Below are 144179 nucleotides of genomic sequence, written 5' to 3' on the forward strand. Positions count from 1 at the left end.
TCGAACCTGGGTCGGCCGTGTGCAAGGTAAACGTCCTACCCGTTGTGCTATCGCTCCAGTCATATAAAGCAATATAGTTAAGAAAAAAAGGTTTGTATGAACATACCTCTCTGATCCTACTTACACAGATGATTTTAAAAAAAATATATGAGGTTGCTTACAAACACCAAAAAATTATTTTGGAATCAACAACTTGGCTTTGGCTCTGGAAAATTAATATGAAAAACATAAAAATGTAATTGCTAAGCAACCTGTGCATTAAACATTATTTTCAATTACTTTTAGCTAAGAGTTAGACTATTAATTTTAATATTTTATAATCACATTTATAATTAAATTTAATTGTTTTAAAACCCACTTTCGAGGCTCTGCAAACCATAGCATCTTTTTATTTTTTTTCAAGGAATTTCCTCTTTAAAATATTAAAAACACCGTATCGCTCTAAATTTGTATAGTACTTGAATTGTACATTTTATTTTATTCAATGCAATTTAAAAAAGTGAGACACTATTGTCAAAAGAAACAACAAAAAAAGATTAAACTTAGTAGTTGAATAATAGGTTTCATATGTAGCCCAGTATTTTCATTAATTTTCACTGTTCTTGACCAAAAATAGCAATTAAATTATTCTTTTGAAAAGTAGCAGTAACAAATTTTATTAAAATTTTATAAAACCATCCAAGACCTTATAGATAGTGTGTAAAAGATAAGAAAATCTTGACTATGATTTGATAAACATCTATGCTTTGTTGGCAAATCTAGAAAATTCTGATTATGCTGGGGATGCGATTCAAAACTATGAGTAATAATTTTAAGGTGGTTCACCTGAAAACTGTATAATCTTAAAAGCAAATGTTATTTCAATAGAAATAATAATAGGAATAAGATTGGACTTTTCTAGAATGATATTAAGCAAGTCATTTTATATCTTTAAAGTTCAGACTCTCTCACTGAATCTATTAGTCTGAAATCTCAATGTAAGATCTTAAATGAAGCACCAATAAAATAAGTGACGAAAAAGAGAATGAAAAGTATTTTTCTTTTAACACAGAAATTTGTTGGAAATTTCTAGCCAGCACAAAAATAATATGCCAATGTTTGGGTGAAGAAGCAATCATGCAATAAAAGGGGTGTCTGCCCTATGGTGGCAAAGCTAAATGTAACCTTTGGTCTCAATCATCTGCCACTGCTCTTACTCAAACATATCCGTATGGGGCCAGAGGGTGAGGGTTGACTCCAAGTGAGGATCACACCATCTCAAAGGCAAAGGACAAGCACCACAATAAGAATTGTATGAGAGAGACAGAGAGTATTGTGAAGTGGCTCTGAAGTGAAGGAAATGACCTATGCAAGAAGAAATCACTGGCAATGAGAAATAATAAGTGACTTTTACCTGAATAGGTCCCCTAAGAGAGGGGCCAGCTGGATGTCCCAAGAATGCAGTTGATTCACAGGAGGAAGATATTTTAATTTTCATCTCCTTGTTCTATTAACAAAGTATTTTCCTTAATAAAGGATAACAAATTTTCATTGCAGAAACTTCAGTAATACATAAAAGGAAAGAAAAAAGTGATCCCTGAGTCCCCTTCAGCTAGTAAGGAAGGCTACTGACATTTTATATTTCTTTCCAAGTTTTAGCCTACATATGTATCTCTATTTCCCTAGAACTAGAGCTCTAACTATATCTAGTCATGGATTTTCAGATTGGCAAGATCTTGGAATCAAATGAGTAGAACAGTTTTATCACTTAGTATATTATGTTTAAACAGTTCCCCAGAGATATTGACTTATGACTTAATCAAGCTCTGACAGACATTGTTCCCTGCTGATATCAAACTATCCACATATATATATATGCATATGTAGAATGTAAAGGATGCAGGGAGAGACGGGAGAGAGGGGGAAGAAAAGGAAGGAAGGAAAGAAAGAAAGAAAGAAAGAAAGAAAGAAAGAAAGAAAGAAAGAAAGAAAGAAAGAAAGAAAGAAAGAAAGAAAGAAAGAAAGAAAGAAAGAAAGAAAGAAAGAAAGAAAGAAAGAAAGAAAGAAGTGAGTGAGGGAGGGAGGGAAGGAGGAAAGAAGGGAGGGAGGAAAGGAGGAAGGAAGAAAGTAAGGAAGGAAGAAGGAAAGGAAGGAAGGAAGGAGGGAAGGAAGAAGGAAAGGAAGGAAGGAAGGAAGGAAGGAAGGAAGGAAGGAAGGAAGGAAGGAAGGAAGGAAGGAAGGAAGGAAGGAAGGAAGGAAAAAAGAAATAAAGGTAAAAGAAAGAAAGAATGGGGGGAGAAAGGAGAGAGACGTGATTTGTTTTATTTTTGTCTACAAACTTTTTCTTTTTCTCTTTCAGGACACCAAATTCATTGCATTTTCTCTATCAAATTCATAAATAACTTGTTCATAGATAGAACAGGATAGTACACAAGAGGAGGAAATTGGGATTCTTCTCTGAGTTGTTGCATTCTTTTTTTTTTGTCAAATTTTCTAAGCCTCTTTAAGTGAGGCAATGCTTATTTTGGTCAAGAGTTAACAATAATTTAATAAATAAATGCTGAGTTAAGTTGAAATTTATGTTGGGGAAAGAGTGAGTGAATCTAAAATAGAACAAAAAGACACTAGACACTTCCATGGAGGAGGCTCAGGTGGGCCAAGTATTCTATACAAAGCAGATACTTTTTTTTTTAAAGGAGTCAAAGAAAAAAAAAGACAAATTTCTAAAACTTACAATGTGTTTTCTTCAGTCAAGCAGAAATGAGCAGTAACACTATTCACTGAGGTAATCCTGTCAGACAGCTGTGGAAACAACTCTTTAGCTTTTCCTGTCTGGGAGGGTGTTTCTCATTCAAAAAGGAGAGCTTTGAACCAAACAGGAAGAGCTGTGTTAGTCTACATAGGACTGTGTTTGTGTTGGTGAATGAGAATTTCCTATGCTGAAGCAAGCTTTAGGCGAAGTTATGAACAAGGTTTGGAGGCGGTGGGGACAGGGAGAGCATCCAAATCTCTAGAATCCCCTCAGAGACTGGCATTTGGAATGCTTTTGGATGCTTCACATGGCAAACTTTTGGCACATATTTTTTCAATGAGTAAACAGAAACAGTTTCTAAGTCCCTCTGTACTGCAGGGAGATGAAGATTACAAATCTATCCCCAAGTGCTGCAAAAGAAGTTACTGACTTTACTTATAAGCAAGGGATCCAGAAGAAAATGACTAAGAATTGATCCTTCCTCAGAAGCAAAATTAGAAATTTCCTAGTATTTTTCATGTGGCTGTGCCCACTTCTTAGTTCATTATAAGGATATTCAGGCAAGGAAGTTCTATTAGTGCCCCAAGAGGAATTATAGATGAATCTACAAAGCCAAGAGGAGCACAATAGGTTGCAAAATGAGTTGAATATCCCGAGCTTAAGCTTGTTATGATAAACTACCCTAAGTCTTATGCAAGAAAATTACTTCATTATTATGGGTCGTTATTTAAAAATATTTTTAATTGAATCACAGTGAGACACACAATTACAAAGTTGTTCATTATTGGGTTTCAGCCATGTAGTGTTCCAATACCTGTCTCTTCACCAGTGGACATATCTCACCACCAATGTCATCAGTTTCCCTCCCTTTCCTCCCCCGCCTCTGTGGCTGTGGCTGGTACTTTTCTCTCTCTCTCTCTCTCTCTCTCTCTCTCTCTCTCTCTATATATATATATATATATATATATATATATATCTGTTTCTCTTTTTCTCTGTCTCTGCCTGTCTATCTGTCTGTCTCTGTCTCTGTCTCTGTCTCTCTTTCCTTTTGGGCCTTATGATTTGCAATACAGATACTGAAAGTTTATCAGGTATATCCCTTTATCTACTTTCAACACTTAGCTCCTGTCCAAAATGATTATTTCCAGCTATAATTGTCATACTGTTACCTTCTCTGTTCTATTATGGTCTTTTTTTTATGAAAAAAGATGCATCAACTATAGTCAAGAATCTATATTAATAAATATATTAAGGTATTGTATTGAGTTAAAAACCCATTAAAATGAATTCAGCAGATTGTTAATATTATTTTTTCTTATTTTTTGAGCCTCAACTAACAGTGCTCAGGGATCACTCCTGGTGGGCTCAGGGAAGCATGTGGAATGCTGGGAATATGGGGTTGGATGCATGTGAGGCAAGTGCCTTACCAGCTGTACTATTAGTCTGCTTTTGCTATCATATTTTAAAATCCAAGTGTGACTCATTATTTAAGGAGTTTGAATAGAATCTGCTTCACTCTATAACTCTTTTCTTTCTAAAAATAAGATTCATACATCTACCTTGGTAACCAGTAAGTCATATATCATATTATTACAATTAAAAAGGTCCAAATTCCCACAACATCATTAGCTCCGTGTTAATGCAAAGTCAAGGATGAATCATCTAAGTATTGAAATATTGGACCAGGGTGAGCAAGTATTGCTGAGAGTGACCCTTGAGCCCATGACCACTACTTGGAAGGTCACCTGAGCAAAAAAAAAACTACTTTCCCAGATATCTATAGTTTAAATATTTTGACTTTATAACTAGCCAGTTTCTGCGCTAGAGGCTGTTTCCACTTGGGGCGCCCCCAAGGGGTGAGAGCCCTCCCCACCCCCAGGGACCCAGCCCAGCAACTGACCTCCACTACCCAATGCCTCTTGGAGAGCCCTGCAAGCTACCAAGAGTATCCCGTCGGCACTGCAGAGCCTGGCAAGCTCCCCATGGCATACTCGATATGGCAAAAACAGTAACAGGCCTCATTCCCCTCATCCTGAAAGAGCCTCCAAAAGTTGGGAAAGATGAGTAAGGACAGGCTGCTAAAATCTCAGGGCTGGGACGAATGGAGACTTACTGGCGCCCGTTCGAGTAAATCAGAGAACAACGGAATGACATTGTTACAGTGACAGTGATGCAGTGAACTAGTCAGTTAGATGTAGACTTCCCAGATGAACTATACTTGAGAAAATTTTACATATCATTTGTCACTGCCCCTATTGTTGGGAGCAACAGGGACATTCGAATCCAGTCTGAGATTGATATTTCATAGACACAAATGTAGATTATTGATAAGATTTCAGTCATTGATGGGTGATCAACTGATAAGTTTATTCAGAGCTAACAATGACTACATAGAGGCAAAATCAGACAAGGGGCAAGGGTGCTGGGGTGGTGGTCAAATGGGATGATCAATGCATGGCAACAGACAGTACCAGAGGGGCACAGACTGAAGTTTCCAAGCTCTCTAAACAGAGACAAAGCTTACGCTCCTTAAGGTTTCCAAAGGCGCCATGAAGATTTCAAAGGCAACACACATGCCCAAACTCATTAAAGATGAATTATTAATCTATACTATTCTCTGGGAACATTCGCTTTTCTGGCATCTTTTGCCATTGTGTGGACTCATTGTCTATGGGAACCCTGGAATGATCTCACAGGTGGCTCAGAAGTTGCTCCAGTAGGAATTCAAACATCATCACTTCTACAGGATAGGCATGTGATCACGGTATACACACCTCATCTTGGTGAGAACTGTTTCTTATCTTGAATGATGTTACTGACTCTTCCTTAACTCAGTTCTTGTTTACTCAGTAACTGTGAAAAGTTATAACCCCTTACCCAGCAGGGAAGATATAGCTTCTTCAACCAATCTCAGTCCTTTGATGCTTGTTACTATTAATGAATTTCTTTTCAAACTCACCAGACAGGGTGACTGTGCTTCTGTGGGGCAAGTAGTCCAAGGGGAACACATCCTTACATGGGAATATGATATAGCGTATATGGAGGAAAGGATTGTTATACGCCATGGGGATCAGAAGTTTAGGGGTCATGAGTAGCCCATGAGCATCGCGAAGTATGGTCCCAAACCAACACCCAAACCCAAGAAGCTCAATGGGTAGCAGTAATGGGTAGCAGTAGAAATTCTATAATGAGTTGCAGATCATCAGCCTAGTGGCTATTAGAAAAACGTTTCCTATAGGTGTGGGGCAGCGTGAAATTATGAATTGTTATAGAACCCATCACCGAACAGCCTGGCAAGCTCCCCGTGGCATGTTCTATATGCTAAATACAGTAACAATAACAGGTCTCATTCCCCTGACCCTGAAAAGAGCTTCCAATCATTGGGTAAAACGAGTAAGGAGAGGCTGCTAAAATCTCAGGGTTGGGACAAATGGAGACATTACTGGTGCCTGCTAGAGTATATCAATGAAATGAAATATCATCCTGCTGGGGATGACAGTGATGACAGTGACAGTGATAGAACCCATAAGAAATTTATGCCAATTAAAGTTTTGCAGTGACTTCAAGTGCAGTCTCTTCTATTCTCTGCATTTTTAATTACTCTCAGCTCAGTCTTCCAATAATTGCAAGTCCTTCTGTTTGTTCTATTCATATATTACTCAAACATAAGTCCCTAGAAAGGAATTTCCAACTATATTCCCATCCACCAACCACCAATGAAGAATCACCCTCTAGCAATTTTAGGCTTCATTTTCTTTATAGTACATATTACTTTCTAACTTTATATTTTATATGAAATGATTTTCTGTCCCTCTGGCATGCAAGTCATTAAGGATGGAGATGGTTGGTCCAAAACTGATCCTGGCACAAAGAAATAACAATGTATGAATGATGTGTTAAATAAGAACAAACAGAAAAAAAGAACAAACAGTTATTATCTCTACTTTATAGTTTTTAACCTATAGATTTAACTTTATATATTTAACTGCTTTATAGTTTCTTACATAGATTTAACCATTGCCCAAAGAGCCTTCTTGGCTTCCCTTTTTTCACCATAACTTTAGAATTCAACAAAATGTGCCTGTTCTTGCCTTTCACCTGGTCTGGATCTAATAGAGGCCTTTTATTTCTGAAGAAGGGGTTCTTGCATATTGAAATTATAAGAAAGAAATAAAAGGATAATCATACACTGTTAATTCACATACAAAATTAATTCACATTTAACATCCTCAAACCTAAACAACTTATTTTAGTATTGCTCAGTTCCAATTTTTGCAAATGACTCACAAATACTTTTATCAAAATAAATCACTTGCTGAATAAAGTAGACTCTTATATTTATGTCTACTATTTCCATTAGATGGAAAAGCAGAAGTTCTTTGATATATTGTGTTTTGTCTTAAAATATGCACGTGATTTTAAAGTCATCTTTTCATTTTATTAAAATAAAATCTTAAGAAACCCTCACTGTTGGTGAGAATGTCATCTCTTTCAGTCTCTATGGAAAACAATATGAGACTTAAACAATTGAATATAGAACTCTCATATGACTCAGAAAATCTACTAGTTAGTATCTATATCTAGAAGACAAAAGCATTGATGAAAATATTTGCATATAACTGTGTTCCTTGCAGTGATTTTTTAACAATCAAGATATGGAAACAACATAAGTGTCTGATAACATGACTGATTAATGAAGCTGTGGCATATATGAATATAGCACTGTGTAGGATGACATTGCTGTGTCCTTTCCCCCTTGCCACAAGGAGCTTAGGTTTATCACCGACACATCCATCAAGGTGCTCCTGAGTCACTCCGATTCCTTTGTCTATCTGTAACCACTTCTCTATGCTCTCTTCCCCAAACAGTTAATCAGTTTTTCCCCCTACTCAGACTCTGTTAATTTGTAAGGTCAGATCTTTCTAGGACACTAGTTTGAGGGGGATGGCCCACGGGCACTGTAGCACTGTCGTTCCATTGTTCATCGATTTGATCGAGTGGGCCAGTAATGTCTCCATTGTGAGACTTGTTGTTACTGTTTTGGGCATATCAATTATGCCAGGCTCTGCCATTCGGGATATGAATATATAGATATGAATATATAGATACATATATACAATAAATATTATGACCTTGAGAGAAGATAAAATCTTGATATCTTATGTGCAGGTCATCTTGAAGCTGTCATGCTAAAAAAAACATCTTAGCTGTCATGCTAAGCCAGAACAAGAGACAAATACTAAATGCTTTCAGTCATATGTGGTATATAAAGAATCATCATCATCATCATCATCATCAGCAGCAGCAGCAGCAGCAGCCCATTGATCGTTGAATTTCTCGAGCGGTCTCAGTAACGTCTCCTTTCATCCTATCCTGAGATTTTAGAAGCCTCTTTCTACTCGACCTTTCCCAACGATGCTGCATTGGAGGTTCTTTCAGGATCACAGGAATGAGACCCAGCTTTGTTACTGGTTTTGGCATATGAATACACCATGGGGAGTTTGCAAGGCTCTCTCATGTGGTCAGGACACTCTCAGTAGCTTGCCAGTTTCTTCCAGAGGGAGAGGTTGGCTTTTAAGTCTCCGGGAGCTTGTTTTTAAATCTCTGGATTTTGGGTGTTGATGGCATTACACGGTGCCAGGGGCAGTCCCTGGGTGTGACCACCTAGCTACTGGAAAATGGGAAATCTGGGCGGAAGAGGCCCAGTCCCGACCTGAGCAGGCTTGGAGGTCTCAGCCCCAGGTCCCACACACCTGGGTTCCTCTGCCGATACCTTCATGTTGAGGCACATCCGAACATGTGGAGAGAGCCCTTGAGCATGGCTGTGGCTAGGCTCCAGAGGTCTTCGGCCACCGAGAGCTCTGCTTGGGGTGGGGAAGGAAGCTGGAGCCCATCCCCTCCGAGGGGCTCTGGGGAAGACAGACAGGTGTGCGGGCAAGAGACTCTCTGAAACAAAACAATGTAAGGAAACATAATATAATATAAAGAAATAAATATAAAGAATATTAATATGTTCTTTATAATATATATACAAACAATAATATATATACAAACAATATAAAGAAACAAAACAAGAAAAGGACAGTACACAGTGTCAACAAAGCCTTAGATTTGTATGTAGAACTGAGGCTATCAAGTGATGGAGGTAGTGGAAGAGGGAAGGAAGAGGCAGACTAGAAGCAACATAAGGAGAGCAATGGAAACTTTTTGGCACGTTGGTGGCAGGTGGTGGAGTTGCATAGAAGCATGAGCATTAGCACTATTGCAGTCATGTAACCTCAATTACAAATTACTAATAAAAAATTTCCTTGGATTATTTAACAAATTTGTCGATCCAGTAGGATGCCACAAAGTGATCTCTTAATATGCAATAACCTGTTACTTATATTCTCAGTATAATTATTTTCCAGAAGATAATATTTTTGCATATAAAGGAACTGAAGAATAAAATAGAATACGAGTGTTACTGCTCTAGCATTAATATTGATTAGGCACCAGTTGTTGAAAATGTTATTCTTTGAGCTCCAATATTCCAATGTGAATGTTCTCTCTTAAGTTTAAAAATAGAAAGAGTAAATTCAAATCTCCTATTGCAAATTTCTCAGTCCATAAAAGAAAAACCTGCCAGCACTTGTGAAACAAAGTACAAAAGCTTTGATCATGAGTCTATTTGGATAAAATTTGTGAACGCTCAGTTCTCAAATTATTTATGTTGGCACATGTAAAAGTTTTGTTTAAGTGATTAATGAAAACTTTGACAAGAAGACAAAAGAGCTAATTTGATAGGCACTTGAGAATTGGGGTTTATATTATCAATAGGAAAAGAAATACTAATTAAGGACAAGACTAGTTAATAGGCTTAATTTCTCTAATGACAATAAGATATCACTGGTTTCTCAATATCATTTTTAGTTTACTAATGAGACACATACCATTGCAAAGTGTTACATTATCCCACAGGTGTAAAAGTGGAAGATTAATGTTCTGAGAGAAAAAAGGCCATCATTTATTATTTTCCCACATTTAAATTATTATTTTACACATCAAAATTAAAAATACAATTGAACTACAAACTGATTGCATTTGTCAGAACTATCTTTTAGACATAACGAAGTTCATTAAACTTTCAGTTCATGTAATTCACTTCGTAGTAGTAGTGGTAGTAGTAGTAGTAGTAGTAGTAGTAGTAGTAGTAGTAGTAGTAGTAGTAGTAGTAGTAGTAGTAGTAGTTTGGGAACCATACCTAGCTATGTTCAGGGTTTACTCCTGCTTCTGTGCTTAAGGATCACTTTTGGTGGCATGCAGGGGACGATATGCAGTGCAAGGGACTATAAACAATGTGAGAGATTGAGCCTAACCCACGGTACTATCTCTTCTACCCCTATACTACCTGTTTTATTTATATTTCATATCTATGTAATAAATCAAGCAGAGTACGGTTTTAAAAATTATTCTTTGGGTAGCTGAAGTAACAGTACAGTGAGAAGGGCACTTGCCTTACCTATTTTAGATGCCATTTCCATGCTGTACATCATATTTGGTCCCCCAAGTACTGCCAGGAATGATCCCTGAGTAGTCAGGAGGAAGTTCTGAACATAGCTATGGGGCTTCAAACAATTATACAATTAAAAGTATTTTTTAGCAGGTAGGGCATTTGCCTTGCATGCAGCTGACCCAGGTTTGATTCCTCCGTTCCTCTCGGAGAGCCTGGCAAGCTACTGAGAGAGTATCACATCTGCAAGGCAGAGCCTGGCAAGTTCCTCATGGCGTATTCGATATGCCCAAAACAGTAAGAACAAGTCTCATAATGGAGACGTTGCTGGTACCTGCTCAAGCAAATCGATGAACAACCAGATGACAGTGCTACAGACAGTGCTATGTCAGGAATAGAGAAAAAAATTGAAAATATAAAGTAACTTCTAAAATCTGTCATTTACTTTTAAGATCTGTCCTGTTGCTAGGTCCACAATTGATATAGGAAGCAAAGATTATAATGTTGCATTATTATTTTTAAAAACACTTTATAAAAAAATTGGGATATCTTCACTCATTTAATTTTGCCACTTTTGGTCTTTTTCACTGCATTAGTATGTATCCTATTATGTCTTATTTGGATAGCACACAAAGAGGTACACAAAAAAAACGAAGATGGGATCACTCAACCAGATGGTCTACAACTTCCTTTATCACCTAATGATGTCTTTCATATCTACCCATATTATTGGATATAGATCCTTTATTTATGGTATATGATACCCCACTATATGAACATATAATTTAACTAGTCTATTGAGGAGCAATTGGAAGATCTGGAGTGAACCGAAAGGCGTTCACAAGCTTTTGAGAACACAGAAGAGCTTCAGATTGTGGGATCTTAAATACAATTCCCAAGTTTGCTAACTTGTGCAAGTTAATCTTTCTAAATATGCTATTGTTACTTATGATCACTGGGTTTGAAGGTTACACTCAGCAGTGATCAGGAATGATCCCTGGGTGTTGCTCAGGGAACCATATATAGTGCTAGGGACTGAACCAGGGTTTGCATATGCAAGGTAATATCCTACACCCCTGGACTTTCTCTCTGCCCACACCCCCCTCAGTTGTGTTACTTTAGTTATAAATAGGAACAAATTAGCACTTACTCTAGAAGATTATTCTAAAAAGCTATAGGTGTAAACAACTCGGTTTCTCTCACAGTATTATATATCTTATTCCTATGAACAATTATCCATTACACACATGTTTGTATATTCATGTACAAATGTATGCGTATCAGAAATTAAGTCTTGACTGTATGAGTTGTTTTTGAGAATAGGGGAAAACAATCAGTAAACTCTTAGTATTCTTTCACTCTTAGAAAAAGCACAATGCACAGAAAAGGCAATACATTGCTCCATTTATTGAATATCTATCAGTCCTGAAAAGCGTAAGCAAAAATAATTACTTCTGAATTTTTGTGTTTTGGGGTAAAATAATTTTAAATGTGATTTTTGAAAAGTTTTAGTTTTTAATCTTTTTCTTAAATTGATTGAAATTCTGTGATTTACAATGGTTCCTCATGCACATAATTCTAACACCGCACCTCTCACTACTGAGGTCTTTCAAACTTTGCACGTAACAATTCTAGTTTTTTTCTAAGACCATCCTTTAAAAATTCAAAATAGTTCATATCATTGTCACTCCTCTGTTGAACTGATTTGAAAATATTGAATTGATTATACTTACTCTTTACTTGGGTATTATGTAAATGGGTCAGTGAGAAAAGCCACATTCATTTTGCCATCTACTTTCTGTATTCTGCTCATTGCCTATAATATAAACTCTGGCAATTATAGCAATCCCAGGTTTTCTGAAATAGCTTCAAACTCCAATGTCAAACCTCACCTAAATATTTTTTTCTTTAAAATGTATGGAAATTGCATCTAAAACACCTGTGATTAAGCAGTTGTTTATCTGTTCTCTTTTTTTTTTCTTTTTGGGTCACACCTGGCACAGGGGTTACTCCTGGCTCTGCACTCAGAAATTACTCCTGGCGGTGCTCAGGGGACCATATGGGATGCTGGGATTAGAACCCGGGTCGGCCGCGTGCAAGGCAAACGCCCTACCCGCTGTGCTATCGCTCCAGCCCCTCTGGTCTGTTTTATTTTTGTTTAGAGAAAAGTTCTAGCCTAGAGTAGCATTCCATATTCCATATTTTATAAAATGACACATACACGAACTACTCCCTTTTACTTTTTACTCTTTTCACTCCAGCATCTATGATTTCTCAATCCTCAATGAGTTTACAAATGGTGAGGCTACACCTTTGTGCTAATTCTCAATTGCTTAGTACAGCGGGTAAGGCGTTTGCTTTGTGTGAGGTTGACCTGGGTTCGATTCCCCCTTTCCCTTCGGAGAGCCCAGCAAGCTACCTAGAGTATCCTGCCCGCTGGGCAGAGCATGGCAAGCTCCCCGTGTTGAAGTCAATATGCCAAAAATAGTAACAACAAGTCTCACAATGGAGACATTACTGGTGCCCACTTGAGCAAATAGATGAACAACAGGACGACAGTGCTACAGTGCTACTTTTAGCTATGCTGAAAGTAGAAGATACAGATTTGCTTCCAAGAATTTGTGATGGAGGAGTCGTATACATAACAAATGAGCAGCATAACAACTTTATTCAGAAAAAACCACTCATGGAAAAAAAAAGTGAAGTGCTTGTTGCACATCATTTGGAGCTCTTGAAAGATTAGAAGTCAGTGTTGAATGAAAAAGAACCAAATTAAAATGAAGTGAACCTTAGGAATATTCAATCGACTATAAGTCTTGAACCAGTGTTTCTCAACTGGACCATAAAGTTCCTCTAGGTCTCCAGGATAATGTGAGGGGGCTACAGGTGAAAAATTACCTAAGTGGGATGCTACAGCATGAGACTAGGGTTTTAACGAGTGGGGCAAAGGGAACAACCAATAGGAAACAAGGTCAGAAGCGGGCTAGCATCAAAAACATGTTGAGGAATAGTTTTAAACTATCAGGATATTTTTAGGGTTAAAGATGAAGATGATCATTGTAAGTAACTACCCATCGAATGATATTAGAAGGTATATCATTATAAATTTGATTCCAATTATTTTATGTAGAAATACTGGATTTGGTTAGCGACAGAAGCGGAAAACCCCATTACCTTAAACTATATTCTTCAGCATCATTCCAAACTCTTTTCAATTAGTAGGTGCCAACTATTTCTCTCCCATTCATTATTATTTCCAATGTTCTAGCTCAGTTCATTATATTCTGTTACCTGAGCTATTACAAAAATTTAACATCTTCCCTGCCCAAATCTAAATTACTTGCCTGAAACTTCTAATCCTACAGGAAAAACTCTATTTATGTCAGTGCTTCTCTCATTTCCTCAGAGTAATCCTCCTTAATTTAATTTAGAAGGCAAATCCCTTTCTGATTTATCCCTGACTTAAAACTTCATTTTAAGATCTTTTTACTTACTAATTTCAGTCAAGTTAACTTTACCCTCACTCCTATGAATTCACCACAATATTTTCCTTCTAAAAATGACAAACAACTGTCTATTTAATTCTCTTTCTTCTTTGTCTTTTGAAAAGTTCTCATATTCTGATGACAAGATCTTGGAAATCCTTGTTTTTAAAATTACTTTTGAACTGTAAATTTCCAAAATATTTTGGGCAAGTTTTATATCAAAAAGTTATATGAAATTTTTTGTGTTTGTTTGTTTTTGTATTGAATTTTTTATTCAGTAATATAAGTTGTTTTAGCTCCTTTTTGGAAGTGATGCTAATCCACAGATATTAGAAAAATCAGGCAGCTTCCAATATTCATTTTAGCCAAACTTGCAGTTTCCATAGATTGTTTTCTTGCACATTCTAACATAGGCATGGAGAAAAGTGGTGGTGGATAGAACACGGGTATGATAAGGACCAGTGTAAGTTAATTTTATTCCATTACTGCCACTCAGGATTCTCATTTAGAATTGAGTTCCCATTGTCAAATCTTGTTTCCCCTGGAAATCAAGAATCATCATTTATTTAACAAAATTTAAATAGTCTAGATCTTTTTCTAAGTTTGTCTACATTTCAGTTATTGTCTCTTGTGCGGACTGGAAATAATGCAAATATGAGAAGGTGGTAAGAAATACATCTAAGTAATAGATGATAGGTAGACAAATTAATTGGTGCATGGTAGAGTTTTTTCATTGTTTGATGTGTTCCACGTAGAATACAACTTTAAAGTAACTTTGATATACTGGAATATGAATGAATAAAATCTAATCCTTACATCATTTCTGTGTGATCTTGCAGAATAGGAGGAAAAATGCCTATGCTAATTGCAGAGATGGTTAGGAGACTTCACATTATGTCACTATAACTGATTTCTTAAATAACTTTATCTTAAGTAATAATGGCTACTGTGATTTGATTTGATAGTATTAGAGATTGAGAGTAAAAGTATATATCAGATCATTTATATCAATAAATTAAATGACACAATAATTTATGCCGTACACTTAGGTTTTTCTTTTGATTTTTAGAGCACTCCCTATAGTGCTCAGGATGTACTCTTGGCTCTTGCTCAGGAATCACTTCTCGTGGGCTCTGGGGATCAAGTGTGGTGCTGAGAATCAAACCCATGATGACAGCATACAAAGCAAGAACCCTAATCACAGTACTATATCTCTGGCTCCTGCCTTATATTTCTCTTTTTATTATTCTTTAATTAGTGAGTCACCATGAGGGTACAGATATAGATTTACACATTTTCGAGCTTGTTTTTTCCCTCATACAATGTTTGAAAACACATCCCTCCAACAGTGCCCATTCTCCACCACCAATAAACCCAGTATCTCTCCCACCCCCCAACCCCATCTTCCCCCCACACCACCCTGCCTCTGTGGCAGGGTATTCCCGTTTGATATCTCTCTCCAATTGTGTGTTGTGCTTTGCAATAGGAGTATTGAGTGGCCATTGTGTTCAGTCTTGAGTCTACTTTCAGCACGAATCTCCCTTCCTGTGCGGAATCTCCAACCACATTTTACTTGGTGTTCCTTCTCTATCTGAGCTGCCTTTTTCCCCAGCATGTGAGACCAACTTTCAAGCCATGGAGCCAACCTCCTGGTACTTATTTATACTATTCTTGGATATTAGCCTCCTACTCTGTTATTTTATATTCCATAGATGAGTGCAATCTTTCTATGTCTGTCTCTCTCTTTCTGACTCATTTCACTTAGCATGATACTTTCCATGTAGATCCACTTATATGCAAAGTTCATGACTTCATTTTTTCTAACAGCTGCATAGTATTCCATTGTATAGATGTACCAGAGTTTCTTTAACCAGGCATCTGTTCTTGGGCATTCGGGTTTATTCCAGATTCTGGCTATTGTAAACAGTGCTGAGATGAACATATAAGTGCAGATGCCATTTTGACTATATTTTTTTGCTTCTCCGGGGTATATCCCCAGTAGTGGTATTGCTGAGTCAAATGGGAGCTCAATTTCTAATTTTTTGAGAAGCGTCCACATTGTTTTCCAAAAGGGCTGAACCAGTCGGCATTCCCACCAGCAGTGTAGAAGGGTCCCTTTCTCCCCACATCCTCTCCAACAGCGGTTGCTTTTGTTCTTTTGGATGTGTGCTATTCTCATTGGTGTGAGGTGGTATCTCATGGTTGTTTTGATCTGCATCTCCCTGATGATTAGTGATGTAGAGCACTTTTTCATGTGCCTTTTGGCCATTCATATCTCTTCCTTTGGAAATTTTCTGTTCATGGGGCTTGATGTTTCTTCTTGTAGAGTTCAACCAGTGCCTTATATACCCTTGTTATCAACCTCTTATCTGATGGGTATTGGGTGAATATCCTTTCCCATTCTGTAGATTGTCTTTGTATTTAGGTCACTGTATCTTTTGTGGTGCAGAAGCTTCTTAGTTTAATATAGTCCCATTTGTTAATCTCTGTTTCCTCTTGGTTGGTCAGTTGCGTGTCATCTTTGAAGAACATCTTTGAAGTTATATGAAGTTTTACCCTTCAATACCATAACTCATCTTTCCTGCCCAAATATAAGTTATATAATATTATAATTATATTTATATCAGGATTTTGTGCCCCATAAGAGCACTTTTCATATTTAAATAATATGCCATGAAAGTTCCCAACACACCAGATAACAATGGAAAAATGTTTACATTTATGTGGCCTTAACTGATTTAATGATAAAATATGGATTTTTATTACTTAATAAATGAATAATAAAAATTTTATCATAAGAGGATTTCTTTAGGTGTGGAGGGTTGGTAAGGCTGATGAAATGTATTTGTTTCCAGGGATATGCTTAAATATCTCAAATAGTCACTTGGGGACTTTGAAGCAGACTGATATGAGTCATACTTTAGGATAGTTAAATGAGCATTGAATGAGAAACAGTGAGACCGAGGTTTCAGTCTCTCTGATTATATGATCCTGACCACAGCTTTAACTTGTATTTAAGAGCATTTCTAAAGGAGAAAATGGAAAATAAGCATATTTAGTATGTATCAAATGTTATTTTTGCGCATAGAAAATTTAATGTAGTGCTTGAGAGAAATTTGACATGCTGAGGTTTATTATTCATTCATAGAAACAGGTATGTCTGGCTCAGTTGTGTCACAATGAGAAATTAATCCAAGTCAAAACATTGAAATGCTATTGTAAAGGAAAGATAACCAAGTTTGACATTTCTTTGAAAAAAAGTGGGTGTGTTAACATTTCCTCATGTTCCAAAATAAATATGTGGAAGGATCTTCCCAGGTCTTCTAAATAGAAAAAGTTAAATGGCATTTTATTTTACCAACATTCTAGCTTAATTAAGACCCATAGATAAGTATAAATGATTACTGTTTGCAACTACAAATTAAGTTCTATTTCTTTTATTTATTTATTTATTTATTTACTTATGTATTGGGTCACACCTAATGATGTACAGGGTTTACTCTTGGCTGGGCACTCAGGAATTACTCCTGGCAGTGCTCAGGGGACCATATGGAATGCTGTGAATCGAATCCAGGTCAGCCGCGTGCAACGCAAACACCCTATCCTCTGTGCTATTGCTCCAGCCCCTAAGATGTATTTCTGTATTTATTAAAATTTTATTGAATCACCATGTGGAGGGTTACATAGTTCTCAGGATTATGTCAGTTATACAATATTCAAACACCCTTCCCTTCACCAGTGCCCCTATTCCATCACCAACCACCCCAGTATACCTCCCGCCCCCTCCTGACCGCCCCCCCGTCCCTGCCCTTGTAAGTGATAAGTTTCACTTCGTTTACGCTTTATCTTGGTTACATTCTATGTTTTAACACATAACTCGCTATTGTTGCTGGGGTTTCCCCCTAAAAAGAAAAAGGCAGTCCTACTGTCAAGGAAGCATTTGATAGTTCTCCATTGCTGAGAATGTAGAGATATTAAGTCCCGCTGTTTGTTACATAACTTTTCTATTTTTTCCCCCCTCGTCCCGTGCCACCGAGTTCACGCCTGTTTAGGAGTCACCACGCTGCCTGACAAAGGGGAAAAAAAACGAAAAAGATGGTTATTTCCCGTCATCACCCGGCGTGGTGCTCTGGCTTAGTTGATGGTCTGGTAGAAAGTCTGCAAGCAGTTTCTGGAACCAAAAGTAGTGTGCTGGTATCGGCCCCTGCTCGAGATTCCACCAGCGTCCCGCTGTTCCATGTACGTAATATTTTATTCCCCTGTATCCCATTCCCATGCCACCAGGTCCATGTCAACTTAATGGACATCCTACTATGGTTAACGCCATGCCGCGTTTCTTCCCAAGACAGAAGGATATTTCTTCTCAGCCAGCGTGGGGATATGGCTTAGTTCAATCTAGAGAGATGGCTACCACTTTGATTGCCTTCAATATTTCAAAAAAAAACTTACTATTCTTGTTAGGGTTTCCCACCAAAGTCCGACCCATTGAAAATGAACCATTTCATATTGCTGATGATTAGATGATATTAGGTCGCGCGGCCACAGCAGCGGCCGCGTGGTTTTGGGTTTCTGTATAAAGTCCAGGGAAAATTCTGCCTGAAATTCTATCGCTACAATCTTTTACCCTTTTATGGTGCTCATAAGATGGGAAAACCTAGAGAAATACCGGGCCCCCGCAGGGGCAGCCTGGCGGAAACGCTCAGTTCACATACTGCAAGTTGTTCAGTGGGCTGCTGGTGTCCAAAGTAGCTCTTTTGGCCTCCTCGTTCATACTGGAGCGGCGGGTGCAACGAGTGGGATTTCTGTATTTTTTTGGTGGGAAAATTGAGCATTCAGATATCTATAAAGAATTTAGAGGCCCCAGTGCTAAGTCCTTTGGTAAAGATTTTATTTTCATTTATTCCTTATCAAAACTCTAGGTAGAACTGAAAGAAAATTTGGTGTTTTTAAAAGTTTTATCTTATTAATAATAATAAGTAATGTTATTTGCTAAAGTTTAATCAACAGAAATTATAGGTTAAGTTGTTTATAGTATGTTTTCACTTCCTTGTTAGAAGATGTTGCATTATCACAATGATTGAAAGCTTTTTTAATCTGCTCTATTGCAGGACAAGTACTTTAAAATGACATTCTCATATCATTAAATATTTAAAATAGCATTATGGAGATATTTTACAATTATTAACAGTTTTAAAATAACAAAAATAAATTTGAGACTAATTGCTCAAAGTTGATATTTTAACTGGATTTATTCAAAGTCTTTCATCTTTGAACAATACCACATTACCATTATCAAATAATATATAGTGAAAAGATAGTAACAAGGTTGTGCTTCCAGAGGAAAGTATGTGAAGAGTGATAGAAATAGTGTATTAGGAAGTCACAAGTCAATGAGAATTATGCTCTATATGAAACACTGTAGCACTCTCCTCCTGCTGTTCATCGATTGGCTCGAGCAGGCACCAGTAACATCTCCCTTGTGAGACTTATTATTACTGTTTATGGCATATCAAATACACCACGGGGAGCCTGCCAGGCCTGCCGTGCAGGCAAGATAATCTCAGTAGCTTGCTGTGCCCTCCAAGAGGGGCAGAGGAATCGAACCTGGGTTGGCCACGTGCAAGGCAAATGCCCTATCCGCTGTGCTATCGCTCCAGTCCTAAAAGTAAGTAATAACAATACAATAAAATAACAATACAATAATGAACACAATGCAGCAATATTAATAGAATAAATGTTTGCTAAATTATGAATGGACAGAATTATTCCATTATCAAAACAAATATATGAAGCACTTTTCAAATTTTAAAGAACATATAATTCACTTGAGGGTGTTATTAACTTTAGAGTCTATTTCAGTAGGTTTGGGATGGATCCGGAGATCCTAAGAGTCTCCTGATGATGCCTCTTACTGAAGTCAATATTGCAAGTTGTTCTCAGATCTACTTTGAGAAGTCAGGTGTTAATTCCCAGTGGCTAATTCAGTACCATGGACAGTGGAACAGGTGTGACACCATAACCAGTCTGTCATTTCAGTTCAATTTCAAATAGGATCTGTGGGAAGATTTTCATAACTCAGCATGCAGTCTATTTTTTAAAAAAAATACTTAAAGGATAAGAGAAAGGAAGAATGGATGGAAGAAATAAGGTTCTCTGTTAGCAAATATTTGATTATGAATTAGAGAAAGGATTTCCTCTTCATACTTTGCTTTCTTAGAAAATGGCTTTTTTTTTTTAAAGAAAATTCACACAGTTAAGAAGGACACAGCAAAATTATATGTGTTAAGCACAATGGAGTTTTATGGTGACAGGTCCCATCCATTACTTCTAAAGAGAATATGAAACCAAATTCAAAGTCATTAGTGCTGTGATATGTTCATAGGCTTTATTATTATTTTTTAAACAGATGCAAAGGAACTAGCCATTAGCAGAAATTATATAATTTACTTGAACTTGCTTTAGGCATTCAACACCAGGGAAAAATTTATAACAGTTTATTTGGGAATTTATTGCTCTACTATAACTTAACTCTAAGTATAGAACATTTTAGCTCTGTCTTCTCTCAGACTAATAGTAATTATCTTTAAAAGAAGTGTAAATGGTTGCAAATAATTCTCTTATAGTAGTATTACAGAAGTTAATTTCTCCCCTTTGTGGGTTTAATCACCAAAAATGTCAGTTCAGAAATAACAGGTTAGTGATATTTATCATCACAAGAATTTGGTTGGGTAAGAGTCTGGAATGATAGTACAGTGGGAAGGACTCTTGTCTTGCATTCAGCAGATCTTAGTTTAATCTTTGGAACTGCATGTGGTCCCTTAGTCCTGCCAGGAATAATCCCTGAGCACAAAGACAGGAGTAAGTCCTGAACACTGCCGAATATAGTCCCAAAGCAACAACAAAGAAGAATGTTTTTGTTCTTTCTTTTATGACCCTCCCCTCATCAAGCCTTCTTAGAGTAGGCACATTTGTTCAATACCTAAATTGTGAAGAAAACCATTTAACACATTTCACAATTTAGACAGGTTGCCAGGTGAGGGCTCCTTGTGGACATTGTGAGCACGTTACTCATTCCCCACGAAGCTAGAGACTGTAACCAGCAGAGATCACTCTCGGTGTGTCACAGAAAACTGTGGCTTCAGCATATTTACTTAGAAAATGCAGAGACTACAACTAAAGGTATGGCTCAGTGGCATCCTGCTCCTTTCTATGGGGAGTGCCTTAACAAATGTGTGAGAAAATCTAAGAGATTTGAGCAGGTGGCTGTGGGCTAAAAAGTATTAGATGCAGGTGGGGTAAAAATAAAACTACAGATGGCTTATAGAGGTGACTCATTTCTCCACCCCCTCTCCAATCATTTCGTTTTTTTCAAAGAAACTATTTTGATTGTGCAATATGTACTAAACGTGTCAAATCCTCAATTCTTCTAGTCAAAACTGGAAGATTGCCCCATCATAAAGTCATTGTCTAAAGTCTATTCTCATTGCCTTATCTGTTACCTGGATTTTTTTTAACCTGATAAATTTTGCGTGGACTTCTCTTTGCTTCCCTCTCTTTCTGTGGCAGGTTATTATTATGGTATTTATTTTAAAGGTGTCTGTGTGTGGGTTTGGGGTGGGGAACTCGCAGGAGTACCAGGATCGTTCACCTTGGTGTTCTGAGGATGACCATGTGATGCCAGAGATGGAAGTTGGGGAATTTGCACATGCTGAGTCTGTGTTCTACCCCTGGAGCCACATCCCTGGCCCAAACAAGAGACATATTTGAATAACCCCAGATACCACCTCTTCCTGAACGTGAGATCAACTGATAACACTAGAACACCTTACTTGCCATGTGTCCATCAGCTAGAACGTTTAGGAAACACCCAGGTACGTATCCCCTCCAGCGCTAGGGACTGAGGTGCTCTCCCCACGAAGGTGCCACGGCTGGGATGGCAAGCCCGAGATCGACCTACTTTATGTACTGAGTTGACCCGAGTAGATGAAAATATGAACAATCATCACTTAAGCCGGCCGAACCTTCCCATTGCTTTATTCCTGTCAGTGGTGTGAGGACAAAGGGGCAGTAACCTGTACCCCTCCTTGGCTGTGCTTGATCCTAAACCTCTCAGCGATGCTCTCGTGACCTCGCCCTCCGTCGACTCCGCGCTCTCTTCGGCGATCACGCACCCCCAAAGCCGCTTTCCAGGAGCCTCTTTGCAGAGCAGAGCAGCGGGGCTGCTAGGCGGGGCGTCCCGGGTCTGTGGACTCTCCTGGCGGAGCGCAGAGCCGGCGCAGCCCACCAGGGGGACCCCCACCCGCCCAGGAGGCGTCTGATAAGAAAGCGAGCGAGGGGCGTGGAGCCCGGGGTCCTTGCGGCGTCTGCTCCAATAGAACCTGGCAGGGGCCGGGGCTCCCCCGCACTGCTCGGGGCACAGGCGGCGCGCGGGCCGAGGGCTCCAGGACTCCGGGTTCGGCTGGCGGCGGGAGGCGGGCGTCGCGGGAGGGTGTGTCGTTTGCACCTTCTGGCCTTGCGGCCCCGAGAGGAGCTGCTGCCGGCCGCTCTTCTTCTTCTCGACGGTAGGTTTTGTCCGCGGGCGATCCGCCTCCAGAAAGTGTAACTTGGACCAGAAATCGGGGGATCTGGAGGAGAGGGGGTGTGATTTTGTGTGCACGCTCCAGGAGGAGGGCGGGCCTTGACCTGCTGGGGGTGGGGGTGGGGGGCGGCAGCAGTAGCAGCAGCAGCAGCAGCAGCTGGTTGGGGGAGTCCCCCACGGTGGTCGTAGACCGCGCGACGGGCGCGGAGTGGGGGCGACCCGGGACAGAGGGGCCCCGCACCCCACATCGGCGCGCCCCTTTGGCGCTCGGGCGGACGTTTGGGCTGGAACGAGCGTGGACCGAGCAGAAACTTTTCTTCCCCTGCCAACCCCGGGGCGCCCTTTTGTCTTTTCTCGGGGGCGGCGGCGGCGTCTGAGACGCGCGCGCCCCGGGACTTCGCAGGGCAGGAGCGCACCGTGCCCCGGTGGGTGCAGCCCGCCGCCCGCGACCCCCCGACCCATCCGGCTGCGGCGCCTCCTGCGCCCCCGGGACCGCGGTCAGTCCCCGCCCGCCTCCCCCCCCCCCCCCCCGGCCTGGCTCGGTTGTTCGCTGTGGCCGCGGGATGGGAAGGGGGACGGCGGCTTCCCGCTGACGACGCCCCCCGACCCCGGCGGCTCCGGGAGTCACCGCCCAGACAGGCGCCCGAGGCCCCGCGCCCAGGACAGGTAAGTGGGCGAAGGGGAGTCCAGCCCGAGGTGGGCAGGGGGGTGCCCAGCTGAACCGCGGCGCCTGTTCGCGCCTCCCCTCCCTGGAGTCAGCCTTCGGAGTTAGGGTAAACACTGGCTCCCCAAGTTTGGGAATTGCAAACCAAGTGCTCCCTCCATTCCCGACTCCCTCCGTCTCCCGAGCGCAAGAGAAATCCTGCGAAGTGTGGGAGCATGGAGAGCCTCGGAGCGCCCGGCTGCCTTTCTCCACGCTACACCCTCCTTTGTCTCAGTTCCAGGGAGTCAGCAGTCTCCGGAAAGATGTCCATGGCGTTCCTTTAATTGCATTCCTAGGCGGGAGCAAAGTATGGTCAGGGGTGCCTAAAGCAAGATGTGGATGTGGTGGGAGCTACACAAGCGAAAATGGAGAGGCGAAGGAATTATTTGCCAAATACAGCCCTATTCTTCATCCTTCTTCCCATGTATCCAGCTTGCCCTTAAGAAAAAGGGTCGAGCTTTTGCGAGATTGGTTCCATTAATCATTCTTGGGCTAAGATGAATTGTCTAGGCTAACATTTCTCACTGGGTATGTGCACGCTCTCTGTGTATTGGCAGGCTCTAATGTAGATTGAGAAGTGTGAGTGTGTGTGTGAGTGTGCGAGTGTGTGTGTGTGTAATAGAAACAGTTCATTGTTAAGCACCAGGCATTTGGTAACTTCATAAAATCAGATATTTCACTTGTGTGTATAAATATATAAAATTAACGAATTACAATTTTCCAAATACACTCAGTCTGGTGTATTTTAGAATTAAATAGAATGGACTAAAGTTCCTCCCCCACCCCCCAAGACCTTCAGAAGTACTTGTGGACAACTGCATTGGAAGATTCAATGAGTTTTCTTATATATCAGGAAGAATGTTGACCTCTTTTGGGATTTGAGTTAAACCCAAATTTTGAGATATGCTTTCTGTAGTTCTTTTTGCATATATTACCAGCTCCTATAAAAACTATTTAATGCTTTTCCATATCATGCATTATAGAAACACTTGCTAAAATGTGACCTTCAGTATATTTGGCTACTGATACTAGAATATATTACCATTTTGTGAAATGTAGGCTACAGTTTCAAACTAACAAGTCTTTTCTTTTCCTCCTCTCCTTACCCACACAGAGGCACCTGCTTGTAGTTTCATTCTTTACAAGCAGCTCCTCTAAACAGAAAACAGATTCCCTTAAGTGGAAGATATAAATGATTTAGCAATTTAATGTTGACAGAATATATTTTAATCTTAAAACTATACACTGGGGTGGTAAGGATGATTTTCTTGAATGAAGTTCTAATGGCTCCTAGTTACAAGATGATTTAGCAGTACTTTGTAACTGGGTTATACTGAGGTGTGTATCCTAAGTTGGGAAAACCATTCAGGAAAGAGTGTTGTTTGGGAAGTCTCTGAAAGCAATTTTTTTAATGCAGCTGGCACAGACAGACTTTACCTGTTGCTTCTGAGTTGGGTTCAGATAAATGTCTGTGATCTGAGAAGAGTTTCTTCAGGATTGATCTTGTAAAGAAGGATGACAGCGCTTGTTATTTTAGCATGAAGGAGATTTTAAATGATGCTTTTGGATGCTCCAAGGGTTAAATTGCTACAGTTTCACTTGAGTAGTTTCAGAATATGAATTACACCCCTGTGGGGCTGAAACAGACAAATATTGACAGGTAGGAGAAGTGACTCTATATTGATAGTTTAAATGATCTTATTCCCAAAGGGAAAGTGTGGGAATAAAGCATAAAGAAAAACTAAATTCCTAGTTTCTATTTTCTTAGTATAAAGACAACTGAATTCATATTTAGCTTTGAAAAAACATAAAGACAGATAAAAGCAGATGCCACTTTTTACATTCCATAGACAAAATTAGCAAAAGATAAAAATACGTCCCTATGGAAATGCATATTACTTACAAACAGAATTTGGAGTTTAAGATGAGGTGGTTTAAACATAAGTTCTGTTTATTGGTAATCTTCCTGAATAAGAGAATGAATGAGCAGTCTTCAGCAAGCAAGAAACATTTGGAAAAGAATTTGTGTAGAGACAGGAAAAAAGTCCTTGGCGAGAAAGATCATTCATTTTACTAAGGAATATGCGATTTGTAATTTTATCAGGTACATTTATTTGAGGACTTGAGTTTTGTCTGCAAAGATCTGTTGGTACTAAGCAGACAGAGAATAGAGGTGACCACAGATGTATCATGCTTGCGCACTGACGGCAGGGTATCCTGTCTCACCGTCTTTTGCAGGCCAGAGAAGAGGGAACAGGTTAATGCAACATGTAGATTGCTGAGCAATTGCAGTGGTCCTTGAACATTAATACTCCAGTGCACATGAGTGAGCATCGTGGTGGGTTGACAGAGACTCTAGATGGAGTGTTTAAAACCAGAGGTATCATCCTGATAGAAGCCACTGATTATATTCCTTGGTCTTTCTCAGCATCTATGCCCTATTCTTTTCATCTTTTTTGACAGTGGAGAAGGTGCTTGCCTTGTATTTGCTCCACCTGGGTTTGATCCCCAGAGTCCAGCAAAGAGTGATTCCTGAGTACAGTTGGGTGTACCTTCCCTCCCCCAAACCACAAATAAATAAGAAGCTGAGTTCTAGTGCATACGGAGAGAGAAAGAGACACGTAGACAAAGAGGCAAACAGACACCCAGGACATCTGACCAATCACTGGTAATCTCAATTTATAATATTTGACACAGTTATAAATACCAGATTTTACTACTCAATTATTTTTCTGCATTTTCACATATAATCTCAAGTTGTTTTATAACCATCCCAAAGAGGTAATTAGAACAGAAAGGTGATAAAACCAGGACTAATCATGCAAAGCACATTTGCACCATTATGCTCCACTGCATTTCTCATCCTCTGTAGAGAGAGAAGCTAGAACATGCTTAGGAAGCTATTTGCCTGGGACAGAGAAGGTTAGCCTTAGATTTTAATGGTGGTTCAAATTATTGATTGAAAATTCAGGTTACAATCTGGAATATGCACCTACAATTAGAAGTTTGAGATTTCCTAAAATATATTGAATTTTGTTGGTGGTGTTTATTCTTAATACTTTCATTGCCTGTTCTGTGCTTTACCTCCACCTCATCTTCCCCCTTTTACCCAGCAGGAATCCTGAGGATTTTACTGTTACAAAGTCATGGATAAGATTCTTCCAAAAGCTTTGAATGTTACTAAAAAATGGAAATACTCATATAGAGGTGGTGATCCATTGTACTACCAGTTAGTATGTTCCAGGAATTAGTTGTGCTTGAAAACTTTTTTATATGAGATGAAATTACACAGAAATGATGAGAATGTGAGTATTGTCTAAAGATGTAGATCAGTTCATTCCTTTTTGCAGCCAGGACCTATTATTCTTCCCTAAGCATCAGGGGACTCGAGAGTGAACAGACTGATCCCTTCCCACCCCATGACCCCACTCTCTGTTTCTGAGAAATGGAATTGTCCATGGTTCTTCAGATTGTGAGCGTGAAAAACGTTCATTCACCTACATTAATCTGAAAAAGACTGACTGGCTCATGAGCCTGGCAAGTATAATGAAGTAGACTTGATTCAGTGGTAGCTAGAACTCAGAATCTCAGAGGTCATTGTTGGGATTCTTTCTGTTGCTGATTTCCCATCTTCTCTTCTAAGTCAGCTTTATTCTGAGACTCTTTTCCATCTTCTGAGAAAAATAAGTGAGTAGATTCAAGTCTGCTTTCTTGGACTCTAAAACCATAGGAGAAGTCTTCTCTTTTCCAAATCTTAGAGAAATCTCCTAGAAATGCTTCTATTAGACCTCTGTCCATGATTCTTGACTCTGTCCGGCTTCTGTGGTACTCTTGATCCGGATAATGTCCCCAGTCTAGAGTGTAGATGTTGCTGATGCAGAGGCAAATTTGATAGACAGTTAAGTCAGTATCATACAGAAGTGTGTTTTTCTGGATGATAATTTCTAACATTTTTTATATTTTAGATAACATGATTATAATAGTGTTAAAGATGTATTGATGTACAAATGTAACGCATCCCACCAACACCAAAATACCCAAGACCCACCACCTTTATTCTGATCTTCAGTACCCTTAATATTTCCCCCACTTCTTGAGAATCGGTTTTGTCATCCAAGAGGGGTTGCCATTGTTCAATATTGCCTGTTCCCTTGTTTTGTCTCTCTTGCACAGATGTGTGAGATCCCCTAGTCATTATCCTTTTCCCTCTGTGATGAAATATCGCCCTCTGACTTATTTTCTCTAAACACAATGCCCTCAGGTTTCTTCTACACTGCAGTGACCTGCATTATTTCGTCTTTACTTACAGCTTCGTAGTATTTAATTGTGTATATATACCACAACGTTTTGTCATTCATCTGTCATTGGAGATTTGGGTTGTTTCCATATCCTGACTATGGTACTAAGCACTGTAATGAACATAGTTTACATGTATCTTTTCAAATTAGTGTTTTTGTATTTTGGAGAATAGGTGCTAGTGAGTGAAACTACTGGATCATATGGTAGTTCCACTCTTACTTTTTTGAAGGATCTTCATACTATGTTTTCAGAGGCTGAACCAAATAAGATTCCCAACAACAATATATGAGGGGGGGAGGAGTCCTTCTTTAATTACTTCCTGACCAAAACTTATGGATTCCAATCGTTTTGATATATGTCATTCTCACTGGTGTGAGATATATTGTTTTGATTTTCATTTTCCTTATATTGATTGATGATGAACAGATTTTCATTTGCCTACTGGCCATCTATGGGAAAGTCTGCTAACCTCCTCTTCCTAATTTTTGGTGGGTTATGAAGTCTCTTATTGTTGAACTTGTAAGTACTTTATAGATCTTGAACAGTAATCCTTTATCTTTTGTACTTGAGTGAAAATATTTTCTCTAATTCAGTAGGGTGTCTTTATTTTTGCCAAAATTTCTTTTGCCATGCAAAAAATTATTGAGGAAATTGCATCCTCCTCTTTCTTGTACAGTAACATGAAGTTTATACTCAGTGGCACTACCCATGCAAATTCAAAACTCCCAGTTAAGGCAAAGACCTTTGAGAAAATATTTTTATAACTGATACTGTTATGGTTCTTAGACTTCACTGAAGGAGAAACCTATCATTTATTTATCCATGTACTTTTGGAAAATATCCCTGTGTCTTATTTCTAGGCTAATGATTTCATTTACAGAGGTTTGTCTAGATATCATGAAATTAGATATCCCAATATTGAGTATTATTAATCCAGTGAAAATTTGCAAATGAAAGTGAAGTTATGAACACAGAACTGTTATTTATGCACATTCTTTGGACTCAAGGGAGTTAGGCAGAGAGAAGGCAGCAGGCGCTTTTTAGAGTTATCACCAAAGAGGCTTAAGCTTATATGTCTCAAATGAGAATATTAGTGGATATGAGTCACATTATCAAAGTCTCAGTGAGACTGTGTGTCACGATGGAGGAACATCTGTGCTAACAGAAGTATTTGTGGGATGAAATGAATTAGGAGGGACCAGATTAGGAAGATAGGTTGGGCAATCAGGTGAAGCAGTTGTATATTGTGTATGTCAATCAGACTGTATAAAAAGGAAGCCAGGGGGCTGGAGCAATAGTACAGTGGGTAGGGCATTTGCCTTCCATGCGGCCGACCTGAATTCGATTCCCAGCATCCCATATGGTCCCCTGAGCACTGCCAGGGGTGATTCCTGAGTGCAGATCCAGGAGTAATCCTGTGCATTGCCAGGTGTGACCCATAAAGCAAAAAATAAAATAAAATAAAATTAAAAGGAAGCCAGTTGACACAAGTCCTTAGGGGAGTTAAAAAAAAAACCTATATACGTGTAACTGACATTTATTGAATCCCCACATACTATATGCATTGGATTTATTATATCATTCTATATTATATTATTTAAATATCATAGAATAAGGTGAGAGAACTGGAAATAAAGGAGTTAATTTGTTTGAGACTGTGGCTAGAATTAGGATCCAAATCCTGGAAATTTGGCAAAGAACATACATGTGCTTTAGAAAACAGTGCAACAACTTTTAAGCCCAAAGTCAGAATTCGATACATCAGGTCAATCTGAAAGATGGTGCAAAGTGGGTTTTCCAACAAACAACCAGATTCCAAAAGTCCAAGCCATACAAAGTGTGTGAAATAGAGGTTATCAGAACAACTAGCAGAGCATCTATATCCTTGCACAGAAGCAAACCTGATGTGAATACCAGGACCAGGCTCTAACAGACATATTGTGTGCATAAATTCTTGTTTGGCGTCTGGGGTATAGCAAAGAAAGTGAGAGAGTGCAATATCAGGATGTTGAAGAGGTGTGCAGATCGATAGAGCCACCAGCACTTGATTGTTGATCTGAGAACAGAAATTTCACCATCTGCCCTGGCTTAAATATTTTTCCTGGTTTGAGTAAGGATATGAAATGGGAAGCTTCTGAGAGGGAGACAGGATTTTGTACGTTGTCAAGTAGTCCGGGTGGAGTAGAAGCTAACATTTGGAGAGCATTTCCCATGTGGCTTAGATACACAACCTCACCAAATCTTCATTACAGTCCCAGGAAAGTAAATATTTTATCTTTTTTTTAAGCCAGGAAATGGAGGCTTACAAAGATTAAATTATTTGCCCAAGCTCCTAGAGGGAAAATGAAAGAAGGAACTGTTATGGAAACCCAGATCTGTTTGAATCTAACCCTCATCCTGAATTTTCAGGGAGCATCCTGAAAATGCTCCCTGAAAAGGCAAGGTCAATTTGAGGTGTAGAGGACAAAAATGGAAAGTTAGAGGATACATCTCTGTGCACGGAGAGCAGGGTTAACTTCTGAACTTCTAAATGTGGCTGAAGATCCTGTCGTCTGGGGAGAGTTGTCCAGCAGGATTATATTCAGTTTTGGCAGAAAACTTCATAATCTCACAGGGTTTTTCCCCTTAGTGCAGGATCTCTATCATTATGCAGGATAGATACGTCAGCAGTCAGATGTCTGGAAGGCTTAATTTTAGTCACTGATTTCAGTTGAGAAGAAGGGACTTCTGCCAGTTGCCATGGCCTGAATTTACCTTTATTTATACAGGTAGTTTGCCGGAAATATGATAGAAATGGAAGGGGGAAAGGTAGGAGAGAGGACTAGAGAAAGGGAAAGACAGATGGAACAAGGCAGAGATGGGAAAGAGAGAACTGGCAACACTGAATGTGGAAGGCAGTTAAGAGAAACTTCAGCCTTAACGGTCTATACTTGGAGATGCTCTGAGTGAAGCTATTTGCTAATTGAATGTGAGTGACATCACATTACTTAACAAATGCAAAGCCAACTTTGCTTAGATGTTTTACCGGTCTTAAATTTAGCTATGTAAAGGTATCGGTATCTGTAAGAGTAAGATGAATGATGGATATACATGATAATGGATATTTAAAACATATGTGTAGAACTCATACAAAGTTGGAGCAGTAAAGCCAACATGCAAAAGACTTTTTTTGACACATCATTTTATTCAAATATCAGTCTGACCACACATGATCCAAGAACACTCCAGTGCACAAGCTGTTCATTGGTCTTTAGACATCATAGCCAATGAGGCCAAGCTTCCCAATGATTTCGCCAACGTAGAACCACATCCACACCTCTGTGGCCACCAAACCATTCAGCAAAGCTTCCTTCACTGTGAGATGCCTGAAGCTCCCTGTATTAGCACTGTTGATTATTTTCTTCAAGCTTTTAATAGCTGTTGGGATGTCAGCGAGGGTTGGAGGACTCAGCTCAACCTTGGAATACTGGAAAAATGTGGCAAATCAAGGCTTTGAGTAAATCACAGCAGCGCTGATGAGCGCCGGGGCCTTCTCCGTGAGGTTGTGCACAAAATGGGCCATGGTGCCAGCACGGAGCCTGCAAAAGACTGTTAAAGTGATAAAATAGAATGATAATGGTTTTAGAGATGGAATCAAGATCAGGGTGCATCAGTAGTATGACATGTAAATTTGATAATAATATCTGAACTTAAATTCGTAGAGACTAAAAGTAATAAAATAAACTGAAACCTAGAAAACTCATTAAGGAGAAGCTTTGAGAAGAAAGAGGTTTCTGAAGAATTTGTACAGCCTGAGTAAAGAGACATCCCAGGGTGGGCTAAGCATTTTTCAATGTCATATGGCTAACGACCACCAGGAAATTTCCTTTAATTGGACAGACTGAATTTGCTACTCAGTACAGATAGCGGGAATATATAACATAGGGAGATGTAAGACCTCTCAGTAAAAGGGTGTTAGAAATGAACAAGTTATAATTTTGATTGGTGTAAATTATTTGGGAGAAATGTTTAAAGTAGGGCTTTATCCTGCACTGAAGCAATAATAATTCATTCTATGCTTTTGTATTTTATCAAGAATGATGCTACTGTGCTTTATGTATCTGATCAAAAAGGAGGCAAGGTGGGATGGAGAAGTAGAATAGCAGGTAAGATTCTTGCTTTGCACATACCCAGCACAGGCTTCATCCTGGGAATCCTATATAGTTCTCCAAGCACTGCCAGGAGTAAGCCCTGAGCATAGCTGGCTATTGCCCCCAAATAAACAGGCAAAACCCAAAAACAGACACAAACAAACCAGAGGAAAACAAACAAAAAGCAAACACACATACCAAAAAAGAGGAGACAAAAATTCCACATGCTGGTTCTTTAATTGAAAAAGAGTAACAGCAATAGCCACTCATGAACTAGATTTTGAGATATTGATAATTCATGGGGTGTATACAGTGTTCATGCTATTGTTTGTGGGCAGATGGTATTACATAATGGACTTATTTCTGTCCTGACTTCACATTCTATGAATTTATTTACTTTTGACAAGTAGCACAAGGACCTAGCAATGAGCAGTGAGGGCCATATCAGCTCTCAGATGTCAGGAACTATTTTGCTCTTTCATAAATTGGAGACGATATTCCATATTGTATTTTATTCTATGCCCCAAGTAAGATTTTAGTTATGGAAAGTAATGTTTGTGATCTTTTTTGGGGGGAAGCTACTGAGCTTATTTTATTTTAGTATTTTATTTTACAACATTTGTTAAATTTCCATTGTTAACAGGTACTGTGTTAAGGGCTAGAGGTGTTAAGAAGATAAATATTTCAAGAATCTAATAATTTAAGTAAAAGTCATTAGAACTGAAGATTTTGTCTAAGGAAATGATGAGCTTACACGAGGGAGGGGAGTTTGTTTGGGCTTGGGTGGTGTCCTTGGGATGGAAGGACACCTAGTAGATGGAAGCAGACACTCTGGTTGTGGTTATGGTGTCAGAATGATGTCACTGTCACTGTCACTGTCATCGTTGCTCATCGATTTGTTCGAGTGGGCACCAGTAACGTCTCTCATTGAGAGACTTATTGTTACTGTTTTTGGCATATCCAATATGCACGGGTAGCTTGCCAGGCTCTGCCGCATGAGCTCGATACTCTCGGTAGCTTGCTGGGCTCTCTGAGAGGGGCGGAGGAACCAAACACAGGTCTGCCACGTGAAAGGCGAACGCCCTACCACTGTGCTATCGCTCCTTAACGGTATGGTAAATTCTGGTACTGCAGTGAAAATAGTTTTAAAAAGGAGAATAATTTCATCATATAATGGAATAGTCAGACATGAAGCAAAACCCTGAAATAACTTGGTGGTAGAGATATCTGAAAAAGCCAGGTATAGGTAACTGGGGAGCCGGAGCGATTGGCTTGCTTGGTCATAGCTGACCCAAGTTTGATTCTGGGCACTCCATAGGGTCACCTGAGCCAGCCAGAGGTGATCCCTAAGTGCAAGCCAAGAGTAAGCCCTGAGCATTACAGAGTGTGGCCCAGAAGCAAACAAACAAACAAACAAAAAGAATAGGAAAATAGATAATTAGCTTTCTGGGATAAAAAGTATTATTGAGAAAGAGTAGACTTTTGCAAGATGATAGTGAATCAGAGGTGCCTTTAGGTTGTAAGCTACAAAAGAATATATTTGTGCGTATGTATGTGTGTGTATGTGTGTAGAGAATGAGAGAGAAAGAGATGAAAGAAGAAAGGAGAGAGAATTAGCATCTAGAGGCTGACAGATAAATCTAAATTATCTCAATATTTTCTTTAAGTTGATTTTAACAAAGGAGAGGGACACATTGTGGCTCACTTGGAAAACCATATAAGATCAACTCCAAACCACATGTAACAGTAGCTCATGAACATACATGTGAACTGTAATATGGTTTACTTATATTTGTAAATAGGACTCCAGCTCTATTTGTAAATAGAGCTCCAGAATTTGTAAATAGGACTGGAGCAATAGTATAGCACTAGGCCGACCTAGGTTCGATTCTTCTCTCCCTCTCAGAGATACCGGCAAGCTACCAAGAGTATCCTGCCCACACGCCAGAGCCTGGCAAGCTACCTGTGGCGTATTTGATATGCCAAAACAGTAACAACAAGTCTTACAATGGAGACATTACTCGAGCCCGCTCAAGCAAATCGATGATCAATAGGATGACAGTGATACAGTGATACAGAATAAAATGAATATACATTTCTAGTGCAGTCTTTGGAAGCTTTAGTAAACAAAACAAACCAAAACAGCTAAAGAACAGGGACAAATTTTTCCTGTAACTAATATGACCCATAAGAACCTATAACATTTTGGCAGTATTTTCTTTCTTATTTTTAATAATTATGCCCCTGTAGTTACTAGCATATTGTAAATTATTTTGTTTGCCTAACCTTATATTCTAAGTATTTTGAAAATGTAAGATAAATTTTATCACGGTGTAACATTTTAATGTATAGATACACCATAATTTGTTAAATATTCCTGTAAAATTAAACCTTTAGGCTGTTTTCAACATTTAGGCAATTACAAGTAGTATTACACATGACATTTCGTACAATCTTTATCCAAACTTCAGATTATTTGAGAATGTTTTAAAACATTTGGTACTTAGTATAAACTGATCTTTAGACTAGAAGAACTCGTAATTGACAGTGTGTGAGCAATAACCCTTTATTATGCAGGCACTAATGTTTTGTCTTAGTTTTGAACAAGGAAAGCTACCTCTTAAAAATGAGTAACAGCTTATTCTGACTACTAATTTTGTTCCTTTGTTACCTAAAATTCTCTTTTATAATGTAGGTTGATAACATTTTGAGATGGATTACTCATTTAAAAATATTTTCCACGAGTTTCTATGTATCTCGGAGCCCATAACAAGAGACAAAATTAGCTTATTAATGCTCTTTTAAAAAATTTAATTGATTAAACATTGGGTTATATCATGATATGATTCATGTGCACATTATACTTTGTCATAATCTCATGCATACTACATTATGGTAATTCCCTCTCCACCATCCTTTTATCCTTTTCAGCACCCTAAACTCCCACCCCTTTTACTACTAATCTGTTCTCTCTCTCCAAGAGTTTAGTTTTATTTTGTTCATTCCTCTGCTTTTTTCAGTCCTCCACTTATGAAAGCAATCATAATGTTTTTCTCTCTCAGTCTTATTTTACTTAGTAGAATCCCCTCAAATTCCATCCATCTTGTAACCAATGGCAAGAGACAAGATGATTTTATTTTACTTTATGTACTGTTAAGAGCTCATTAGTATTCATGGGAGGGTAGCCTCAGACTTTCTTGCTGAAGCTTTCACCTGAAGGTGATGAACAAGAGGTCACTTTGTGGAGCAAATCCTCTCCCAACCCTGACTTTGCAAGTGAGGTGGTCAGGTTCTTCGAGTCCTTGAGCATGCTGGCAGTTGGGCCAGATGCCCACGTACTATAGGAAAGGGCCGCCTGCCAGGGGAGAACAGCTGGTTTCCGTCATGCTCATGGCTGTATTCTCAGCATTGACTCAAGACCAAGTGGTGAGGATAGGCAAAATCTGCGGAACTCTGAAGATTTGGCCCTTAGAGTGGGACTTTGCAATTTTTTCCACTCAGACTCTCTTTTTTTGCTTAAAAAAGTTTCACCCGACACCGGCTATATAAAATAGACATACAAATCAACCAGCTACTGATAATACAATGTAGATTTTTATTTATGTAGACTTATTTTAGAACACAAAATTCAAGACTTCCACATTGTTCCACCTTTAGTTTAAGATGCTGGGCAAGGCTAGAGAATCTCTACTCTATCAGTCACTGATCCAGCATTAACAAACCAACCAAAGATCGAAATTTTAAGCCATCTGCTTTTATATCTTCTTCCAAGAGGAGACAGTCTCAGCTGAGTATGTTAGTTTGCAGAGTGAGAACTTAAACTTGTTCCTGCAAGGCCCGGAGCTTGGATCTCACTTAAACTCCTATAGAAAATTTTTTAATTTAAAATCATTGCTTAAGGCCACAGGGGAACTGTTCAACTGTAGCAGTGAATTTGAGGTGGTTTTTAAGTGCCACTTTCAATTTTTCCACAACTTCTATTTTCTTACCAAAATTATTCATAACTGAAATGAGGATGATTTTGGTTTTCTTTTAAAAGTTGAAGGAAGAGTCTTTTATTATAAGTTATGATCTCATTTTTGGAGGGAATCTCAATCAATAATTCAGAACAAATTTGTTTACCTAATTATTATTTAGTCTGATTTGTCTGGTAATTGCTGTTAAATTATGCTTACAACTCATTCTATCTAATGTAAGTTGCATCTCACACAAGATATCAAAAGCCATGTGGAAAAGCATGACCTAGACTTTTTTTGTTTGCTTACTGATAACATGGAAGGTTGTCATACTGACATATAATAGTAAACTTTGTCACTCTAGGAAATTTATTAATGAATAATTGATATAACTCTAGTGGCTGCCAATTGGCGATAGGTAACAAGGATCAAGACAAAGGTGGCAAAAGAGTGAACATTCTGATTCGGAGACAGGTAAGGCAGTTTCAGATAGTTGAAAATGTGGGAGAAAGTTAAAGAATCTTATGCAACTGAGTGCCAGGGATTTTGTGAATCAGATGATTAAGGAGGGTGGTCTTTGAAGCTTTTGGACTGACAAATATCACCAAGTACATGCTACTGAAAGTGTGATTGGTAGGCTTGTTTATTTATTGAGAACCATCAGAAGGGCTTATTTTGGAAAATGGTATTTGAGGTCATTTATTAAAAAAAAATTGGGATGGAGGTTAAGGATGCAGGATATTATCTGTAATGAGCAGAAACAAACATGATATTAGAAACTCCTTTATCATTATCCTAAGCTAGTTCAAATATGAAATATGAAGACATTCCTTTTATAGTATATCTACTTTCAAACGGTTTTTTAATATAAATAAAAATATTGAATGCTCATTTAAATCTAGTTCCGTCATTGTTTTTCTCATTATATGCTGCTTATAATGCTTTGACTATGCCAGGCATAATCATCTGTATTTAATAATTGTTTGCTGGATTAGATATGATGTCAGAAAAAATAGTTCTAATATTTAAAACCTTAGATGCAATATAAACCCTACTATTGATATAATAATATTTCAAAATAGTATTTATTGTTAAAATTGAAGTGTTGGTAATAAAGACAAAATACACAACAATAATTATATTTCTTTATGTTTATTGATGCAAGGATAGGTAGAAATCTCTGGAAAGTGCACATGTTCTATAAAGATTTCAGTAGCATTTCATGAGTTTTATTACACTATTGAAATTCACATGTTGAAATTTATTACTTATTACCTAGGTTTTCCCTTATCTATTCTGACTATTCCGATTCTTATTCAAAAACCTCTCTGAGACCAAAACCTTCATGGTTTAAATAAGATGAAATTAGATATGTATGTTAGTGCACTTTTAGCTTAGTGTCTTCTGGGATTATTTAGTTCAAAACAACTTACTGGGCCAGATTTTTCAGGGTCTCCTAAGTGCCAGCCTCTGGTTAGTGCAGAGAGCATCATGGTCTCTCCTCCCAAGGAGCGCAGGGTGGAGAGAACAGTTAGATTCTTAGTAAGAAGGGAAAGAGTGAGGGTTTTAGAAGATGATGTATATGACTTTCTGCATGTAAGTCTGAGGAAGGGAGATAGTATTTAGTGAAAGCATGGATTTGTTCATAAAAACCTTCCACTTGGAATTTGGTTAAGTAGTTTTAAAAAAGAGTTGAAAGTAAAAGAATGATGAAAAAGACAGTACATGATATTCATCAGCCAGTAATAAGGCCACCTGAGTCCTGATCCTTATTTATACAGAGATTACCATGGGAATTCCTTCTGCCCCACCTGCCAGAGCCTGATTGCTATTTTGTCACGAGATTGCTGACTGGGAAGCCCCTGGGATTCAAGCCCACTCTTTGCTCCATGAGTCCAGCTCTCCCATTTATTGCCTCCTGTTGGATGGGGTGGAGAGAGGTGAAACTACCTGTTGAATCCTGCCTTGGGGGTCAGTAACCTGAACTCCCTTGCAAATATTCACCTGCCATAGTCCTCTTTCACCTACACATAGTCCTGCAGCTTTAGGTTGGCAGATTCTCAATTCTCCCTTTTTGGTTTCTGATAAAATTTTACTCATTCAATTCTTTCCAGTCATGCATTTCTTAATGATGGGGATACCTCAGATATATGCATCAGTAGGCAATTTTATCATTCTTTAAATATCACAGTATGTGTAAGACAACCTAGATGGTATACTACATCCCTCAGCCATGTGTGATGATTATCCTCATGTATGATGCAACTCATAACTTTATTTATTCAACTACTATTTTACTGGTACTTACCATGTACTGTTTTGGGCACTGGGTCTATGACACATTACCTTCATTATTATAAATTTTGAATATTTTTAAATTAGTAAAGTAAACAGAACAAAATGGGAAACAAAGTTATTCTCATAACACATAAGTGCTAGTTGAAGGCAATACAACAGATGTATAGTTTGTTTTGGCAAATATTCAAAGAAATTTAAAGCAAGGAGTGTTATGAAAGGTGATTGAGATATGGAATAGAGATATGTTGTCATGGGAAACCCTTGTGACCAGCTCTGATGTTGGAGCAAAGACCCAAATGAAGGAACAAGCAAAGTAATCATGAATGTCTAGGAGAAGAAAGTGACACCCAGAGTTTCTAGAAATGCAATGTCTTTAAATGGGGAAGTAAAGATTGTGAGTTGAGGGTTAGTTTGCAATGTTTGACTAGCAAAATGTGTGACTAAAATAAAACAGTGGTTTACAGAGGGCCTTGGAGTCACAAAGAATGTGACAAGCATGAGCCTAGGATCAGGACCGTAACCGACCGTGGGACCTTGCTGGGTCCATCTTCACAGCCATCACCACTCTGAGAAGGACATGCCAGTGAGTGGAAGCTCAGGCGTCTGTTTCTTCATGATGGGACCAAACCAATTCAGGATCTCAGAAATCAATGATCAAATGAAAGTGACATTGACAAAATCCTTTAAAACTGGAATCTCCATAGAACGCCAAAGCCAATGGATGTGGTTTGACTTAGTTGTGAACAAGGTTTTAACTTTTCTCTGTGTTGGAAATAGTGTGCTTTCCTCAGATTCAAAGTATGAAATCCATGAGAAGCCAAATGTATCAATGTTTTTATGTTTTTGAGGTACAGTGTTACCATGCCAGAAAATTGTTCTAAAGTAGTTGCATTGAATATATGGTACAAATACAAGATTTTGTTTTGTTTTCTTTTGAGGCCACACCTAATGATGCTCAGGGGTTACTCCTGGCTTTGTACTCAGGAATTACTCTTGATGGTAACTCTATGGGATGCTGAGGATTGAACCTAGGTCCGCCTACTCGCAAGGCAAACACGCTACCTGCTGTACTATTCTCCTGCCCCAAGATATGTGGTGCAGGTATAGGATTAATTTTTAATGGTCTTTTCTTCCTAATCTTGATCCTTGAGTGATATAGATGACACACGTGTTTAAGGAAAGAGTAAAGCTGTGACATTTGTGAAATAGCCATGTAATAAGGACAGTTACTTTCAGATTTAAAGATTGAAGCATGCCTAGAAAATTGAAAACATCCATAACAATCAGCATCCAGGGACGAGAGAGAGTATACAGGGCTAAGGTACTCATTTTATACGTGGCCAACACTGGTTCCACCGCCTTCATAAACACCCCTTCCCAACTCCTAGCACAGTCAGGAGTTATTCCTGGTACAGAGCTAGGAGTTAGCCCTGAGAACAACCTGGTGTTGCCTCATTCCCTCTACATCATTTTTTTTCATGTAATATTTACAGATTCTGAATTAGAATACATAAAAGTCATACTTCATAAAATAATGGTAGAATAACTTATCTCAGGTCAGTTTATCATGATACTGATTAATTTATTCCTACCATTAATTCGGCTGCTGTCTTCTAATTTGATATGTCTATGTCTCTATACTCTTTAAAGCACTTGTGTATACTTTCTAAAGCATTACCAGGTCATATGTTATCTCTATGATAGGTTTCTAAAACCGCAAATAGAAATTTAAGTTAGTCTAAGTAGAGTATTTATTTTCCAGAACATCGTAAGAAAAGTATATCATTTAAAAGAGATGTGCTTGAACAACATGTGAGCAGATGGCTCTGAGGATTACCCTGGCACTAATTACAAATGCATTTTAGCTCATTAAAATTGAAGAGAAAAGACACCTGTTATTGGAGGGTGCCTCTAGTTTCTCCATTTGGGAGACCAACTTAGCCTCTTCTGTATGTGATAGTAGATCCTGCGGGAACATCACAGCCTTGTTTTTATTTTCCTATAGGGGAATGTAATGGAGAATTTCTGGCAAGACATGAAAAGTAATGTGCAAATATAAAAAATTATTCTTATGTGAACATCATAAAATTAGAGGTTATTAACTATTTAATTCACATTTTCTCTAATTTTCCAATATATACTTTTCATTTAAAATATTTTTATTTCATAAAAAGCTTAGCACTGTAGCACTGTCATCCTGTTGTTCATTGATTTGCTTGAGCAGGCACCAGTAATGTCTCCATTGTGAGACTTGTTTCTGTCTTTGGCATATTGAATACACCACGGGTAGCTTGCCAGTCTCTGCTGTGTGGGCAGGATACTCTTGGTAGCTTGCCGGGCTCTCCGAGAGGGACAGAAGAATCGAACCTGGGTCGGCCGCATGCAAGGCAAACACCCTACCTGCTGTGCTATCACTCCAGTCCATTAAAATCTTAAGGTTTGGAAAAATTTATTAATAAAATGAAGTTATTGAAGCACTTTAATAGTGCTTATATTTGTGTACTTTCTTTTCTGGGGGAAGGAGTTTGGTCCACAGCAGGCTGTGGTCAGGGCTCATTAATGGAACTACTAAGGTATCACTCCTGGTCATGTTCAGGGAATCATATGTGCTGTTGGGGATCTAACTGGGTCACCCACATGCTAGGGAAATAACTTACCACTTCTCCTGTCTCTCTGGTTCCCCATGTACTTTCTTAAGTTATGATTAAAAAGTAGGAACTAAAACTGTCATGGACATTAACTCTTTGGGAGTTAGCACTGTGCTACTCCAGGTCTCCTGTGCCAAAAAGAGGCTTCCAGGAGCACCTTGGAGGACTTTTTCGATTTACCTGAATGCTTCAAAGGGCAATTTACCAGCAGTTTAATATGTCCTGACATAAGTGCTTATTAGTACAGAGGACCTTCACCAGCAATGTACCCTAAGAAACAGTGCTGGAGACTGCTTGTCATAGTCAATAATTTTTCTATTGTGTTTGCCCCTAAGCAAAAAAGAAAAACAAGATGAATTTTGTTTTTCATGGTGGGTCACTTCTTTGCCTTTGGATGCATTGTGTCTAAATATAACTCTCAAGAAAAGGCGCAGCTTTATTTTCTAGTTCAGGTCAGTTTATTGTAAGTATTGGTGGATATTGGCTTTCCTTTGTGTGGATGTCTAGTGGAGAAATTGCCCAAAGAAACTTCAAGCCCTGGATTCCTAAGCTGAGGGTTCCATCATTATCTCTTCAAGTGCTGTTCTGGCAGAAGGTCTGCTGTATTTCGGTGGCAAGTGCAGCATACTGAGTGATAGTCCCAAAGCTACCTTGTGCCAACAAACATGGTGTGGTGCTACTCTTGATAACAAACATAACCCCCTTTCCTCTATGGAGATACATATGTGCCAAGTAGTTTGTGGATGGAGCCACAGTATAGTTTTAAAATTCAATTTCATTTTGAGACTTTGCTTTTCTATAGTTCAGAGGATTGATGAATTGTTAACTGGATTATTAACCTTTGAAAACTGGTAAACGACACTTCCATTCTCTGAACAGAAGCCCCTGACTGTGCTTTCTCTTCAATTTGATCCAGATCCCTCTGCCAGCCGGCTCATAGCTGAAGTGGCTCTCCCTCAGAGATATTTTTCAAAATATGTGATCAACCTTGGAGTATCTTGGCTATTTATGTTCTAAATGTTTGGTTGGTGAAAAGACGTTCATGCTACAGATAAGACTATCACTTGGAGCTATGGTGATTTAAGCTTACTGAATCCCCTTAAGGTTGGAAATAATACAATTTATAAAATGAACTTATTAAAGCTCTTTAATAGTTCTTATATCTATGCACTTTCTTTTGGGGGATGAGAAGTTCCATCCATAACATCTTGCTCTTGGCAGTGCTAAGTATCATCTGAAGTGTGGGACTCCTTGGAGGGTTTAGGGGTTCTTAATGATAATATAAGTAAAAGATCTGGCATAAGGGGGGTCATGGAGTGGGCGCTGCCCTGTGTGATTATTTTCTACTACCTCCTCCTCACTTTTCACTCCCATCAGTGTGCCTTTCCTGTGCATATGTGAAACCACCTTGGGCTCTGCCTGGATGACAAATGCATGTTGGTGGGAAATGCTTTTCATTCTTCCAACTCTACCGCTAATGTACTTTTGAGATCTCTTCCCTGTCTCTACTGGGAGAGCTCCAGCACTTTCAAGGTGCTTTGCTCCTGCCAATCATTCAGCCTGATTACACTGAGAGCAAGTTGTTTGCCTTCCATCTCTAGCACATACACAGGGGTAGCTGTAATAAAGACTGACTCAGTATCTCCCCAGAACAGCATAATGCAAATGGTGAGTAGGCAGAAATTTGACTTTTTTCCCCTCTTTCTTTTTGTTTGTGGTGTTAACTCCAGAATCACTACAAAAAACAAACAAAAAAGCAAGTAAACAAACTAAAACCCCCAAACAGAGGGCATGCCAGCTCTGTTGATGCAGTTGAGTCTTTTTCAGGAGACCAGTTCATTGCTGTGGGGTGGTCAAAAAGATTGCAGCCCCACAAGAAATCCTCCCTTTATATCCTTGAGAAACTTCTTTCTTTGTGTTCTTAGAAAGGTTCAGATAACGACGCTAACCAGGAACAATTCCTTCAAGTTTGCTAAGTTCTGTTAATATTAATTCTCTTTCTATGAGTAACCCTAGCTGGGGCACCTACTGGTTCCACAGCAAAGCAAACCCTCTAACCAGAAGAATCTTGTTTGCTACTGAAGGCCGGGGGTGCGCTTGTGTTCATGACTCCACCTTGTGGTGGTTGAATTGTTGAATTTAACTGAGTCAGGAAGGCTTCATTCTAGAGTGTTGGGGTAGGATAGTGTTGCCTTGATTGAGGTCAGGTCTTGTTTTATTGAGGGCCTTGATTGAGAGTCCGGTCAAAATTATTAACATGTTCAGAGGAAGCACCAGCCTAGGTATGGAAATTTTCTTCTGGGATAGCATAGAATTCCCTGTGCCACTTATTCTGAAGAGAATGAAAAGACAGTATGAGACAGCAAGTGTGGGCATGCTGGCATTCCCACATATAGTTAGATGGGGAATATTATCATCGTCATCATCATCATCATCCCATTGATTGTCGATTTTCTCGAGTGGTCTCAGTAATGTCTCCATTCGTCCTAGCTGAGATTTTAGAAGCTTCTCTTTACTCGTCCTTCCCAAAGGCGCTGCACTGGAGGCTCTTTCAGGGTCAGGGGGATGAGACCCATCATTGTTACTAATTTTGGCATATAAATATGCCACGGGGAGCTTGACAGGCTCTCCCATGTGGGCAGGAAGCTCTGGGTAGCTTGCCAGGTTCTCAGAGACTGCTATAAGCTTCCGGGAGCTTGGTTTTATAGTCTCTGGATGTTGGCCGTGTATGGGATTACACGGCACAGGGGGTAGTTTGTGGGTGTCGCTGCCTAGCTACTGGAAAATGGGGTATCCAGGTGGAAGAGGCCCAGTCCCGATCTGAGCAGGCTTGGAGATCTTAACCCAGGTCCCACACACCTGGGTTCATCTGCCGGTTCCTTCATCCGTGAGGCTCGTCCGAACATGTGGAGAGGGGCCTTGAGCATGGCTGTGGCTGGGTTTCAGAGGTCTTTGGCTGCCAGGGCTCTGCTCGGGATGGAGAGGGAACTTTTCTTTTTTTATTTTTTTTGGCCTTTATTTTGTATTTTGAAGCATCCACGAAGCCATCCTCATTCAACTGAAAGTTGAACATGCCAATGTGTATAGTAGTGAGGAGTGCTCCACTTCCTACAGCCATCAAAACTCAGTATGTATCTAGACACTGCACTTTGGGTCTCTGAAAATACTAACCAATAAATTATCAGCTGTCATGCACAAAACCTGATAAGTGTTTTCCTTTAATTTTTAGTGCTTTAATAAATCACATTTAGAGGACATAGAGATAAAACTGAATAAAAAGAAGCATGGTCTTCATTGTGAGTGAAAAATGATTATTTTTATCTTTGGAAATTTTTTTGAATAATTTTGACAAATATTAAAACTTTGGAACCAAACATCAAGCCAAATCTATGAAAAGGTCATTATATTATTGCTTATAATTTATACTATTGCTTGAAATTTATAAATATAGTTTGCCTATCCATCGGATGCAAGTTGCATGGTTTTTGGTATGCCCATGTTATTAATGGTAAAACCCATATAAAGAATAAAGTAAATCTGAATGTTTTAACAAATAAAAAATATTTATGAGATTTATATACTAAATAGCATAAAAAAGAAAGGAATCATTTTGCTTATTCGTTTGTTTGCTTTTTTGTGGCCAAACCTGGTGGTGCTTAAGGCTTACTCCTAGCCCTGTGTTAAGGGAGTGCTCCTGGCAGGGTTCAGGGGACCACATAGGATGGCCTGGGACTAAAACATGGTTGGACACATGTAAGGCAAGTGGTCTGCCCATTATACTACCTCTCTGTCCAGAGAGAGAAAGAGAGAGATGAAAGGAGAGAGAAGAAGAAAGGCTCCTGCCATAGAGGCAGGCTGGGGGGTGGCTGGTGATGGGGTGATGGGAGGGAAACCAGGGATACTAGTGCTAGGAAATGTACACTGGTGGAAGGATGGGTGTTGGAACACTGTGTGACTGAAACCTAATCATGAACATCTTTGTAAGGGTCTATCTCACAGTGATTCAATAAAAAAAAGTTAAAAATTAATTTTTTTAAAAAAACCTTGTTTTCTAGATGTATTGCTGGATGTTTTGATAATTTCAAGTTTATAGTTGAATGATGAAGTCCCACTGAAGTTTACTTGTCAGTAAGCAAAAAGCTCAAGTTCTCCAAAATGAAAAAATGAATCTCTTTGGTTTCTTCTTTTTGAAAAGTTTTAGACCGCCAGACTGGGATTATTTTGCTTTTCTTGCAATAGTCCAAAAATTTAAATTTGAAATCTATTCATTACCATTTTTTGGGGGGAATGAATTGAGAATTGATCTCTATCATAGCCTTTCATCTAGCAATAAAAATAGAGGAATACCATATGGTCATTTACGATACAACCTTTTTGATATAAATATGGAAAGAAGTACCCAGAGGAAAAGCAGAATATATCTAGAAAGAACATTAAATTTGTTCTTTTTTTTCTTTTATTAATGAATCACCGTGGAAATACAGATACAGGTTTACATATTCACGTGCTTGTGTTTCAGTCATATACAGCTTGAGTATCTGTCCCTCCACCAGTGCCCATCCTCTGCTGATGACCCCATCATCCCTCCAACCCACTCTCACCCCATCCCCCTCTTTGGCAGGGCATTCCCCTCTGTTCCCTCTCTCCCTTTGGGCGGTGTGGTTACAATGGAGGTCTTGGGTGGCCAATGTAAGAACATTAACATTGTCAGTGCTATGCATAGCATTATGCTCCTAGCACTTGGAATATTACTAGTTCTGGATCTAATATTATAACATTTTAAATTTCTTTCAACATCAAGCCACTGCAAGGATGGAGGGGAGCAAAGCTCCCTGTTGGACCCTGTAACCTGTAAATAATAAGGAGAGCAAGTTATGACCTTATGACCTTGAGGGGATGATTGGCTTTTAAAAATAATTTTTACAATTTGTTTATTTTCCCAGAGGTCTAATAATTCATTTAAATTCCAAAAGTTTATCATTCTGAATTTGTTAGACCATTTCTTTTGTCCATTCTTTTTGTATAAAGCAGTTACTTTTTTTCTAAATCAGAGTTCCTCAATAAATACTTTTAGTGCACAATAAAGATAGGTCATAACCCCAGTAAAATGAACACTGTAAAAAAAATTTACAGATTATTTTTATAGAGGAGACTATTTAACAAGATTGTACTGAATTCCTCCTTATGTTGCATTGCCATTCAAATCTCTGAAAGAAAATGCTCTTAAATCAGTAATTCTTTGTCTAAAGAAAAAGAAATCACTTAAAACACTCCAACCATTAAAATCGATTAGGTCCTGCTTGGGAAAAATGAAATGGATTCCCCTTAGTCATAACCAGTGATCATTTTATAAACAAATTGTAAGAAAAAATTTTAGATAAGACTTGGGGGACTTTTAATCTCTTGCCCATGACTATGACTATAAAATGGTCAGTTGAGAAAATTGTTCTTCAGTTGAGAAAGAAAACCCCCTTTTCCTGAAATCATACAGGCATCCTCAAGGAAAATCGAGGGAAGAGCTCTTAAACTTGAAATATCTGGAGTTTCCCTTTAGTCTTTATATTACTAATGTGAAGGTACTTAGGTTTAGTCATTCATATACTGTTGTTGGGAGAAACGTGGAATATTCAAAGGGTTTTTTATTGCTATTAATCGAGGTGATCCCAGCCCCCACCCTGAAAGTAGGGCATAGCTAAGGAAGTGGAGGTGGTGGGGGAATGTGGATGTACAAGTTAGCATTATCAGAAAAACATATTTTTAAAAAAGAGACCAGATAGATAGTACAAGGTCAAGGCACTCCTTTTGCATTCAGGCCAACCTTGGTTTGATTCCTGGCACCAGTTGCCAGATTCTCTGAGCACCAGGAATGGTTGTCCCCTGAGCACAGTCAGGAGTGGCCCCTGAGCTACTGGGACCCAAATCTGTCCAACTTTTAAAAAAGAGGTATATTATCAGGAGAAGAGCAAACTCGAAAGGCTGGAATATGTACTTGGCATGAGGGGCATGGGAATTTGATCCCTGACACCACACAGCCCTGGGAATGGTTCTTTCCTTCCATCCCCACCACAGAGCAGAGAGGGGCCCTGCAGATGATTGGGTGGGCCTTCAAAATGAAAGGGCACATTACAAATAGAATGTGTTATATTATGGAAGTGTCCTATAAATGGAAAACCTATTCACTGAAGAAAGTTGATCACAAACAATATATAAGTTATCCAATACAAAAAAAATAACTGAAGGGGCCAGAGTGATAATACAGTTGGCAGGGTATTTACCTTACATGTGACTGACTAGGATTTTATCACCAGCACCCACAGGGTCTTCCAAGCACCGCCAGTAGTGATCCTGAGAACAGAGTCAGGAATACGACCTGAGCACTACCTAGTGTGACCCAAACACCAGAAAACAAAAACAAAAACAAAAATAAAATATATTCTCCACCATGAGTCATTTTTGTTGTAATTAAATGATAAGGTAATTTCTATTTTCTATTTTGGGTTTATTGGTTCTTAAACTTTGGTGTGATCAATTATTCAAAAATAAAACAAACCTAAGTACTCTAAGAAGAGAAAATCTCTGCCTAAAGGCATGAAGGTGAGGCTTGCTTGCGTGGAGATTCAGCCTGTCAGAGAAAGCTGTGATCGCTCTCACCTTTTACAGTCTACTTTTAGAGTTACTAAAGGAAACCACATTATTGTCAGCCATAAAGACTGCCGCATGGGAATCGATCATCTTTTCAGACCAATAGAGAGAATATGGGAAAGTGATTTTAGAGACGTCTTCTAAAGTCTTCATTTCAGATGTCAGTTCATTCACCTCCCATTGGCCAAAGCCTCCCATTTCCAGACATCAGGCTTCTTGTGCAGAAAGGAAAACATGTCATTAAAAGCTGCTCTAGGTGATAAGCACTGAGGTGTTTTTTTTTTAACCAAAGAAAAGAGGAAGAGAGGAATGGGGGAGGAGAAGGAGAAGGAGAAGGAAAAAAGAAACTAGTAGGCATATTATGACAGAATTAATGGTGTTGAACATTTTTTTCTGACAAAATTAGTTTATTGTGAATTATAACACTGCATTTTACATTAAAAATTTTACTGGCATGTTTTCTGATTGAAGTAACATTGAATGATCACTTTACATAAGTTTTGGGTGTTGATTATTACAAACAAACATCTACATATCCCACCTTAAACTCAGCAGTCTGTACTGTTATTGAAAAAGACAGCATTTGCTTTTTCTTTTTCTTTTTTTTCTTCAAATTTTATTGAATCACTGTGAGATAGTTACAAGCTTTCATGTTTGAGTTTCAATCACGCAATGATCAAATACCCATCCCTCCACCAGTGCACATTCCACACCACCAGTATCCCTGGTATACCCCCCTTTCCCACCCTCCGCCTGCTTCACATGGCAGACAATATTCCCCATACTCTCTCTCTACTTTTGGGCATTATGGCTTGCAATACAGACACTGAGATGTCATCATGTTTGGTCCATTATCTACTTTATCACGCATCTCCTATCCCAAATGATTCCTCCAGCCATCATTTTCTTAGTGATCCTTTCTCTATTCCATCTGCCTTCTCTCCTCCACTCATGAAGCAGTCTTCTAGCTATGGGGCAATCCTCCTGGCCCTTGTACATTTGCCTATAAATGGATAGACATGGAGAGTATCATGCTAAGTGAAATGAGTCAGAAAGAGAGGGACAGGCATAGAAAGACTGCACTCATTTGTGGCGTATAGAATAACATCACATGAGGCTGACACCCAAGTATTTGCTTTTCTTTGTTAGCACTTTAGCACTGTCGTCCTGTTGTTCATTGATTTGCTCTAGCAGGCACCAGGAACGTCTCCATTGTGAGCCTTGCTGTTACTGTTTTTGGAATATCAGATACACCACAAGTAGTTTGCCAAGCTCTGCCCTGCAGACTGGATATTCTTGGTAGCTTGCCAGGCTCTCCAATAGGGACAGAGGAATTGAACCTAGGTCGGCTGCATGCAAGGCAAACACCTTACCCACTGTACTATCGCTCTAGTCCTTCTTCTTAGCAACATTTGAAAACCAGGTCCTTTAAAAAAAAAGTGTGTGTGTGTGTGTGTGTGTGGTGTGTGTGTGTGTGTGTGTGTGTGTGTTGGGGAGTGGGTGGAGGGGGTGTGGTGACCACACCTAGCAGTGCTCATGGTTCACTCCTGACTCTGTGCTCAAGGATCACTCCTGGAGGGCTCAGGAGACTGTATGGGGTGTTGGGGATTGAACCTTGGTTGGTCACACTCAAGCAAGTGTCCTATCTCCAGTCCAGATTCTTTCATAATTCCTTGTGGTACTCATAGGCACTCCCTCTTTTAATGTTTTAAAGTGAGAGAGTAGAGGAGATCCCTTTAATTGTCAGTCTAAGAGGGCTCTAACCTTTGAGATGCTTTGTAGCACCATCAGTGTGTAATGGTGGAATAAGACGCCAGAAACAGGGGAAGAAAAAAAAACTAATGAGTAATTACCAACCTATGACTGTCATCCAGTTCTCTTGATTTCATACTAAAAATAGCATAACATTAAGTCCTTTGCAAATAACTCTCATGATTCCTTTAAAGCAGAGATTTTTTTTACATAATTATTTTCTTTTTCAAATGTTAGCAGTCTCGTATTTAAGGATGAGTGTGGTCAAGTAGACTTGACCTAAATTCTCCCATTGGTTTTACAGTTGGAGGAACAGTGGTGTTCCAGCAGATATGGATAATCTGTGAGATTAGCACACTGACCACCAGAGGTCTATTTTACAACTCTTTATTTAAAAGTTCAAGTTGGTTCAGGCAAGGCAGGCAGAAAGATAGGCAACAAGACCAGATGTGTGAGTTGGATGAGGGGGCAGCCAGCCTCGGTGGGCTTTACAGGAACCTGAGTTTATATCCATTACATATTCCCTCCCTTTTGTTGCTTCTGCCGATACTTTCTGCTATCAGGCCATCCAATCAGAGCAACCAATCTGGTTGTTTATGCAAATGAGTATATGTAGGGTGATTGTGGGAAGACAGTGTGATTACACATGCTCTGTGAGATTATGTGATCTGCCTTATGCAGGTAAAGTCTGGGGAATGACCAGTTGGATCACATCTGACCTAGAGTGTGCAATAATGATACCTCCGAGGTCTGGCTTCTCCCTCCTCTTTTTAATCTTCCTGCTCTCTTCCTCCTAACAGTGGAACTCAAGCCTCTAAATAGACCAAAATCATGGCTCCATTTCATACTCATAAATATGTTTTCCCTGAAAGTTATAAAATGAGACTTTTTAGCAATTGGAGTTAAGGATATTCAGGCTTAAATTTTTCTGAGTAGAGTGCTTTCGAGTCCTGGTCAGTTACTGGGAATTTTTCATTTTTAAAATATTTATTTTCTTTGTGGAAGATAGGAAAGAGTACAAAAATATTAAGTGGGTATTCTAGTGTCTTAGAGATTTGAAAATGTGCACTTTGTTCTGCTTCTCAAAAGTGCCTGCCCCCCACCTCACATATCAAGAGGGAAGTGAAGAAGTTGAGGTTTTAAGTGAGCTCAGGGTCAGAGAGATATCACTGGGGTTAAAGTGAATGGCCACTAGCTTTCCTGAGAATCACTGTAGGATAATTAATCCCTCTAAGCACAGTATCTGAGCAGCATGCAGCCTTAGGCCCTCACATGGACACTGTTGATTGAGAACTGATGCCTGAACGTTGTCGGCCACCTCCTGCGCACTGCTTGGGAGGCCCCCCAAATTAAAGCAAAATTAGGTGAGCAGTAAATTTATTAAGAAATTGGAAAAAATTGAAAAGGAACTAAACTTATTGTGGGAAACAGAGGGCCTCATATATATTCATAGTTCTCAGAGGTATGCATCAGTTGCAGTTGCCATTCCTTATTTGAAGAGGGTATGTTCCAAAAACACCAGGAGATGCTTGGAATAACAAATAGTAATAGACTTTATCTCTATATAATGGAGTTTATTTCAATACATAGATACATATAATTTTTAATAAAATTTAATCTTAGTGATAGGCAGTATAAGAGAACAACTATTAATAACAAAATAATTATAAGAATTACAACTGTGCTCTAATGAAGCAGTATAAATGTGACCTCTCTCACTATACTATACTGTATACAACATTTCCAGGCCTAAATTTTCTGAGTAACTAAATTAAAAAAATAGCAAAATAGTTGATATGTTTCTTATCTTCTGAGAACGAGTGTATCTTCCTTTTTTTTTCTTTTTGGGTCACACCCAGTGATGCTCACGGGTTACTCCTGGCTCTGTACTCAAGAATTACCCCTGGCAGTGCTTGGGGGACCATATGGGATACGGGGTCAGCCACATGTAAGGCAAATGCCCTAACCCGCTGTACTATCGAACCAGCCCCCAGTGTACTTTCTTTAGAGAAAAAAAGTCAAGTAAAAAGTACAATTACTTAAGTGACATTTGGGAACTAGCTTTACATGATGCACCCTAAGTTGATAAACCCCAGAATGTATTATAGAGTATGACATCTGTATTTAGAAATGGAAACAGTCCAGAGAGTGACAATTTATTACATGAACTCTGTTTCTATTGATATTATATTTGCATTCTCATGTTTGTGTGTTTTAATTTATGTATAATATTCATAATATGTATAATATTCATAAGTTTATATATTCTTATTTTGGACTGGAATATGGCACAGCGGGTAGGGCATTTACCTTGCATGTGGCCGACCCAGGTTCGATTCCTTCATCCCTCTCAGAGAGCCTGGCAAGCTACTGAGAATATCCTGCCCTAAGGGCAGAGACTGGCAAGCTACCGGTGTCATATTAGATATGCAAGAAGCAGTAACAACTAGTCTCACAATGGAGACCTTACTGCTGCCCGCTCGGGCAAATCAATGAAGAATGGAATGACAGTGCTACAGACAGTGATTCTGACATGGTGATGGATTTTTTTTGCCTGTGGTATAATTAAATAATCATACTTCTCAGTCTTGTCATGAAAACAAGGACTATTAATTTTATTTTCATAAGGATATATTTGTTTTTATAATATAATTCCAATGCTTAAAAAAGTACATGCATGAATCAATTGTAAACAGTGAAGTTACTAAGACTAAAAAAACAGCATTAGAAATGTTCTCCAAAAAGCATAATTATTGTATTTTACATAATGAATATATAATGAGCTGTATCAACCACTATAGGTTTCTGTGTTATAAATCCATTTAATACAGGGTATCTTGAAATAATTAACATGTTTAAAGAATTGTCAAAAAATTTATTTTTTAAATAACAGCTCACTCTTTTAGAAAATATATCCTTTTAAAGTATACTATAAACTACTACATAAAGTATTTTGATCCACTTTCTTTTATTAGATAAAGTAATACTACTTCAATTGTTTTATTATAATAAAGTGCAGGATACTGAATTGTATAATATATTGAAGCCTACAATATAAATTTTTGCACTTTTTATATATATATTTTTTGGAGTTACACTTGGTAGTGCTATAAGGGCCACATAAGGGGTAAGGGATAGAAACAAGGGTTCCTGGTTCAATCATGCTCTTCATCTCTTAGAGCCCTCTTCCTAGTTCCTTATATAATTTCAGATTATAACTCTGCATTGTTGGAATTGGAAAAAACAGAAGACTATTGTCCCAGATTTTACATACGAGGAAACACTGAGAATTAGGAATTGGGACCCACTTAAAGAGCATGAAGTTAGTGGCAGCAGAAACTAGTCCGTGGCGGAAGTAGTCTCTTGACTCTCAGCCTAGAGCAATTTCCTCTGTAGTTCACTGTCCAGAGTGCCGGTGGAGATTTTGAGAAAGGGACTGAAAGTTCATGCTGAGAATAACAATGAGTAGACCAGATATTTCAGTGTTTGTACTATTAGAAGAAAAAGAGTTAGGACCAGGAACTGCAGGTCACTGAGCTAGCTTCATATTATTTCTGTGAAAGGTGGCCTTTTCAAAGAGAGCAGCGAGGTAAATATTGCCTTAGAACGACTTCAGTTTTTCCTGGAAGAAAAGTGTCTACTAGTTTCTCATATGTCTTCTGTGTACTCAGGGTTTTCTTGCTGCCTTCTCAGTTGACTTTCACTCTGTCGTGTGAGGTGCAAGCCTTCACCTAAGAATATTCTTTAAACATGAAGAAACTTGCCATTAGTTGCTTAATCTGTCAGAAATATTTTTCTCTTTTAACAATATGCTGCCTTCATTAACCGACAGCTATTACATTACAAGAAAATAAACCTGGAAGGTAAAAAGTAATAACACTCTTGAAAATTATATATAATGAATCCCAGAGCTCTCCACTACATTTGCTTTCATATGACGGGAGGAAAACAATGATGCAGCTCTTGAAAGACTGTAGATACAGAAGAGAACAACCCAGATTTTATAAAAGTCCTCATTTGATCATGAAAGTTCATGAATTTTAGATTTTCTAAGAAATCAGAATTTTTCTGGAAAGAATTCAGATTTATCAATCCCATGTATTCCCCCCCATACACACACTTAATTGAATCACTGTGAGATACACAGTTACAAAGTTCTTGTGATTGGGTTTAATTTTTAAAAATTTTTTAATAGTTTATTTTTAATTAGTGAATCAACGTGAGTGTACAGTTACAGATCCATACATCTTTGTGCTCATGTTTCCCCCATACAAAGTTCGATAACCCATCCCTTCACCAGTGCCCATTCTCCACCACCAGTAAACCCAGGGTCCCTCCCACCCTCCCCAGTCCCGTCTCCCCCCACCCCCAACTGCCACTATGGCAGGGTATTCCCTTTTGTTCTATCTCTCTGATTAGGTGTTGTGGTTTGCAATAAAGGTGTTGAGTGGCCATTGTGTTCAGTCTCTAGTCTACATTCGGCACACGTCACTTCTCCCCTGCATGACTTCCGACCACATTTTACTTGGTGCTCCATTCTCTGAGTTGCCCAGAATGAGAGACCAGCCTCCAAGCCATGGAGTCAACCTCCTACTACTTATTTCTATTATTCTTGTGTATTAGACTCCTAGTCTATTATTCTATATTCCACAGATGAGTGCAATCTTTCTATGTCTGTCTCTCTCTTTCTGACTCATTTCACTTAGCATGATACTTTCCATGTTGATCCACTTATATGTAAACTTCATGACCTCATTTTTTCGAACAGCTGCATAGTATTCCATTGTATAGATGTACCAAAGTTTCTTCAACCAGTCATCTGTTCTAGGGCACTCGGGTTTTTTTCCAGATTCTGGCTATTGTAAACAGTGCTGCGATGAACATATAAGTGCAGATGTCAGTTCGACTATACTTTTTTGCTCCTCTGGGATATATTCCCAGCAGTGGTATTGCTGGGTCAAATGGGAGCTCAACCTCTAGTTTTTTGACAATCGTCCATATTGTTTTCCAAAAGGGCTGAACTAGTCGGCATTCCCACCAGCAGTGTAGAAGGGTCCCTTTCTCCCCACATTTTTTCCAACAGCGGTTGCTTTTGTTCTTTTGGATGTGTGCTAGTCTCTGTGGTGTGAGGTGGTATCTCATGGTCGTTTTGATCTGCATCTCTCTGATGATTAGTGATGCAAAGTACTTTTTCATGTGCCTTTTGGCCATTCGTATCTCTTCCTTGGAAAAGTTTCTGTTCATTTCTTGGCCCCATTTTTTGATGGGGTTGGATGTTTTCTTCTTGTAGAGTTCAACCAGTGCTTTATATATCATTGATATCATGATTGGGTTTCATTTTTACAGTGCTCCAACATCCAACTCTTCACCAGTGTATATTTTCCACCACCAGTGTTCTCAGTTTCTCTCCTACCACCCCAGTCTCCCTCTATGACAGACTCGGCAGACTCCTCTCTCATCTCTCTCTCTCTCTCTCTCTCTCTCTCTCTCTCTCTCTCTTTCTCTCCTCTCTCTATCTTCTCTCTCTCTTTTTTGTGGTTTACAATACAGGCACTGAAAGGTTATCATGCATATTAGTTTATCTCCCTTTGGTACTCTGTTCTTGTCCAGAGTGATCATTTCCAACTATTATTGCTATAGGGGTCCCTCCTCTGTCATAACTTCACCACCCCCCACTTGTGACCAGCTTCCAGCTGTGGACCAGTTCTTCTGGTTCTTGTTTCTATTGTGTTTGGGTATTAGTTTCATACTATTTTTTTTTATAATCTGCAAGTGTGTGTAATCATTCTATGTCCGTCCCTCTGACTCATTTCACTCAACATGATATTCTCCATGTCCATCCATTTGTAAGCAAACATCATGACTTCTTTTTTTCCCCAGCAGTTGCATAGTATTCTGTTGTGTAGATGTACCATAGGTTCTTTTTCCACTCATCCATTCTTGGGCACTTGGGTTATTTCCAGACTTGGGCTATTAAGAATGGTGCTGTGGTGAATATATAAGTGCAGATGGATTATCTGCGTTGTGTTTTAGGGCCCTAGGGCATATTCCCAGATTGATCAGTTGTGCTGTATTCAAGGGTCTATAGCCTCATCTTACTGTATCTTTTAGCTATAATAAATCTATGTATTTTTATCTAGTTCTTCAATATGCTGTCTTAAGACTCTTCAGCCATAAAATTACTTATTTTAAAGGGATGTAGAAATGCAGGGGTTAAGGTGGTTAGCTGTGATTTAAGCCTCGGCACCATGTTTTCCCCTGAGTACCATCAGGTGCAGTCCTGGAGGCCATCTGTTCTGGCATAGCTGGTATAATCCTCCAAACTGCAGGTCTAACAGAGTACTGGTCCCTCGAACGGAACTGCTGACTGGTTGGCCAAGAATTACTGGGAGGTATCTCCAGGCTTTTTAGAGATTTCTTGAGAGACTACACCAGGAAAAAAAAGAGCTACTAATTAAAGTTGTTCTGCATTCAGCACTTGTCAAGAATGGCCAGAAATTAATTTTTTTGGTTCCTAAGATGCTCCTGTTAACCTAGAATTACCCAAAAATATTTTATGATTTTTCAGTGACTATGAAACAGTAAAATGTACACAGTCCCCAAAGCATTTTTGAATTATAACTTAATCTACTTTTATCATAAAGTTTCAAAGCCAAATAGACAATTTTATTTCAAAATGTGATTTTGTTTATTTTTCTCAACTGTTTGGATCTTGGGTAAATGAGATTATTATACCTCTCCATCATCTAGTTTTATTCAAGAAAAGGTCTGAAGTTAACTGTCACTGCAAAGCAAACTTGAATGTCTCATTTTGTTAAAAGAATCGGTGTGGGGGTACCGGGGGACACTGGAGCAATGGTGAAGGGAAACGGGTGGCAGGAGTGGAGGGGGTGGCATTGGAATGTTTTATGCATAAACCCTGTCATTATCAATACTATAAATCATGACTACTGAAAAAATGCTCTTAAAGAAGGAAGTATGCAAAAAAGAAAAGGGCCCGGTGCTTTTTACCACATCCTGTGAATATGACATGCATTCTATGAGATGCCACTATGGAGAGGGCAGGAGGAACACAATGATTATTGCTAAGAGCACCTGGGGTCTAAAGAATCATTATTTCTCAATGAGATGGCTCTGGATTTCAGTGAGATTCCCAGTGAGGTTGTTCTGATGTGTAACTAAAATTAATACTTTAGAAGATTGTTCTAAGGTTTAAACAATTACGTCTGTGAAAATGTTTGATGAGAGTTAGCATATGTTTAAAGGTAAGAACATATGTTTTCTTTTTCTAACAAATATTTCTCTCCTATAGTAGAAAAGAAATGCATTGCACGTGATAGGTTCCTAATAATCCTGATAAAGGATTTTAACTGTGAGAATAATTATGCCAAGCAAGGAGCAGGTGCCCACTAATATAGTATTATCAGTTCATTGAAGCGAAAATTCTGCCATCCTGAAAGCAATATTTAATCATTTTTCATAGGGATGGGTAATGTGTCCATCTTCCCGTGCTAATACCCTGCATATCTATCTTCCAGAATTTATTATGCTTATGTATTTTGGTTATACTTCTCACTGAATTATACATTTTGATGCTTAATTCACTTTTATTTCAACAGTAAGTCATCTATTAGCTCATATTTTGTGTTGAATAAATAGTCATAACTCAATAAGCATTACAATTCCCTAAGATTGAGTCAAGAAGTATTAATTGACACAATCAGAGGAACAAAATTGAATCAAGATTCAATTTTTGATAATGTTGATAACATTAACCAGCAAGGTTAGAAGTGAAGAAATCATGCAGGTATCCTACTGACTCGAACCAGGAGATCAGTTGACACAGGTTCTGAAACAGACTCTGCAGCTGGGACCAAGTTGGAGATTGCAGCTAAGATGCTCTAGCGAGCAGAGGGAGGAATAGCAAAGGGTCTGGACATCTGGGCAGTTTTTTTTTTTTCTCTTATTGCTCTTGATTTGAAGGTATCCAGGGGAAAGAATTCCGGAAGAAAAAAAAATTAGTTATTACAACCAAGTTCCAGTTAACAAGTCATGTTCCTAGATTTGTATTAGTAGAGTGGAAATAATTTTTCAATAAATCATGCCACTTTATTGCCTGGGGGCCATATATGACCAAAGACCAACTCATTTGTCAGCAGAAGATGTGCAGTGTATGTGTGTGTGCAGATATTTGACCACCATTCATGGCAATCATTTTTTGATCTCCAGTGTTAGAAACAGTTTAAACCTTCTTTGTCAACAGCTTCACCTAAAGATCCTAATCGGGATGGAGAGATAGCACAGCGGGTAGGGCGTTTGCCTTACACATGGCCAACCCACGCTCGATTTCCAGCATTGCATATGGTCCCCCAAGCACCACCAGGAGTCATTCCTGAGTTCATGAGCAAGGAGTAATTCCTGTGCTTGCCAGGTGTGACTCCCCACCCCCCCAAAAAGAGAAAAAATCCTAATAAAATATCTTATTCAGTAGACTAGTGACCTTGAGATCAGCCCCAAAGAGGTGACTGGCCATTTTCTACCTAAGCACTTTTAGAGTAGTTTGCTACTCTTGAGATAATTTTTCAGAGAAATTATTTTGTTGTGTAAAGTAGGCAAACATGGTATATAATTTCTCTACACTAAGGAGATGACCAAACTGTTAAAAATCACCAACCATTTCAACCCATGACTTCTTACAGGCAATCTTACTGGTCTTATTGGTCCGAAGAATATGTTTCCACATGGAACTTGTAGGTTCTTTAAAAATATACACTAGAAAAAAATCTCAAACCATGTTTTATTTTTATGGAATTCTCATCTCACTTATTTGAAAGCGGAGACTTTCTGCCTTTCTTGATATTTTTGTTTTTTTTAGTTTCAGGGTCACATCTGGCCAGTGCTAGGGACGTACTCCTGAATCTGCATTCAGGGATCACTGCTCTTAGTGCTCAGGGAACCAGGTGGGGTATTGGGGATCAGACCAAATATCGAAATATGCAAAAAAAATGCCCTCACTGCTGTACTATCTTTCCGTCTCTCAACTTTTCTTGATATTAAAGGTTGAACATCACATAATGCTTTTTGATAGAAATAATGAATGATTTTCCTCTCTCATTTGTACACTGGTTTGTTGTTGGGGTTAAATAGCAATAGCAATGAATCATGTTCCTGGTTGAATTTAGTGACTCAATAAACTGTACTTGTAAGTCACTTGTTAGGGGTTGAAATCTATGTTTGTCCATTCTTTCAGTCCTCTCCCAGTTTGGGTTCTGACCACTCTATGTTGAAGGGTCAAAAATCATTCCCCTAAACTCAATCTACAGTCTGTAAGCTTTATCATCATCATCATCATCATCATCATCATCATCATCATCATCATCATCATCATTATCATCATCCTGTTGATTGTCAAATTTCTCGAGTGGTCTCAGTAACATCTCGATTCGTCCTAGCCCTGACATTTTAGAAGCCTCTCTCCACTCATCCTTTCCAACAATGCCACTTTGGAGGCTCTTTCAGGGTCAGAGGAATGAGAGCCAGCTTGTTACTGGTTTTGGCAATGTGAGTACACCATGGGGAGTTTGCAAGGCTCTCCCATGTGGACAGGAAACTCTCAGTAGCTTGCCATTTCTCCCAGAGGGAGATGTAGGCTATAAGCTTAAGAATATTAAAAAGAAATGCTGATTGGGTAGGCAAGGAAGCACCTTTATCAAGGCAAAATATGATTCTGCTATTTCACCACTGTCATATTGAAATTCTCTTCCGTCCTTATAAAGGGAGTACTTACTTCTGCCAGCAGGTTCCTGCCAGGAGCTGGAATGGATCTATGTAAATATGAAGAGGAGCATGGGTGGGAAAGCTTCTTCTCTCCCCACGCTGCTTCTGCTTCTGCTGGAGGCTTGGGTATTGGCAGGGGTGCCCGCCTCTGCACAGTCTGCTCCAGGAGGTGGGGGATTCCTCTTAATTCCAATTACCAATTTCTTTACATGTGGGAGGACAATTTTTGGCATGACTTGTCTTCTCCATGTCTGGCTGACAACATCGTTGTGAGTTTATTTATTTATTTTTGACATCCTTTAGGAATTAGTTAAGATATCAAAATGTTAGGTGTGAAGCATTAGAATGAGAGGGGAATTTCCATCATCCAGTTCCCACTAAGTCTGAGATGTTAGTTTTCTTTTTTGGAAGATACAGTAGAGGACAAGTAGAGGAGAGTGGGCAAGACTAACTTGCCTTCTTGCTAAAATCTGAAGACACTATCATGAACAGTGAATCACACAATCTTGAATTTGTAAGGGGGTCAGGATTTGAAGGTTTATATGATCTTTTGCTTTCATTTCTCAGCTGGGTAAATGAAGGCCTATAATTGTTGGAAAGTGCTCTAGGCTGAGAGTCAAGAGACTTGCCACCCTCATACAGCTGGCCAGAGCTACTAATATTCTAATATTCTCCTTTCACTGTATTATTTTCACTGTATCACAAGTTTTTGAAAGCATAGGTAGATCAAATATCTTCTTCAAAGTTTCTTTCTACAGGAAAATACTTCCTTGCCTTTTCCCCTCCAAAATGATCTTCGGGATGACCACTTAGTCACATTGGGTGAACTGCTTATAAATCTTTCTGCTAGATTGCCTGGAAAAGGGGTCACTTCAGTCGATTTCCCTTCTTTCAAGTGGTTGGAAACCTTTGTTGAAATGCCAGTCAGCTGAAACATGTCAGAATCAATCTGTAATTTTGGGGTTTGTGGAAAAGCAGTTCCAATAGCCTGCCCTGCACAGTCTGTTCTATTATACTATCTGAAATATGAAAAACAGATTTGCAAAGGCATATGCAGGAAGAACAGCTCTCACAAGTAGTTTCTTCTGATTAAAAGATGATATGAACAACCAATTTGTGTGAAAGTTGCTCTGAAGATGTATGCAAGTCTTCTGGAATTCTTTAAATATTTAATTAATTATTTTTTAAAAGTTTTTTTTTTTATCAGGCTTATACTTAGAAATGATCTTTTTAAGAATAAAAGATTAGGGGCCAGAAGGATAGTGTGAAGGTAAGGCACCTTACATGTTGCCACTTCCGTTCAATCCCCGGGACCTTTAACACAACAACCAGCTTTGGCTCACCACCCTGAAAAAATACATACACATACACACACACACACACACACACACACACACACACACACTTGCCGAACACATTTTCAGCTCCTAACAATTACTTTCAAGTCACTGGTAAACTGAAAAGGATTTGCAGATAATGATGATAAAACAGACACACTGCATGCTTCTTTGAGTTATACATTACAGTTCTTAGAGTTATACATTGCTTGCAGTTCAAGCAGGATCCAAATTCAAGTGAATTTGGCTGCACATAATGACCAGTTAATATACTGAGATAGTAGTAGAGTGATTATTTATGACAATTACCATTTTGCAATGACCGTCCTTAAAGGACAGAAATAGCAATTTTATGACTATGCTCTTAGTAGCCAGACATTAACACTTAATGTTTCCATCTTCCTCTTGAAACAAATATGAAAAGTGTAAGGAAGAACATTTGATATCAGAATTATTTTTGTATTTTTATTTTTTATTTCTCAAAGCTGTTAATGATTGGATTTCAGTCATACAGCATTCCAATACTTATCCCTCCACCAGTGTACATTTCCAACACCAGTGTCCCCAGGTTCCTTCCCATCACTCCCCACACCCTTCCCTCTCCCTACCTCTATGGCAAGCTCTTTTCTTCTCTCTCTCTCTCTCTCTCTCTCTCTCTCTCTCTCTCTCATTCTCTCTCCTTTCAGGCATTGTGGTTTGCAATATTGATACTGAAAGGTTATCAAGAATATCCCTTTGCCTACTTTTAACCCTCAGATCTTGTCCAGAGTGATCATTCCCAGATATTATTGTCATACTCGTCTCTTCTCTATCTTACCTACTCTCAGCCACCCATACAACTTGTGGGTAGTTCCAACCACTGACCCAGTCCTCCTAAGCCCTGTTTTCCCTAATAAAAGCATGTGGTGTGTCTGTTTTATCATCATGAATGTCAGTCTATCCGAATTATTTTTAAATGGAAGAGTCACACATACTTTAGTGTTTATGCACTTGTGTGCAAAATCAATACACTTTGGTGTTTGTGTATCTTAAAAAATCAATTGGAACTGCAAAAGTATTTTTCTGTTTTTAGACATTTCATTTATCGAATTAGTGTTTCTGTGCTTTGAATAAGAGGCCTGCAATATTTAAGTGAAATATTTTGCATATATTTCTTATTTATATGTTTTTGTAAGCTTATATTTTTATTGGATCTTTGAAAGAATTGTCAACTTATCTGATAACTATAAGTATTATTAACATTGAGCAGTTTTTGGTTTTATTTTTTGGTGTATTGCCACACTTGGCAGGACTTGGGACTTTCTCCTGGTTCTATATAGGTTCAGGGATCACACCTGCCAAGCTCAGGGGACTCCAGCACTCTGTCCCTCTCAGAGTGCTGAAGATCGAACCGTGGTTAGCCATGTGCAGGCAAGCTGCAGGCAAGCACCTTACCTACTGTTCTATCACAGCATCACCTACATATTGATTACAAACTGATGAGATAAGAGTTAGAAATAATTAGGTGTCTGAAGAGGAAATGAGGGCTTGGCTTTTGTAATTGTTTGTAATTTTGTGAAAATAATACAAAACATATCAAGGAATTTAGAAACTTATAAAGAATCACTGGAGCAATAGCACAGCGGGTAGGGTGTTTGCCTTGCATGCGGCTGATCTGGGTTCGATTCCTCTGTCCCTCTCGAGAGCCCGGCAAGCTACCGAGAGTATCCCGCCCGCGTGGCAGAGCATGGCAAGCTACCTGTGCCATATTCGATATGACAAAAACAGTAACAGCAAGTCTCAAAAAAGGAGATGTTACTGGTGCCCGCTCGAGCAAATCGATGAGCAACGGGATGACAGTGACAGTGACTACATTAGTGGTGCTCAGTGCTTCTTCCTGGTTCTGTGCTCAAAGATGACTCCTGGTGGTGCTCAAGGGCCCATATGTGGTTCTGAGCCCTGAACCCAAGTCAGCCATATGCAAGGCAGGCAACCTATATTTAGTCCCTCACCTTTTTGTTTTTAGAATTTTGATCTCATAACTTAGAGCATATATTTTTTAATGTCTATGAATATATTTCCTAATCTCATTTATATTTTGCACATTTTCACTAAATATTTCATTTTTTAACTTAATCAACTTGATTCCTAGTAGCTGTAGTTGATGATTTTAATTTCTGTAATATTAGATTGCATGATTATGCCATCCATTCCTTACTGACAGGCAATTTGTTTTCATTATTTCAATACATGAGACATTGTGATAGATTTTGTCATCTTGTAATATGTAGATAGCTACTATATTATACATGCAAATAAAATGGTATATTTAAATTCAAAATAATTGCAACATTGAAATTTAAACAGATTGTATTAGTATGGATCCTGAATAGAAGGGATAAAATACAAAATTATTTTGTAATTTAATTTACTTTTGTTTTTGTATTTTAAAACAGGTTGCTAAATACTACAGATTCAGGATTATTGTAGCAAACTGTTCTGTTATAGTTATGCAAAACGTATTTATTACCAATAATGACATTTTCTTTTGGAGTCTCTTTGTGTTGCATCAATGCCTCTACATTAGTTTTATATTCCTTAATATTTGTTCTTTTATTCTTTTGTTCATTTAATTTATATTTTAAAAATTAGATTAAAATTATATTAAAATTACAATTAAAAAATTTGGATGACTGGAGTGATAGCACAGCGGGTAGGGCGTTTGCCTTTCACACAACCGACCCAGGTTCAATTCCTCCATCCCTCTCGAAGAGCCTGGCAAGCTACTGAGAGTATCCTGCCTGTACGGCAGAGCCTGGCAAGCTCTCTTTTGCATATTTGATATACTAAAACCAGTAGCAAGTCTCACAATGGAGACATTACTGGTGCCTGCCTGAGCAAATCGATAAACAACAGGATGACAGTGACATGATAGTGCTACAGTTAAAAAAATGTATTTCCAACTTGTTTATAATGCAGTTGTTTCAGGCATAAAATGATCCAACACCAGGGCCTGGAGAGATAGTAGAGTGGGAAAGGAACTTGCTTTCCACGTCACTGACCTGGGTTTGATCCACAGCATCTTATAAGGTCCCCTGAAAACCCAGGAGTGAGTTCTGCGTGCAGAGCCAGGAATAACCTCAGTGTTGTTGGCTGTGGCCCCACCCAAACAAACAAACAAACAAATAAGTTCTAATACCAGTCCCACAATAAGCGTGCCCGTCCCTCTGCCAGTGTCATTGGTTTCCTACACATCACCCCAGCCTGCCCCCTTAGCAGGCACAAATGTACTTCATAATGTTTGTTACAACACAAAGGTAAATGGGATTATCAGAACATATTGATAAAAGTGATGATTGTTATATCTCAGAGTGGTGTATTTATTGGGCTGGTTGGTTCTAGTTGAGCCTTCTGTGTAATTTTTTTTTCTTTTGCTCCTTGAGATTGGTGGGCTTCTAGGCAACTTGCCTACCTTAATTTATATTTTAATTGATTGCCTTTCTAACATAACATATCTCATCTAAACATCTCTGACATTTAGCTGACAAATTTAATATTGATTTTGCTCTGATTACTAATATATGCATTTGTTTCCAGTATTCTATTTTGTGGTTTTTTTTTTACCTTTTTATTGGCTTGCGTATTTTATTGGGTGCTATTTCATTGTTTTTTTTCCATGTTTTCTTCTATTGCATTAGAAGCTCTACATTTTTTTTTACTCTCTAGTAATTTTTTTTTATAAATTTTATTGAATCACCATGTGGAGGGTTACATAGTTCTCTCAGGATTATGTCAGTTATACAATACTCAAACACCCTTCCCTTCACCAGTGCCCATATTCCATCACCAACCACCCCATTATACCTCCCGCCCCCTCCCGCCTCCCCAGTCCCCGCCCTTGAAAGTGATAAATTTCACTTCATTTATGCTTTATCTTGGTTACATTCCATGTTTCAACACATAACTCACTATTGTTGCTAGGGTTTCCCCCCAAAAAAGAAAAGACAGTCCTACTGTCAAGGAAGCATTTGATAGCTCTCCATTGCTGAGAATGTAGAGATATTAAGTCCCGCTGTTTGTTACATAACTTTTCTATTTCCCCCCCCCCCCGCTCGTCCCGCGCCACCGAGTTCACGCCTGTTTAGTAATCACCACGCTGTCTGACAAAGGGAAAAAAAAAAAACGAAAAAGATGGTTATTTCCCGTCATCAGCCGGCGTGGGGCTCTGGCTTAGTTGATAGTCTGGTAGAATGTTTGCCAGCAGTTTCTGGAACCAAAAGTAATACGCTGGTATCGGCCCCAGCTCGAGGTTCCACCAGCGTCCCGCTGTTCCAAGTACATAATAATTTATTCCCTTGTATCCCATTCCCATACGCCACCAGGTGTGTCAGCTTAATGGACATATGGTTAACGCCACGCCGCGTTTCTTCCCGAGAAAGAAGGATATTTCTTCTCAGCTGGCGTGGGGATATGGCTTAGTTCAGTCTATAGAGATGGCTACCATTTTGATTGCCTTCAATATTTCAGCAAAAGACTTACTATTCTTGTTAGGATTTCCCACCAAAGTCCAACCCGTTAAAAAGGAATCATTTCATATTGGTTATGATTAAATGACATTAGGTCGCGCAGCCATGGCAGCGGCCTCGCAGCTTTGAATTTCTGTATAAAGTCCAGGGAAAGTACAGCCAGAAATTACACGTCACTACAAACTTTAACCCTATTATGGTCCCCCCAAAGTCCAACCCGTTACAAAGGAACCATTTCATATTGCTGATGATTAGATGACATTAGGCTGCCGAGGCCGTGCGGTTTTGGGTTTCTATATAAAGTCCAGGGAAAATTCTGCCTAAAATTCTATCGCTACAATCCTTTACCCTTCAACTAAAAACTCAGTACTATTGTTTGGAGTTTCCCCCCACGGTAAGCCCTGCTAAAAAGGAACATTTACACGTTGCTGACAATCAAGAGATATTAGGTCGCGCGTTTGGATTTCTATATGAAGTCCAGGGAAAATTCTTTTGGTAATTGAATTACATTTTATTATCACCATCACTCGCTGGTGGCGCCTGGGCCAGTAGCTCCAAGCACACAGTTTGGAGGCATTTTGGGGGCACCGCTCGTGTCCAAAGTGGTTCAGTTGCCTCCAGGGTCGATCTCGCGTGGCGGCACAAAGGAGCGTCCCCACATGGCTCTGTGCTTAAATATCCTCGGCACAGGGCGGATCCGGAAGTCCCGCCCCATCGGCTTTCCCGGGCTTCCTGCATAGTCTAAAAACCGGCTGTTGCCTCGCTGCGTTCAAAAAGAAAGAGTTGAGAGAGAAAAGACCATACCCCGCTGGCAGCACCTGGGCCAGTAGCTCCGAGCACACAGTTTGGAGGCATTTTGGGGGCGCCGCTAGAGTCCAAAGTCTTTCAGTTGCCTCCGGGGTCGATCTCGCGTGGCGGTACAAAGGAGCGTCCCCACATGGCTCTCGGAAGCTCTACATTTTATTATCACAAAAATAAAAAGCTGGAGCTCGGGAGATATTAAGTTTGATAGACAGGTGCGATCTATTGGTGTGATCCTTGGCATTACATTTGGTTGCTTCAGCATCACCAAGAGTAATACTTGAGCTGGGAACCGGGAATAAGCCCTGTGCACCCCAAACTTCTCCCCAACCTCCAAAATAATTGTAATTATATTTTAAATGTGATTCACAAAAATTTTTAACGTGCATTCTTTAACTAGAAAGAATTAAAAATTAAAGTCACTTAATAGTACTATGACTATTCTAAATAATATAAGCATTTTATAGCACATTAATTCTGATAATTTCTTTCTTCCTCTTCCTTTCCTTTCTTCTATAATTGTTGCTCTTAGTATACTAACTCTACTTTTTAACTCCCTTAGGAAATGATCATCATTTTCCTATATTTTATACTCAGTGCTAATTGCTCTTTAATCATTGTTTTACTATTGCTTTGTTTCTCATCATTTCAGATTGTCTTTCATGTCTCAAGTTCCTTCAAACTGAAGTATATTCTTTCGTGGTTATTTCATTTAATATCCCTGAGTCCAGTGCATAAATTATAGGTTAGTGGAGTTTAGTAATACTTGTATATCATTATTGTTCCCCAGTACTTTGAAGTTATTCCTCCCTTTGCTGGCTTTATCATTTCTTTGTAAATTCCCATTTTTGTTGGTCTCCCCAGCAGTGCTCAGGGCTTCCTTTAGTCTCTGTGTTCAAGGATCATTCCTGTGGTACTTGGGGCACCATAAGTGATGCTACGGAGTCAAACTAGGATTAGCCACATGCAAGGAAAATGCTCTAGCCTTTATCTCTATCCAATGCAAGTTCTTTTATTTTTTATTCAATCACCGATCTCTGTTTCATGGTTGTTTCTTTGTGCTAACACTTTATTGTGTTTGTTTTTAAGATTTTGTTTTATGTTCTTATTAATGTGCTTTAACATTTTTTTCATACAAATCAATATTTTTAGTCATGTGTGTAAAGTGTTAGCCTTTCTTCCTCTTACCCACTCTTTCTACTGTTTCCTTCAAGAACTTTTACTAAACAAATTTGGACTTTTAACATCAGCTGCCCTTCTGTTCAACTCTTTATTCCCGCTTTTTTTTTTTTTTCTAACAAGTATCTTTCAGAGCACTGACAGTCTCTAGCTGGGACTAATTTGTTGCTTTGTCCAGTCTGTAGTATTTTTTAAATCCCTTTTCATTCGTCTTTCATCATAGACTTCTGTTTAAGTGCACCATTTATTTTCTCATAACATATGCTTTGTTCTTATGTTTTTTAGTTCTTATTTTATTTTTGTGTGAATTTTGCACTTTCATATCATTCCTTAATCTCTAGTTCTTAGGGTATTATCTTACTGTTTGGGGAATCTGACTCTTTACAATCTGACATCAGTGTCTAATTTTTTAAAAGTTGTAACCTGATCTGCAGTTACGATTATTTTCTTTTATAATCCCTGAGTTATAGGTGTTTCGGAAGACCTATTTTTCTATTTAAGTTTTCTGGATTTTAGGGGTTTCAGCAGTTCAGGATCAGTTTTCGCTATCACTTTGTGACAGGAATTTGGAGGTGGTACTCCTAGCAATGCTTAAGATGCCCTAGGCTCTACCAGGAATTCTGAGCAGCCTGGGCTGTGGATTCAGCACTAGTAGTGCTTAGGAACCTCCAGGGCTGCATTCTGCAATGCTCTGGGAAATGAAGGGAGACGATCTCTAACCTCTGCTATTTTCAGGTCCTACTTGAGTTTTTTGGGGGGATTCCAGTGCTAAACACTGATGCACAATGCTGGAAACAGAAGCTGAGTTGGGTGCATTCTAGGTATATCCCTGAACTATCTCCTAGTCTGATTTAAGATTTTTTTCTTTTTTTTTCTTTTTGGGTCACACCTGGCGATGCTTAGGGGTTACTCCTGGCTCTGTACTCAGGAATCACCCCTGGCAATGCTCAGGGGACCATATGGGATGCTGGGAATCAAACCCGGGTCGGCCGCGTGCAAGGCAAACGCCTTACCCACTGTGCTATTGCTCCAGCCCCTAAGATTTTTTTTTATATACCCATGCATGTTTAATTTGGATTGTACGTAGCCAGGGACAAGGATCCCAGTCGTGATCATCTTTCTTGTCATTACCCTGAACTAGTAACTGTAGTACTGTAGCACTGTTGTTCCGTTGTTCATCAATTTGCTCGAGTGGGCACCAGTAACATCTCCATTGTGAGACTTGTTGTTACTATTTTTGGCATATCCAGTATGCCATGGGTAGCTTGCCAGGCTCTGCTGTACAGGTGGGATACTCTTGGTAGCTTGCCGAGCTCTTCGAGAGGGACAGAGAATTTGAACCCGGGTCGGCCGCATGAACCAGTAACTAAAGTCATTCATTTTGTTGTTGTTGTTGCTTTTCAGTTTGCTCACCTTCCATGGCCCAGATTACATGCAGAGGTTTCAAGTCCTGTCCCTTAGCTAGTGTGTTCTTTCTTTTATATCTTCTGTCCTCACAGAGACTTGCAGAAGACCCAGCCAACCAAATAAACAGTTACCAATCATGTGTTGGGCTCTATATCCATGTGTAAAATTGCATGTGGATTCTTTGCCACCTGTTGAAGCTCTTCTGGGTGCAGTGGATGGAACATGCCTTTCACAAAACTACTGTGTTGAAATCTTAACCCCTGATGTGATAGTATTGGGAAGTTGGATCCTAGGGGTGTGAAATCATGAAGGTGGGAATCTCTTGAAGGACATTAATGCCCTTATAAAAAGGATCACAAGAGTTCTTGTATTCTCTGTCCTTCATGTGAGAATGCAATGAAACACTGGCCATCTGCAAACTGCTAGTGTCTTCTCCAGACACCTAATACCTGGGCTTTGATCCTGGCATCCCAGTCTCTAGAGCTGTAGGAAATAAATGATGAAGCCTGTGATGCTCTGTCATGGTGGCCTTAAGTACTAGAGCAGATTCTTTTTCACTTCTAGAAGTAAGCAGGGAGTAGATCATCCTTTTCTTTTTCAGAGCTTAGCTAAACTTTCCATTATAGCTATTCAGCACTTTTTAATTTTTATCTTTTGCTTTTTCTAGCAAATAGGTGATTTTAACTCAGAATGTCACTTTGATGTGTCCCAAAAGTGTCATGCTGTGAGTATCTTGCTCTTTTACTCACTATATCTGATGGACATAGTTTTATGTCAATTTATTATCGGTACTATTATTGCTTTCAAGTATTTCATTGTTCAGTTGAGTTGAATTGTTTGATCTATTCACTATTACAGACCAGTTAGGATGTTTCTGTTACTTTCCACTATCTTAAACAATATATGGAACACCTGAATATTTTTAGAATGAATACTTAGTAAAGGATTATTGGGACTGAGTGTTGATATTCTTAAGAATTGAATTACGAGTTGCAAGATTGTTCTGAAAAATTATACCAGTTATATGTTTTGCTTTACATGTATTCCTCCCTTTGGCATCACTATGCCCTTTCAGTTGTATTAACTGTGTATATGTACAAGAGGTATTAATTAACCTGACTTTCTCTTTTGCTACTAAGGTTGAAAATCTTTTATTACATGTTAATAAGCTTTTTATATTCTTTTTGGAAATGGCCTATGTTTGTCTTATTTTCCTATTGGGATGTACTTTTTAATTAAGAAATTTACTCCTGAGAGAAAGAGGGAGGAAGGGAGAGAAAGATAAAGAGAGAGAAGAGAGAGAGAAAAAAGAAAGAGAGAGAGAGAGAGAGAGAAGAAAAGTGCCTGCCATAGAGGCAGGCAAAGGGTAGAATGGGAGATGGGGAAAAGAACTGGCGATGGGAGATGTATGTTTGTGAAGGGATGAGTATTGGAACATTATATGACTGAAATCCAATCATGAACAATTTTGTAACTGTGTATCTCACTGTGATTAAATAAAGAAAAAAATTTAAAAATCAATTTATTTCTAAGAACTCCTTTTATAGACACAATATTCCTTGCTGCTGTATGTCACAACCTTCTCTGTTGACTAATTCTTTTCTTATTTGACTCTACTTCTTTTGCCGTACAAGATTCACTTAAAAATTAATGAATTTTCTGTTTTTATTTTCGCTAAAATTTAATAAAGGAATTGGTGAAGTATTTTTTATAAGGAAAAAGTCTATTTTTTATCAGAGTAGTTTATGTACTAAGCAAGGGTGAATGCTGTAAAAATAATATTCCCCTTGGGCAGGAGAGATAGTATAGAGGATTAGTTGCTTACTTTGCAAGCAGCTGACCTGAGTTTGATCCTTGCACTACATATGGTCCCCCTGGAACCTCCAGAAGTAACTCCTGACTGCAGAGTCAGAAGCAAGCCCTGAGCACAGTTCAGTGTGGCTCAAAGACAAACAAAAATAGTAGCCTCCAGAGTAAATATAGAAAACCTATATGTTTAAATTATTAAAATGATAAAATTTAAAGTGAATGCAACATTTTTCAAGGAATAAATATTGAAACTCTTAATCCAGTCAAAGGCTCCAGTTAGAAAAGAAGTATTAAATTGGTAGAAAATGAAAAAAAAGCTTTTTTTTAGCAAAAGAATTTTTTAATTAAAAAAAAATTAATGTTTTTAAAATAAGACTCAGTGAATGAAACTGGAAGAAGTATAAAAAACACAGTCAACTTACCTACTTACATATTTACACATTATTAGAGATTCATAAGCCAAATAGCATCTATGAATAGAGATTATATTATACTTATGGGAGTTAATTTGGGTATCTATTCAACTTTAAAGAAATTTGTGAGTCGCGCGCGCGCGCACGTGTGTGTGTGTGTGTGTGTATTGACCAGTAAAGATGAAGTGATCCTAAAATAATTTCAGGTAATAAATTTTTGCTCTTTAGACAGATTCTTATGAGTCTGTCCGTTTGATGCTTGATTTCCTCTAGCAACATTAGCACTTTTGTCTGGTTCAAATTCAGCTTCATCCTGCTATTTTCCTGTGTCCTTTCTGCTTCACACTCTGCTGATAGAAGGAGCCAAGATTCATTTATCCTCTTTATACTTCACTTTCTTTTCCAGAGCCTGATTTCATCAGTTATACCTGTCCTTTGTATCTATATCCTATTTGCTCTGTCCTTCAGCATAGAACATAGCCAAGACTGTGGAAAAGTATAATCATTTTTTTGTGAAATTTTTTTCTTGCTTTTTATCATTTTATCTTCCACAGATGTGAATTTAATGCTGTGATGATCATAGAATATAGTTTGGAGTTATTTCAGCAGTTTTGAATTTACTAGGTCTTAATTTTGTGGTATAATATATGATTTATCTTAGAAATATTCCAAGTGAACACAGGTTGCTTTTGTTCTTTTAGATGTGGGCCAGTCTCTGTGGTGTGAGATGATATCTCATTGTTGTTTTGATCTGCATCTCCCTGATGATTAGTGATGTAGAGCATTTCTTAATGTGCCTTTTAGCCACTCGGATTTTTTCTCTGAGAAAGTTTCTGTTCATTTCATCACCCCATATTGAATGGGGTTAGATGTTTTCTTCTTGTAGAGTTCAACCAGTGCCTTGTATATCCTTGATATCAACCCCTTACGTGATGGGTATTGGGTGACTATCCTTTCCCATTCTTGAAACTGTCTTTGTACTTTACTCCTTGTTTCTTTTGAGATGCAGAAACTTCTTAGTTTAAGATTGTCCCATTTGGAATATATCCCGGAGAGGCAAAAAGGTATAGTAGAGATGGCATCTGCATTCCTATGTTCATTGAAGCACTGTTTACAATAGCCAGGATCTGGAAAAAACCAGAGTGCCCCAAAACAGATGACTGGTTAAAGAAACTCTGCTACATATACACAATGGAATACTATGTAGCTGTCAGAAAACACGAAGTCATGAAATTTGCATATAAATGGATCAACATGGAAAGTATCATGTTGAGTGAAATGAGTCAGAAAGAAAGAGACAGACATAGAAAGATTGCACTCATATGTGGAATATAATATAATTGAGAAGTGCAAGTTTGCAGTGATGCAATTCCTGGCAGATATTTCTCTGAACTTAGTTACTAAAATACTAAAATACAGAAACCCAAAACCGTGAGGCCACTAGGTGCGGTCACTTGACCTCATACCTCTTCATTCTCAGCAATAGAAAACAAATTCTCAAATGCTTGCTTTTCAGCATGTCTGACTTTAGGGGGGAGACTCTCCAAACAATAATAGTGAGTTTTGTTGAAATATTGAATGCAATCAAAGTGAAAGTAAAGTGAAATTTATCAGTTACACAGGCAAGGGAGGGGCTAGGGGTGGTGGGGGGGCTAGGGGTGTAGGGGGGTTAGGGATGTGGGGGGACGGGGTGGAGCTATACTGTGATTCTTGGTGGTGGAATATGTGCACTGGTGAAGGGATGGGTGTTCGAGCATTGTATAACTGAGACTTAAACCTGAAAACTTTGTAACTTTCCACATGGTGACTCAATAAAAAAAAAATAAAAAAAAAAGATTGTCCCATTTGTTTATCTCTGTTTCCACTTGCTTGGTCAGTGGCATGTCATCTTTGAAGATACCTTTAGCTTCAATGTCATGGAGGGTTTTGCCAACATTGTCTTCAATGTACCTTATGGATTTTGGTCTGGTGTTGAGGTCTTGAATCCATTTTGATCTAACTTTTGTACATGGTGTTAGGTAGAGATCTGAGCCCATTTTTTTGCCTGTAGCTGTCCAGTTTTGGCAGCACCATTTGTCAAAGAGTCTTTCCTTGCTCCACTTTACATTTCTTGCTCACTCATTAAAGATTAGATGATCATATATTTGAGGGTTCTGTCAGGTTATTCAACACTGTTCCATTGGTCTGTGGCTTTGCCTTTGTTCCAGTATCATGCTATTTTAATTATTACTGCTTTGTAGTAGAGTTTGAGGTTGGGGAAGGTGATGCCTTCAATTTTCTTTTTCCCAAAAATTGTTTTAGCTACTTGTGGGGGCTTATTGTTCCATATGAATTTCAGAAGTGTTTGCTCCATTTCTTTGAATAATATCATGGGTATCCTTACAGCAAACACATTGAATCTATACAATGTTTTGGCTAGTATCTCCATTTTGACAATGTTAATTCTCTCAACCTATGAGCAGGGGATAACTTTGCATTCCCTCATGTCCTCTTTTATTTCTTGTAGTAGCATTTTGTAGTTTTCTTTGTACAGTTTCTTTACCTCCTTAGTTAAGCTGATTCTGAAGTACTTGATTTTCTGAAGCATGATTGTGAGTGGGATTGCTTTTTTCATGGCACTTTCTTCTCTCTCATTATTTGCATATAGGAAAGCCATGGACTTTTGGGTATTGGTTTTATAGCCTGCAACTTTACTATACAAGTCTATTGTTTCTAGGAGTTTCCTGGTAGAGATTTTAGGGTTCTTTAAATATAGTATCATATCATCTATGAATAGTGAGAGCTTGATTTGTTCTTTTCCAACCTGAATGCCATTAATATATTTTTTCTTGCCAACCACTATGCAAATACTTCCAGTACTATATTGAACAGAAGTGGTGAGTGTGTATCCTTCCTTGTCTCAACTTTGACCTTCAAGGGAAGGCTCTTAGTTTTTCCCCATTGAGGATGATGCTTGCCATATGCTTGTGGTAGATGGCTTTGACTATATTGAGGAAAGTTCCTTCTATACCCGTTTTAGCGAGAGTTTTCATGATAAACGGGTGCTGGATCTTGTCAAATGCTTTCTCTGCATCTATTGATATGGTCATATGGTTTTTATCTTTTCTTTTGTTGATATGATGGATTGTGTTGATTGATTTCTGAATGTTAAACCATCCTTGCATCCCTAGGATGAATCCTGCTTGGTCATGGTATATGATCTCTTTGATGAGTTGTTGAATTCTATTTGCTAATATTTTGTTGAGAATCTGCATCTGTGTTCATCAGGTATATTGGCCTGTAGTTTTCTTTTCTTGTGGTGTCTTTGTTTGCTCTTGGTATTAGGGAGATATGAGCCTCATAGAAACTGTTTGGGAGAGTTTCTATTTCTTCAGTGTCCTGGAAAAGCTTCAGAGGAACTGGCAATAGGTCCTCTTTAAATGTTTGGAAAAAATTCACCAGTGAATCCATCTGGACCTAGACTTTTGTTCTTGGGAAGACTTTTGATTACAGTTTCAATTTCCTGGATATTAATAAGACTATTCAGGTTTTCTAGATCTTCTGGGACTCTCCTTCGCTGCTGGTGGGAATGCCGACTGGTTCAGCCGTTTTGGAAAACAATATGGATGATTCTTAAAAATTAGAAATTGAGCTCCCATTTGACCCAGCAATACCACTCCTGGGAATATATCCCAGAGAGGCAAAAAGGTATAGTAGAAATGACATCTGCATTTGTATATTATTCATTGCAGCACTGTTTATAATAGCCAAAATCTGGAAAAAAACGGAATGCCCCAAAATAAATGACTGGTTAAAGAAACTTGGGTACATCTACAAATGGAATACTATGCAGTATATTAAAGTGTTATAAAAGATCAATTCATAAAATTTGCATGTAAGTGGATCAACATGGAAAGTATCATGTTAAGTGAAATGAGTCAGAAAGAGAGAGACAGACATAGAATGATCACATTTATCTGTGGAATATAAAGTAACAGAATGGGAGACTAACACCCAAGAGTAGTAGAGATAAGAACGAGGAGGTCTGCCCCACAGCTTGGAAACTGGCCTCATGCTGGGGGAAAAGGCAGCTGAGATAGAGAAAGGAACAGCAAGTAGAGGATGTTGGGAGGATCCACTCAAGTTGAAAGATGCTTGCCAAAAGTATACTAAAGACTGAACACGATGGCCACTCAATACCTCTATTGCAAACCTGAATGCCCAAAAGGAGAGAGAAGGAAAGGGAATGCCCTGCTGCAGAGGTGGGGTGGGATGTGGGGGGGTGGAGTAGGGTGGTGGAAGAGATACTGGGAACATTGGTGGAGGAGAATGGACACTGGTGGAGGGATGGGTAAACAATCACTGTATTACTGAAATGCAAACACGAAAGTTCATAAGTTTGTAACTGTACCTCATGGTGATTCACTAATAAAAAAGAAAAAAGAAAAATATTCCAAGTGAGTTTGTCAACATGTGAATTCTATTGTATAGTATGAATCTTGCCACATATTTTATCTTCATTTGGTTTACATTATTGTTCAAATTTGATGTTTTATTTACTGAATGATCTCATTATTGTTGAGGTAGGTTATTAAAACATTCAATTGTTAATTTATTGAGGTTATATTTCTACTTTAGCTTTGTTAGTATCTTGGAATAATCATCTTAATGGTGTTCTCTATTCAGAGAAGTATCAGATTTGGTCCTATATGTGTCCACTATGTACCAAAGTAAACTCTGTTTACAAATGTAATTGAACATTCACACTTTATAATTAATTTTTATTATAGATCACAGAACTCCTTTTCAATTGTTCACAGATACTGTATGACCAGACAAGATAGTTTTTATGCCAGATAACCTCTAAGTATTATAGTGATGACTTTGTTATCAGTCATCATATTAGTATTATCAGTATTAGCACTATTATTTCATTTTTTGAAAAATCTTATCAAAAATATTTCTTTATAACTGAGTAATATCTTCCTCCTAATTTGCTTTGGTACATATTGTACAAAACAAGTTATGGATATCGGGATAATTTTTGATACCTAGCATTTTTCAGTAGAAGTGTATAATAGTCTATTATTTTTGAGTGAATTAGTTTCAGAAACTTAACATTTTTTCTTATCAAGTCAGTTAACTGTTGCAGCAGTTTGTTCTTATTTATTATGGTTCATTTTCTATTAGTTGATTTCACATCATGGTAGGACAGTCATTCAAACTGAATGACAGAACCTTTATCTCTGTGAATATGTAAATTCTCAGTCTTTCCTTTGAGAGCTGTTACTACTCAGTGTTGCTGAAGAAAGTGAAGCAACTTTGTGAGTTGGTATCTTTTCTGAGTAGTTTCTTGCTTCATGCATTCTCTCAGCAGTGCTCATCAGGCCTGTTACATGCCCCTTGTTCTCCCCTTTAGCCAGTTTGTACTGCTTCCTCTCCCTGCGTACCCCACCCTCGGGTCACCCCCTGCTTTCTAGTTCAGATGTCACACCAAGGCAGGAAATACCTTTCTGGAGCTGGACGTTTGCCTCTCCACATACTGATGGACCTTTAAGGAGTTTTTAATGTTTATTGATTTTTCACTTACAAAATCAATGATTGTAGATATGCCAAGTGTGTTTATCTTCATACTTATTTCTTTGACTTTTAGAAATGAACGACCCACTTCTCCAAGGTTAATTCTTCTACCCCAGGAACCCATAAATCATTACTCTTTCAGAATCTGATTCCACCAGTTACTTATCTTGTCTTTTCATGTCTTCTTTTTTTCTAATGTTTTGCTTTTAATTCTTTGCATTAACATAAAACACAGTCAAGCATTTTTTATTTTTATATTTTATTTTTAGAACTATGTGAAACTTAACAACACATGCAAAGAGAAATATAAATGTATGTGTAGTGTAAAGTATGATAGTGTTAAAAATGCTACCCAATAAAACTAGATCCTTTCCAGTATATCTGAAGAAGCACTCATGTAATCTAATCCCTCTTCCCTTTCTCTCTTAAATAATACCCTGCATTTGTTACTATTGCTTCTTTGTTTTTGATCATTTAATCACATGTCTGTCTTTCTCAAGACACATTTTAGTACCATTTGCTTTTTATATAAATGGAATAATGATGTCGTCTTATGAAACCAGATTTTCCACTCGCTATTATGTTTTTGAGATTTATTTGCAATAACATGTGTTATAGTAGTTTCCTCTCATCTGGTTCCCATTTTCCTAGTTGGTGTTGCAGGGCCTATGCTTATGCATAATATCCTGAATTCCAAACAAAGTAACATCACTTCTCAGTTGCTATTTCCTGAAGATAACTTATTTTGTTTCACTTTTTCAGAACTTATGTAAGAAACAGAATTAGGTTGTCATAAACAATCTCCTCTTCTTAATTGTACAACCACTTCAATGAATGCTCTTCTTTTATCCTTTTAAAGAAGACTGGAGCTGGACTGTTGCCTCTCTACCTACTGATGGACCCATAGGAAGTTTTTAATGTTTATTGATTTTTGACTTACAAAATCAAAGATTGCAAATATGCCAATATAGTACTTGTTTATCTTCATACATAATTCTTTGGCTTAGAATCTTAGACTAGTTTATACTAATTTTTATGACTTCTCATCATTTCCCATCAAGACTTTATTTAATGTCTGACCTCTAAGTTTTTTTTAAAAAATATTCTTCTCTGGTTTTCTTTTAATTTTTGTTCTTTTTTTTCTTTTTTGGTCACACCTGGCGATGCACAGGGATCACTCCTGGCTCTGTATTCAGGAATTACCCCTGGTGGTGCTCAAGGGACCATATGGGATGCTGGGAATTGAACCCGGGTCGGCTATGTGCAAGGCAAATGCCCTATCTGCTGTGCTATCACTCCGACCCCTCCTTTTAATTTAAAAAAAAATTGTATATACTTTTATTGAGGAGCTGTGATTTTCAAAGTTATACACATTAAGTTTCAGGCATACAGTTTTCCAGTACCAGTCCCATCACCAGTGTCAACTTCCCTCCATCAATGTCCCAGTTTTCCTACCACCCCCAAGACTGCATTCTTGACAGGTACAATTTTTAGGTTTGGTTATTGTAGTTAGGATCTCGTGCTTTCAGATTTTTTGTTCTGTTGCTCAGACTTATAAATAACTGCATCTCTACACTGCCAATGTGACTGGCTCTCTGTTTCTCTGATAAATTCTAAATGTAAACCTCAACAAGTTTATAGTCATGTTTTTTGGTCTTGATATCTGTACACCAAATATTTGCATCTGATTTCAGTGTAAAATTTCTTTTACTTTAACATGCATAGCGATATCTTAATATAATATAAAAGGCTCCTGGAATTAATTAATGATTTAAAGGTCTCATTGTGCCATAGAAATCATGTATAAATAAAAGGATAGTGAAAGAGACAATCTTGATCTTCTACCTGAAAAATGCTGACAATTAACATTTTAACAGTGATAGGAGCAAAAATGTTAGACATCTAACTTAAATGTTTCCTCTTACTCAAGAATGAGATTTACTCAGGTGTCAAGGTTGTGAAATATCACATGTGTTTGAGATCAGGATTAATAGCTTCTCATTTGGGCAAAAAATTTTATTAATATAGTACTTTGATATTCACGAGATATATTGACAAGTTTAGTAGTAATCGAAAAACTGATTTAGGGAATTAAAAACCAAAAGATTTACTGTCTCAATTGTCTCTACTCAAATCATTATCTCAATAAGTTATCATTAATTATTCTTATCTCTTTACTTTTTGTGCATGAAGATACTAGATTTTGTTGGCATCATAAATTCTTATTTTAAAAACACTTATCTGCTCCTTAAGAAAAACATAGATGAAAAGAAGACAAAAATAGGCAAATAATTTATAGTTTGAATTCCACTGTAGACAGCATTTAAGAAAAAATAATTATTTGAAAAGGAAACAATTATCAGGCTTTAGATTGATTTCTTCTTTTTTTTCTTTTTTTTTTTGGTTTTTGGGTCACACCCGGCGATGCACAGGGGTTATTCCTGGATCATGCACTAAGAAATTACTCCTGGTGGTGCTCAGAGGACCATATGGGATGCTGGGAATTGAATCCGGTCCTGTCGCATGCAAGGCAAAAGGCCTACCTGCTGTGCTATCACTCCAGCCTCTGGATTGCTTATTTTTGACATTTGTGAGGCTGCATCTCAGACTTGATCTCTTAATTTTATGTTCTCTTTTATATTTTTATGTAATGCTGTTGATATATTATTTACATGTCATCTATATCCTGACATTTTTATCAATGTAGTACAGCCACTGAACTAGTCTTAAGCACTTTCCTTGTTCCACTAAAATGTGTGGTATTATGAATATTAGTATGATATGGTAAAGGAGAGAAGGACACATAGGAGGCAAATATAAAACCCTAGTCCCTGTATTGCACACCAAAAAAATACTCTCAGTACATAATACTTAAGTGTCCCAAAGAAGGAAGATAATGAACCATAGGCTGATTAGATTGTAAAGGCTTCAAGACCAGGAGACGCTCTTGAACAGCAAATGGGAGTTCCCAGGCATACTAAAGGATAGCATTGCGGTGCTTCTGTCCAGTTGAACATTTTTCCAAGATTTATCTTCTGCCATATCTGCATTGAACAAAGTGTATGATGAGCCTCTTCGTGGACCCTGTTTTTTCTAGCATTTTCCTGTGCCCACACTTCACCTTCTGATCCAGAGACCTTTCGCTACTTTCTCACAGTAGTGTCTATTGTCTATTTTTCATGCTCTTCAGAGCTCTCTAGACTCCAGAACTCAGAATTGATTTGCAAGTTTTGACATTTAGACTAGAGTAGGGAATCAGATACAGATAGGATAGAAAAGAACACGAAAAGTCAGGGAAGTAAAATGGAAATGAGGCCTTTGGAAAGCCTGAGGAAGCACTTTCTGGCTATTTCTTGTTCAAATATAGATGGGATGATTTTGGAGAAGAGGTAGGAAGTGGAGTTAATCAGAAACACAGGATCTGTTTCACAAAAGAACATGCATGCTTGGCTCCAAAGGCAGTCTGGATGTTAGTAATGTGTTAAAGTAAAGTCTTTCAGAGAGCAAAATTGCATAGAAAGGTTTTTTTTTTATTATTTTTTGTGGTTTTTTAAATTATATTGAATTGTTGTGAGATAGTTACAAGCTTTCATGTTTGGGTTACAATCACACAATGATCAAACACCCATCCCTCCACCAGTGGTAGTGGGACAGTACTGGAACTTTTTTGGTTGGAATAAAAAATTATATATATATACATATATATATACATACATACGGAGATATTATCTATATTCACAGAATTTGTTAACCCTTAAGTTTTATAATATTGTAAACTTAAATTAATAAAGAAAAATACCAAAAAAAGATTTATGTAGTTTATGTATAATGTAATCTAGTCCCCACGTTTCTACATTGAAGCCATTGCTGAGGCTACAGGCTCAGATTTGCCTTCAGGAGAGACCCTGCAATCAATAAAGTTGATCCATAGAGTGTAGATGCCACATCATGTCACTTGCCACAACAGCCACACAGAGTCACACTCTTCCTGGGTTGTGTGCATGACTACGTGAGTTTGGTGGGACCATTCTGCCAACTGCAGGGGTGTGCTGTTTTTGAAATGGGGTTGGCACAGATTGTCTTGAAACCTCATGCATCTCAGCCTCCTCCTACTCAATCCTATTTCCTCTTTCACCAGAACCAAATGTTATGCTGGCCTGGCACTTTCTGGCTATTTCTGTACCCTCCTTCTCCCCAGTAACCATATATATATACGTGTGTGTATACACACACACACACACATACACACATATATTTGTATTGTCATCTATTTCTTGTTCAGTATAAACTTGATGCCTCAAAGTCTATTTTAAATTTTTGTAGTTATTAGTACATTTTGCCCCCTGAACTTGCATATTTTCCTTTATGCTGGAAATAAACCTTATATGAAAGATTTTCATTGCAGCTACCTAAGATCCAACAGGCTTCTGGAGGACAGAGGCAGAGCAGCCAGCCTTGCTTCATTTTACTTAGAAAGGCATTTCTACATCTCATTCTGGTAGACTTGGCTCATATCAAAAGATTTGATAGACAGAAAGTGCTTCTGACAGACAGGATATTCCCCTTGATTCCATTCTCATAATATAGAGTATTTTGATGTCTCATGACTTGAAGGTGGTTAGATAAAAGAGAACAATCATTCCATATCTCAAAAGCCTGCTACTCAGTATTCGGGAAGACAGGAATCATTAGAGCAAAGCACCATGTGATTTTTGAGACTGTATTTTTCTATATATTATGGTGCCTTATGTATAAAGGTATTTTTTTCTCGTGGGTTATGAGAGAGGTTGGGGTAAGGCACTTGTCTTGCATGAAGCCAACCCAGATCAATCCCTGGTGCTACAAATTGTCTTCTAAACACCACCAGGGGTTACTCCTGAGCACAGAGCAAGAAATAGCTCCTAAGTATCACTGATTGTGACCCAAGAACAAACACCAAATACACATACACATACACAAGAAATAGAGGAGAGAGGGAGAGAGGAGAGGGAAGGGAAGGGGGAGAAAGAAAAAAGGACAGGAAGGAAGGAAGGAAGGAAGGAAGGAAGGAAGGAAGGAAGGAAGGAAGGAAGGAAGGAAGGAAGGAAGGGAGGGGAAGAATGAAAAGGAAAGGGAAGAAGAAATAAAGGAGAGAGAGAGAAAGAGAGAGAGAGAGAGAGAGAGAGAGAGAGAGAGAGAGAGAGAGAGAGAGAGAGAGAGAGAAGGTAGGTTTATTTTCTCTTTCTGGAAAGTGTCTTCCAAGGAATGCTTGTGATGCCAGCACACTCTTTGTGTGCTCTGCATATCTGAGAGTTCAATTCTCAAGCCTGAATGTGTTACTTACTGCTTGGGTGCAGCAAGAAGTACTAGCAGAGCTATCCTAACAATTCTTAGAGTCACCAGGGATACACTTGGCATTCCTCAAGGGGCCACGTTGGTTCTGGGGATCAAACTCAGGGCCTAGTGCATACAAGCCATGTCCTCAAATCCTTTGAACTGTCTGCTTGGCTAATTTTTTAAAAATAAAAGTTTACTGTGTAAATAAGAATTGTGAATCATGTTCTTGAAATTGGTCTTAAGGAAATCTGAATTATTTTTGTGAGTTCTTTTTGAGTAGAAACCTCTTTGCAGTCCAGGATTAGGGGAGGGACTGAGGATCTAGCTCAACTTTTTAACTCCATTACTCTGCTCTCATCTTTCACATTAAAATTTATTAATCAGAAAGTATGTTGAGTGAAATTAGTCAGAGGGCCAGAAATGGACAGAATGATCTCTCATAAGTGGGATATAAAGAAACATAGTTGGGGAAGAACAAATACTCAAAGACAATGGAAATGAAGAACATGAAAATTGGTCTTTGGGAGGAAGCATGACATTGTGTGTGGGGCTAGGACAGGGAAGGGAACATGATGACAATGGTAAGGGAAGGAGTCACTTGCGGGGAGTTACTGAAAGGTGCTAAAGTGTTAAGCATGAAACTCTATCTGTAACAGTAATGTAAAACAACTAAAATTTGTAACTAAGGTGCCTGTCATTGATACAGGCTTAAGTAAAGAACTGAAGACATTGGTGAGCATGGGGCATTGTTGAAGGGACTGGTCCTGGAACATTGTATCCCTAAAACCCAAACACGAATAACTTTGTTATTATTCACAGTGACTACATTTAAAAACAGAAATAACTGAAAAGCTGACAAAAAATTCAAATGGATTCAAAATCTGTGGAGTGATGAAATGTCAAATCCCTAATTTTTCCATTAGTTAAGAAAAACCATTTAAATATTAATGATCTAGTTATAAATATGAACATTTTCTACTAGGAGCGCTTAAATGAAAAATGAATCTTGAAAAGAAAGATAATATGTTCTTATGAAATTGTCCAGTCGTTCTAAGAAATCTGTTTGGTGAGAGGATTTGATGTCATAATTGTGTGGTCTTTAGAACCAATGAGAAATAAGACGTTACTCCTGTTCAGCATGGCAGAACCCTCTTTAAACCGGCTAAATAATAATCAGTGAACATGACAAGAGTGGTTACTCGCAAAGCCCAAGTGAAATTTTAATGAACTTATGTCTTAATTCTGATCAGATTGAATTTGGGGGGGGGGGTATGACCTTTTTTTAAATTTAATTAAGAATAAGCTTTCACTGTTGCTGTAGCACTAGGGAAATCACAGTGGATTGTAGTTTTATCTCCTATAGGGAGGTTGCCAGAATTGAGTGGAAGTTTTGGAAAATCAATATGGCATCTCACATGGATGTTTGAGCCTTGTTTCAAACCTGTAATCGATTGTGTTGGGATGAGTGGATGGGGCATGAAAGCTAATCAATACCATTTTAGAAAGTGTTTATTTTTGAAAACTTACAAAATGTTTTTTTTAGTATATTGCAGAGAACTTGCTTCTCAAAATTTCTTGAAAATAACTTGTTATGATGTGTTTACTTTCAAGTACTATAATGTACCTTGTAAGTCTTTTCTTTGGGGGGGAGGGGGAAGGTGATGTCCTAAGCAGTACTCAGGACACCCCAGGGACTACTCCCAGTAATACTGTCCGAGTATACCCGAGGATCCAATGCTTGGTAGGGCCTAAGTCGGTGGTACTGCTTATTCCTTGTGGTGCTGGGGACCCCCAGTGCCATTCCAGCAGTACTGAGTGAGGGGGCTTCATGTGGTGCTGAATTTTGATCTCAGGCCTCACACACATGCCTCAGACCCCTAGGCTATCTTTTCTGCCCCATAGTGTGCTTTTCTTACAAAGACATCTTTGCATCACTCTAACATAGTCCCAAATTCAAAAATTTAGAACATTAATTCTGGCACTCTGTTGGATTTTCAGCCGTCGCTAAGGGTTCTCCTTCTAGCTTAATGGCTCTTACAGTGGAAGAATCCAAGCTAAAGTCTTGTGCTGGAATTAGTGGTGATGTCTCTTTAGTCTTCTTCAATCTAGAACATTTCTCTAGACATTTCTGGACATTCACCCTCCTGACACCTGAATCATCCTAGAGGTGACTCTGGGAGACTAGGGGGAAGGTTTTCTGCTCAAGGAATGGGGTAAGTTTTTAATTGATCGAATGCCAGTCTTTGAGGTTGAAATGTCTAGTATCTGTATACTGAAAATAGGCAGTCTTAAGTCTTTTTTTTTTTTTAGTCTTACGTCTTTCTTGATCAAAAAGATCTCGAGACAATTTTGTAAGATGTATAGACTAGGTTCGGAAGAGCCTGGCAAGCTCCCCGTGGCATATTCGATACGCCAAATATAGTAGCAATAACAGTCTCATTCCCCTGACCCTGAAAGAGCCTCCAATCATTGGGAAAGATGAATAAGGAGAGACTGCTAAAATCTCAGGGCTGGGACAAATGGAGATGTTACTGATGCCTGCTCCAGTAAATCGATAAACAATGGGATGACAGTGATACAGTGATACAATGATGGCAAAAGCTGTGCCTGGGGAGGAAAGTAACTTTTCATCTGTTTATTGTTTGAATGCCTGCAATTTCAATGGACCAAAGGCATTTCAGCAAGAGAATAAAACACTCTTCCTTATGTGTAGGTGTTAATAAATGTAACTCAAAGAGGGACTAAGGATTTGAGGCCTATAAGTCATCGTAGGGAATGAGAAGGGCCAGTAGGGCACCTCTGGGAGAACAAATGACTTTTTAGAATGGGGAGAAAAAGACTTGGGAAAAGCCAAATTGCTTTTTGGAAAAGTATTTAGGACCATGGGAAAGTATCTGAGAGATAGAATTTTGTAACAATATTGCAATGAGTCTATTTTGGTATGTGTGGTACCAACCCACCTTCTCTCTGAGAGACTAAGGGAGGTGTTACTAGCAATAGGACTTATTTATGATAGTTAAATCTGGGGAAACACTGCTTTATAGACATATAAGAGACTTTACCTTATAGTAGACACTCCAATATGTGTAGCATAAGATAATTTTCATGCCATAGTGATTTCTGGATCCTGCATGATGCTATGCTCTGATATTCTTATTTGCCACTTAGCACATTATTTAAATTGACCTTTGATAGATACTGAGATTCATCTAGATCACTTGATTAAGGTATGTTTGGTACTCACTTGTATCACTTATATCTCTTGTCATCCCGTTGATCTTCAATTTGCTAGAGCGGGTGCCAATAATGTCTCCATTTGTCCCTGTCGCGTGCTAGTGTAGCCCAGTGATATCTGCTTGCTCCAGGAACAGGAAGAGCCTCAAATCGTTCATTCAGGGTTTTGACGAAGAAGTCTAACCATCTCGTTGGTGGGCAGCACTCCGTCATTTGAAATCCTGTGGAATCCAGTCGGTAACAGCTCTAGTCCAGCAGTCGTCTCTGAATTGCATTAAGTGTCTGGCCCATCTGATTTTTGACAACGAGACAGCGTCCCTGAGTTTGACCATTGGCGGATGTCAGAACTCCGGATTCCTTCTGTGTTTGGTACTCACAATTTCTAATTTCCCACTTTTAATTACTAAATATTTTGTGATGGAGTACTTTGAATTTATGTAAATATTCTTGAATTTTCAAATTATAATTTTAGTTCATGTGACTAAGGAATCGCTATGTTAGTGAGTTATAACCTGTTACTATTATTACTTAATTGAAGTTTATATCTGACCAGTGGGAGTTCATTCATGTTGGGTTCTGTGACCTTTTCGGTATATGTGATTAATTCATTGAACATTTCCTTACTTGCTCTTGGCACCAGTTATTCTGAGATTCTTTTACACTTCCCTGCCCCTATCTCTGAACTTAGTCATTTCTCTCAGAAGCTATGATTCCTCTTAGTGGGAAGTGGTATTTAGAAGCTGAGATCTGGATGATAAAAGTGCTTATTATTACTAGGGTATTGCCGCTTCAATACAGGTATTCTCGATAGGTAAACTGTGCTCATCACTAATGTCCCTACTCCCTTCGATGGGGGCTCCCTTTCCGTCATGAGTCCTTTGATTTCCTCTGTGGGGCTATTTTGCCTGAGCACTTCTTCACCACACTTAGGTCTCAATGAACATATTATGAACATGATCTCTTTCCACAGAAAACCCTAGCTCACTGTACCCAGGCTCTGACCCCCTATCCTGAGACACTACCCCGTGTGGAAATTCTTCTTATTCCACTTGGACCCTGAAACTTTGTGCCTGGGCAGCCTTACCACTTACTTCTTTGTTTCACTCAGATGAGATATTCTGCTGGAGGATGACCCGCCACTCAAAAGAACATTCTCTTTATGTTAGTCAAACTCTGGCAGTCCCCACTGGCCAACAGTACCTGTGTGAAATTCTATCTTGGCACCTGTGTGACTTCTATGTATTATACAAAACATGGCTTTATAAATGAATTGGACATGAAAGGGAATGATACACAATACCATTTTATTTATTTATTTATTTATTTATTTATTTTATTTATTTTATTTATTTATCTAAAGGTCAATCCCAACGGTGCTGGAACCGGTGATTAGGATGCATCTGTTGGAACTGGCAGTGCCATATGTTTCCTAAGCCTGGTGGTACCTAGAGATCACCAGGACCACATACCAGTGGTTCTTGGGATTAAATTAAAGCCTTGTATGTTAGGCTAGTTTAATCCATTGCCACCTCTGAATTCACCTGTTCATTTTCATTTTTGACTCCTTGCTATCCATTATTCTCGCTGATGTCAAAGTATGTCTTCATATTATATGTTGTCGCTAGCCTGCTTAAGTACACTTAACTTTTACAATTAATTTTCTTTTCTTTTCTTTTGTGGTGCTGGCATTAAACTTCAGCCTTCACACATGCAAGACAAGTATTCTACTACTGAACTGTAGCCACAACATTAATCCTACAATTTTGTGTCTTTCTATACAAACAACTTGTGACCATTTTTTGAGACTCATCCTAAACTGTTTTACCTGTTCACTCCCCACGGTGCAGGAACTTTGGCATTCTGTCTGTTTCTGAAACATAAAATTTCTTGAAGCCTTAAATGTTTTGAACATAATCTGACTAGAATGTTATTTTTCCCTTTTCAAGAAGGAGAACCTTTGGATCTTTCCTCTAAACTCAAAAGATAACTGACAAGAATGATTTGGGGACTAATTTCCATTCTCTTACAGTATTATTTATTTTATAGCTTGGAGGAGAAATCTCTGGTGGCAATTAGCATGGAATATTTGTGAAACTTAATTTACTAATTAAGAAAGCAACAATGAAAAAGAGCACACTCTTAACTACTTGCCAAATAAAAGTCCTAATAAAAATCAATGTAACTGAGACATTTAAAGTGCAAAAAGGAGAGAAAGCAACAGTGTTTATAAAATATTCAGTATATGAAAACAGTTTAGAGCCATGGAATAAAAGAGAATTAAAAATATAATTTTAGTTTACAGTACAAATATGAGTTTTAGTCTCTTTCCTTCCTGCTTAATCGCCACCAACTTCACCTTCTCCACCAACTCCTGGTTCCTGATCTCTGGCCATTCTCCTGCCACAGGGTGCAGCCAGTCAGCACCATGGCTCCCCTCTATTCCCAGGCACCAGGAGCTTAGGATGATATAGATGCTGTACCTCCATGTCCTGCTGCACAGTTCCCGTAGGAGCTGGAGGTGAGAGATCTGGTGGGGATGGAGAGCATCCTTCATGACAAACAGAACATACAAAACATGCCATGTAGAAGATACCTTGCCTCCTACCTGGAGAGGCAAGAAAGAGTCTGCCGACTGGCAGCTACAGTGTGGAGAACAAAATTGGGAAACTGCTGGAAAAGTGACCCCTGGGGAGAAACAGGGGCAATGCCTTCTAAGATCTGAGAGCTCAGATCTTTGCACATTCTTAGACAATGCCTGCATTATAATTCAGATTGACAGTGCCCATTTTGCTGCTGCTGGTTTCAGTGTCAAGTATAACGAGCCATGTGCCAGTCTGCGGAAAATGATATCCCTGGACTGTGCAAGGTTTTTGAGACCGTGTCACTCAGGTGCAGCCGGAGACAGAGATTGAGATATATGACTTTTAGGGAAAGATCCTGATATTTATTTATTTATTTTTTTGTTTATTTATTTAGGTTTTTTTTTTCTTGGTTTGTTTGTTGGGCCACATCCTGCCATGCTCAGGGGTTACTTCTGGTTCTTCATTCACAAATTATTCCTGGCAGTGCTCTGGGCACCCTATGGGATGGTAGGAATCAAGCCTGGGTCTGCCGTGTGCAAGGCAAGCACTTTGCCCACTGTGTTCTTGCTCTGGCACACAATCCTGTCTCTGTAAACACAGATTTTTATTGAGATACTGTGATTTACAGTGAGATTAATAGTAGTTTATTCAGACATTACTCTAATGCCATGTCCACCTCCAGAGTGCCCACTATCCTCCACCAAACTTCAAGGGTCACTCTGGTTCATCACCTTCACTTGTCATATGCTAATTCAGTTTTGTGAAACAGTTCTTCAGTTCTATTGTCTTTGGCCATTTGTTGCTTCCTTATTGTGTATCACTTATTCCCATATATGAGAGAGCTAATTCTTTATCTCACATTCCCTCTGACTGACTTCACTCAAGATGATACCTTCTAGGTAGATGGAATAGAGAAGGGATCACTAAGTAAATGATGGCTGGAGGAACCAGTTGGTGTGGGAGATGCATGCTGAAAGTAGACAATGGACCAAACATGATGACCTCTCAGTGTCTGTGTTGCAAGTTATAATGCCCAAAAGTAGAGAGAGAGTATGGGGAATATTGTCTGCCTTAGAGGCAGGGGGAGGGTGGGAAAGGGGGGTATACCCGAGACACTGATGGTGGGGAATGTGCACTGGTGGAGGGATGGGTGTTTGATCATTGTGAGATTGTAACCCAAACATGAAAGCTTGCAACTATCTCACGGTGATTCAATACAATTTAAAAAGTTAAAAAAAAAAAAAGATGATACCTTCTAGTTTCATCATGTCGTAGTAATTTGTATGATTGTGTCCTTTCTTGTTTGGTTCATTGCCGTGAAAATTTCATTGAAATTTTGATAAGAATTGCATTGATTCTACAGATTGATTTGGTAATATAAGCATTTTAAAACTATATTAATTTTTCCAATGAATGAGCAAAGACAATGTTTCCAGTTGCATATCTTTAATTTCTTATTGTTTTCAATATGTTGGTCCTTCACATTCTTGATCAACTATAATGTGATTAAATATGATTGATTTATTAATTTATCTGATAATTATTAATTTACAGTAATAAAATGTACCTGGCATTATTTTGCTGTCCTGCATCTTTACTAAATTTGCTTATTAGTTCTAACAGTTTTTTTAATGTCACAATTTCTAATTTTTAAAGCCACTGATAAGCCATACCATGTTCCAGAATTGAAGTTCTATTATTTACTAATTTATATTCTCCTGATTTAAGCCCTTTAAACTTATCAAAGTTCAGAGCAACCAGTGAGAAGGGAGGTTAAGTCTTCTCACATTTCAAATTAAAGCATGATACCAAAGTTTATATTATCACTGAAAAATTAGAATGATTAGGATGAAAAGTTGTAGTTTATTAAAGCTATAAAAACAATTTAGCACTGTGATAAAATCAAATGCTTCAGTGATCAGAAAATTAAAGATTTAGAAAGTTCTCTTTGTCACACATCAATTGAATCAGAATGGGCAGTATTCTCTGTGCAATTATTAGCCATATTATTACATTATCTTGTTGCTACTGTTTTTCTGGCATATCAAATACACTACGAGTGGCTTGCGAGGCTCTGTCATGTGGGCAGGATACTCTTGGTAGCTTGCTGGGCTCTCTGAGAGGGACAGAAGAATCAAACCTGGGTCGGCCGCATGCAAGGCAAAAGTCCTACCCCCTGTGCTATTGCTCACAATGGAGACCTTACTGGTGCCCACTTGAGCAAATTGATGAACAGCAGGACGACAGTGCTACAGACAGTGCATTATTACATTATCAGTTTGGCAAAGCTAAATGAGAGGAACGAGAAAAATCTGAAGAATCAGTGGATTCTTTTGCTTCGAAATCCAGAAAATCAGGCATTAAAAAAAAGCTATTTTACTCCATTACACCACACCTCTAGTTTGGCTAATTATTTATTCTTTAGTCTTTTCAAACTTTAGACAGACTCCCTTCATATTACATAGGAATGATAGTACTAATTGTCTGTAAAAGTTGAAATAGATCTAAGAGGTATGTCTTACTCCGTCATGTCCTTTGTGGGTTGATTGGTTGCTCTTTTCTATCATCCTACTTTTACTTGGGAAACTGAGATGATTGGATTATTTTCACCACCACCAAAGTTTTTGATCACCATGGAAAGAAGAGATCACATTAAATCAACCACTGTTTTTAGTCCATGAAGTGATATATCTAGTTAATTACATTTCAATTTGTAAGGCAAGATTGCTCCCTATGCCTCAATTCACAGATGGAAATATCCAGTGCCTCAGTGGGTCTCTTAATCTAGAAAGAGGACTGAAATATTGGAAAGCAGCATTTATGACCACCTGACTCTTTTTGGGTTGCCAAGAGATCTAAGGCAGTGAATGTAAAACAAAAATAAAGTGCCTAGTACCTTAAAAGACCTAACTAAATGATGACTATGGATTATATTGATCATAATTTTTATGAACAATTTTGACTTGAAAATTATTGTGCATACAGTGTTTCTTCAGGAAATGAAACTTTTAAAATAAAATGTCTATAAAAATGACACACTATAACTTCATAGCCTTATCCTATAAACATGCTTAGTGTGTTACATTTAGCAAAGTGGAAGTTTTGGGTAACTTGGATGATTTCGATTTTAACTCATTTGAAATATTCTTTTCTATCCGAATAGTGATTTATAGTCTGATAAAGAATTGAAAGATTTGGCATGATACAATAATTCTATGGAGCAAGTTTATGGTTTTTGAGTGTCCAGTCCTATTTTCGAATGTTTCATTGTACCATGTGAAGCTACAAAACATGCCCTACTATATAGGTACAAAGAAAGATAGATTCTTTCAGATTGATAGTGAACAAGTCTTCTTCATAATCTGTAGATTCTTGCAAATTGATAGTGAAGAAGTCTTATTCATACAATTCCTGGAAAAAATAGGTCTTTGGGTTTTTGGAGTCTTCTTCCCTCTTCATTCATTTCTTAGGAGACCTTTCTCATGTCTTATTTCTTCACTTTTTCCTTCCAAACAGGAAAAACTTGGTACTTGTGATTGATAGTTGGTCAATTCCATTCTATCACAGAGAACTTTGAAAATGTCATTTCAATTCACAGTTTCATCTTAACTGACTTGTCCTGATCTATAGCATCTCGAAATAGAAGAATGTCATCACCTTTTAGCCTAGGGTTCTCAGGGTCCCACATCATCTAGAATTAATCTTCTCTATTGTGCATGTGCAGGTAACAAAAGATATTCCTCTTTTCAAAAGAATTTCAGCATACAGAGAGCACAAAGTAACATTTTTGCAGTGCAGGGGCACTTGAAACCTGTGCTTACTCTTATTGTTTTACTTCATTTTTTTCCAGCTTTGTGACCAGGAAATCACATTATGATTATGAGAAACTATCTTCCTGGATAACATTGAACACAGTTGATTCAAAACATATATTATCTCTAATAATAGCATTCCCTTCCTCACCTCCTTTTATTCTTACCAGGAACTTTAATTTATAAGTACTATCAACATTCCTGTTCATTGTGAGGAAATTCTTTCAAGTGGATCTCAAACTTCAGCCAGAAGAGGTCCTTGCAGGGTTTATTCATACAGATTGCTGAAGCATCTCTAGAGTTTATGGTCAAGTAGATGGAAATGGGAGCATAGATTCTTATTTATAACAAGTTCACGGGTTAGACCAATGTTTCTGAACAGAGAACATTGTCCTTCCTTCCTTCCTTCCTTCCTTCCTTCCTTCCTTCCTTCCTTCCTTCCTTCCTTCCTTCCTTCCTTCCTTCCTTCCTTCCTTCCTTCCTTCCTTCCTTCCTTCCTTCCTTCTTTATTGAATCACTGTGAAATACACAATTGCTAAGTTATTCGTGTCATACAATGTTCCAACACCCATCCTTTCACCAGTGTACATTTCCCACCACCACTGTCCTCAGTTTCTCATCTCACCCCAACCTGTCTCTATGTCAGGCCCTCTCTCTCTCTCTCTCTCTCTCTCTCTCTCTCTCTCTCTCTCTCTCTCTCTCTCTCTCTCTCTCTCTCTCTCTCTCTGTCTCCTCCGCCTCCTCCTTTTCTTTTATTTTTCCATTATGGTTTGCACTGCAGTACTGAAAAGTTATCATGCTTGTCCCTTTACCTGCTTTCACCACTTGACTCTTATCCAGAATGATTGTTTCCACCTTTCCTTGTTGTAGTGGTCTCTTCTCCATCTTAACTCCCTCCCCCTGCCCCCACCCCCTCTGCCCCCCCACCCCCCACCCCCTGCTTCACCACCACTTGTGGTGAGCTTCCAACAATGTACCCATCCTCCTGGTCCTTGTTTCTGCTCTGAGTCTCCTTTCTATTTGTACCAATATTTATTGGTGATTTTTTCTCTCTCTCTCTCTGTTATTTTAAGTACTAATTTTGCTCAGTTTTTGTAGGTAGCCTTTAAACTGTCAAAATTATCCTAATTACTTATTCTTCTGATATAATACTGCTGTTCATTATGTGTCTGCCAAATGTTGTTTTGGTGGTTACAGAGTCTGAATTCCTACACAGGGGAACTGGAACTGGCTTATCTTAGAAGACCTTTTATAGAGAAAATATTGAGAGAATCACCCGCCCAGCACCTATGAAGGATTTATTTAGTCAGAATAATAAAGAAATAGTTTCTTTGCAGAAAAGATATTTGAACCCCATAACCAGCATTAAAAATTTATATGACTGTTTTATATGACAAGCTTGTTAGTCATTTGACCTCTTTGAAATAATTATAGTGGAGTTACTTCAGCTCATTGGTGAGAAAGAAAATTGATGTCTAAAATTTTATCATTTATTTTACTGATTCAACATATAATTTTATAATTTTAACTTGATATTTATGTAACAAAAGTAATTTGACTTTGGGGAATATAATCACACATGAGTTTGAAGAAATGAAAGTTCAGATTTGAAGTGATCTTCCATTTGCAGTGTTTATTAATAGGTAATCAAATGTAAAGTTGTATCAATTTTCAACTGGCTTCTATGAGTGAGTACTTTACCTTTGTAAATCTTTCTCGGTGTTTCTCTGCATATAGCAAAAATATTTGTATGACTTAATTTGCAATTGGCTTTTGACAGCTGTATGTATTTTAATTCTTGTACATCAGCTGTGCACATATATAATTTTCAAATAGGCTTGCTTGTTATATTAATTTTTAATATTCAATTAAAATAACTACAGAACACTATTCCTGTCATTAAATGATTTTCTACATTTTACAAATCATTGAGTAGTATTTATTAATTTTAATATATCGTAAGTAATCAAACTATTGTGTGAATATAGAATGAAAAGATATGTGTTGCTAAATTATCCTCTATAAAGAGAGTAAAAAGTTTATATAAACGAAGTTAAAATTGAAAACAAAACAACTTTGATGGTAGTTCCTTTATTTATAGTTCACATACTTTAGGGGGAAAGTCCTTAAAATTATAGTTTAAAAATATTATTAATCAGGCCTTCCGCCCAGAGATGAACCAAGAGCCGCGGCACGAGAAGCAGAGCCTCCCGCCTACTGACTGTGATCCTGAGGTCTCCTAACCCATTTTGGCACCAGAGCAGATTCTTGCAGCCATGCATTTTGACTACGAACTGAACTACAACCTCGTGCAGCCCGGGAAGGGATTTTTTTCCCTCTCTACCCCATTTTTCTGAGCGAAAATGGCGGCAGCGGCAGCAGCCACGCGGTGAGAGCCACCCTCTAAGACCCCTACACCAGGAGGTAGGACTTTCTTTAGTGACGTAGCCTGTAGGTGATCCTGGGAGGGGAGGTGTTCCCGGCGCGCCTTCCGCCCAGAGATGAACCAAGAGCCGAGGCACGAGAAGCAGAGCCTCCCGCCTACTGACTGTGATCCTGAGGTCTCCTAACCCATTTTGGCACCAGAGCAGATTCTTGCAGCCATCCATTTTGACTGTGAACTGAGCTAAAATATTAGAAACCCAAAACCGCGCGGCCGCGATAGTGGCCGCACGGACTCAAAGTCTTCACCTTTACCAAGTAAGAGAAATTATTAGATGATGCTTATTCAGCAGGCCTGATTGTTGGGGAAAATTTCCAATCAACAATAGTGAGTTATGTATGGAAATATGAAATGTACTCAATATATAGAGAGAGTAATGGGAATATCATCAGCTACTTAGATGGGGGGAGGGGTGGGAGGGGGGTGTATTGGGGTTCTTGGTGGTGGAACGGGTGCACTGGTGAAGGGATGGTGGTTTAATCAGTATTTGACTGTGACTTAAACCTGAAAGCTTTGTATTTTTTGTTTTCACGGTGGTTCAATAAAATATTTCTTTAAAAAAAAATAAAAAAAAATAAAGTTCATTTCCAGATGTTCTATAAAAAAAAATATTATTAATCAATTCAGCATGATATGTCATTTCTAAATGTCCTATGGGCCAAAGTTACAGTATGGTGGGTAGGGCACTTACCTTGCACATGACAAACCCAGGTTCAATCCTGAGCACCCCATATGGTACCCCCAAACCTTGCCAGGAGTGATCCTGGGGTGCAGGGCTAGGAGTAAGCCCTGAGCACTGCATTTTCTGACCCTAAAACCAAAATAAGGAAATAAATTTCCTTAGTTTTGAGGATAGTTCATTCTGCAGCAATAAGGACATAAGATAACAAGAATTATGCCTCAAATAACGAGGCACCTAACAGCCTAAGTAAAATCAATGTCCCCTCTTCTATTTGCTTTTGAGCTATTTGATGCATTTTATATCTGATGTTTATTGTACCGTGGGTAATGTTTTTTGATTTTTGTTTTAGTTTGCTGAGGAACTTTTCTCATCCACAGTTTTGATCACTTTTATAGAGGTAGGGCCTTTAAAAGAAAAATAGGGATCTTGACCAGCAGAGCCACTTGTGAAGATGCTGTTCCAGATGTGTTATGCTGGGTACCAATTGAGGGGCAATATGGTCACAACCAGCACTTGGGGAGTTATGCTGCTAGAGATAAATCTCATGTAGAAGATTTGTCCCACTTGAGTCATATTCCCAGTCTTACAAATAGGTTTTTATAAAGGCTAGAAGTTGAAATCTTGTCTTCACCAAAAGTTGCAAGGTATAAGGAAATGGCACCATGCTTTGAAATTCAGAGATGCATATAATTTTTCTCTTTAAATAACATGTTTTTAATTCTTTAAATAACTTGTTTTTCTCACTGCATTCTAAATTCATTATAAACTCTTCTTTCTCCAGCTCATTTCCCTTTTTCTCTTTAAAGTTTTCCACTTATGCCTCCCTCCCCTATTCCCGTTCCTGCTACTGTGTTGTATGATTGGAGGATAAATCATATGTTCTTGAACTTAAACAGTCTGTGAAAGAAACTTTGCCTTTGTATATCCTGTCAATGTGGCATTGAGCAAATGGCTTGCCATCTCTGAGCCTCAATGAAATAGTAGTTTTTCTTACCTTACAGATTTTTTTTTGTGAAGACCAAACTCCTAAAAAATATAACCAGAATTTGATAGACATTACTTCCTTTCTTATTTCTATTTGAAATTGGCTGAGGGTTGGGGGATGGATAACTCCCAAGCAGTGCTCAGGACGTCACAAGATCGCTTCCGGTAGGATATTTGATCAGCTGGGCTTGCAGTTCAGTGTTAGGGCTCTGCAGTGCTTGGGGCCACCAGGGTATGCCAGGAGTTGTCGAACAAGTCTTGCTATACCAGGGATCTCGCCAGACTTCGGGGCTTTGTATGCTCTGCACCCACTGCTGAGCACTGCACTGTTTCCCCGGCTCCTCTCATTTATTAAACTTTCTCAGTTTTCATACTCTTCTCCAAAGTCTCCAAATGAATGATTTGAACTTGGCATTTCTCTTGAGAAAGATTTAGAGTAAAGCTCATTTTCTTTCTTTCTGGAGTTCGTCATTATTTAAAAGTCACTCTTTAACTAATATTTACTTTGATCTGAGTAAGACTGTTGAGCTTCATTTTCCAGTCATCTTTGTACCCTTTAAATCTGAAAGAATCCTAAAATGACCTATTTAGTAGTACCAGTTCGTGGACTCCTCATGAAAAGGAAATGGTATCCGGAGGCCACTGAACTTGAGTCAGAGTCAGGATGGGTGCTTCTGCAGTGCCTGGGGTCTCCAGAATACCTAGCAATTTCACCTCGAGTTCTCCTTGGGGATTGCTGATACAAAAAGGTGTGATTCTGGGGCCAAAGAGGCAGCTTAATGGGCTAGAGCATATGTATCACACGCAGGAGGCCTATCTCTGTACCCAACACTCTATGGTATACCCATGCACTGCCAGGTGTGCCCCCAAAACCAAAATATAAAATGAAATAAAACAGGTGTGATTCTTTTTCCAACTCCCAGTTTCAGTTCATTCACATCTGTTAGTACTCTGTCTTCTCGTCCGTGTTTTCCTCTACTGGGGATTTCTTTCTGCTTCTCTTCCTTCCAGCCCCCTTCTTTGAAGATAGCTATAGAATCACCTTCTTTCGGAAACTCCTCTGACTACTTTTCTCCCCCTCACTCCATCCCCTAAGGTCACTGGCTTCCTTTGTTCTTCCCTCTACTTCTTAAGTCCTTGCCTCTTTATGCCTAGAGGGTTTCTTAATCTTTGCTTGCTTTCCTCTTTCTTGTTCTCAGTTTTAAAAGAGCACAGAGAACACTGGATACACTTACAGAGCTCAGTCACATAATTAGTGTTCAGCAAATATCTGATGGTTGCAAAAATAAATGCCAGACATCACAGGCCTAGATCTCTCATAGTAAGGAGCATATAAAGCGGAAATTATTATAAGTAATGGTCTAGACAGAATGTAGCCCACACAGAGATAAACAGAGATGAGTGAGAGTCTCTGCTCTTCCAAGTAACTTCTAAATTTGAATAATTTATCAGCATTGCACTGAAGAATTAAGATTTTTGTTAAATTTCCTTCTTTACTTGATTTCATTATGAAGAAGAGCCCTATCCACCTTTCAAAAAGTAATAGGCAATTACTATATATCCTATAAATGTAAACAGAAAGATTATTGATGCCAAAACAAGCTGAACCATTTATTCAATTCTCTGTATCAATTTTATTGCAAAGATACAACATGGAAGTGATATAATGGCTACAGAAGTTTTGTGGTCAGAACTTAAATTAGAAGCTTCTTTTAAAAAGTTGCTTTAATGCAAATTACATGTCTTTTTGAATTCTCATTCTCCTGGGGGCCTGTTGATAACTACTCTTGAGAGTTGTGAGGATTTAATGAGCCAAGATATGACTGTGCAAACAAATACTTGATTAATTTTTAAAAGGTCACAAATGAAACCTGTGGTTTATTATGTAGCTTTAGAAGATATAAGCAAATACTTAGTGTATTAGTAATAAATTATATTTATGAGTAACATAACATTAAGGATCAAAACAAGCACATGCTAAGTATTTGTCCCTAAAGTATACACATATCAAAAACTCATTATTATAACCTGTTTGTATGTGGTTTGGGTGAAAATAACCATGAGAGTGAAAGTAATGTTTCAACTCAGATTAAATTTGTAAGACTGTTCACTTTAGAATGAATGTGTTTTAAATGAATACCAAGGATATGAATGCCTTCCCAAAAGGTTCATGTAAATATGTTATAAGTTCAGATTAAGAAGGGTAAAGGCACCCTGAGAATAATCCTCAGGGCAAGCTCCCACCTCCCAATTCTTCCTGAGGTTCTGACAACACACACTCTCCACTGAACACATATTACCCAATTGGGGAGAATTACCTTCAGATTTCAAGATTATGATATACCATAAATCTGTCTTTCTCTAATTACTAAATGCATCTGCTCAGTGGTTTTCACCATCTTTTATGATCTCTACTTCTACATTTTTTTGCCTCACAAGCTGCATTATAACTTTCTGAATTAGAAAGCCTACCTAATTACTCAGGTTTTATTAGGTTCCTCCACTTTTCTTCTCAACTTTAACATTTTTTAGCAGCATATTTCCCAAAGTGGAGAGGAGAAATAGAAACTCTGCTCTCTCGTAGTTACAAAGGTTTACATGATTATTTAGAAGATGAGCTTCCTGTTCACTGCAATGCATATGCACTAAAAAGTAAGTGCTGTTAACAGGGACATTGTCTTCCAAATCCCTTCAGATGTTATCTGAGCATGTGTTCTCTATGCGGGCTAGCTATCCGGATGGTTGGGTTTTTTTGCAATATCAGGGATTGAACCTAAGTACATGCTCTACTTCTGAACCATCCCTGCTCTGTTTGTTTGATATAAGTAGTATCCTCTTTGTTGGTATCCATGAAAAGAACTATTTGGAAAATATTCCATTATATAGATGCAGTGTAAATAGACTTAGCCGTACTTTTGTAGTTGAACACTTAGGTTCCCACTTTATCTCATTGTTTTCATTTATTATTATTTACATTGATGTCATTACTAGTGAGTTCAATGCATTTTAATGTACATTCTGCAAGACTTTATAATGTATTTATTAACTGAAGTGAAATTGGGGAGGGAGACTAAAAGAGATGGATTTAAATGTTTAGTAGTCATTCCTAAATAACCTAAAAAGCATGCTAGTTTATCCTCCTTTTTTACAAATTTGTTTCCTTGAAGCTTGCCAGTTATGGACAAAATCAGTCTGTCTATTTTGTTGTTGTTGTTATTAATCATTATGAACTTATAGGTTTACCTTTGAAATTGCTTTAATTTGCATTTTGTATATTATTGCATTACTCTTTTCATTGGACTGGATCAATAGCACAGTGGGTAGGGTGTTTGCCTTGCATGTGGCTGACCCGGGTTTTATTCCTTCATTCCTCTCGGAGAGCCCAGCAGGCTACTAAGAGTATCCCACCTGCACAGCAGAGCCTGGCAAGCTACCCGTGGCATATTCGATATGCCAAAAACAGTAACAACAGGTGTCACAATGGAGATGTTACTGGTGCCTGCTCGATCAAATCGATGAACAACAACAGTGCTACAACGGTACTACAGTGCTACTCTTTTCATTAATTAATTGGACTTTATTCTGTGAATCGATTACTAATGTCTTCTGTTCATTTTTCCACTTGAATTTTTCCTTTCACAGTAAATTTCTGGTCAAGAAAATGATTATTAATTAAAACAGGTATTTCAAGCTAAAAATACACTAATTTTGATACAAAATCACCTATCTTTTTTTAGAAAGTCTATGTATGGTAGTTTGAAAACAGTCCGAGCCTCTGTTGTTGTTAAATTTGACCTCACTTGAAGTCATTTTTACTGGAAGACATTCTTCCCAGACATTTTTATATTCCTGACATGAAATTTACCATTCTTCCCAGTTTTCTGTTTCAGCTAATATGTTTATAGTCAGCATTAGGTACTTGACTTAGTAATACAGGGACAATTTCTGTTCTTAGATAAGTGTTTTTTAAAAGAAGAGGTGAGGAGGGGCACAGAGGTAGTACAGGAAGTAGAGCACTTGCCTTGACCCTGGCCAATGCATGCAGCTATTGTTTTGATGTTTGACACCGCATATGGGCCACTGAGCACTGCCAAGGATGATCACTGGATACAGTACCAGGAGTATGTCCTGAGCACAACTGGTGTGGCCCAGCCCCTGATCCTAGCAAAAAGTAAGAAAGAAATGAAGGGTCAGAGATAACTCTAAGGGGTCCAGCACATGACTATAGGGAGAGACCTAGAGTTTGATACTCAGCAATGCTAGACACCTCAGGTGTAGCCAGTGTGAGTCCAATTCCTGAACTGTTAGACCCACAGCCACACGCCTGGCTGAGTTATTATAAGAAATGTTCCTGGAGCCTTTAAGCCCTGTTGGGAAGCCCCCTTCCCAATAAATAAAATAAATGAAGAAATAGAAGAAGTATGACACTTAAGTGAACATATAGAAGTTGTTTACGGTTTCATATAAACACAGTTTTCAGGAGCAATCCAAAATTTTCTTTCCTAATATTTTTCTTCTTTATCTTTTAGTTATCTTTTTTTCTTTGTCTTTATCTTTACCTTTACCTTATTCTTTAACTTTTAGTTATCTTTCTTTTCTTCTTCCATTTCATCCTTTTCCCTTCTCACCTTCCTTTCATTTCCTATAAAGAGTAAGGGAGCTATTCTTTGCAAAAATCAGCCCTGAAATAGTTTGCCATAAAGAATTTCAGATTAAAAGCTCTAAATAAAATAGGTACTTGCTGTCATGTCTTCAATGATGAGATAGTAGGTGTTCCAGTTACCTTCAGGAGCAAAACAAGATGCCCCTGATGAGGCCAGAGAGACAGTACAGGGATTTAGGTGCATGCTTTCACTAGGTAACACACAGTCACCTCCAGCTCTAGAGACTCCCAAACATTGCTGCCATAGTTCTGGGGTACCCTACCACTGCAGTGCCCTCAGGTCAATGCACCCTTGGCCCCTCACATGGATCCATCAGGTTTATTTGACCAAGAACCACCAGGAATGACCTCCATGTCCTCTTATCACCATTTGGGATACACCCACTACCCTGCCCTGAACAAAGAGGTCTGTGAACTCAGTACCAAATTAATGGAAAAAGAATCAGTTTTACTACATGCTACAACAGAGATTGAAATAATAAAATTATGTTGAAAGAAAATGTACTGAGATATGTGAGTTTCAAAACGCATGGGGCGTGTGTGGCCAACAACCACCTCCCCAGCCCAGCCCAACAGGAAACGGAGGAGCAGGACCCCAGGCTGGTTGGTAATCAGGGGCCATTTATTTTTCTCTCTTTTTGCCTTCTCCCCCCTTACAGCTTCATTCTCCTGCTTCTCTTGTAGAGTAGTTATTTCTTCTCCAGCAGAGTTAGATCTCTCTCTCCCCTACAGCAGTGTAGCCATTTCTCCTCTTCTCCTATTTCAGTGTTGTTATTTTTCATTTTTCCCCATTGTAGTTCAGTGTCTCACCTCACAGCATGGTTACATGAAAATCACGAAGGGTGGGGGTACACATAGGTGGGAGTTGAACATTGTCATAACAACAAACAGAGGTAAAGCCTCTAGGGGCAGTTCTAGGAGATTAACTCAAGGGCGAAACCTCATCTGAGGGTTCAGCACTCTAGATTACTAGGAGATCCACTCAGGGGTGGGATTCCATCTAAAGGGCTTATTGCTTTCTCCCATCCCTAACTAGTTATCCATTTAACCAATCATAGTAAATTTACTTATAATATTTCTAGTCATGTTGTATGAACACAGTAAGAGATATACTAAGCTTAACGGTTGGCTCCTCCTGGGGACATCTTGCTATATATCCCCAGACTACAGTCCTCAGGCCAGGTTAGTCTTTCCTAACCCCAGCAGGGTTCTTATTCAGTTACTTCTTTTTGGGTCATGACAGAGTTTTTTCCATGGTTGTGTCTTAACTTACTGTACTTCTTATGGTGCTTAGCCTGTGTCTTTTCAATACCAGGGTAGCTTACAGCTTGCCCTGGGTTTATTATTGTACCTCTCTGGGACCCTCCTTTTGGGGGTGTTAGGAAATAAGGGCAACTGAGGCTTAAGTCAGGTAAATATGACAGATACCCAGGAGTAAATATTCGGAGTCAGTTAACTCCCATATTACAAAAGCATAACATCAACTGTCTGCCTGTGTCTATGCGAAGAGGCCATTGCTAAACCATGCAAAGGACATGAAGGGAAACAATATAGGATTATTAGTGCCTAATGGAATTCGGTGTGCCTCAGGAGCACTGTTGTGAGAGTAACTCAATAAACCTAAGCTCCCTCTGGGAGGAGCAAGGACAAACCAATGCTATCTACCAGATATATAACATAAAAAGAGTGACAAAACACCAAGGAAAAAATAAAGTAGCAAGAAGTGGAAAAGATCTGTGTGTGTGTTATTATCATGTAAAAGAAAACTTTTCAAATAAATGCGATAACAATGTCTATTCTTTTACTTTTTTTTTTTTTGTATTTTTGCTCTGTGTTCAGGTATTACTTCATGCTGGGCTCAGGGAACCATGTGATTCTGGAGCTGAAACTCAGGTTGAGTTCATGCAAGGCAGGCATGCTGTCTGCTGTACTGAAAATGAGAAGACCCCAGATTCTTCTCATTTGTAATAAGTGTAGAGATTATGCACAATCCCAACTAAAACACTAACCTGATTTTTTTTTATTTTAAAAGTTTATAAGCAATATGCAATGTTGAAGAGATACATATTTGACAGACATAGAGTTGAAAATAAGCTAGCCTTATTAAATATTCATAGACATATTATAATGCAAATGCTTAGTTAAATCAAGTTCAAGAAGGGGCTGGAGCGATAGCACAGCGGGTAGGGCATTCACCTTGTACATGACCAACCCAGGTTCGATTCCCAGCATCCCATATGGTCCCTGAGCACTGCCAGGGGTGATTTCTGAGTGCAAAGCCAGGAGTAACTCTTGTGCATTGCTGGGTGTGACCCAAAAAGCAAAAAACAAAACAAAACAAAAAAAATCAAGTTCAAGAAAATGGATACATTAACCCAACAGAACAGTATTTCTTTTTGCTTATTTTTGGAAGCTACACCTAGTGGTTCTTGGGACTGTTCTCTGTGGAGAACATAGGCATTGTGATGCCAGGGCTCAAAGACTAGGTACCTGCTTGGAAGCTTGCGATCCAATCCTTGGAGCCATCTTCCAGGCCCAGAATAATATTAATCCAACTTCATATGATTCTGAATGTAGCTAATATAGGTAGTATTCAATTCTGGGGGGGGGGGGGAGAGACTGCCCTAAAACCGAAGTACTCTGCCTTAAATCTTACATAAAAATTAATTGACAGTACAACAGACAAAGAAACTTAAGAGAATTAGACTACAGATTATTAGAAGAATAACTTTATTGCCATACTGCCATAGAGGCAGGCTGGGGGGAGGGGTGTGGCAGGAGGGACATGGGGGATATTGGTGGTGGGAAACATACACTGGTGGAGGAATGGGTTTTGGAACACTGTTTGACTGAAAGTCAATCATGAAAGCTTTATAACTATACCATGGTGACACTGTAATTCAGTAGCACTGTAGCACTGTCGTCCCTGTTGTTTATTGATTTGCTCGAGTGGGCACCAGTAACGTCTCCATTGCGAGATTTGCTGTTACTATTTTTGGCATATCAAATATGCCTGGCTCTGCCATGTGGGCACAATACTCTCAGTAGCTTGCCGGGCTCTCCTAGAGGAATGGAGGAATCGAACCCCCCCTTCCAGGGCAAACGCCCTATCTGCTGTGCTATAGCTCCAGTCCAATACAATAACAAAATTAATTAAAAATAAAAATAGACCCTTTAGAAAGCCAAATAAGATTGAAATAGATATGTTACATATAACATTTGTAGATTTACACAAGATATTTAATAGGAGGATAAATATAGAGTAGAAACTTATCACTTCCCTCCAGTTTTGTTCCTTGTCTTGGAGGAATATCAACAGTATGTTAGGAATTTTTTAAACATTTAAAATCACTGAAAAGTGATATTTTGATACCATGAGCCTTCAATTTTTATCCGAGTCGCACTTTGCAATGCATTTTATTCTAAAGCATGTGAACATGCTTTTGGAAAAAGTTAATATGGGGATCATCTTACTGTGAGAAGTTATTGGATATGCTCTGCAGTAGAAGGATTCCCATAAATTGTTGAATTTGTGGTTTTAAGTGCTTCAACTCTACTCGGGAATATAATAGCTAATTTCCTTCCTCATAGTAAATTTGTAACAGTCTTAAATATTAGCTTCTTTACACCAGTTTCAAGCCTACCTCTTGCCAGGAAATGCAGCGAACAGGGGTTGTGACAGTCATGGCAAGAGATTGCCCAGATTTAAAGAATTGGGTACAGGACAGGGAGTAAGCTTCTAATTTCTTCTGTTCCTGGGGAAAATGACTACCACTCAGTCTCAGCACGGCTTGCTAATAGCTCATTATGGGTTTGTTATTTGGTCTCCTGTGTTCCATGGGCTTGCAGGAATTTTCATCTGTCCTTGGAGAGAAGTTATTCCACGTCATTGTTACATAGCTCAGAATTGGTTTGGGCCAATATTTCACAATTTGTTCGGCTAACAGTTTTTTAAGGAAACAGCGGAACAGAACATGTGTAGTTTTCCAAGTACATTATTCTTAGCATTTTCTACACGTTTTGGATTTATTCGCCTGTACAGCAATATTTTGTGTTTAAGGTAAGCTTGGATATCATCCTGCTAGTCATCAAAAATGTCTACATTTCTTTTTAGTTTCAGTATTCATGTGTATGCGAGGTTATACTGAATATAAGAAATTTGTATCTCCAAGGCAGACTGGCTGGCAAAGGTCTTCAAAATGTACATAAAATTATGATTTAAATTTATCACAAAAATTAGCAGTTTTGCAGTTTTTCATTTTATATTATGCCTATGGAAGGTCCTATAGACCCAATATTCTGAAGCCCATATTTCTCTTCATTTTCTATTTGTTTTGTGCATAATTTTCTTAAAGAAAATAGAACTTAGTTTGCAGAATTCATCACATTACTCATGTGCTTGATTCAGTTGCATAATTATGAGAAGCAAAAAAGCAGCTGAACTGGTTTCATTTTCTTTCTTTTATCATTTATATCATTTTTGTTATAAATCTTTAAATATAAAGAAATATCACTTAAGAGGTAATATTTCATGATTTCTTTACTTCCCAACTATTGCTATAATTAAGTACACTTAATACTGTGTACTTCCCAACTCTTCGCACCTATCAAATTATTGAGGTGCCTACTTCTAAAATACAAACTCCAGGGTGGAGAACTTATACTTTGGGCAAGGGAATAGCGTTGCATGCAGCTGACCTGGTTTTGATCTCTGGTACTGCTAGAAATGATTCCTAAGCACAGAGACCGGAATAAACCCTGACCATCACTGGGCATGCCTCCTCCAACAAAAATAAAATAAAACACAGGCTCTATTCAAGTATGTTTGACTCAGATTCCTAGTATAAACTTGAAATCATTTTTTTGCTCATTTTTACTTACTACAGTAAGTCATCATTAATTATGTAGTTTAAAATATTAGGACATTTTAGGAATGTTGTACTTGAAACACGAGAGATTTTATACCATTGAGTAATGGACAGTTTAGAGTTGGTGTGTTTTGGTTGTCTTTTTTTTTTTGAGGACTTGCAATAAACATTTTTATATATGTCTTTCTATTATGCCCTTAAAATGACCTTCTAGTAAGAAACAGCTGATACTTTGTTTTCCAAGCACTGAGTTGAGTAAATGAATTTGCAGTCATATTTCTCTTGCTTTATCACAGCCTCACAGGTACTGTTATTTGTGAAGAAATTGAAACTCCAAGAGGTTGAATCAGTAATTCAAGTCTGAATCTTTAGTGATGTGTGGTTTAAGCCTTTTTCCCAGGTCTTCCTCCAGTACACTTAGTACTCTGTACTAAAGAAGGTTTTTTTTTTTCACATTTTTTTCTGAGGGGTCACCTGAGATAATTAAGAATTTAAAACAATTTTTCCAAAGTTGAATAGCTGTCATTAAGCGAGGATGCGAAGCCCCACCTCTCTGATTCCAATCTCCATGTGCAAAACTACTATTTATTACCTTAAAGAATATTTTTGTGTTGGAGAAATGAATCAAAGGATCTAGTATAGGCCTTGCATGTGGGATCCCCAAGATTCCTCCCCAGTGCCTCATGATTCCTCAAACACCACCAATTCCTTCCATTACCACAGTTAGGAGAGCTTCTGAATATCTCCAGTATGACCCCCAAACAAATGTTTTTCAATTCTATTTTTAAAATTTTAATATAACTTAACTATTAATCAATAAAAGGCATCTCCTCCCTGGAACAGATGTATATTAAACATTCTGTTCCTAACATTTAAATGTAGTCACTGAGAAGCAAATCTTAAAAGTGTCTGGCTAGAACAGAAAATATTTCCATCTGTCACTTTTGGGTAGAACAAATGTGACTTTTACATAATGTTTTTGTTTGGTCCTGAAGGCATAATTTAATTTTTACTTCATTTTGGCAGATAGTCTCATATTTTGGTGAATTTTAAAATTTGAGATGTGAATGAAAATTTAAACATTTAAGTAAGACAGTACCAAATATAGTTATAGTCATCAGAACAGTTCAACTGAGATGGAGCAAAATCATAGGGTGCTCACCAAAGTGAAGCAGTCGGTGGCAAAGAAGTAGAATCTATTTTTGGCAAATTCTTATTGCACAAAGTCCTCATGAGCTGCTTTCTCTCCTAAGAAGCCTCCTTTGATTCTTTCTAAGACTTTGGCAGAGTACTCCCCATGTTTCCATATTTTATTCCAGCAATTTGTGCGTGTCCATTTAACTGTGTGCTTTGATTTCCCACTGACTCATTTAAATCTGACACCACATTTTATTCATTTTTATTCATTGGTTCTATGTATATATTTCAACATATTCAAGACTCATCAGATAAGATCACAGTCAATGGATAAACATTGCTGAACATATATTACATCCCAGGAATTCTGCTAGGCATTGGAATTGTATGGAAAATAACAGAAGGAAGAATATTCAATCAGGAGGAGCATTAACTGGCCATTACATGGAATCTAGAAGTAGAATTACAGTGTTTTTTCTTTCATCTAATTAAGTATTGGGTCTTAGACAACATTCATGATCCTTAGCTGGCTAAAAGGACTGTCTGGATTCAATGACTTCCAGGTCTCAACTCTACAAGTCTACTTACTTGTCATTATATATGTGTGTGCAAATGTATCTACCACCATGTTTCATGTATGTTTACTGTGTGGTTATAACAGTGAGTCAGTGTGGTTGGAAGAGGACTTTAGTCTACAGGAATAAACCCTTTTAATGTGAGTACCAAAAACAGTAAAGATTAATTGCAGAAAAAACAAATTCTTGAGTGTGCTTAAGCTTGCAAAAGGTAATGTGTAATGACAATAAATATTTTTAAATTATTACTAGGGTAAAAGTAGGGAATAAATCACCTGAAGATTAGGTTAGATGACATGGCATTGGCCTATGGCAGGCAAAGCAGAAATCTTAACTTAGAAGCAAAAAGAGTGTTTTACTAAGGAAGGTAGAAAAACACTGTCCAGAGGAATAGTGAGTCCAAGGTAAGTAAATAGACAATAATACGGCATATAAACAAGTGCATGAGTCTACATTTAGACTACAAAGGTAATCAGTGAGACTAAATTTCCAGTGATAGATTCTGAGATCTTCACTAAGTAGGCAAGATGGCAGCGGGTTCTAGTTTGCAAAGCGAGGAGGATGTGTTGTGATTTTAAGCTGATAGTCCTGGTAGCTGTTGTTAGCAAATCATGGCTGATTTGTGATCACTGAGAATGGAATGTAGTTAATCCAAATTTTAAAAATATTTGAGCTGTTAACAGAATATAGGCAGGTCTGTTCTGTCGCTTCATTTTTGATGAAAGTATCTTTTCAAGAACTGAATGTGACTGAGCCATTTGTTGGCTTCATTTGTGACTAGTGGAATGGTCTCCTGAAAAGGGTTATTACCAATTTTTGTATTCTTCACGTGAGGGAATGTATTTTGAGCACTGTATCTACAGCAAAGCATGGTATCAGTTTTCATTAATTAAATGGATGAATATCTATAAAATTGGTTGACTAAAACGTTGAGTCATAGTTACAGTTTTATTTATTTTTCATCTTCAGCTCTTTCATTTTCATTTTTGTTATAGTTTAGGTAGAGGGCTATACTAGCGTTGACATTTATAGTTTTGATCTATGAAATTACTGTACCTTTACCACCACTAATGTGTTAAAGACCTTCCACCTCTCCTCCTAATGTAACTTCCAGTCATCCTCTTTTTTACTCTCCACTCCCTCCCCTACACTGCGTGGTAATCTCAGTTTCACAGTCAAAGGCTAAGGGCTTGTCATTATTTGATCCTACTGTCTAGTCCCTTGGTTTGTGTCTCTGTATATCACAGGTGAATGAGATCACCTGGTATTTGTCCTCCCTCTGACTGATTTCACTTAAACTGATGCCTTTTAGTTGGATTCAAGATGTAACAAACTGAAGAACTTCATCCTTTTGGATCATTAGTACAGTGTTCTTATAGCATTCTAGTGAATTTTGAACCCTGATTGTGTCCGTTTTTAGATCTATGCCATTCTCACAGGTGTGAGATGATATCTCATTGTCAGTTTGACTTGCATTTCCTAATAAGTGACAATGAAGACTTACTCATTTTTCTTGGTGGCTATCTCTGTCCTTTTCTGGGAACTGCCTATTCAGCTTACCTCCTCATTTCTTTTTGATGGATTATTGTTTGGTTTTTTTGTAAGTGCTTTATGTATCTTGGATAGTAACCCTTTCTCTAAAGTATTATGTCCATTTTTTTCCTCCCATTTGGTGGCATGTGTTTTTATTTTAGCCCAACTTTTAAAATTTAAAATTTTTTTATATTGTTGCCAATCAAAACATTTTTGATTGAAGTAAATACAAGAAATAAGCAAATGGGAGTATTTCAGATTAGTCATTTTAAAGCCAAAGCATCATTCTTTAAGCTTTGTTGTTTTAACAGCAGTAGGAAACAAAAACATTTGGCATGTCCCCATTTTGGGGTCTTTCACAATTCATCTTGGGATGTGTGATTTTTTTTATTTACTCTATGGGGTATTGTCTATTATTTCCCCTCTGGAGAAGCCCATTTTCTCTTTTGAATATGTTTCTTTCCCTTTCTTTCTCTTCCTCTTCCACCCTCCCTCCTCATATTTCATAAATAAAACTATCTTACTAAGAAAAGAAAAACACAAGGAAAGTAAACCTTAGGTGAAAGAAAAATTGGGACATTCATTTCACCTCAAATTATATAAGAGCACTACTTCTGAAACCAACCAGAGCTATGTGACCTTATGTAAATGTTTCACTCCCTGTGAAAAGTAGGTAAAGGGGTATTCTTTTTTTTATTTAAAAAGCAATTTTTTTTTTAATTTTTAAAATTTTTTTATTAGTGAATCACCGTGGGGTACAGTTACAGATTTACAAACTTTCATGCTTGCGTTTCAGTCATACAATGATTGAGTACCCATCCCTCTACCAGTGTCCATTCTCCGCCACCAGTGGTCCCAGTATCCCTCCCACCACCACTCCCAACCCCTCCCCCCACACCCTGCCTCTGCGGCAGGGCATTCTGTAAAGGGGTATTCTTGCTAACCTTTCAGTATCAATATTGCAAACCACAATGCCCAAAAGGAGAGCGAGACAGAGAGAGAGATACAAAGAGAGAGAGTGAGTAAGAGAGCGAGAGAGAGAGAGAGAGAGAGAGAGAAGAAGAAGAAAAACAACTGTCACAGAGGCAGAGAGGCAGGCAGGGTTGAGGCGTGGGGAGTGATGAGAGGGAACTTGGGGACACTGATGCTAGGAAATGAACACTGGTGGAGGAATGGGTGTTGAAATACTGTATGACTAAAATCCAATCATAAACAGCTTTATAAGGGTCTATCTCACCATGATTCAATATTTTTTTCACTCTGAAGGTCATTGTACTGCATAGTAGGCTAATACCCATGTTCCATTTGCAAACAGTTAAGTATAAAATATGTGCTCAACAGTAGAAGACTATACGGTCAGTGTGTGTTGGGCAGCGCTATACTCATTGTTGTTATTAAATTATTAAAACTTAGAAGGACATAGCACTTTTTACCAATAAGAGGGCTTCAAAGAATAATTGATGATCTACCCTGCCACCAAAAAAGAAAAAAGAGTGTTAAAAGTGTAGGATGGAGGATATGGCTTCATAGCCTAATTAAAGAATCATTCCATGCTAGATTTTATATATATTGATCATTTGGATCAAACTGGTATTGTAGTTTGAAAATGCAGAGACTGTAAAACTCTCAGAGACTTCTAGGGAAACTGCTGTTAGGTCTACCTGCAGTTTCCCAGTACCAGTTCCTCATTTCCACTTTCATATTTAAGTTGACATTGATTTTCCTAATGTAGTGGCAACATTATTGTGTCCTTCTTCAGTTCCATTGTGTCAGAGTATGGATTTCATGCCTTTAGCAGTAACTTTTACCACCTTCTAAGATCTGCCCTCCCTTCCTTTTTAAGCATTTTTACATGTTCCTCAGTATTGTGCTTAGTGCTAGAGGCACCCAGGGCTCCCGTGTTCTCCAGACTTGCTCTGATCTGACCTGAAATGTTTTTAACATGACTTTTGGCAGGGGTAGGGAGTGGAGAGCAGTAAGTCCTCACTGTGCTCAGGACTCCTGACTCCTTGCTTCACACCCAGAGATCACTCTTGTTGGTGTTCAGGGAACCATATGAACCCCAGGGATTCAACTGGGGTTGTAGTGTCAAAGGCAAATGCCTTAATTCCTGTACTATCTTTATCCCGTCCCTTCCCTTGACATTTTTACTATGAGAAGTGTTAGAATACTCTTCTATAACCTTGTAAAGGTTCTGTCCAATTAAAAATTTGGTTCTTGATACACATAAGATACAAAATATCTTACCTATATCTTGTAGTGAGATCAACTTCCTAACAATAGAGGATCACTTAGTGTTGAAGTACCTTGAATTGAATTAAACGACAATGCTAGCTCCCAACTTGAACCAGCTAATCCTTGGAAGCCATTATGCTTGCCAGCCCAGGTGGAGTTTTTGCGATAAATTCATTGCCACCATCTGCACAGTCCAACCCTTCTTCCATTTATCCATTTATAAACTCCATTATGATCTTTTCTCCTTTCATTTTGCATAAATTTTCACACTCTTAAACATTCCTTGCTTTCTTTGCCTGTCCAGTTTAACCTGCTTTCTTTACTCACATACGAGCCTAGTCATTTATGTCTCTTTTCCACCTTCCTATCCTCATCTATTATTCTTAAGAGTTTTGCCTTAAAACCCCCCTTCCTCTAAGCTCATCAACAAAAATAACAGTGCTAATTGATTATGTTTTAACAAGTGGGGAATAAGTAGGAATCTGTACAGAATGATAATTCACGGTGGTTGTCTTAAAATCAGGTATAAGACTTTTGCTCTTGCTTTCATTCTGTTCAGAAGGATATCAGTCTAAAGTCTTATCCCACCATCTGGATGTGACTGAATTAGAAGACTATGTTCAAGTATCTGCAACTTTTTCGGTTTAAGAAAATAAGGCTTGACTTCTAGCTTTGTTTTAGTGGGGATTTAGAAGTGTGTAGTAAACCATGATACATATCCGTTGATAAGATTTCATTGACTGCAGCTATGGGTTATAGTGTACTTTATTCTTTCAACATTATACTGTTTTACTCCTAGTTATAATTCCACTGAAGACTGGCTTTACTCTCCAGCTTGATCAACTAGCTAAAATGTAGAAACCATTCACAACCCTGTTATTTAAACATGGTTCAAAAATCATAAATAGAAAATGAGAGCTGGATTTTGCAAGACAAGATTTGATGCTGTGAAGAAACTCTCTAAAAAATGTGCTTGAGACCTTGTGGGTTTAAAATATCCTCCATTTCCTCCCCGCCAGATTTGGCAGCTTGAGAACTATTCATTACAAATAATGACAAATATTTTACCAACTCACAAAATGTTGCTTTTCCTTTGCTATTAATTTTGTTTGTTTAAATCTTTAGCTTGCAAAGCCAATACAGTAACGTGATAGCTAGTAAATCTCAGGAAAAGGATTACCCCTTTTAGCAAATACCTCCTGAAAACTTCACTAAATGTTTTTGGCAGTAAAATTATGAATTGTACTTGCTGTTTGACCACAAGGCATAAAATAGCTAAGGTACTTTAATACAGCCTTGCCATAGAAAACTTACCAGAATGCTTTCAGCAATGAGAAATAGTGTGGAATTTGCTAACTCAGTCAAAACGGTTTAGTAAAGGAAGTAGAATATGGGCTTTCATGACTAGCCAGATATGATTATATGAGATTTGGGGGTCATGGGATTTGAAACCTTATGGACAGAGTCTCAGAAATAGTATAGCAAGGAGTCTAAGGACTACTGTCAGGTTTCAATTTTATTAAAATGAAAAGAAGCAGTTAGAACCAAACTCACTGGATCTGAAATCCAAGATTAAATTTTGCTAGGGAGTAGGAAATACTTTATTCATAATTCCAGTCTCGCAACAACTCTAGAGCTATGTTTTAGGATAATCTGCTTTCAGCTCAGAAAGTGAAAGAAGATAATCTGGAAAACTAAGTCGTTTATTAAAACAGTTCAGTAAGAGTTAAGAGCCAGGGAAATGGCTTGAGCGATAAGGCACATGCCTTGCTCATGTAAGGCTCTGGGTTTTATTCCTGAGAACGACCTGCTTTATTTCTGACCTGAGCTTCATTAGGTATGGCCTGTATAATAAAAGCAGTAGCAGCAACTACAATTTTAAAGAGTTCATAAGAGCAGCTCTGGGCAGGGAAGATGAGATTTGAATAGAGTGCTAGGTATATAGTGAAAGCTTCTAAAATTTTGAACCTTAGCAGGAAGTGAGAAGTGGAAACAATAAAGGCACTAAGATGACTGAAGAATTAAGCAAGAATCAAATGTACTGACACCATTTTAAAAGGCAGAGTAATCTAGTGATGGAGCTGGTAGGTGGTGGAAGACGAGTTCCACTCTGCTAGCAGTTTATGAATGTATGTGTTTTCCCCAGTGGGGAGTTAGAAATGTGAAATTGAAACTCAGGCCATAATTGTAAATATAAACCTGGGGCTCATTAGTATAGAGGGAATGGCAAAAGGTATAGGAGTTGCTGTTAATGCCTGGGAGATTGTGAGAGAAGCTGCCTCAAGGCAGGACTCTAGAGGAAAATTGGTCTACTTTTAGATGAGGGAAGATGGGCCAATACTGAAATAATGAGCTCAGGGAAGAACCAAAAAGAAGCAATATCATAAGCGACCAGCCAAGAGAGAGTTACAAGAAAGGAGGAATCAGTAATAAGGAATATGAGAATTGAGGGAGTGAAATTAAATGTAGTGGTTAAGAGTTCATTGGTGACTTTCACAAGAACAATCTTAGAATCAAGAGTTGCTAGAATGCATTCTCTTATTTTGACCTAATACATTTACTGAACATGTTTTCATTTCTTTAAAATAACAGATATGAACATGGAAATGCAGATGTCATCTCTACTATACCGTTTTGCCTCTCCAGGATATATTCCCAGGAGTGGTATTGCTGGGTCAAATGGGAGCTCAATTTCTAACTTTTTGAGAATCGTCCATATTGTTTTCCAAAAGGGCTGAGCCAGTCGGCATTCCCACCAGCAGTGAAGGAGAGTCCCTTTCTCCCCATATCCATGCCAACACAGGTTGCTTTTGTTTTTTGGGATGTGGGCCAGTCTCTGTGGTGGAATATGTGCACTGGTGAAGGGATGGGTGTTTGAGCATTGTATAACTGAGACTTAAACCTGAAAGCTTTGTAACTTTCCACATGATGATTCAATAAAAGAATAAAATAAAAATAAATAAAAATAAAAATGAAAAATAATGCTCACTTTCTAAAAAAAATAACAGATAATGCAGAACAGTGTGTGTGTGTGTGTTTGTGTGTATGTAGAAAAATACTATTTGTCATGACAAGATCACAAAATTATTTAAGTTTCATGTATCTTGAACTCCTCTTTAATTAACAAAAGTAGATATGGTATGTGATGGAAGCCGAGTTCCACTTTGTTAGTAGTTTATGAGTGTCTATATGTTTCCACCACTGGGGAGTCAGATATGTGAAACTGGAACGATTAAAGAGCGTTCTTTTTGTTAATGAGTAAAAATGTCTCTAGAATTTTGTATTAGTAAATATATGACACTTATACCTTGATATTATCCTGCCTTATCATGTAAAATGATGGCAACAAATATATGAACAATGATTGAGTTGATGTATCTAATACTAAAGTGAATTTTTATCATCCTGCTTTTCCTTCATTTCAGAACAAAAGATTGAGCTATGATCGCAACTGGTGGTGTGATAACTGGCTTGGCCGCCCTGAAAAGGCAGGACTCTGCCAGATCGCAGCAGCACGTCAATATCTGCCCATCACCCACAGCCCAAGAGAAGAAACCAGTCAGGCGTCGACCCAGGGCCGATGTAGTTGTTGTTCGAGGCAAAATCCGGCTTTATTCCCCATCTGGATTTTTTCTCATCTTAGGAGTGCTTATCTCCATTGTAGGAATTGCCATGGCAGTTCTAGGATATTGGCCCCAAAAAGAACATTTTATCGATGCCGAGACAACGTTGTCAACAAATGAAACTCAAGTCATTAGAAACCAAGGTGGTGTTGTGGTGCGCTTCTTTGAGCAACATTTGCATTCTGATAAAATGAAAATGCTTGGCCCTTTCACCATGGGAATTGGCATTTTCATTTTCATTTGTGCTAATGCCATTCTTCATGAGAACCGTGACAGAGAAACCAAAATCATACACATGAGGGACATCTATTCTACCGTCATAGACATCCATGCGCTCAGAATCAAGGAGCAAAAGCACATGAATGGCATCTACACTGGCTTGATGGGAGACACAGAAGTAAAACAGAATGGGAGCTCCTGTGCTTCCAAATTGGCTGCAAATAGCATCGCCTCTTTCTCAGGTTTTAGGAGCAGCTTCCGCATGGACAGTTCCGTTGAGGAAGATGAGCTTGCATTAAATGAAAATAATAAGACTTTGGGGAATCTCATGCCCCCTTTGCTGTCTGACAGCTCTGTCTCTGTCTTTGGCCTCTACACTCCTCCTTCCAAGACCGTGGACGATAAGAACAGTGGCCCTAAGAAATGTGAAACCAAGTCCATTGTGTCATCATCCATCAGTGCTTTTACTTTGCCTGTAATCAAACTTAATAACTGTGTTATTGATGAGCCCAGCATAGATAACATCACTGAGGATGCTGATAATTTCAAAAGCAGGTCAAGGAATCTGTCCGTGGATTCTCTCCCTCTGCCCAATACCGGTGAATCCTTCCAGCCAGTGAATCCTCTCCTCCCACGGAATCATTCTGTTGGGGAGTCATTGTCAAGCCAGTATAAGTCCTCTGTGGCCCTTGGGCCTGGTTCTGGGCAGCTCTTGTCTCCTGGGGCTGCACGAAGACAGTTTGGCTCCAATACATCCTTGCATTTGCTCTCATCACACTCTAAATCTCTAGATTTAGACCGAGGCCCCTCAACCCTAACTGTGCAGTCAGAGCAACGGAAACATCCAAGTTGGCCTCGTTTGGATCGAAGCAACAGCAAAGGGTATATGAAACTAGAGAACAAAGAAGACCCGATGGAGAGGTTGCTTGTGCCCCAAGCTGTGATCAAAAAAGACTTTACCAATAAGGAGAAACTTCTTATGATTTCAAGATCTCACAATAATTTGAGTTTTGAACACGATGAATTTCTGAGTAATAATCTAAAGCGGGGAACATCTGAGACAAGATTTTAATGTTTAAATATATAATTTTGCAGACTATATATTTTTAAACTATTTTTACCATTGTTTCCTTGATAACGCTTTAGTTGTAAACCTTCAAAATGAAATGGTGTGTCCTGTACTAGATATGGCTGCTTAATTCTGTAACTGAGATGGTTTTAAGTTTGGGTTACTTATTATTATAATACTCTGTATTGTCACATACGAGATTATTTTTTCCAGTCCTTTAAAGCATGGTCTCTTTAATTAATATGAATATAAATTGCTTCCATCTGAATTAAAGCTCATTTCCTTTACTTTTATATTTGTTGACTTGTGGTCATACTCATAGAATGAAATGTTCAGTTTGGAAAAGATAGGATACCAAAGTGAGGGATTGAAGTTCTAGATGACTAAATGAAGTTCTAGACACTCAACATGTAGTTAAAAGCTACAAATGAATGTACATAAAAAATTTTAGCTATGTTCTTCTGAATAATTCCTATACATAGATTTGGTTGAATTTTTTAAAAGGAAACGATCTATCTACCTTCTGTGTGAGCTAAATAATGTGAATTGGTTAAATTGGTTTAGTTCTGTATGAGCTAATTAATATGAAGTACTAAGTTCATTGTGAGCACTAGGTAGGTAGTACTTTTTCAAAATCAGTTTTATTTTCATGAATTTTTGTCAACAAACCATGTATTCCAGAACCATGGCTGAGAATGCCAGATATTCTTAGAGGTAAATATTAAAAATACTATTAGCTATTACTTTAGATATTCAGAATTAAAATTTCTTCATAACTGACTTGAAAATTTAAAGAATCAATATAGTTTTAGATATTTTATCTTGGAGTATTTATATACGTAAAGAACTGCTGGCCAATGAATACAGTATGTGCTAGTTACTCTTAGTATCAGACTTTTTTCTAGCCATCTGTACTACCAACCAATAGACCCTCGTTCATACATTTTTGTTTCCCCTCAATATTTCTAGATTGTGGTAGTAGGTGAATAATCAGCTAAATTTGATATTTCTTATTATCTTTACATATCACTGACTTTGAGTTGGAAAAAAATTGGTTGTTGATAAACTACCTTGAAATTGACGTTGTGCTGGAAGGCCTTATGATGATTCCAAAGACATTCTATGATGTAACCAAATTTAGGATTGTGGTTCTCAGTTACTGCAGATAAAAATAATACTAAAAACTTGTTTCCATCAGAAAATTTTGATGTTTCTCATTAATGTAGAGAGTTTTAAAAATAGTTTAATTGCATACTCAGGAAATTTTATAGTTTTTCTCCCAATATCTAAATATTTCTGAACTGTCAATATTGTGGATGTTGAGGACAAGTAAGAGGAAGAAATTCTGTATTTGTAGCTCTCCATAATGCACTTTGCACTGACATACTGAGCTGACCTGAATTTAAGCACAGTGTTACTTGATAGAACATCACTGTGTGTTATAATAGAGTAGGCTCAGTAGTTTACTATGAATTACTTAATAAACTTATGTTCTTAATAGAAGTTCATGTTCATACATTTTTAATATTTTTAAATAAAATGTATGTTTTTGTTTTAAGTACTGATTATTAAATTTTCAGATACACTCTACTAAAGGTGATCCAGACATTGGAGCAATAGTACAGTGGGTAGGCCATTTTCCTTGCACACAGCCAATCCGGGTTTGATTCCCAGCATTACATATGGTCCCCTGAGCAGTTCCAGGGGCAATTCCTGAGTGCAGAGCCAAGAGTAACCCCTGTGCATTGCCGGGTGTGACCCAAAAATAAATAAATAAATAAATAAAGGTGATCCATACCCTTATATGTATCCTTGGTGCTATGGCCTTTTTATGTGTGTTGCTCTTAATTTCAAAAGTTAGATTCACTCACCTGCTGAATTAGCTTATTTTCCTATTTGACCTGCTGGATTATTTTATACGTAAATTTAACCGGGCAAAGGGGTGCCAATTTGGAGGAAGTATTTGTGGGAGTAGCTGGAGAAGATATTAGCAATAGACACCGTAAGCCGAATGAAGATGATCATCACTAAAATGGTGGACATCATAAAAATGGAATGGACTTAAAAAGACAGAGAATGGTTGCATTTTCTGTCAGCTTAAGCTCAGAATCTATGTCTGCTTTCTTATATTGGAGCCATTAGGTTCTCGGGTCTTAGAACTCAGTCTGAGACCCACCATTGTCACCTTGGTTTTCCTAGTTCTTATTTTGTTCCTCTAAAGTAGACTGTAGCTTCCTAACATCTGAGTCATTCTAAAGCTAGTGATGGAAGATGATGGAAAATCAAGGGACTTAATATCTCTCTGTCTCTGTCTCTGTCTCTGTCTCTCACCTTCCCTCTCTCTTCCTCTCCCTCTCCTTCTACCTCTCTCACTTCAGATCATTATTTACTGTGATAACAATAACTATATATATATTTATATATCACCTAGCAAGTCTTCCTGATGCTTCCAAAAAATATAAACAATAGTTCTCAACATCACTGATGTGCAAAAGGACTGGAGTCATATAATTTTCTTAATTCACTCCTGATAGTGTTCTACCAGTTTTAAGAGGATATAACAGCATGAGTCTTGGAAGATCTAAAGTAACTGCTGTCTCAAACCAATGAAAATTTTCTCTAACAAATAGTCCAAATTTTTGATAGATCAAAAATACATTTCAATCAGTGATAATGTCCTCATTTTAAATTCATCAAAAACTTTCTGCTCATTAAATCTTCAGAAGAATGAGAGATAGATAACATAATCATATTGATTGGCTCTAATTATACCCCAAAGCAATGAAACTTATAATTTTAGGTAAGATTGTATTTTAGACATTTCATGAGGCTTTTATAAATATTGAAAATTTCTTATAACTATGTTTATACCTGAGGGAAATCCATGAATCTTTACCAGGAGCTGACTGCCTCAAACTCAGAGTTCTAAGGATATACTGGTTTGCTCCTGTTGCCAGGTGGCTAAAGCAACCAAATTATTAAAAGAGCTTTGTAGTTTTTTATATTTAAATAATTCATTATAGTTTAGGCACTATGGCTACAATTGTGTTAAAGTTTATAGTATTGAGGTACAAAGTTACTGCACACACTGTTGCCAAAGTTCCATGATCTTCCAACACTCTTTCTGTGAATAAGTTATTTTTTTTCTCACAGACTGGAAGTTCAAGAAAAGTATGTTTGATTTCTCTTAAGATACAGTGTCTTCTTGGCTGGCAGAGGTCCACTGTATTCTCGCTGTATTCTCGCTGTGACCTCACATGATCTTTCTTCTCTGTGTATTCCTTGTGGTCTTTTTCTCTCACACAAGGATACCAGTGATACTGGAATAGGTCCAGTGACACTAGAATAGGGACCTTTCCAAAAGATATCGACTCCCCTCAGTCGTTTGTTTCAAGGTCCTACGTCCAATATAGTTACATTATAAGGTACTGGAGTTAGGACTTCAACATGAAATTTGGGGGAAGATGCAATTTAGCCTGCAGTGCGGGATGTGCCCGTGAGAAGTGGGAAAGGTGAATGTTTGTAGTAATAGGAGGCAAGAAGTACACTAAATGCACCGATGACTTTGCTATCTTAGCTCTGTATCCTTGAGTAAGTAACTTAATTAACTCTAGTTTAATTAATTTCTTGATTTCAGTTGAGCCATAGATTGGAAAGTGAAATGAATAAGAATGTTAAATACAAAGACACTGAATCCCGGGTTCTTGGAACCCTGGGATGAGGTGCATTGCTTATCATTCCCTTTGCATCACTCTCCTACTCAACTGAGATGCAAGAACTGAAGTAGAGAAGGGTGGATTGATTTACAGATGTTGGAACCAGACTATCTACCAGGTTCAAATAGTGACTGCTACTTTAGTCAAGTGACCTTGAGCTGGCGAACTGACCCCTCAGAGGTACTGGGAATAGCTGGAGCAAGGTCAGCTACGTATACAGAATCCAGCCTGGTTCCTCATTGCTATAGACTGACCGGGTTGCTACACATGGAAGGTCAAGGCTGCTGCCTTGCTGGGCATTTAGGATTTAAGATATATGTGCTTTTACTCTTTGGAAATATCACTTAAAAGCTTTCCAACCTTCACCCTTTCCCCACACCACTACACACCATTTCCCTTGTGGCAAATGACTTTTTTTCTCATATTTTCTAAACATTCTTGAGTCAAAATGGTTGGATCCTGTGAGTGTCCCATATATGATGAAATAAATTTTGACTCTGAGTTAAGCATTGTGAGATGTGGCAGACTACACCCAGTTATTAGGTGGGACTGTTTGAATTTAGAGGCATTGTTCCTAGAGTCTGTATTGAAACCTGACCTGTTTGTTGCACAATTAAAGAATGCTCCTATAAGCATAAAAATCTGAAATTTAGGACATAGAACTGACACTCAATGTAAAATACAAGTTAGTGCTGAAATCAGAACTTGAAACCAGATATAGTGATACCAGTATCTTTATCGAATAGAATCAAACCCGAGTTTTTAGATATTTTATGAATTAGCATAACTTAAAAAATGATGGATAGATTTTGAGTTTATTAGGGCACAAGGAAAAATATCTAACTTTTAGGTAGAAAGTATGGTATTGAAACTTTAATCACTGGTGAGTATAATATGGGAAAAAGAAAAATGATAAATGGGGCAGATTAGAGAAGCAGAGAGTTTAGAATGGAAATTTTTAGTATTTATTTTATGCATTGATCTCCTGTGTTTCACTATGTTAATTATGTAAGTCTGCCATGAAAATTATACCATTTTGCCCTTGTGAGCCATTATGTTATGCTTTAACCAAATCTATAGAAAAAAAAAAGAAGTGAGTCATTTGCATCCATATTCATTAATCCTCATATACTGGGTGGAAGGTAGGAAGATGATGAGAAGTATAGAATTTGGATATAGAGACAGCAGAGAACGCCATATGTTTTTCATCCTTATTGAAAATGCATGCATAGCAAAAGACATTGCATTTAAACTTTATTTTGGAATAGAGCCAGGTTTACAATTTTTAATCACTGAAACAGTGAGACTATATTTTTATTTAACTTTAAAATATATTTTAGTAGGCATTAACACTGTTCATCATACAGCTCATTTGAATCAGTCACCTAAGGGTATGTAATTAATCATTAATTTGAAGTTGTCGAGTAATGAGTCATCAATAGCTCAAAGCTGTTCAGTGATTATTATTTTTTAATGTAATTATTTTTGTACTCATATTTTCTGTGTTCATATTTCTCCTACAGCATTTCTAAATTCCCAATTCTAAATGTGTTACTTGTGTTATCATTTATAATGTTAGTAACCTGGGAAATCAAATTTACTTTCTAGTCTGTTTATTGATGAGTTAAAGAAATGTCTTTCAGAGGAGCCTACACTTTTATGAGTCTATTAATATTTTGTTGCTGTTGTTTTGATGAAGGTGAGGGGGGGACCTGGGGGAAGGAAGGGTAGTTTTTCAATTTTGATGTTTTGTGTTTGTTTTGTGTTTTTGTTTCATATTTTCGTTTTTTGGTTTGGTTTCTTTTTTTGGTGGGGGGGTCACAACAAGAGTGTTTGAGAGATCATTCTGTGGTGAGGGACCACTCCTGGTGATGCCCAGAGGATTATGTGTGGTACCAGGGTTTAAATCTAGGTAGAACTCCTGTAAGGTAAGTCCCTTACCTGCTTTGCTATTTCAGTTTACAAGTAAAATATACATGAGGAAAAATATGAAAAACATGAAAAATGTGAACATTTATTATAAGTCATAATTGATTATCCCATACCTTGTAGAATGCTCATTATCATTTTGATAAACAGTAAAAGTAGTTCTTTTGTGAGATACTCTGAAGGAAACAGATTCTCTTTGGCACATAAACCATATTTTGGTTTTATATTGAGAGGAAAATATTTAGCAATTTAAAAAATCATTTGATATTTTACTTTTCTCACTCTAGAATTCTGGATATAAATTAATATCGTCCTGAAGGAATAGCCTTACCCAAAATATTTAAATAGTACTTAGATGTGCAGGGTACTTGCCTTGCATGCAGCTGACCTGGGTTCAATTCCCAGAACCCCATACGGTCCCCTGAACACTGCCAAGAGTGATTCCTGAGCTCAGAACCAGGAGTAAGCCCTGAGCACCACTGAATATGGCTCAAACCAAAAATAAATTTTAAAGTATCTTACATTTAATCTGTAGCATATTCAAGTTTTAAATTTTCTTTTATTTATTTGTATTTTCCATTTTTATTTATCAAATTTAAGACAATTTAATCTGGTTCGTGTATTAAAGGAGAGTAAAACTAATTGTTCAATTTGCAACATAATACTGCCATTAGCTTACAAAGGAAGAAAAGAGAGGCAGAGATGTGATGTGATGTCCTTCTAAAAATATACTTTATGTGCTTGTCCTTTAGTTTTCTTCTCCCACTCAGGTCTCCAGTGTCAACAGAATGATCAGAATAAAGGCTATTGTCAGTTCAGGCATGATCTTGAAATGTTTTTGTATACTGGAAAGTCCAAGGGATTACACAATTGATTTAAATCGACTCACTTATCAATATTTCTACTCTCCTAGACTTCAGACTTCATCAAGATACCTCTGAGTTTTGTCTAATATTGGTAAATATTATACTGCCAATAGATGCTGATGGAATGAATGTACTTCACATAGTGAAAACTATAGACTGTTCTTCACTGTTCTGCACTTGTATATCAGTTTGTAAAAGACTACAGTAATTCTTGGAGAAAATATATAACTGTTTGTAAGATTTTAATTAGACTGTAAGCCATGAAATGGCCTATAAATTAAGTGGAGCAATTAATACAGTGGATATTCTTGGTCATTGATTCTGGGATGAAGACAGAAAGAAATGCTAGAGGCTATGTTTATATTTTTAAAAACATTAAAAGTAGAAATTCGTCACTGAGATGCAAAATAATTCACTATTTAAAGAGTTGGTCAATAATCTTTTTGAAACATTAGCTTTGCATACTTTATGACTTTTGTCTTCTACATGCTTTATTTTAACTTTAAGAGCCAAGCTTTATTTGAAATAAAACAATTATCTCCACTTTATCAATAAAACAACTATTGTTTTACATATTATATATGAAACATTTTTTTGAGCAGCTATAATATGTAAGTTTTGCTTTGGAATATCCAAGTACTAACTATAGCCACATACAAGTGGGAAGAAAAATTCATAAACAAAAACATGAAGGATATATAAAGTGAAGGTTAAGACATTGTTTGAAGAAATAATACAGCAAGTTGGGTGCTTGTCTTGCATACAGCTAACCTGAGTTCCATCCCCAGGTCTCCATATGGTATCCCACGTCATGCGAGGAGTGACCCCTGAGTGCAGATCCAGAGGTAAGCCTTGGGCACTGCCTGGTATGCACTTGCCCAAAGACATTATTATCCAAGATCTATAAGTAGGCACAAATAACATAATAATTGTATTCTGTAAAAGTTTCCAGTCACTGTGTCCTAGGTGTGCAAGTGTACCCAGCAGGACTTATGGGAAAGGTCTGATTCCACTTAATTTGTTTTGTCTTGTTTGTTGGCCCATACTTGGTGATGCTCAGGGTTTTGTACTCAGAAATTATGCCACTTGTTGCTCACAGGACCCTATGGGATACCAGAGATCCAATCCCGGTTGACCACATGTAAGGCAAGCACCTACCTATTGTACAATCATTCCAGTTCAATATTTTCTTGAGATCAAAGTTTAGTCTATTTATCTACTTACCAAGGTCTTATGGTGATGCAGCACATCTCCTTCATTCTCCAGTTCCTCAGGAATCCCAACATTACCTGACCATGGCATTTATTACCTTTGTTTCCAAGTAAACCAAAATTAAATTCTGCTCTTAATGAAGTTTTGTAAATATACACTAACAGCTGATGGTAAAAGAGTAGGAAGTGGAAATGAAAATGAAAATATAAAATGAAAACAATTGCCTTTCCAAGAAAAATATCTTGCAATTTTAATTATAGTAAATAACTAAAAATTAAAAATGGAAAAATCCTAAAAATTAAGATATTTTTAGTTTTTATTTCTGTTTTTTTATTGACTAATCATTGACCTCCATACTTAAGAGTATCAAGAGTATAGCTTAATATCTCTACATGTGTGTAAAATTCTCCACATCCACATAAAACTTTCAGTGCTGTCCTACCATAGTAAAGACCTCTCTGTCCATTCTCAGCACACCCCCTTATCCTCTGAAACCACTGTAGTTTTCATCAAGTCTGAGAGTTAACTCATATACACTTGTATCACTTCTGCTTATGATACTTATACTTCACTTTACACTCTGAAGGAATATTTAAAAGAATGTGACTTTTTCTGAGATGAAATAACTTGAGATCAACTTTGAAGGATTTGGACATATCAAGAAAATATTTCCAGAACAGTCTTTTAGTGGGACATAGCAACTATGAGTTAAGATATAAAATTGGGGAGAAGTAAAGACTGTTATAGGACATAACGCTTCCTGTAGAAAGGAGTTTTATTTGGAGAAACAAGTTGCAAAGGAGTAATAATTTTAAAGGCCAAATCAAGAAATTAGGCCCTAGAGTATTGATACTACTTTCTAAAAGTAGCAGAGAAATATGAGAAAGATAATTTCCAAACTTCTTTGCAATTTACCAACAAGTATATACATTAGCATATAAATAGGAACTAGGTGGTGAACTGCAAAATCGTCCGGAAACTATTGAGCCAGGAGTAAAAAAGAGCAGTTCAAACTTGGATCAAGTTAGTAGCAAGAGAAAAAGAAAATAAAACACGTCCTATTCATTATTATGATCTTACTTCCTCTGCTAGTTGTACTTGTCTATTTCTTCTTCCATTTCTTTTTATTGTTTGTTTCTATTCTTTTCACTCTGGCTCAAGGTGGTTATATCCTTCTTAATTTTCTTCCTTATATCATTTACCTCTTCGTGGTATCCTTGAGGGTTTTTCTTTTATTTTTTGCTGCTTGCAATTAGGGTGCTAATAGGCCTCAGTCCTTGGTTCATCTCTTTCTCCACACACTAGGTAACCTCATTATTTTAAAATCAAGTACTACCTATGACTCCTAAGCGCTTATCTTTATTTCAGACTCATATCTGTTTAACTTGGATGCCTTAACATGGTATTTAGTCTTTCCCTTTAAGCCTGTCCTACCTGTAAGCTTTACCTTTGCAGTTGATGACATTTTCATCATTCCACTTGTTTCACACCCTAAATGTAATGTTAATACTGACTCTAGTCCTCATTGCACATGCCGCATCTAATATTTCAGTAAGTGCACTTGGCTCTGTGTTCAAATATAACCACAGTTCTAACATTCTTTCCATTTCCACTGGCTCAGTCTGTGATTATATCTCACCAGGAATTAGGAAATACCCAAATATAATATGGCATTAGTTTCCCAAGTCTTCAATGACTTCCCTTGGAAGGACTCCCTATTACCCCTCTGACTTCATCTACTACTTTCTCTTGCTAATGAACTCTAGCCACTCGCATTTTTTATTGTTCAGCAAGTGCAAGTTTTTGTTTTGTTTTGTTTTGTTTACCTCCCTGAAGGTTTTCTACAGTATGTGCCTTTTAACCTGGGAAGACTTTTCTCCATAGAGTGTCATGCCTGTGGCATTTTTGGTTCACTTCATTTTGGAGTTTGAAATAGTATTTGTAGTTTGCTCTTTCATGATACTGTCACCACCCCCTTGCCCAATTCCCCAAGATATGGCTTGAGCTCATATCTGTGTCCTACCTCATTTGAACAGTGGATGCTGATTCATGCCAGAACTTTTCACATTTCTGTTTTTTTTTTCTTTCTGTCACTAACTATTCTCTGTATATTTAGTCTCTCAATTGCATCTAGGTTTTTTTTTTATCTTACTCTTTAAGTTATTGTTTTACCCTTGCTTTTAGGATTCTCATCTATCATTCATACATCTATTTGGATTATATTACTGGTTATGAAGATAAGGCACAGTGACTACAAAAACCGTACACAAACACAATCTAAGAAAATGACACTGTGTCACTTGCAAAGTACAATGTCCTCCATAATCCACCCTCTCATGCAGCCACAATGAACTCTCATCACTTTTTGAGAGTCAGTTGTGTACCAGGCATTGTGTACTTGGGGGGAAAAAAAGCAAATAAAATGCTGCCAGTCACTTATGGAGTTTACAAAGCTCAGATAGCCAAATACTCTTTTAACTGGATGGCATGACCTCTATACTGTGACCTTTATTTCACATATCTCAAAGGATACTGACCATCCACCCTGGCCTGGGTCACCTTCCTGCTTTGCTGATCTGCTCTGGTCCTGCAGACACACAGAACCCCCTGCTACGGACAGTACAAAGGATGAGGAGGTGGAAAAACGGACTTAGAATGAAGAGGCTGGATGAGACCAGGAAGAACAAAGGCAAACAGTTTGGAAAGGAAGGTTTGTGAGATAATCCAGAATCTAAAAATTATTAGGTCCTGTCACCTATCATTGAATGGATTTGAGTATATTTTAAATTTCTCACATTATCTCAGTGAGAAATATTCTGAAAACTAAAATGATGTTTCTTTTCTTAAGAGGAAAAAAATCCTAAGGCTAAACAAATTCTTCTAAAACCTTAAGAAGTGTGGTAATATGTACTCTAGCTCCACTTGAAAAATGTCCATAACTTGCTGTACCTGACCAAGGAGACCTCCGAAGAAAATTTTAACATATGTCTCTATAGTCAGGCTTTGTTATCCTCCTTTGATTTCCAGTTTGTCACCCCGGTTTTTGCAAGCAGCTTGAGGGAACTGAGAGAAGTGATTCTCCTGCAAACGTCAAGAAAGAAAAAATAGAGCAGGATTTGACAGAGAACTTTGTTTGAATTAGCTCTGGGAATGGAGAAAACTAAGTCCTAAATTACCTGCTTTTTTCTTGGACCTATAATCTCTAATATTCTTTTCTTCTCATTCCTCTCTTCCCTTATACTCTATGTCTTCTTGATGTTTTATATCATTATAGTTTTGCATCCTTAAGCCTTAATCCTTCTCTAATTTTCTAAATCTCCATTTCCAAATCCCCTGAGCATATGCTGTATGGTTCTAATTATTTACTTAAACTGATAGAAACCAAACAGTCCTTTTGTTCTTCTTAGCTGCTAACCAGACTCACCAAGTCTTAATCTTCCCCTTAGGTTATAGTGCAGTTAAGACTCCTACCAAGTTCTGTGACAGTATAGACACTACTAAACACTATGAAAAAGTTCTTTTTCTGTAAGTTTGGAAAAGTTCTGGTTCTACAAAAATTCGTGTCTATCTATATTGTAAGGGAAGAAAAATGTTTTCTCCGACCCAGTTTGAGTGTGAAAATTAGACTGAACCAATTAATAAAAAAAACCAAAATTTTATTTTATTAGTAATAATACTAATTTACACACTTAAGGAGGCCATCCCTAGAGAATTAAGATGCAAGGGAGTAACCAGAGCAGAAAGTTCTTATATCTCTTAGCAGACATGATACAATTGTGGAAAACTGAGACAAGAGACTTGAGGCCAGAGGTAGTAAAGCAGCTTCCGTCCTGGTTCCTTTGCGTGCATGTCCAGTTTCTTCCTATTCTGGGAGGAAGGTTATTTTTCACATAGAAAATTTTTCTCCTGTTCCCAAGGAAGAAGAACAAACAGGGTCAATGCTATATCAGAATGATCTGCTTTCTTAAATTTCTTTGTATAAGATGTTCAGTAGGCTAAGGTGACATACATAGGGATGACATGTCTTGAACCCAGTCAGCACTTTACAAGATAGTTTTGCTCAGAACAAACCTGCTAATGAATTAATGGTTCTCAAACTTTTGAGGTTCAGAAATCATTTGCCAAAGGTTCCAAAGAGATTTTGTTCATGTAGTTTAGGTCTGTAGGTATTTGACATGATTGAAAATACAACTGGGAGAGGGGGGGAGGGGGAAAAAAAGAAAATACAATTGGGGACTTCAGAAAATATAAACACATGTCCCACACCTTGTCAGAGAAATAAAGTTTCCATATATCATCTAGCCTCAGGGAAATTCCTCTGCATCTTTAGGAGAGAACAAGAGTGAGAAGAACATATTATTATTAAGGAAATAATTTTTACCTCACAGATCTCTGAGAAATAATGAGAGAACCAGAGATTCTTGAAATGAGAATCTCTGATCTAGAATCAGAACTCAGTTATTAAAAAGTGACACCCTCTGGATAAGTGTCAATTTAGAAATGAAATCCATGCATCGTCCAGAAGGGTGAAAGATGAAGAATGAAATAAAAAGGTGCTGAAACTTCACAGCCTGTTCATGGAAGTATAGGTTTAACTTCAAATCACTTTAGCCAATCTTCTTGTCTTGCATGACACAATTTCACAATTGAAAAGTCATTTCACACATACACTTTTCTTTTTGTAAAGTTTCATTTTTAATTTAATTTTATTTTTACAACGTTGTTCACAATAATATTCCAAACCAATCTCACCACCATTACACCTTCCCACCACCTTATTTTGAATGTTTCCACCCTGACCCCAAAGCTTGCCCCCAAATCACGACCTAAATAATTTATTTTGCATTTCTTGTTATGAATAATCTGCTAAAAATGATACAAAGAAGTTTCTTTAGAGGAAAGTGTGTGAAGATTGTTGTATTTTACCCTGGAGCTATTAAGCCCTTGTCTTGGTACATCAGTGGTATAGAGTATGAGATGTCATGTCATGTTTCGGTCACGTGCTCCAGAAATTCTAAAATTTTAAATACGGTAATACAGCTGAGGCTAATTCTTTTTCACCAGATGGTCATTTTGGGGTTTGGAGGCATCAGTGGCATGTCCTGCATATGAATTGTCTTGTCAGTGATGTTATTTTGGCCAGAACATTCCATAACTGACAGTGTTTGCTTCTCATTGAATCCCCTAAGAGTCACATCAGATCTGTGGCCTCTTTTAGTGGCATTAAGATTTTAAGTGGGCTTTTAAAATTGAATTTTATTGGAACTGATTAATGATCTTTAATTAACCCCTGAAATTTGGAGGATAATCTCAGAAATCATGTTATTTATCATAATAATTCATATTAATATTGATATTTACACATAGTAATATCACCATTCAAAAGATCACGATCACGAAATCTCGTTAAGCACTGATTTCTCAGGTAGGCTCAGAAACATCTCATTTTGTCCTTTCCCTGAGATCTTAGAAGTCTATCTCGGCTTGGCCCTCCCAAAGATGTCGCACTGGGATAATGGCTCTTTCAGGGTCAGGGGAATGAGATCCAGCTTGTTACTGGATTTAGCATATGAATACACCATGGGAAGCTTGCAAGGCTGTCCCATGTGGGCAGGGAACTCTCAGAAGCTTGCCAGTTTCTCCCAAAGGGAGAAGTAGGCTAAAGATATCGCTTCTGGGAGCTTGCTTTTAAGTCTCTCTCTGGATGTTGGCCGTTGATGGGATTACACACACCTGGGTTCCTCTGCTGGTACCTTCATGCATGAGGCCTGTCCGAATGTGTGGAGAGGGGCCTCGAGCATGGCTTAGCTAGGTTCCGGTGGTCTTCAGCTGCTGGGAGCTCTGCTCGGGTGGAGAAGACAGCCAGGTGTGCGGGCAAGAGACTCTCTGCATCACACTCTTCTGAGAGCTTGCTTTTAAGTCTCTCTCTTTTTAAGTAAGTTATAGACATATGACCATTCATCTTTGCATTATTATTTTAAAAATATTTTTATGATACAACATTTATTACCTAAAAAACACAAATGTTTTTTCATTATTATGTCTACATTAGACACTGAAGTGCCTGAAAGGAAAAATATGTGATTATAAAAGTCCCTTTTGGTAAAGATTTTTTTTCCTTTTAAATCAGAATAGCTTAATCACTAACCAAACATGCCGACAAGAAAGACCATCTTCTTGTTATCTTGACATTCCATGTAGAACTCTTTTCTTTAAATAACAATAATTTATTTCCCTCTCATAATGGATTTTCTTGATAACATCATCATGTACTTAGTAGTCTGGCAAAAGTCAAGGAAAGAAAAAGCTACAAAACATCTAAAGCCTCAAAGATTACAGTAATCCGGAATCCCTAGGTTATCAAAAAGCTGTAGATTTTCAAAAAGGGATAAAATAATAGGAAAGATATAATTTATCTTTATTAGGAAAATACCAAAATGCCTTTTGCATTTTGAAAAGTTACTCATGCTTTCTGAGACTAACCTAGTGAAGATGATCAGCAAATGAAACAGTAACTATCTCCTAGGAGATTGCTTTGCTCACAGTGTACAACACTTACTAATAACTTAAATGTTGGAGGACAAGGATTTTTTTTTCAAAGTATTGCTGCTCTTTGATCCTTATTAATTTGGCCAAAAACAATGTGAATGCAATCTCTATCACTAGCCCTAGTATTAATAATCTCCAAGGTGATTTTTAGTTACTATGGCAACTGTAATATTTATTTTTATATCTAAGCACTAGCTGGTCTCCAGTGATTAGGAAGACCTAGTAATCCCAAAATGTTAAGTCTCAGTCATAAATTTCTCACTGCTAATGTTAGAAAACTAGTCCACCATTTCCAAGTGTTATTACTAATCTGTACTGTGACAATTGAATTACTCAAGTGTTCTATGCCAACTCTGTCCCTTGATTCCTGGTTGCCAGACTTTAATATCTAGAAGATTTTTCTGATTAAAGAACCTTCTGGTATTTACATCAAATTTTTCACAGTAAATTTAAATATCCATAATACATCACTATCATATTTATATGGAAGTACCCTGGAGATTTCTAGGGATATTTCCCTTTAGGATAATAAGCCAAGTATTGATGATAGCTTTTTATATTTCTTGAAACTGGGGTATCAATCAAATTCAACTGACACTGAATTAAGTTTCCTAAATATTATTAAAATTAGTAAAATTGAATAGCAGATTAAAATGGGAAAAAAGTGTTAAATTTTTCCTATCTCTGGAGCAATGGAAGAGAACAGTTCACACTTGAAACATGGACAGGAAAAATTTTTAACTTCTTATTCTCTATAATTATCCATGTTTGTATCCCCATCACATTTGTTCAAGTTTCTTTCTCTTTTCTCCTGTGTCCTTTAAAAACAATCTAATTAATTCAAGGGCTAATAAACTTCAAAGTAATAATTTTCCTAAATTATATTTATTTAAAATGAATATATTATCTTACATAAAAATAATCTTATCTTACATGCATCTGTCATCCTGTCAGTGCACAGAACTGAATCGATACTCAGTTTCCCTATGGTGATTCCAAAGAATGGTACATTTCCCTCTTAGACATCATGGCATGGGGATAAAAAGGCAATGTGAAAATGGAGTCTACAATGCAGGACTGTCCACTCAGTAGAGTATCTTAGTTCTGCTTCGTAGGAATCCTCTCCTATCCCTTTAGTGAGAATTTCCCTGCTAAGTTTGGAGTGTCCAGATCTGGTGCCTCCAAAGAAAACAAAGTTTTAAAAGGTATGATATCCATAAAGGGACTTTACTCCAGTGTTTGTTCAGAGCAAACATTCTAAGTCCAAAGGGAAGAAACTTTATTTCCAGCCAAAGAGCACAGTTCAAAATAAAGCAGGCTACAGAGATAGTACAGGATGTCTTAAGATGTTTTTATTACATCTTTCTGACCCTGTTTCAAATCCCTGGCATCACATATGGTCCACTGAGCACTGCCAGGGGTCAGTCCTCAGTCTTGGCTTTATAGCCAAGAATATCCCCCTAGCATGCTGTCTATGACTCCACAGAACAAAACAAAACAGAATAGAATAAAATAAACTAAAACACAAAGGACCACCTTAGGATATACATATCCAAACTTGTGACTATATATACTTTGTGAAAACAAGATCAAAGAGTGTAAATCTCCTCTTGAGTTCCTATTATTACCTCCAAAATCTGGACCTCAACATTTTATGAAGCTGTTCTACTCATCTGTCTCAATGTTTCCAATATAAAAATGAAAAGGGCAAGGGACAAAAACATGTCTGCATCAGAAATCAAAGGGGGACTGGCTGTTCTCCCAGGTGAGTTTTATGATCATATTGAAGACAAAGTGCCTTGACACTCAAACTTATTTCGAAGTCCATAGTCATGGAGATAAATGGCATACTTTGAATAGAAGTACAAACAATTAGTTCAGTTCTCTTAAAGAGAAGAACTTATCCTTGAGTTGCCTACTCAGAGATTGGACGTTCCATGGAACCTTTCAAATAGATGAGATTGATGTGACTCTTTCAAACCAAATGATCTTTAAATCAAGTCCTGGGCTTTCTTTGTTTCTATCTAATTCTAAGGTGTTAGGATGTGGTAATGTGTATTGTTTAGTCACAAATGGGGGCATTTTGTAAGAGTGACACTTAATATGTGGACAGGGAGTGCTCTCTAAGTGCAGTGGAGAAGGGTCATCACTCTTTTCCATCACTGATTTTGCCCTCTGCAAAGGAAAAGCAGGGGTTAAGGAGCTCACTGACACCCCAGTTATTCCCCCACGGAGTAATATAAGTGCTCTGGCCTGAAAGAAGTATCACGGTATCACTGTCATCCCTTTGTTAATCGATTTTTCTCAAGCAGGTGCCAGTAACGTCTTCATTTATCCTAGCCCTGAGATTTTAGCAGCCTCTCTTTACTCTTTCTTCCCAGTGCTGCCGCATTGGAGGCTCTTTCAGGGTCAGGGGAATGAGACCCATCATTGTTACTGTATTTGGCATATCAAATATGTCACAGAGAGCTTGCTAGCCTCTGCTGTGCGGGCAGGATGCTCTTGATACCTTGCTAGGTTCTCTGAGAGGGAGAACTGGGCAATAAAAGGTCTCATTCCAGGAGCTTGTTTTATAACAATAAGGCCTGAAATAAGTTGTTCATCAATTTGTTCGAGCGGGCACAAGTAACATCTCTTATTGAGAGACTTATTTTTACTATTTTTGGCATATCAAATATGCACGGGTAGCTTGCCAGGCTCTGCCGTATGAGCTCCATACTCTTGGTAGCTTGCCGGGCTCTCCGAGGGGGTAGAGGAATTGAACTCCGGTCAACCGCGTGAAAGGCGAACGCCCAACCGCTGTGGTATCGCTCCAATACTTGGGAGTTTCAGAAGGCTTCCAGGATGCTTTTGAGCAGAAATGTCCCCTTCTTCCTTGGTGGTCTCTGTCTGGGGGAGCCAGGCCACGTGCTGATCCCCCCAGGGACCCATGTCACTGTAGACACATGCCTTCAGGATGAATTACAGCTAAATGTTTTCTTCTTTTAAAAGTTCCTCTCTGTGACTTAGGGAACCTGAATTTGCGGGGAATTTCCAGCAGGATACCCAGGTGCTGGTGAGCAGACAGTCACACTGTTTATGAGTTGAGAGGCCTGGTCTCTGGAGGGCTTATGTTTTTCAGACCAGGTAAGAACAGCAAGCAAAGAAAAAGTTAAATATATCAAAGACGACAGAATCCTGGGGGACAGAATGGACTGGTGCACATAAATTTGAACATTAATATACTTGATTGGACATGAGATGTGATGGTCCAATCAGAGTACCACGTGCTTCCTGTCTCTGGCTCTGCCCTCCCCCTCCCCCCATCCTCTCCAGCTTTAACCAAAGCAGCTTTAACTGCTTTGGCTCTAAAGCAAAATGCACTTTGCTTTGCTAGGTGAGACCTGAGTTTGATCCCCTCTGTGAGTCTTACGGATAAAGTTTACTTTCTGCTGCTCTACCGTCTCCGGTCCCCGACACTGCAAAAGTGTGCTTTCTGCTGTGTGTCTGAGCATGGCAATTTGAGTGACTCCTGATCATGATATCAACAACAAAAACACAGTTAAAGACATCATTGCTAAGAAATTCCCAGAGCTGGAGAAGGCAGGCATCCAAATCGATCCAAGGAGCCTGAACAGTACCAGCAAAACGAAACCCAAATAAAAAGACTCCAAGGCATATCATAGTTAGAATGATAGTTGTTGTGGATAGAAACACAATATTGCAAGCAACATGGTCAAAGAAGGAAATCACATACAAAGGAGCACCCCTCAGATTTACAGCAGACCTACCAGAGGAAACCCTCCAAGCCTGAAGAAAATGGTGGTACATAGTGAAAAAAACTCAATGAAATTAATGTCTCACCAAGAATACTTTATCTGGCTAAACTCTCACTCAAACTCTAAGGAACCATACACTATTTTTCAGATAAACAACAGCTCAGGAACTTTATAGACTCAAAACCAAACTTAAAAGAAGGACTAAAGGGGCTATTGTAAGACAAGGAAGAATCCCACAAGAACAACAAACCCCATAGAAAGATGACACAAAACCCCATGACAATAATCTCTCTCAATATCAATGGCCTAAATGCACCTATTATAGACACAGAGTGGCAAAATTGATCCGGAAACAAAACCCAACATTCTGCTGCCTACAAGAAACACACCTGAACAGTCAGAGCAAACACAGACTCAAAGTCAAAGGATGGAAAACAATCCTGCAGGCAAACAGCTCCCTCAAAAAACCTGGGGTGGCATACTAGTATCCCTGACAACCTGACAACATAGATTTCAGGTTGAAAAAGATTAGAAGGGACAGGGAAGGTCATTTTCTATTTATCAAGGGATGTGTACAACATGATATTAACAACAAAGGGAAGGGTCTGGAGAGATAGTTCAAAAGGCTGGTGCAAATATCTTCACCGGGAGGTGCCAAGTTTGTATCTGGGTACTGCATGCCTTCCTAAGCATTGTTGGGTGCAGCTCTATAGCCCCAGTACTGCTGCAGAGAGGACTAGGAAGTGGAAGGGACAACAAAGGGAAAGTTTATGTCTTACTTCAATAATAAAATAGGTAAAGTAAGAAAAAAAAATTCTCATGAATGACCCTGGTAGAACTAGCAGGTCCTGTGTCAACTAAAGAAGGGGCACTGATTAAGAATGCAGAGGATGCCAGTGCCATGCACAGAGCGATACTTTATCTTAGAAAAATGTTACACTAGAGGATGAGCAAAGTGTGGATTAGATAACAATATCAACACATCCATCCTTTGGGATAGATGGAAAGCAATGAACAAAATCCTGCACTTATAGGAAATTCACCAAACTTGGAGTATGTCTTCTAAGTCACCTAGTGGGCAGACTACTGAGATACTGCTTGACATGCTCTACTGCATAGGGCCACCTCCACAAAATTATATCCACAAAGAACTACCTGATTCAAAATTATAAGGTGCCAACACTGCTGAGGTTAAGAAAACCAGCCCTAGGTTCATACTGTCCTAGTTGGGTTAAACCCAAATCATGCCATTTTAGTTTGTAGTTTACCCCTAGGTCAATTTACCTACTAACCACTTCCCCCAATCCGGTTAACTTAGCCTTATGCTATTACTACAGAACATATTTTTAAACCCTGAGCATGAAGATATAGGATGAAAAAAAATGCAAAATCATCTCTCCGTGAAGGCAGTTACACTTGTAGGCTTAAAGGACAATCGGCTGCCATGTGGCCACTTCTGAGTCACCACTGCATTTGGCAGATACATCAATGCTTGGGAGATTTCTCTGCAGATTTCAGTTCTGCTTGCAGTCCTGAAACAGCAAAGGTGGAAGCAAAGTAGATTAGAGAAAGCATAGTGGAAGCAGAAAACTGCCATGACTTTGCTGACCAATTATGTGTGATTTATTTCAAGTCAACAATTCAACACGTAATTTTATTCCAGGCAAAGTGTAAGACACAGGTAAAGATTTAAAATTGGAACTGAGGGTCACTTCCTCAAGAATGTATAGCCTCTGCTGCCTATACCTTGTTTCTCTCCAAGGTGTTTTTCCTCCACACCTGCTTAAAAGACTTTCTTATGATTTTTTAAAATTTATTGACTACTTGGGATCAATAAAACTTTCAGTTAAAGTAAGGTTCATTTAGAAAATGGTTCATTAAGAAGAATATAGAAGTTACACAAGTTAACAAAAAGCAATATCCCTTTTTTAAAGAAGGTTTTATGGACCAGAGTGGGAGTACAGTGAATTTGGCAATCGCCTTGCACATGTCTCACCTGGGTTCAGTTCTCATAACCTAATAAGGTCTCCTGATTCCCTCCTGGAGTGACCCATGAATGCAGAGCCAGGAGTAAGTTCTGAGTACCACCAGTTGTGGCCCCAAATCCACACACACACACACACAAGTTAATAAAAATAAAGGTAAGGTTTTCTAATCTATCATGTTTTATTCTTCTATTTATTATTGATTGTGTAGCAGCACTACCTCAGTTAATGGCTCTAAGTCCACATTCACAAAGGAAGTTATTCTATGTTTTGATGTAATAGCCATTGGAAATGAGCTTGCTTGCCTTGGAAAAAAATACAAAAATTATATTCCAGTACATATTATTGTGTGCAGGGATGGAGCAATAGCACAGCAGTTGGGTGTTCGCCTTTCATGTGACCGACCCGTGTTCAATTCCTCCACCCCTCTCAGAGAGCCCAGCAAGCTACCAAGAGTATGGAGCCCGCACGGCAGAGCCTGGCAAGCTACCCGTGTGTACTGGATATGCCAAAAACTGTAACACTAAGTCTCTCAATGAGAGACGTTACCGGTGCCAGCTTGAACAAATCAATGAGCAACGGGATGACAGTGACAGTGATTATTGTGTGCACCTAGGAACCTGGGTGTGGTCTGGGTAGGCTGGGACTCTTTCTTGAACAAGTAAAGATACTCAATGAACTTGCTCTTCTTTCTCTCTCTTTACCTTTCTCTCTCTTTTGAGAAACAACTCACAGTTTCAGAGCCCTGCATTGAGGACAGTGGTTACCTTTCCAGAACAAAAGAAATGGTCTGAGGATACCCAGAGCTTCCAGAGTAGTTAATATTCTTTTACTTTTCATTTTTTATTTAATCACCATGAGATACATAATTGCATACGTTTCATGATTGGGTTATTGGGTTTCAATCATACAATGGTCCAACACTCATCCCTCCAGTATTGTACATTTCCCCTGACCAGTGTTCCCAGTATCCCTCCTGCCAAATCTCTGTCCCCTGCTCCCCCACTAGCCTATCTCTATGGCAAACACTTCTCTCTCTCTCTCTCTCTGAATTATGGTTTTCAGTACAGATACTGAGAGGCAATCATGTTTGGTCCTTTACCAACTATCAGCACACATAGAACATCCAGAGTGATCATTTCCAACCATCATTGTCATAGTGGTCCCTTCTCTATCCCAACTGTCCTCTCCTCCAGTACTTGAGGCAAGCTTCCAACCTGGAGCAATTCTTTTGGTCCTTATTTCTACTGTCCTTGGGTGTTAATCTCATACTATTTTTTTTTATATCCCACGAATTAGTGCAGTCATTCTATGTCACTCTCATTCTGACTCATTTCACTCAGCATGATAATATCCATCTATCCTCTTTATAAGTGAATTTCCTTGTGGGATAACATTGATTTGTCCTTTCTCCCTTGCTGCAGGGAGCTTAGGTTTATTGTTACTCCCATCACAGTGCTCCCATTTCTCTGTGCTTGTGTTACTTGTAACCTCTTTCTTTGTGCTCTGTTGACTTTTAAATATTGTTTTTCTCTTCTTTTTACATCCTTTGGATAGTTAATTCAGAGCAATGTCCTTTTTGTATGGACACAAAAAGATAGTTAATGCTGTGCTTTTGTAACTTGGGAGTTAATTGACTCTGAATGATATTTTCCTCCTGGACATATGTTCTTTCAACTTAAGCCTCAGTTGCCCTTACTTCCTAGCACCTCAAAAGCAGGGTCCCAACGAGGGACTGGATGGACCCAGGGAAAGCTGTGAGGTATGTGCTACCCTGGCATTGAAATGGGCCTGGCCAAAGTGCCATAATGCTTAACTATAAGTTAAGATCATGGTCATGGACAAATGCTGCCATGATCCAAAAAGCAATAACTAGATTCAGACCCTGCTAGGGTTAGGAAAGATTAATCTTGCCTGAGCACTGTAATCTGAGTCTGTGGCATGATGTTCTCAGGAGAGCCATTCTACAAGTTCAATGTATCTCTTACTGTGTCTATACAAATTAACTAATATTAAGAAATAGAATTAAGATGTTAATTAAGATGTTAAATAATTTATTGGACTGAGGAAAGGAGAAAAACACCTTAAGTGGTATTGAGCAAAGGGAGGGCTTGCTTATGTTGATTTTGCTGGGTGTGGTGTCTGCTCCCAGTGTTGGGGAGTTGGAGAGAGATGGGAGAATTGGAGAGAGATGAGAGAGAGAGCAGGGCAGCAAGATGGAGCACAGAGAGACTAGCAGGGGGACAGAGGGAGAAGAATGTAGGGGAAGAATGCAGGAGCAGGTACGTGGAGAGACGTGGCTGCGAGAGGGAGCACGGAGAGATGAGCGGGAGAGACAGGAGGAGACGGGAATGAGGGGCAGTGTGAGACTAGAATGGGGGGCTTAGTGAGACTGGAACAGGCGTGTGGGGAGAATGGAATAAATGGCAACTGATCCTCAACCGGCATGGCCCTCATTTTCTCCTTCATCCACACATGGCATGGGCTGGCCTGGCCTGGCAAGCAGCCTGAGACCACCGAAACCGGGTGGCGAGATTTCATGACTTCATTTGTTTTCTAACAGTTGCACGGTATTCCATAGTGTAGATGTACCATCGTTTCTTTAAACCACTGTCTGTTCTCGGGCACTCGGGTTGTTTCCAGATTCTGGCTGTTGTGAACAGTGCTGCAATGAACATATAAATGCAGACGTCATTTCTGCTGTGTGTTTTTGTGACCCCCTGTGTATATTCCCAGAAGTGGTACTGCTGGGTGATATGGAAGCTCAATTTCTAGTTTTTTGATAAATGTTCATATTGTTTTCCAAAAAAGTCTGAACCAGTTGGCATTCTCACTAACAATGAGTGAGAGTCTCTGTCTCCCCACATCTGCCCTAGCCTTGCTTATTCTTGTCCTTTTTGATGTGTGCCAGTCTCTGGTGTGAGATGATATCTCATTATTGTTTTGGTTTGCATCTCCCTGATGATTTGCAACATTAGGCATATTTTCATAAGGATATCCATGACATTTTTCAAAGAAATAAATAAAACACTCCCAAAATTCATATAGAACAATAAACCCCCACGAATAGCTAAAGCAATCCTCGGGAAAAAGAAGATGGAAGGCATCACATTCCCTAATTTCAAACTGTACTACAAAACAGTAGTAATAAAAATAGCATGGTAATGGAACAAAGACAGACCCACAGACCAATGGAACAGACTTGAATATCCTGACACAGACCTTCAAATATATGACTACTTACTTTTGATAAAGGAGCAAGAAATGTGAAGTGGGGCAAGGAAAGCTTCTTCAACAAGTAGTGCTGGGGAAACTGAACAGCTACATGCAAAAAAGGAAAAGAACCCAGACCTCTCTCTAAGATGAGGCACAAAAGTCATATCAAAAAGGAATAAAGTTCTCACTATCAGATCTGAATCCATAAGGTATGTGGAATAAACCATAGGCAGAACCCTCCATGGTATTGAAGCTAAAGTCATCTTTTTAGATAAAACACTACTGACCAAGTAAGTGGAAGCAAAGATAAACAAATAGAACTACATTAAACTAAGAAGCTTCTACACCTCAAAAGAAATAGTGACCAAGATACAGAGACAGAGGCTGGAGCGATAGCACAGTGGGTAGGGCATTTGTCTTGCACGCGGCTGACCCGGGTTCATTTCCCAGCATCCCATATGGTCCCCTGAGCACTGCCAAGGGTAATTCCTGAGTACAGAGCCAGGAAGTGTGCATTGCTGGGTGTGACCCAAAAAGAAAAAAAATTAGTTGCAGAGACAGTCAATAGAATGAGAAAAATTACTTACATAATAGCCATCAGATTAGGGGTTGATATTATATATACATATATGTATTGCATACATATATACATACATACAGATATATGGCGCTGGTAGAACTTTACAATAAAAAAAACACCCAACCCAATGAACAGAAAGAAATGAACAGAAACTTCCTCAAAAAACAAATATACATTTTCTTAAACTGGACAATGAATATCTTATACATTGTAATGAATAAGCTATTAAATATATGTATGGCTTGTAAGCTATAAATTATTTAATTATCATGAAACCCAAAATTTCCCAGGATCATTTATTTGATCAACCAGATGTAGATTTCTTGTTGTTTCTTCAAATTTCACTGATCTTCCCGCTCCTTTTGTATCCCTATTCCTCTAAGACCCCCTCTTCCTTTCCCTCAAACTTCTCTTTCTGTTGTCTGGATCCTGTGTCTCCACCTGCCATTTCCTCCTACTATCTCCCTCTCCCTTCTGGCTCTGTGTCCCATTTCTGCAGAAACCTCCTACTCTTCTCTCCCACAGCTTGGGTATCTGTGAGGAGGGAGGGGCTGGTGTGAGCAAGCACTCAGGTTAATTCTATCCCAAATCTTCACTTTATGATTGTCCACATGGTCCGATGTTTTCATAGTCATAGCTCTTAAAAAGTATTACATAATTTTCTGCACTGAAGGTTTCATTTGAGTCTATTTACAAGAGGTTATTGTAGAACAGAGGTTTTCAACACTTTTACATCTGCACACCAGCACTGCTCTGCAGACTGACAGCACGTTTTTTGGTTTTGGGGGCGTGCATGTGTGTGTGGTGGTGATGGTGAGAGTGTATACCAAGCTGATTTTACAGACTACTACAAGTTCTGTGCTCTGATGTGACCCCCAGCAGTATTTGGGAGACCATGCTATGTCAGGAATCAAATCACGCTTCTGCATTCAGCAAGTTGAGTACTTCTACAGTTGAAAATTGTAGAAAAATCGAAGAAATAATGCATGGAACTGGAGCAAATATCCTACTACTTTAATTAATACATGATCAACTTAATTAACCTAAAACTACACTTCATAGCATAGCAATCCTTGAGTGTTTGGGGGTTTAAAATGGCTAGAGAACCTCAAACAAGATTTTGGAAGCAGCATACAGCAGTGACCTTTTCACCTGAAGGTTATCAGAGGTTCCAGCAGGTTCAAGTCTCAATTTACTCTCTTCTGCTTCTCTTTCTGCATTTTCTCTCTTAATGGTTTGTGATCTTATTGGCCAATAACGAACCCAGGTCTCTATATAGACACTATCAGCTCCCTTAGACTTCTGAGAAAAGTTCTACCAGCTGCCCCTGGCATCCTAGTTTGTGACAATGTCTTTGACCTCTGTCTTTGATTGGTTGGGCACCTGGATCCTCCAATTCTCTTATCAGGTCATCAGACCCATCAACATTTCACCACTTGCCACAATTTTGAAAGGTCTATTTCTGTCATACATTTGTTCTCATAATTCTGTGGTTTTGTTTCCTATTTCTTAGTGGTTTTGTTTTATTGATTGATAAAGTGAGAAACTACACCTAAAACCCAAAAGAATACAAATCAGATATTTCCTTTGAAGCACAGTTTGTGAGCACCAGAGAGGTAATCTAGTCCACCAATCTCATTTTAAATGAGGACCACAGAGATATTGAATCAAGATCATTATCACATACTTAAAATGTCAAATATTAGGTTCCAGCGTATTGCCTTGAGTAGCTTCAAAGTCATTCATTTCAGTAATGATTGTAACCATTTACTAACTTTTTAAAAATCAGTTTATTTGAAATAAAGAATGTGTCAAAGCATTAATTAGTATCTGACACTCCTTGGAGCATTATTTTAGAAAGTGCAAAACTGTTATGATTATTTGTTTAATACTTGAGATGAGGCTTGATAGTAGATCATACAGGCACTGAATTTAACTGCTTTTTAAAATTCAAATAATAAAGTTTTTATTAAAATGAAAAATGTATAAGCATATGGAAACCTCAAAGTTTATCCTGAATCTAAAGTTACCATGGAAACCTTACTTAGCAAAATTGTATGTATTAATTTTGTGGTTCACTGAAGATATTAGCATCTTCAGCATTTAAAAATAAACATTAGTTGCAAAATGTCCCTATTTATATTTTTAACAAGTAGATATGCAGACTTTGGAGTATATTTTAGCTGTCACTAAAGCAGTCACACAAACCCAGGAGTTTCCTCTTATCCTGCTAAGAATTTTTCCCTCTTAATATTTAGCTTGCATTTATAAATTATAAATAGAATATGAGTTACTAAAAAGGCAGTAGCTGTATGAAATTAGTTCTGGAATATAAAAGAAAAGAAACACTGAGATTGTGTGAAATGTTGTTTCCTTAGTTTCTTGATCAAAGTCTTGGGTAACATTTGGAATTCACCATTTTATTGGTTGTTCTGCAGCGTTGATCATCCACGGAGTTCATGATAGGACTTCTGGATAGTAGTCCCTTAGTTTCACTTATTAACTGTACAACCCTCTATAACTCATATCACACTTGCTTTGGATTTTATCATCTGTGAAGTAAATGGATAATATGTATACTTTCTGAAATATTTTTGTTGTATCAATTTTATGGCAGTGTCAAGATAATTGTATGAAGGAAATCATATTCGTGATGTATTGTCACTGTCACTGTCTTCCCGTTGCTCATCAATTTGCTCAAGCTGGCACCAGTAATGTCTCCATTGTGAGACTTGTTGTTACTGTTTTTGGCATATTGAATACGCCACGGGTAGCTTGCCAGGCTCTCTGAGAGGGGCGGAGGAATTGAACCTGGGTCGGCCGCGTGCAAGGCGAATGCCCTACCCCCTGCACTATCACTCCAGCCTAGTGATGTATTAGTACAAGTTATTGTACTGCTTCGGATCCATTCTACTTTACATCACTGTATCACTATCATCCCGTTGTTCATCGATTTACTCGAGTGGGCACCAGTAATGTCTCTATTCCTCCAGCCCTGAGATTTTAGCAGCCTCTCCTTACTCGTCTTTTCCAACAATTGGAGGCTCTTTCAGAGTCAGGGAAATTAGATCTATTATTACTGTTTTGGGCATATCAAATACACCACGGGTAGCTTGCCAGGCTCTGCCCATGAGGGCGGGATACTCTCGGTAGATTGCTGGGCTCTCCGAGATATGTATGTATATATATAATGTATATATATGTGTGTTTATGTATATAAACATAATTATATATATGTACACACACACATATATATATATAATGTATATATATGTGTGTGTATTACTGTCTATGATTTGTTGCCTACTGTCTGAACTCCATCAAATATGGTGTGGTAATTATGGAAAATGGGTAGGAAGTGTCTTGTAATGTGTTGCGCGGTCCAGAAAGTGGACTGGAGCGTGGTGGCTGTTGGGTAGTAGAGGCCAGCTACCAGGGCTGGGTCCTTTGAGATGGGGAGGGTTCTCACCCCCCCCACCTAGGAAGCCCCAAGTGAAACAGCCAGGCACAGAGCCCCCTACTTTACACACACACACACACACACACACACACACATACACAGATATATCTATCTCACTTAAGTTTTTACAAATTTCTAAATATGGTAATAATTATCAAGAGTACTTTCCTCGGGACATCTAATACAGGGAGCATTCACCATGAGAACACCATTGAAATAAGGCAGGTTTAGCGGCATTGCAGGTCCCTTTTTTTTCAATAACCCAACATTTCTACATTATAAAGCACTTCCAGACTATGCTGTTGCAGATGCTATGGCTTGGCCAACACCGCCTCTCAACGTCCACCCTTACTTCTTGTCTTCTATAATGAGAATCTAGAGAACTATAAGACACACACCCTCAAACTTCTATGTATCTGGATTAACCCTGTTCTGGTAGGTGAAATTCAAAAAGAAGGTATAACTATTGCTTTGGGAACATATTATTTAAGAGCTAGCACTTTATTCTCTCCCCTGACTGTGTGGTATACAGATACAATGGAATAGTACTAGGCTATATACATGAAACAAACAAACAAAAAAAAAATCAAAGGCATGAAATGTTCTGCAAGATAGGTAGACTAAGAAGATGTGTTGAGTGAGGTCATCAGAAGGAGAGAGCCAGATATAGAATGATCTTCCTTATATGTGGGAAATAAAGAAAATCATGTGGGAATAACAAATAGCTTATAGAATTGGGCTTGCCAAGAGCAGAGGCTGAGGTTGGGATGGGAGGTGCCCTGAGAAAATATAGGAAATGGTGTTGGAATGTTGTATGTATGAATTCTATCATGAACAGTATTGGTGCTTCAAATTAAAAAAATTAATTAAGGAGTGCGTAAATTTGGGGGATTGTGTGATAGTTTATACAGAGACAGGTAGGAAATATAGACCACCATCTTCCTTCCCTTCTATATAGACTGAATCAAAGCAGCACAATCATAGGATTTTGTGCTTTCAAATTTGTTAAAGCCAATGCAGGATTTCAAATTTTGTCCCTAATCCCTCTATATTCCACATGTTTGGTGATATGGGACAATTCTCATGTCTCCACAATCTCAACAATAAAGATTATTTTCAGAATCAGAGATAGCCACTTATATTTGTACTCACTTAGGTAGACCAAATAATGGTTCCCCAGATGTAGCTATATCCTAATCCTCAGAACAGTGAACATGTTACCTTAGTTGGTATAAGGAACTTGTCAAATATGACTAAAAAGTATCTCAAACTAAAGACACATGGATTTCCACCTAGATTGATAATCTGGATGAGAACAATATAATCACAATGCTCTTATGAGAATCCAGAGGATCAGAGTTACAAAAGGTCAATGAATGGTGTAGTCGAAGAGAGGGAGAGAGAGAGATTGAAAAATTCCCTTCTCTGGCTTTGAAAATACAAGGGGGGCATGGAGAAGTTGCTTTTAACTCTAGAAAGTCAAGGAAATAATCTTGTGTCTAAAACCTCAAAAATATAGAAAAACTTGATTTAGAACTATAAGCTAATATATGGATATTGTTTCAAATTACTGATATTTTTGGGGGGGGTTGTTGCAATGGTAATAGGTTACTAAAACTCATACCCTTTTCATTTTAGAAGAATTTACCTTAACCATGCAAATCTGCCAAACTGTCTCAAACAAAGTTCAGGCAGCTTAATTTTTAGAAACCATTTGTCAGTTGAGGCCAGAATAATAGTACAGAGGATAGGGTGCTTGCCTTGCACACTGCCAACTCGGGCTCAATTACGGGTATTCCATATGGTCCCTTGAGTCCTCAAGGAGTGATCACTGACTTCAGAGCATGAGTAAGTCCTGATCACAGCACAGTGTGTCCCCCAAACAATAAAATTGGCAGTTGAGTAATATTTACAAAGAAATTTTATAAATTTTAATCATACAAAAATTTTAGATAAGTTTTAGATCACTGTATCACTGTATCACTGTCATCCCATTGCTCATCGATTTGCTCAAGCAGGCGCCAGTAACGTCTCATTCATCCCTGTCATGTTCAGGGTCAGGGGAATGAGGCCCATTGTTATTACTGTTTTTGGCATATCAAATATACCACGGGTAGCTTGCCAGGCTCTGCTGCATGAGATTCTGCATCACTCTCTTCTGGGAGTTTTGTTTTATAGACTCTGGATCTTGGCCATTGATGAGATTACATGGTGCCAGAGGCAGTTTGCGGGTGTGGCTGCCAAGCTACTGAAAAATTGTAGATCTGGGTGGAGGAAGCCCAGTCCTGATCCAAGCAGGCTTGGAGATCTCAGCCATGGGTCCCGCATATCTGGGTTCCTCTGAGGGGTCATTCATGGGTGAGACTACTCTCCACATGCTAGGACGAGCCTCACCCATGAATTTTTAGATAATTGTATAATGTTTATAAAGA

General features: G+C 38.2%; 1 protein-coding gene and 1 pseudogene across 2 annotated transcripts; one reads left to right on the forward strand and one right to left on the reverse strand.

Moving 5' to 3' along the window:
* Positions 1-21808: 21808 nt before the first annotated feature.
* Positions 21809-116285, forward strand: TMEM200A (transmembrane protein 200A). 2 transcript variants are annotated; one of them, XM_055135298.1, is made up of 2 exons: positions 21809-22269; positions 112991-116285. In XM_055135298.1, the coding sequence occupies exon 2, from the start codon at positions 113007-113009 to the stop codon at positions 114477-114479; it is 1473 nt and encodes a 490-aa protein (XP_054991273.1). In that variant the 5' UTR covers positions 21809-22269; positions 112991-113006; the 3' UTR covers positions 114480-116285. The 2 variants fall into 2 exon arrangements, with proteins under 2 accessions (XP_054991273.1, XP_054991274.1); XM_055135299.1 differs by lacking the exon at positions 21809-22269 and adding an exon at positions 22820-22952.
* Positions 30512-30850, reverse strand: LOC101559136 (ATP synthase subunit g, mitochondrial-like; annotated as a pseudogene).
* Positions 116286-144179: the final 27894 nt, after the last annotated feature.

The sequence above is a fragment of the Sorex araneus genome, chromosome 4 (assembly GCF_027595985.1).
Source record: "Sorex araneus isolate mSorAra2 chromosome 4, mSorAra2.pri, whole genome shotgun sequence".
Taxonomy (NCBI): domain Eukaryota; kingdom Metazoa; phylum Chordata; class Mammalia; order Eulipotyphla; family Soricidae; genus Sorex; species Sorex araneus.

Bases quoted from the DNA above. Each gene is read 5' to 3' on its own strand.
- TMEM200A (XM_055135298.1), top strand. From the start codon at position 113,007: ATGATCGCAACTGGTGGTGTGATAACTGGCTTGGCCGCCCTGAAAAGG.